At 38.0% G+C, this 144,179-nt stretch overlaps 3 protein-coding genes across 8 annotated transcripts in view; 1 reads left to right on the forward strand and 2 right to left on the reverse strand.

Moving 5' to 3' along the window:
* The window catches only part of LOC145988283 (uncharacterized), a 17,060-nt gene extending 5,333 nt beyond the window's left edge, over window positions 1–11,727 (reverse strand). The window contains exon 1 of one of the 3 annotated variants that reach the window (XM_083123148.1): window positions 11,534–11,727. The gene's annotated coding sequence lies outside the window, so the exon portion shown is untranslated. Of the gene's footprint in view, window positions 1–6,188; window positions 6,673–11,513 lie in introns of those variants that run through there. The other 2 variants (XM_083123156.1, XM_083123164.1) reach the window with 2 other exon arrangements.
* Window positions 11,728–43,242: 31,515 nt separating this feature from the next.
* Su(dx) (WW domain containing E3 ubiquitin protein ligase suppressor of deltex) lies at window positions 43,243–121,464 on the forward strand. Of its 4 annotated transcripts, none has more exons than XM_083138398.1 (15): window positions 43,243–43,309; window positions 51,029–51,167; window positions 54,229–54,370; window positions 58,138–58,442; window positions 62,959–63,114; window positions 73,955–74,150; window positions 78,968–79,232; window positions 81,565–81,719; window positions 87,815–87,964; window positions 91,855–92,097; window positions 103,624–103,783; window positions 110,385–110,659; window positions 115,116–115,341; window positions 116,495–116,591; window positions 119,832–121,464. In XM_083138398.1, the coding sequence occupies exons 2-15, from the start codon at window positions 51,122–51,124 to the stop codon at window positions 120,002–120,004; spliced, it is 2,589 nt and encodes an 862-aa protein (XP_082994524.1). In that variant the 5' UTR covers window positions 43,243–43,309; window positions 51,029–51,121; the 3' UTR covers window positions 120,005–121,464. The 4 variants fall into 4 exon arrangements, with proteins under 4 accessions (XP_082994524.1, XP_082994527.1, XP_082994525.1 ...); XM_083138401.1 differs by having other exon boundaries at window positions 62,962–63,114; XM_083138399.1 differs by having other exon boundaries at window positions 43,244–43,305.
* Window positions 121,465–128,617: 7,153 nt separating this feature from the next.
* l(2)34Fd (nucleolar protein 10 lethal (2) 34Fd) overlaps window positions 128,618–144,179 on the reverse strand; it is a 59,679-nt gene continuing 44,117 nt past the window's right edge. The window contains exons 12-14 of the mRNA XM_083119634.1: window positions 143,230–143,471; window positions 131,591–131,690; window positions 128,618–128,803 (exon numbers count right to left, since the gene is read on the reverse strand). Coding sequence (XP_082975760.1) covers window positions 128,693–128,803; window positions 131,591–131,690; window positions 143,230–143,471 — 453 coding nt within the window. The 3' untranslated portion in view covers window positions 128,618–128,692. The remainder of the gene's footprint in view (window positions 128,804–131,590; window positions 131,691–143,229; window positions 143,472–144,179) is intronic.

Raw genomic sequence — 144,179 nt, forward strand, 5'->3', positions numbered from 1 at the left:
CAACTAACACACTACTCCCATATTTACTAGTTGATGGATCTCCACATGAGGTTCAACGGGGTGTTACACGTAAGACCCTATTAACCTAACTATGAAAGCATTTAGGCACATTATTTAAATGCTAAAAGCCCTTAACCTGAGTCATCTAAACTTAAAAGCATACTATGAAAGCAGTGGCGGCGATTGGGTTCCAAAACTGTTGGGGGGGGGGGGGGAGGGGGCAAGGAGAGTTTACTTTTCCTTGGTAGATATGGTTTAGCATATTGTGGGAGCAAAAATGACAAAAAGTGGGAGGGCAACCACCACCTCCCTAATCGCAGGCACTGTATGAAAGCATTTATGGACATTTTTGGCAACTGGAAATTACACAATAGCTCACTGCACGGTAAACAGACTGATTCAGAAAACCCATTCACACCCCACACATGAGACCTAGATGGCGACAGCAGCCGGTAACTAAGACAACAGTAAACGGATGGATGGTGGCAAGAAAAGCATTATATAAGAGTACATGGAAGTGAAAAAACATTCTCAAGCAAACATGCAGTAAGTAATTACTAAAACTTCGAATTACGTGTTAACAGACATAAGTAGAAATCAACCATGTAAACATTGTGTGTGCAGGAATATGAAATCGCAATGAAACAAAAAGAACTTGGGTCGGAGGATTTATTGAAATAGACAATTTCTCTAATATTTTTAATACTGTATATGTGTAGCATCTGCTAGTGTTTCCCCAACAGAGACATTCAAGGGCATAACTACTGCCACCAGGTAGTGAGAATAGCCGATTGAGCTATTTTCAGTCAGCTTCTTAAAAGTTAAGTACTCATGCTTGACACGTCCTTTCCCCTTGGACCAATATTTATTGTTATTAATTTCATTTCTTATTCTATAATTGTTTATTGTTATTAATCTTAATCATGTTATTTATTTTGTGATTTTTGTGGTATGTGATATCTATTTATTTATTGAAATTTCCAGTACAGCAGAAGCCATTTTAAACCAGAATGAAACAACAGTAAAACAATAGACTAAGATTAAAAACACAAAAGAAAGGATACAATAAAATAAACAAAAATAAAACAAGCCAAAAAAGTGCCAAGGTAAATAGATCAGTTTCACAAAAGCATTACTTATGTACAATTTTTCCTATGTTGCTGATAAAACATGAATATGAAGTGAATATATCTATTTGGTTTGAGATTATATTGAACTGATTTGGTAGCCTATGGAATAGTGAACGTTGTATGAGTGAGATCCTGGGAGTTGTAGTGTGGAAAGTTTCCTTGTTCCGTGTTTTATGTCTATGCACTCTGAGTGAGAGTTCGTGGAGTGGGATGCTGCATCTTAAGTTTCCATTTATGATCTTATATAGCAATTTTATATCTGCAATGTATCTACGAGTTTATGGAGTATTAATACGCAGATTTACAAGCAGATATCTCTTAGGCAGGTGTCTCAGGGTGGGCACTTTATATTGAACGATGGAGAGGAAAAGCTGAGAACACTGTCGATCTTGGAGGTATGAGAATGGGCAGCCATGTTCCAGATTGGTGAACAATATTCTAGAATGGGGGACACGAATGTCTTGAAGTAAATGGAAAGCGCTTTCGGGTTATTGATTTCGGTGAATCTGTAAAGTAGGCCTATTGGTTGTCCAGCGAAAAGAATAGACTGTTGGGTATATGAGAACAGCGTTGCCGCTTGCCGCAGGGGCGAGTAACGGACCTGCTGGCAGTGAAAGTACAAGACCAAACAAACGTGCGTGGCGCTTGAATCGCGGGTACGTACAAATTGAAGAAATAAGTTCACGGTGAGCTATTATTAAAAACAAGAAACAAATTCACAAAATTACATAAACTGAAAGAATAATTCTTAATGAACTTACTTTTCTCTCACATGTCACTCCAGGGGGTTAATTCCTTCCATTGCAGAATCATCACCAGAATCATTTTCTTATGTCAGATCATCACTCTCGCTGAAATCTTCACCCAAGTGGATTATTATCTGATCAACGTCATCCTGCAAGTCATCTGCATTCCACATTTCCTTCTCTATGTCCATGACATGTTTTACGTAATTTTGCCAGTTTTCAACTGTTACTGTCTTAAATGATTCAGTGATTAAATTTTCAATGTCTTTAGTTTTGAATGTAGTGTTGTTACACCGCACATAGCTAATGCTTAACCTGTGACCACACAAGTTCAATCGGGTTCAGTTCGCAATGATGTGGGGGCAAACGAAGCACCGTATGCCCCATCTGTTTTGCCATTTCATTGATCTTATACTTATCGTACTTAATTTTATGAATATTTGTAAGTTCCAGAAGATCTCTCCGTAACATGTCGTCATCATAACGAATGCCATGAGATTTCAATCATTCTCTTAAATCATTCTTCTTCCACGAGGTTGTCGGCATTGGCTCTTGCTTGCGGCTATGATAAGAGGCATTGTCAACAACAATAACAGATCCCGGAGGGAGATTGTCGAGCAAATGTTCCCGAAAATACATCTCATACGTTTCTCCATCCATTTCATCATGGGCATCTGCTGTATTCTTTTTGCACTGAAACACAAGTTGGGCGTTTTGCAGAAAACCGCGTTCGTTACCCGCATGCACTAAAGCGTATCGCGCTCCGCGAGATGTTGGATTTTTTAAACCAGTGGACAGACCTGCCAGAAACGCTTGTTTTGCAGTTGTAATTGTCTTGTCTTTCCATTCATAATTGACTGAGGTTCCGGTGTTTACCCAGGATTCGTCAGTGTAAACAATATTTCTATTTTCACGCTTAAACTTCCTAATCTATCTTAAATATTTATGGCGAAGAGAAATTAAATCTTCTCTTTCCATTAACATGGATTTGTTGCCCCTTTTCTCATACGAAAAGCCAAGTTCTTTGAGAAAGACATGAAACGTTGATCTTTTAAAATTCGGTAATGTGGAGTCAGAATTAACAGCAACAAGAACAGAATTAAGTGTTGGGGGTTTGTTTTTAAAAAAAGAATTCGTGAACTTTACGTCGCACAGAACTTCTGACAAAATCATTATATTTTACATTTCTACTTGTAATTGGCGATCTTTTCCTGGGTCGTTTCTTACCTGGTGTTTCAAGAGGACCTTGAGAAACCTCGCCCCGAATTTTATACACAGTAGCCCGAGAAACTCCAGTTGCTTTCGCCGTCTCGCTGGCTAACCAACTTACACTGCGATCCGGATTTTTCTGTTTTAAATAAACAAAAATATTCATTAGTATTTGCCTTTCTTTACTTTCGAGAACCTCACCATGCCTTTTCTTCTTTACACTACTTTCGATCATATTTCAGTGTTAAAACCAACGGTTTTTTACAGCACAACACGACACAACCCAACGCACAGATCCGCCACAGTCATTCCTCGTCGAAACCAACGGTCAGTCACCTTCTCCTTCCGTGAAATTTTGTCTACCGCAGTACTGACTGAGGGAGTGAGGTGGAAAGCAGTCGACAACGCTGGGCTCGCCGTTCCCCTCGGTTCACGTGCCCCTGCACAAACAAAATTAAAAACACGCGCTGCTCGAAGGAAATTTTACTGGTCTCAAAGCTTAACCAGTTCCAGAATAGCGTTTTGCATTCGAAAGAAAAGCAAGCGTGTGTTCACCTTTGCGCTCAGTAGTGAAAACAATATTCAAAAAGAGGGAGGAGGTAGGGAAAGTAAAAGCCCATTTGAAGCAACAGTCTATTCTTTTCGCTGGACAATCTATAGCATACTCATTGCCTTTTTTTGTGATGGTTGATATGTGATTATCGAAATTTTTGAATCTATGAGGATACCTAGATCTCGGTGTTGTGCTTCTTTTGCTAGAGGGAGGTCCGTGAGTGTATAATTACCTTCAAGAATGTTTTGTTTCAATGAAATTGTCATGTAAGAACATTTAGAAGGGTTTGTGGACAGTTTCCATCGCTTACACCATTCAGAGAATCTGTTAATGCCATTTTGGAGAATATGCATTTCTGATGGCTTTTTTATCTCTCTCATAATCTTCCAATCATCGGCAAACATTAGAATTGTGATTGAGATGGGGGAATTAAAGAGGTCTGTGAGATCATCCAGATATAATACAAATAACAGAGGGCCAAGAACGCTTCCTTGTGGCACACCAGATATAACAGGAAGCCAGTTAGAATGAGTTCCAGGAAGTATAACGCGTTGTTGTCTATTTCTTAGATAGTCTTTCACTAATTTTAACGTGTTTCCAGTGATGTTAAATCTGTTAGATAATTTATGCAGTAAATAATGGTGATCCACTGAATCAAAAGCTTTGGACAGATCAAAGTAAACAACATCTAACTGATTACGATTAGTAATTGCATTTATGGCACAGGATTGCATAGAAGACAGATTGGTAAGGCATGAAGAATTTGGAAGAACGCCGTGTTGTGTTGGGTTAATGTAAGGGGATGTGAATTTCAGAAGTCTTTTTTTTTTTTCAGATTTTTTCACAGACAATAGCAAGTGTGGAAAGGAGAGAAATGGGCCTATAACATGCAGTATCGTTAGCATTTCCAGATTTAAAAATAGGAATGATATTTGCTTTCTTCCATTGAGTGGGAAAGCAGCCTTCAGAGAAGCACCTATTGTATAACATTGCAAGAGGAGTAGCTAGTGAGTGAGCTGTTTTTTGAAGGAAAATAGTAGGAATATTTTCTGGTCCAGATGCTCGGTGAGAAGAAAAGGATGTAAGGAAGTGCAAGACTTCACCTGGTTCTGTAAAGACGGTAGAAATAAAGTGAGAGCAGATAGATTTGATAGGCGGATGATCTAAAACATCATTTAAAACAAAATTATTTTGAAATGTTAGATTAAATAGTTCAGCTCTATCATTACCAACAGCTGAAATGTCATTGTGTGTTACAGTAGAGCGTCGATTATCCGAACGTCGGTCAACGGAACGACCGCTTAACCGAACTGTGTACTCGCTCACTTTCAGATATCTGTAATGAAAAAAGTACGTGACTTAGCTGCTCGTAAGCGTGTAGGCTTGCTTAGACAGACCAAAATAAAGGATTTTTTTAAACGTTAATTTTGTGTACTGTGTGTATTGTTCATGCAAAATGCGTATGTAATATGTACATATTTTTGTTTAATAAACTGTACCACATACTATATATTCCTACTAAAGTTGCCTTTGTACGTTACTTTGTAATACATACTTAAAGAGATGCCTGTTTTTATGAATAAATTTACTGTACAGTACTTCTTTTTGGCAAATAAACATGTACAGTTCGATTATCCGAACAAACCAGTTTTCCGAACACCCATGTCCCCCAATTACTTCGGATAATCGACGCTCTACTGTACTTCTAAAGGGACGCGCTTGGCTTGTCTCCGTTAATTTATTAATGTCCAGAATCTCTTTGAATTAGTAAGGAGTCGTTTGTGACTGTGTTGACATATTCGGTGTATTTCTGTTTCATAAGGTCTTTACTATGCTTTCGAAGTGCTTTGAAAGTGTTGAGTGTGTGGGGATTGGGGAAACGTTTCCACAATTGCCATGCTCTCTTTCTGTTATGTAACAGATGCTGCAACTCTTTATCAAACCAAGGGGGGAACCTTTTACTTTTCATTGTTTTATGTGGCACATAGTCCTGAATTAGGGCATGAATAACATCCGTAAACAGTTCAACAGCCTTGGTCACGGTCCCTTCGGAAAGCAGGTTCCAATTGAAAAGGTCAATGGCTCGATGGATGGCATCCCATGGCATTTTCTTCCACAACGGAGTCTTATGCCTGGGGGGTGGAGAAGGGGAGCTTCGCGCTTTCACTTGGAATGTCGAAAATAGCACAACGCGACTCATGGTCTGACTGAACGAGATTCAACGAGGGTTTGACCTCACAGTTTTCAAAAGAGGAGAGAATGTAATCAAGGTTTTTGTCCTTCCTGGTGTTGTGCATATTGTGCTGAAGAAGACCTAGTCCATGAATAAAATTGCCTATGAACCAGTCTTCGTCTCCATTGGTTGGTATGCCATTTACAGGATTATTCCACTTTATATGCATATTAAAATCCCCACACAAAATAACTTCGTGGCTGGATAGAGCTGCCAGAGTAGATTCATAGCAACACTCTTAAGAGTTCTTTGGGACTCCACCTATGAGGCCGATAGAAACAACCTACAAGCATTTTTCTATGGTGGTTTGTACTTACTTCTACCCAGAGTAATTCGCAGTCTCGTTGTAAATCCAGTCATATCTTGCTGGGCCACTTCTTCTTCACACACACATACCATAACACCACCACCCCCACGCATTTCACGATCTTTGCGATGAAAATTGAACTGCTCATATAGCGGAATTTCAGCACACGAGATACCAGAATTGAGCCATGACTCACTAAAGCACACACAGTCGTATTCGGAGAACTCAGCCGTCATTAGTTCACAGTCCAAAAACTTATTTTTTAGGCACTGAACGTTTTGATAGAAAAGATAAATATGTGATATTTAAACCTATCACTAATACTATCAGGATAGTGACTGAACTGTATGTACATATCTTGTAAGGGCTGTTGCCATGGGAATTACGATTGTGTTTTGTCTTTACTTTGGAGTTTGGGCTTTGAGTATTGAAAGAGTGATCAAGTTGAATGGTAATATAATATACTTCTTTCTATTAGTGAAAATTCGACTGATTATATTAGACATTAGATATTACCCAATACAGTAACCCGAATCAGGGCTCTGGCATACCATGCCATTGCTCTACCTACTGAGCCACCCTTGAATTCAACTGATTTTACGCGAAAATCTACATAGTACATGTCCTGTACATGTCAAATCGTAAGATGTTGCCTGTATAACGAACAAGCACAGAAAATAAAGGAGAAAGAAGAAAACTAAGGGGCATTCGCACCGGTTGAGGAGACATTTAACTTCTGTAGTCACACGAGTTGCCGCTTCGAGGTGAGGATGACAGTGGCCTACTAAGGAAGATTTCACATCGTGTTGCCTGAGTATTTCATAAGTCGAACATACTGTAGGTTTGTGCAGCCTTTTGTGTCGCTATGGTGTGAAACGTTACTGTTGATTGGCTCGTTCCAAATGACATGTATCGCGTGTCCTTTCGGTCTGAAATCTTCCTAAGTCTTGAAGATCCAACAAAAATAATGAATTTCTGCTATGGTATATTCCCACATGACAGAAAACACCTTCCAGATGTTAGACAATGGTACAGGAACTTATTACCGTAAGTAGTTTCGGTAAAATTTTAGTATCCGCAAAAGATATTTCTTCAATTTCATAGGAGAAATTACTTACCGAACTGACTTTCCGTACACGTTTGAAAGGACGTGAAAATGTCTTTTCCCATTGCTTAATTTATATCGCCGGTAAAGCATGTATTTTTGAAGATTAATGTCTCTAGAATGCACGAAAGCTGTTGCCTCTATGTGAACCAAATGCTGCATGTGTTCGATGATGTAACCCCCCAGTCAGTGTTTCCAAACACGACGTATTTTTGCAAGAACATGACAATTCTGAGGATGACAATTTTAACTATGTTTGCCTAACCTAACTGAACCTAACGTAATCTTGCCGTGCATGGTTCGTGGGGCTATTTATGAATGGTTTGTGGGGCTACATTCATGATTCGTGGGGTTTTTGAACCCGGGAAAAAAATACACTATCAGTAACATGAAAGTATATATTTTTTGGTGAAGAAGGTTGGCAACACTACACACCCAGTGATCATGGACAACGCTAGTCAAGATTTGGCTGCCATATTGTGTGTAACGCAACCAGAAAATTAACGAACAATAAGTACTCGATATGTGGAAAATTGAAGTTACTGTCGTGAAAAAAACGGAAGGTAAAAATGTCATAACCGGGAAATGGATTTCTTCAAATGTACAGGAGAAAGTACTTACGGAATTGAGTTTCTGTGTAATTTCGGAAGGTCGTAGCAGTTTTTTCTCCCATTTCTCAATGTATATTGCCGCTAAATGATGTATTTTTCTATAATAATGTCCATCCGATGCACGAAAGCTGTTGCTTCCATTTCCATCCATGTACTTGAACCGGATGTTGTGAGCATCTGATAACGTAATCCCCAGCAAGTGTTTCCAAATGCACAGTTTTTTCACTATATTGCCCAACCTAACCTTACCGTGATGGTGCGTAGGGCTATCGTGAATGGTTTTTGGGGCTATTCGTGGATGGTTATACGATCCAGAATGGTTTTTGGGGCTATTCGTGGATGGACATACTATCCCGTATGGTTTTTGGGCAGTGACGTGCACTGAGGAGTAGCTAGTCTAGCAGAGATAGATCAATCAATCTCATATCTCTAATTATTTTCAAATCACAATATTTATTATCTTGAAGCCTCAGTTCATATGCAACATTTCTTTCCACGCACTTCTTGTCCCTCGATGTGATCAGCTGGCAAGGCTGAATACCCTACCCTTCTTCCGCCTAACCAGATCCAGGTATAGACAACTGCCCGAAGGGAAAGGGAAGATTTTGCCTCTACCTCCCTTGACCCCCGCTCCCATGGTTGAAAGGCCATGATTTCAGGTCCCCCAGTCTATCTCCTATAGGACAGATAGGGGATAGGTTTCCCTTCGATTTCTTTGTAAATCCTCTAAAGAACTCAGGAGAAAATTTTCTGCAGTACTTATGTTCTCTGTATTTACACAACCTTTTAAACGTTGTACAATATGTATGTTTTATTTGTATATGAATGGGAACGTACTTGTATTTATGTGCAGACAAAAATGTTATGGTTTCTTTTCTTTTTTTCAAATATGGAATATATAATGACTAAATAACAAATATTTGCTCATGCTCTCTCTCGCTCTCGTTTTAGTAGTGTTTTATTTAAATATACTAATAATTTGGCCCCCAATAAAAAAAATGGGTAAGCTAAACAGTCATAAATACTGATGTATTAATTTGGGCAAGAAAATGCACGTTCTAATTGTTGTTGTTGTTGGTTTGGTTTATTTTACTTCAACTTTCTGCCACATTTGGTTATCGCGAAAATGAGGATGATATAATGAAATTGATGAAGGGACTTCACAAAGAACAATTCAGGCCGGGATTCGAACCCGTGACGAGCGTGCATTCTTGTTCCTGTGTGTTGTACTCTGTAGTGAATAATGAAATAATTTGGAATGTAAAATGTATCCCAGAACTAAAAAAGCCAAATAAATATTGTTGAAGAAACTACAAAAGAGTGTGTTTTGTTACCTGTTCATCCTCTCTAATATATTTAATTTTTGCCACCTTCCATCACTTTTTCTATCTCTATAGATTTAATCGCAAAAACATAGCTAATGAGGGTAACATTATAGTATAGGTGAGACGGATCTCTTCAAATTTACAGGACAAAGTACTTACGAAAATCATTTTCTGTAGCGTTGTGGAAGTTCGTGAATGTAGTTTTGATCCATTTTAATGCGAATACATGTTGTTTTTTGCGAAAATGTCTGTCCAACACCATGTTTCTGCTGCCGCCATTTGCCCTCTGCACAAGAGCACAATGCTCTGTGTGTTAAGATGACGTAACCCCATAGTCAGTGTTTCAAACTCGCAATGTTTTCACTAGAACATGACGTGTCGAGTTGAATTTTTTTTCTAACTATGCTTGCCTAACCTAACCTAACCTTACAGAAAATGTTTTTTGGGGCTAAAATGAATGGTTTGAGACGTATTAGCATAATTTCAAATCTGGGCACGAAAGTAGGTATTTTCCAGTGAACGAGGTTGCAACACTGCATAAATCGACAAAACACATGCACAACGCGCCCTGAACCAGTACGCTATCGCCTGCCATAATGTGTTACAGAATCGAAATAACAAGTAACAGTATGTACTCGTAAATGTAAGAAATACACATTATCTTAGTTAGAAATGCACTATTTCACCTTAGGAAATATTCCGCATTCCAAAATAGGGCTAGACTCTAGTTTACGTCCTTCTTGCCTGTTTACGTGTTTCTTGCACACTCCTTCTTGCCCGTTTACAACACCGTGCTAGCAGACAGCCAGCGCTCCGGCATCCGTAGGGTAAGTAAGTTTTTCTTTTTACACTTTCTGTCACTAACCATTCACGGGAACGAGGTATGCCTACGAGGTTAGGTTAGACCTGTTAGGTTAGGTTCCATTAGCACTCATTTCACCTCTAAATATGTGGTTCATCATCGAAAAATATCCTCAGTACGTTCAATCACGCATATCCGGACAACATCGGTTTTTCTCGATTTTCTCCTCCAGGAAATTTTTCCTCGCCTAGGGATTTACTTTGTTGAATTCCTTATAAAATAAGCTTTCCAACGATATATGACACACATTCCTTAGGAAAAGGACGTAAACTAGAGGCTTACCCAAAATAGTACGTTAGCAATGTAAAAAAGTGCGAAATATATGATTTATAGGTGTCTCACCAGTAACAGTTGTATAAGTCCGAGACGGATTTCTTCAAATTTACAGAAGAAAAGACGAGAAAGTACTTATGGAATTGCGTTCTTGAGGACTTTCTGAAGCCGGGGAAATTGTTTTTTCAAATCGTGCAACTTATTTGGCCTGTAAGTAATGTATTTTTAGTCATTCATGCATCTCCATTGTACGATAGCTCGTGAATCAAATGTTCGGTGCGTTCGATTAAGTAACCCCCTGTCAGTGTAGCAACCACGCGTTAGTTTTACAAGATGACGTGTGAGCGTTTTTTTTTCAATTTCAGGTAACACTATAGTTTACATCCTTTTACTAAGGAATACGTGTCATATATCGTTGGAAAGCTTATTTTATAAGGAATCCAACAACGTAAATCCCAAAGCGAGCAAAAATTTCCTGAAGGAGTAAATAGAGAAAAACCAATGTTGTCCGGATATGCGCAATTGAACGTACTGAGGAATTTTTTAGATGATGAAGCACATATTTAGGGGTGAAATGAGTGCTAATGGAACCTAACCTAACATGCCTAACCTAACCTCGTGGTGCTATCGTGAACAGAAAGTGTAAAAAGAAAAAGGTACTTACCCGAAGAGATGCCGGGTGTCGCACTACGATCGCGCACCGCGAACGCAAAGAAGCAATCACCATGCAGATAAGGACGTAAAGTAGAGTCTAGCCTCAATTTTCGCTTAAAAACCTTTTGTGAATAGTTTGTGCGGCATTTAAGAGTTCATAAGTTTGGAAACACTGCACATCAGCTGAAGATAGACAACGTGAGTCAAAATTTGCCCCCGAATTAGCAACGACCAATAAATGATTATAATGTTAAAAATTACGCTTTTTTCATGGAAAAAAGTGATCCCCAGCTTGAAAAATGTTCTGCTATGCATATGAGGTAAGTAGCAATGATTTTTATTTGAAAATAAACAAGTTTAATGTGTCTCCGGCTTATACAACTGATACCGTTTCTTTCGTGTCAACATTATTCTTTTGTTCGCTCTATACATGTTTAGGTTAATGTTATTTATACAGGACATGATACTTTCATGTACGAAAAGCTTAAACTCTTACATTACGCACCAGTAATATGCGCTACTTACGATACGAACAATGAAGTTACTATACTAATTACACATTTCACATGTACAACTGAGTTTGCAAATTACACCACATTACACTACACTTTTATGTAATATAAATAACATCTTCTTCTTCTTGTGGTTGTTTATTTGGCTTTTCGCCTATAAACAACAGCAGAACGCAGGGCAGTAGAGGATGGCCCTAGTGGTTATTTTGTTTGTCCAACGCTGAAGAGCAAACGTCGTGAAGGACAATTAGTTAGACCCAAATGTTGAAAATTTGTTATGCCCAATGGAGTCCAATACTGTGACGTCACAAGCAAACGACGAGTTGAAATGAATTCTTCACAACGAGAGAACGTGTTTTCTTCCTATTCAATTCAAATTTATTTTCCTTCGAAAGGGGTAGCTTTAATTATTGCGACAGCAGTAATGAAACAAAATTATGATGCTTCGTGTAAGCAACGATTGTTTACATTCCACATATAGACAATGTAAACTATGTAATCTACATAATCAACGTAGACAACATGGCGCTCGGAGTTCTCCGTGCAAGTCACGCGCATCGTTCTAGAAGCAGCAACCAGCATCAGCAGGTGGACCAGAGGCGGGGCGTGCATGTAGCCTCTGTTACCGCAGGTAACACCAAAATATAAAGAATTGAAGAAAACGTCTTAAAATATTATTACGTACATAAGCTGGTAATATTGTCGTAAAGTAAACATTGCAGACTGACATTTTTTCTGACACCGGCAAAAGCGAAGAGGAGGACTGATCCGGTACCCTCCACAGGCAACATGAGGAAAGGGCCCTGAGCCCACGCAAGGAAGACTTCTCGTTGCGGCACTGACTGACCGCGGGAGGAGGAGGCGGGTTTATGGCATGCCTGTTTAGCCGGCGCAGTTGCCGGTGATCCTTACCGGAAACATACCAGTGTTGCCATATTCAATTGACAGAAAAGAGCTAAGTCGCCTAATCGGGTCTATCTTACTCTGAAGGTGTCCAGTCACACTGGGGAACGATGGCGCAGTGGTAGCGTCGCCGCCTTATAATCAAAGGATTCCGGGTTCGATACAAGGTGGAGGCACAAGTGGTTCGGATCCAACTTTAAACTGTCCCGATTAGCATTACTGTTCATGAAATGGACTTAAATCGCCAAATCAAAATTTAAAAAAATCAAATCACACTGGGGCAAAAGCAAACTACCAAGTGATATTTTGTATTTACACTAAATATCAGCCATTATGAAAGTCCTCTTTGTCCTTCTTCGACATCATGGGCGAGAAGAAGAGGAGAGGGATGGGTATGGTCAAGTGGTCCTCTGTCTTTCTAAAAATGTCAACCTAAAATTCTATATTTCACACATATATTATTATTTCGGTTACAGGAATTTGTGATAATTGTTGAAAGGGCCGATTGAGATTGACATACGTTGTCGCAGGAATGCGATCATTTCGGATTGAAGCAATGTTTTTGAGGTGGTAGAACTGTTTTTGGGTGAAAACAATACTTACAAGCATAATTCCCCGATTGTTATCTTAGCACACTCTGAAGTGTCAGGTGTCGCAGGTTCGAATCCTCAGCAAGAAATGGTTATTTCAAATTTTGTTCTTATTATTTTACTTACATAATTATAAAAATTAATAATTACATACACAAAGAAGTAATAATTTTATTTCAATAATTCACCATGCATCCTCATCGTCACGATTATCCTATAAAGCGAAAGCTTTAAAGGTAGCAAAGGACGTAAAATATACGAAATAGTAGTGGTGTCAGAAATGAGATTTCAGTGGATTTAGCGAAACATGGGAGTGGGAGTAGTTAGGAAACAGATGAAGACTACATCTACTCTACATACGTCTTATTTGAAACGAAAAGTTTCGCGATTTGGGCAAATCTGGTTTCAAAAGAACTAAGATGCCAACATTAGTAGAACTGGACTTCTTGCAGGTTCCGAAGGAAATACTGGGGAAGGGCCGATGCTGAGAGGGGAGGGGGCAAGGAGGGTGCTTCACGTGTTACAAAAGTAAACAACGGTTTGTGGGAGGGACTGTGCAGTGGGAGTTTTGTGACTGGTGTCTTTCGTCTTTATGTTGTTTTCGGGCATTGTCAATTAATTAATGGAGCTTGCTCCGAGTTTCGAGGTGGCGGGTTCATCCTATCTGGACAGTGTGTGTAATCGTGCGATAGAAGATATTTTGAAGCAATCTTTCGGTTCGTTATTTTGCAGAAAAAATCGAAATTGTGGCGAAAGGGAGGCCAAAGCCTATTTTGAACGATTTAAAAACCAAGTCGTCTGCTGGATATGACCGACATTTCAATGTTTCGTGGTATAACGACTATCCGTGGTTATGTGGATGTGTGCAGTTGTCGAAACTCTTTTGTTGGCCATGTACTCTATTTAAGGGTGAAAAAAAAGGTGTCGAATTCAGATGTGGATAACATGGACCATGACCATGACGCACCCAAAAATTCAAATTCAAATGAAAAACTTCTCTTTATGACAGCATCATAGAAGTTTTTTGATTTGATTTGATTGATTTTGCTTCGCTTGTGCCACTTTTGGCTAATTTGCGAAGATGGGGATGAGTGATGAAATTGATGAATAGACATCACAAACGCCCATGCCCAAGCTAGGTTTCGAACCCGGGATCCCAGCACCATATAACTATTTTCAAAGTCGGATTGATCTGCTCTATAAGTAGCCTTCGATGTTTCTGTAAGGCCGTGTCCCAAAGGTGCAAGACCGTACTTGAAGGGAGCAACCTCCGAGTATGGTCTTGGAGTGCGGTCTTGAAGTCGTGGACTGGAAGTGAAAGTCTTTCGAATTGCACTTCGACTGCAGCGCAAAGTACGATCAGTAGATAAAGCTGAGTACTCGTTGTTTTCCCCACGGTATAAACACTTGTTTTTCACCATAGAAATCACGTTGCATTTTCAAATGTTCGTACACATACACTTACACACATTAGAAGCACTTTAACCAACAACTTGCTGACCCATAACGTATATTTAACCTGTGTTGCTGACCTTCTACCTCCGCGATTTTAAACAAACGAACAACGAGTGCGGAAATCACGTGACCGAGTCAGCTTCTATCTGCACTACGAGATTTGCACTTGCGTACTCCTGTACTTGGCGCTTTCGAACTGTACTAGGTGACGTCACTTCCGCCAAAACCATGCTTCAAGTACGTACTTCGTACCTTTCGGACAGAGCCTCAGTATCAAATTACGTATTATTGTGTCAACAACCAATGTTTGCGATTTCACTTTAGTCCTTATGTCAACATTTTTTTTCCTGATTAATAACTTTACCAAAATCTAGTGTTGAATTGCATACGTACCAGATTAATATTATATGAACTACTTGGAAGACATTGGAGAGGGCGGCATGAGGTGGAGAGGCGCCCAAGTCTCCCGTAAATGTCCTACTGATAACCGGTAACACTTTTAAAAATCCACGCCACGCCACTGAGGTGGACATAGAAAGCGTGCAGCATTCCACTGTCCAGAAATAAGTGTTTTAAGTATTTATTTACGTATTAATTGAACTGCCAAATAAACTTGTCGCGACAAAGAAATGCGATGTCCGTAGTAGAATGACAAGATTTGTTTTACTTCTATTTCCACCATTTCACACGTGGAAATTTCGTATGTGGAAAAATCTGCTTTAAAGACACATGCACTTTCCTATGAAGTAATAAGACAAAAAACTATTTTTAGCCTTCCTTTTTGTCAGTAAAAAATAATGTCAGTTTTCACTATGGCTGTCATTTGTTTTTCTTTCGGTAGTCCCTTTTTCGATCACTTTGATTACGTTGGATAGTCTTAAGTTGGATATAGGCCCAAATTACCAATATGTTTGAAGAAAAAAATACTTTCTCTTTCAAAGACCACTGGGATTTCCTTCTTCCTTGTTTGCATTGTCTACAGTAGACCATGTAAACTACAGTCAGTGACGTGCACTGACGAGTAGCTAGTCTAGTAGAGATAGATCAATCAATCTCACGTCTCTAATTATTTTCAAATCACAATATTTATTATCTTGAAGCCTCAGTTCATATGCAACATTTCTCTCCACGCGCTTCTCGTCCCTCGATGTGATCAGCTGGCAAGGCTGAATACTCTAGCTGGCTCTTCTTCCGCCTTACCAGATCCAGGTATAGACAACCACCCGAAGGGAAAGGGAAAATTTCTGCCTCTACCTCCCTTGCCCCCCGCTCCCATGGTTGAAAGCCCGTGGTTTCAGGTCCCCCAGTCTATCTCCTATAGGACAGATAGGGGATAGGTTTCTCTTTGATTCCTTTGTAAAGCCTCTAAAGAACTCAGGAGAAAATTTTCTGCAGTACTTATGTTCTCTGTATTTACACAACCTTTTAAACGTTGTACAATATGTATGTTTTATTTGTATATGAATGGGAACGTACTTGTATTATGTGCAGACAAAAATGTTATGGTTTATTTTCTTTTTTTTTCAAATATAGAATATATAATGATTAAATAAAAAATATTTGCTCACGCTCTTTCTCGCTCTCGGTTTAGTAGTGTTTTATTTAAATATACTAATAATTTGGCCCCCAATAAAAAAAATGGGTAAGCTAAACAGTCATAAATACCGATGTATTAATTTGGGCAAGAAAACGCACGTTCTAATTGTTGTTGTTGGTTTGGTTTATTTTACTTCACCTTTCTGCCACATTTGGTTATCGCGAAAATGAGGATGATATAATGAAATTGATGAAGGGACTTCACAAAGAACAATTCAAGCCGGGATTCGAACCCGTGACGAGCGCGCATTCTTGTTCCTATGTGTTGTACTCTGCAGTGAATAATGAAATAATTTGGAATGTAAATTGTATCCCAGAACTAAAAAAGTCAAATGAATATTGTTGAATAAACTACAAAAAAGTGTGTTTTGTTATCTGTTCATCCTCTCTAATATATTTAATTTTTGCCACCTTCCATTACCTTTTCTAGCTGTATAGATTTAATCGCTATAAGTAGCTAGTGAGCTTATGGAAGTCAAGAGGAACAATCATAAACAGAGAACTCTGGACTCCTGATTTCATAGTGTCCTGCAGATGCACTGGGAGGAAATTATTTGTATTTTCTTTCTCCTTTCTTTAGCGTTGCTTTTCCATCACTTTACCTAACTTCTGCCATGACGATGAACGTTGATTAAATTAAAGGGATGAACAGTGGTTACAAAGGAACACTCATGCATAGGCCAGGGCTCGAGTCCGGATCCTTCAGTAACGAGATCGGGAGATGAAGAAATTAGGGAAATCAAGCAATACAATTTTTTTTTGGAAAAACGTTAATCATATGCAAATATGGTGTTTCAAAAATCCAATTGAAATTTACGTACCACTGAGTAAATACGCAGTTTGCTTTACCCATACCCACGTATCCGAATAGTTAGAGCTTTCTACTCATCTTTGTTGTCGGCCGACCTCCGTGGGGGAGTGCAAGTGGCCCCGGATCGGTACCAGGTGGACGCACATAGTGGTTTGGATCCCTCTTTAAACTGTGGGTCTAGTCCCGATTAGCTTTTATGTACATAAAGTGGACTTAAACACCAAATCAACCAACCGCGTGGTAGTGGTTATCACTGCACGCTATGACACCAGGAGTTCCGGGTTCGAACCCCGACCTCGGCATGGGTATTTGCTTTTGTTTGTCTCTTCATTAATTGTATTGTACCATCTTCGCGATTAACCAAATGTGTCAACGACACTAAGAAGCATAAATCAAATCACTGATTGATTGTTTGATTTGGTTTGTTTTATTTCGCTTTTCCTACACTTTTGACTAATCGTCAACATGTTTTGGATTTTCGAAAGTGGGTGGGATTAACACGTGCATCTTTTCAGTAGTTCTTCCTCATTTTGCAATCCTATCCTTTCTTTGACGTTCTATTTTTAGGAATACTGTGCCCTAAAAGGGGGAAGGGGGATTATGAACCACACCAACCTCCCTTGGGCACGCCACTGATTTCTGCCCCAAGTGTCGACATCACTGCACGTCACTGACTAGAGTATAAACCAATGTAATCTTGATGTAGATGTAAAGATGAGATTTCGGAGAATACGTCTATATATAACATATACCTCTACACATGAGAATGTAAAGAATAAATGGAGTAGGAAATCGAGTAAAGCGAATGCTGCAAAAGAAATCGGGCGCCGTCGGTTCAATCGCCTGAGGTTACTGGTTTTCCATCGGGTGAGTTCGGGTCGGCTTCGGCTGTGCTCGGAACTGGAATTATGAAAATGCATGATTTTCATACTCTATTTATTCTTTACATTCTCGTCTGTAAGGTATATGTTATATATAGACGTATTCTATAAGGTATATGTTATATATAGACGTATTCTCCGAAATCTCATCTTTACATTGATGTACGATACGCATGACAATTTTGTTTCATAACCTTGTTAAAAATGTAAACATAAACATTGGTGAGGTCTTGCCCGGTCCCCCGGAACTTCCGGTTTAGGCCAGTCCCCGTTGTTGCCAGTGCAGATTCACCGGCATACGAAGTAAAAAACTGAGCCCTTGTTTTCATCAGTTTTGCGAATATAGTCAAGAAAGGTATTTTTTGAACTTCTACTATGAAGGAGTGGACGTCTAGAATCCGTCGGATGATCAACTGCAGAGCAGATTATTAAAATATTACGTGTCTTTGTGGCCGCCAGTTGTATAGCATACTACATACCTAGTCTTACCATAAATACTGTCACAACGTTTTAAGTAAATTGACACAAAATGCTGAGAGATATTGTAATACCCTAATAACATTACTGAAATGGATGCATGACAAATCAAAATCACAAATCATTATTCAAAATGGCCGGAGGCTGTGTCCGAAAGCTGCAAGACCATACTTCAAGCGAGCATACTTCGAGAGCATACTCGCAGTGCGGTCTTGAAGCCTGGAAGCGGAAAGCTTTCGAACTGCACTTCGACTGCAGCGCCAACACAAGGGAGGAATGCAACAAAAGTTGCTTCGAAACTAAAATTATCAAACATCGACTGTATGTGCCACTCTTGTTTTCCGTGAACAACACACACATGACTCGGCGTGCAGTTTATATAACACAGCACGTTATTAATTATAGAAATATGAAAGAAATTTGCTCTTTCAAATTAATATTCACACATTCCGCAACATGGTTTACGATCGCGGGAAAAGACATTGTTTTCCCACTTTTAAACACCTTCTCACTATAGAAGAAAGAAACCACGCATATATGAATAAAACCAATAAATAAAATTACATAGTATTTTAAAAACTTGTTTACTTACATTTCCACACAATGGAAGAACTACAACTACCAGCTGATTGACTTCAGACGTCCATTTTTTTTAACAAATGAAAAGCAAGCACAGATCGCAAGTGTGCACCGCTCGTGTGCTGCGTCCTCTGGTCTTGTAGAGTCCAGCGCAGATAATTCTGCCGTGCGATGCGCGAAACAACTAAAGAAGCAGTGTTGCTAATGGAGCAGATAGAAAAATCGCTGCAGTGCGCCGATGCACAGCTGTTACGTACAACAATAAAATTAGAGAATTCAGGTCTATCTAACGTTGAGTTTTAAACGTCATGCATTATACCAGGACTAGGATTAATATGTACTAACAAGTGGCTTTGTATGTAGCTACATACATATGGACTAAAAATTCGCAAAATATGAACTAACACATAAGTAAAATTACCAAAAATGCTGCAAAGAAGACTTCTTCATACGATTCCTTATTTGAGTGATTTCAAACAAAATAAAAAAAATATATATATTATTTTTCATTGCATTAATGCACTGGTGGCGTTCTAACTTTTCACTCCCAAAACCCATATACACTGGTATGGAACTGCAACGGCAGATAATAACATGCCAACGTGTTAAACCGCTACAATTGCACCATAACACTCCTCCTGAAGCAGTATTATTATTTCCTCTCTGAGATCGGCGACAGTCGGTTACCTTTGTTGTACATTTACAAAGGATGCCGGCTTCCACAACAATAACAAGTACATATGCTGCCACTAGACGATAAGCTGCGCGGCTTTTTCTTTTGTTATGAACCAGGGCCGGCGCTAGTCATTTTGCCTCCCTGGGAGGTGGCGGCAGATGCCGCTCTATTTCGACCCCCCCCCCCGGTCATTACGCAGCAACGAAAAATTGAAAATCAATATATTCCTAACTAAAACATCAAAATATAAAATAAATAATGAGATTTCTTATGCTATTTCAATACTATTCAGCGCAAAAGAATATCTCGCTCGATCACAGTTTTCAATAGGCTTATTTTTTTCTTCTCTTCAAATTTTGCCGCTCTGGGCGATGGGACGGTTCGCCCTCCCCTTCCCCCGGCCCTGCTATGAACTTGGTCACCCATCAAAGCATGGCAATTTTAACACAGAAAACAATATGTATCGCATTAAGCAGCAAAAATGACAGCCTCCTCTATGCAATTTCTACAAGAACACGTGCCGGAGCCAGAGTTGAAATGATGTTAGAGCCACATAATTTATTTATTTTGAATATTTCCAAAATTATGAAATATGAACAATTTGTTGCTGCTGTTCGCTGCTCTCTTGCCAAAATGCTTTATTGGGATGCTAACACCATGACTGGCTTCCTCCTTCATGAACTCGTGCACGTTGCTTAGAATTTCCCGAGCTTGGCTATGCAAGGTTTTTGATTTCAACTTCGACAGAACTGGAGGCATTATGGAATTTAACGTTCATTAGCAAACACACACTTTTACATACACACACGCAAAACACGCACACAACGTCAAACCGGTCAAATACTTAGTATAAAATAAAAATATGGTGCTTCCAATCCAACAAAACTCACCGCCACTTTACCTGCCTTTTCCCCTTCCGTGACAGAAATAGTGCTTCATTATTACAGTTGGCAACACTAGTTACTAGCTAGCCAATGAACATGCACTGCATAAAAGAAGCAAGCACTACGCCGTGCTATATTGCCACATTAGCGTCCCTACCGAACGGTGGGAACCGCGAGCTGGAGCGCTATTCAATTGTTTTCAATGATGTTTGCGCGAGTGTGTCCAGGAATGGAATGACAATGTGGCAACAATAGCGAAGGTTTTCGAGCAGGGTAGAACACATGATGCTAAGAGAGAGGGAGACGAAACGAAAATTCGTTTCTACGCAACGGCAAATTTACGTGTGTGGCACTCTACACTCGTTTGCTTGGCGCTTTCGAACTGCACTAGGTGACGTCACTTCCGTCAAGACTGTACTTCAAGTATGTACTTTGTACCTTTTGGACACAGCCTCCGTAAGTCTTTGTGGCCACGCATCAATTGAATTACGCAACACATCGACTGGAAAATGAGCAACTCCATTCAGAAGAGACCGCTTTAAACTTTCAATATTGGGATGTATCTTCTTGCAAGCTATCTCCTGAAGCTTGGACCACAATTTGTAGTCCAAAGGGTATAGGTCTGGACTTGCAGAAGGCCAATCCGAAGTGGAAATTAAGTCTGGTACATTTGCCTCCGCTACTGCTGGGGCTGAATCCTGCTGGAAGCTCCAGTTCTGACCATGGAAGAGAGTGTTGTTGAGATTCTTGACTAGTCTCTCAAGCACTGTCTGCTGGTACACTTTGGCTCATGTTTTTACCCCTTTTTCACAGAAATGGAGCGTGCCCTCATAGCAAATGTTCCAGACTTCATTTCCACTTGCCATTTTCACTTGCACGAATTTACTTCAAACAACAAGAGAGTTTTCAGACTGAAGTGACAAGCGATATCGGAATTTCGCACAGAAGCACTGCATCTAAAGCAAACCATTCACCAGTCACGCTTGCTCAAATAACAGACCGGGGCAACACAATGCACGTTATTGATAAAACGGCCCAGTCCGGGCGACGCCTGCAATTTGTCGTGTCGCTTTAATTCGGAAGGTGTTGTTTATTTTTGAATGTTGGTTTCCAAGAGACACGTATCGCTGCAGTCTGAAAGCTTCCATTCAAACCAATTCACCGCGAGAAAATGCACGTGTCGCTTGGACTGGACTGTTGTTTTCTCAGTACCATGCATCGTGTCGCATCAGCAGGGACGTAGCTAGGTTGATCAGTTTGGGGGGGGGGCAAAACTTAAGATTTTTTCTATCAAACCTTTAAGAACTAACAAACTATTAATAACCCATACAGGCCTACATATAAGTACAGTATGTGTGTGTGCTTTGTATATATATATAATCTATTTGGAAGAGAACATTATTTTCTCCTGTAGCCCCCCCCAAAATTTACGAATAAAGACTCGCGAAATCCACGGCCATTATTCGGGAATCTAAATGCAGAATGAACTCATTAACTTAATGGCATCTAGACAGTCTTTAAAAATCCATGCTTCTCTTATGTCAGATTTGAGACACCAAGAACAATGTCATTAGTCCTTACTCCTTAGATTTGTAAATTTGCTCGAAGAAAATTGAGAAGTAGAGAAAACCGTCTTCCGTGGGTTTAGATATAAAAGGGTGCTGGAATCAGGTGTACAAGTATGAAATGCGAAAATGAAATGTTTGTGTAATGAGTTCAAGCTAGACGTCCCATGGATATTGTTTATACCAGAATCGAATCCGGCGTCTATGGGACATGGCCGATTCTTTTGTGGCGTCGTACTGTACACATTGGAGAATGATGATGATATATAAGAAATTTTATGCACACATCTAATTTCTTATAAGTAATCTTCTTTTTCTTTGAATATATGATGGCAATAGAAATAACAAAATTCCCGCGTGCTAAAGTTATTGCCCTCTCGTCTTTGGTAAGACAGGTTCAAGGTCCGATCCCTGGTAGGAACTCCAAAATTTCTGTGATGGCCAAACATCGTGAGGACAATTGGGAAGCTAGTTGAAATCAATATGTAAGCGAATTCCACTCTCAAAACTTGATGGGACTCGATGTGATGACCACGCGTCACCGAATGGAAAAACACTTCGCAGGCTTTGTCCTTCAAAATTAATTTTACTGAATAATTGTAGTTTTTTTAGAGGACCTAAACATGGCTTTTTTGCACAGTACAATGTTGTTTTCTTTCACCCTACTTTTATAGTTTTTCATTCAAAGGAGTTCACTCCCGAAGCATGAGCATGACGCGCTACGAAACCACAGGTCCCAGGTTCGGACCTTGGACAGGTGTGGTTGCAACATGTCTCTCGCATCACTATTCCTTCGGATCATCATTCAATCTCATCGTCGCATTTAACCCAAGAGGTAGAAAAGCGGCGTAAAATAACGAAATAGAAATGATTGATTGACTTGGTTCATTTTACTTCACTTTTCTGACACTTTTTGGCTAATCGTGATGATGAGAATGAGTTAAGATTAAATTCACAAAGAAGAAACATGACCAGGCCGGGATTCGAACCCGGGACACACTGCTTCGTAGCGTAACCTGCTAACTACTCCACCACGGAGTTGTCGGCCCAAATAGAAATGAAAATTAGAAAATGCCGTCTTGAATTTGCAGGAACCGAGTTCACCACCAAGGGCAAAAGATTTTCGCTCGCACTAGAGGTAAATAACAGGAAATGTTTGATAAGTATTTTGGCTCTCCATATTTCATGATATTATTAAGTAAGTAACAATTATTTGTTATATGACTTCGGATTAATTCTATTTGTATGTCTAGTCAACTTTCCCGCCTAAGCACTAAGCAGCAGCCACAGCGTCTGCATTTGCGGGTGGAGGCCAGGGTTGTTAAAGGTCCAGGAATTAAATAAATAAACCCAATTCCCGTCCAGGAGAGAAAAATCAGCAAGTGTAAATGAGTTCTGGACCGTAAGGAACCTTCTCATCTGTAAAGTTTTCAATTAGGTCCAGGAACATTTTTTTCAGATGAATTTAAATTCGGTCCAGGAACCTTATTTCCTGATGAATTTAAATACGGTCAACGAACATTTTTTTCTGGATCAGTATAAATAGTGTCCAAGTTCCATATTGGAATGAAACAATTCGCAATTTGGTACGGATTTAAATTGTGCGAGAGAAAAGGTTCCGGTCCTGTTACGGAACCTTATAGAACAAATTAGAATGTATGCGTTCCTTGATCTTTAACAATTCTAAGGTTAGTAATGGTCCAGGAATTGTAAATAAATTCATTTCCAATCCGGGAGAGAAAATCGGCAAGTGTAAATGGGTTCTAGGCCTCAATTCGGTCCAGGAACTTGTTTTCCGTATGAATTTAAATACGGTGCAGGAACTCATTTTCCGGTTGAATTTAAATACGGTCTAGGAATCTCGTTTGCGGCTGTATTTAAATATGGTACGGGAACCATTTTTCCGGTTGAATTTTAATACGGTCTAGGAACCTTATTTGCGTCTGAATTTAAACACTGTCCAGGAACCTTTTATCCCGGATCAATTAAAATTCGGTGCAGGAATATTTTTCCGGATCAATTTAAATACGATCCAGTAACCTTTTCTTAATGAAACAATACACTACTTGGACCGAATTTAAATTGTGCGGGAAAAAAGGTTCCGGTCCTGCAACGGAACCCAATAAAATCCATTAGAACTGATGGCTTCCTGGACCTTTGACAACCCTGGTCTAAATTAAGAAAAATCACAAAAAGTCATAAAAATATGCAGAATTTTTAAACGTAATATTTCTAGAGCATGCACACTACCATAAAAAGTTTAGTTCATACCTCGTTTCCTTCCATAAATGAAACGTGACTTATTCTTCATCACATGTGAGATCAACCGCCCTGGGAGTCAAACCCGGGCTCCTGTGTGGTAGTCGGACACCAATTTAGAACGTCAATATGTTGGACATTTGGTCGATCATTTTTTCGGGAGGGCGACGAGCTGGCAGCTTCACACTCGAAATTTCACTTCGCCGGCCCCCGTGGCGGAGTGGTTAGCACATCGTGCTACGATGCCAGGAATCCCGGGTTCGAATCTCGGACTGGGCTTGGGTGTTTGTGATTGTCCATTGATCAATTTCATCATATCATCACTAATCCCCATCTTCGCAATGAGCCAAATGTGGAAGAAAAGAGAAGTAAAATGAACCAAATTAATCGAAATTTCACTCGCAATGCATGAAAACGAGATCACAAGCACTCAGTGATACTACCGGAATCTCGCGTTTACAGAAGCTAAATATGAAACCACTTCTCGGATCAAACTGTACTTCGAACTATCTGACAATCATGAATTGTCTACCAATCAACACAATAGGGCAAAAAGAAGCAGATGTTTCTTGAAAATGAGTAGACCTAGTGTCCGGGTACTGGGCCATCATTTGGAGCTCGAATCATCATTTGGAGCTCAGCCAAACCTCAAAAACTCACTTTTTCTCCACGTTCAGCGCCTTATTTATTGCGCTAACGACGTTTCACAGCGTAGAAAACAGCACCAAAACATCAAAAACTCATTTTACTCATTTGGAGCTCGTCGTAACCTAACCTAACCTAACCTAACCTAACCTACCCAACCTAACCTAACCTACCCAACCTAACCTAACCTAACCTACCCAACCTAACCTAACCTAACCTAACCTAACCTAACCTAACCTACCCAACCTAACCTAACCCAACCTAACCTAACCTAACCTAACCTACCCTAACCTAACCTACCCAACCTAACCTACCCAACCTAACCTAACCTAACCTAACCTAACCTAACCTACCCAACCTAACCTAACCTAACCAACCTAACCTAAACCAACCCAACCTAACCTAACCTAACCTAACCTAACCTAACCTACTCTAATCTAACCCAACCCAACCTAACCTAACCTAACCTAACCCAACCTAACCTAACCTACCCTAACCAAACCCAACCCAACCCAACCCAACCTACCCTAACCTACCCTAACCTAACCTAACCTAACCTATCAAAGGGCCTGAGGGGTCCATGTATTTTTTATGTCTGGCAATACTGTTGGGGGCCTAGTGTTGGCAATACTGTGGGCTCTTACTGTAGCTTTTTATGAGGGGACTTATTGTTTTTTTTTTTATATTTGGCAACTCTATTGGATGTTCCTTTTTTGAGGCTTGGGTTTTGCCAACCCATCCGAAGAAAATTCTACTATATGATTTTTCACAGGCTAAGCTAACCTACAAATAGGAATTGGCAGTACTGACGAGGCTCGAAGTTTTGTTTTACCAATGCTGAAATTGGCTTGCTCGAAATCGAATCGCTAAATATAAAATAAAATAACAATGCCTATGAACTTGTTTGGCTTCAGGAAGCAGGCTATGGAGGCATCTGCCCAAAGTGCACTGTTGCCACCTGCAAGCTGGGACCTGTTACTCTTCCTATTATCTAAACTCAACGGTTTGTTGATTATACACTTGAATAGCATCCTGACCTAGTATGACGAGGATGTGGGCAAGATTTTCTACATATTCAACAATAACTTGAATTATTGCTTCACAAACCTCTTGTTTTTTAAACATATGATATTTCACAAGCGAGGCTAACCTACAAGTTACAAGTTGACGGCGTAATCTTCTATAAGATGATAAGTATGCAATAAAATGAAGAAGATACTAACTGGCAATAGCGGTGTCAATGTTTCCAACTCTCTACCTCTCTCTCACTGAGCCTCCTCCCCTATGGTGCTGTGGTAGCCTTGTATTCAAGGGTTCGATATTTACACAAGTGGTTTTTTGAAACTGTAGGTCTAGCCCTGATTAGTCTTACTTACAGGGGACTCTTGTAATGCCACGGGGGCGAAAAAACATGCATATTTTTGTTTTTCTATATGTATGTATGTATGTAATGCAATTTGTGTGGGGGGCCAAAATTTTGAATTTACGGCTTAATTAATCTGCATGAATACTTAATGTTTGATTTTTTTATTTCTAGTTCGACATGAGATACACACAATTTTTTATTTTTTAAAGTACAGTTAATATTACCTAGTTTGGGTTAAGCTGTAACATACAACTAGCGATCGACATGACCACCTGACACACAGACAGAGAGAGTGTGAGCAAATTCAAAGTGTGATCTATCGTGAATTAAACTAACCTCACTCACCCACCCACATATAGCCTTACAGGTGACTCAAAAGCAGAAATTGGTCATAGCGTGACAGGTCGATCTATCGTGAACTAAACTAACCTCCCCTACTCATACATACACACTATGTCTTACAATAAGTAAGGCTGCTATATCACATGTAAGGGCTGACGGTTGCCAACATACACAAGATTTATTGCAAATTTTATTAACCTACGACATAAGCCATGGACACACACACACCAAGCCTTCCAGATAGGCTATAAGCAACTTACCTCTTGCAATTGTATAACGGGGAAAATTAACCTAGAGCTAGCAACACTGTTTGAGCTGCTTTTGACGAGTAGTGTTACCAAACTTATTTTTTTGCAAATAGGCTCTACAGCTAGAGGCTTGAAACATATACCCTACCAGAGTATGCCAACTTACCTCATGTAAAAATATTACCTAGTACGGGTTAAGCTGTGACATACAACTAGCGAACGACACGACCACCTGACACACAGACAGAGAGAGTGTGATACAGCTTATACGCAGTTTTTCCTACACACGTACTGGGTTTAAAAGATAACTTGCAACAACTATTTCACTCACCTCCTATCATATAATAAAATTACCACAGGTTTTTGATACTTGCTGCCAGAACATGGTGGTTTTAGACTGGAAATTCAGCCCGATTATTCTATTTGTGCAAGAGAAAAATGATGATGCCTGCATTTGGAATATATAATTCTTCTTACGGTATTTTGCGTGCCCCCAGTAACCTTGTTTTCGATTCACGGAAGCTATGACGTGTATTTCCTGTTTCGCGAACATACGAGAACTTTTCACAATGTCGCATCAGATAATATATTGCAAGAGCGAGTTGGTTGTGTATATAAATCTAGTCTTGGGGAATGGACATGAATATAATGTCAAAATTATTGCATAACTTAAAAAGAATATTTATTGCACTGCGCTTTCTAGCAAAGGTAAATGTGGAATGCCCCGGCCCCTCGGAGATTCGAATACTGTTAGTTAAACAGCAAGCATTGTCATATGGACTGACGATTATTATTTTTTAAAAAAAAAACAGACCTCGTAGTAAGTTATAACCTGAGCTGTCTTGCAAGTCTCTCGAGTTTGATATCTGGTGAAGGAATATGATGCTACTATAAACTGTGCACAAGATATACCCAGTCCCCTGGCATGAGATGGACGAGGACCTATACAGTTGTACAATGGTTGTTTTTTATTAAAGCATAGTGCTTATTTACATGTCAGCGCAACATGCATGCAAAGAAGGGAGGGAGACCATAACGGATAATTCTTATTTCGATGCCGGTCTACGACTCTGAGGGCTCAAGTTACAATGTTTACCTATAGCTGTACATATTTAAAAATGACCTGAGCAATTAAATGTTACAATACCGATCCTGATTTTTGTCGGATGACGTAGGTTGCAATCCCACCCCCGATGGCGTATAGACTTAAATGTTTCCATAACATGAAATACTGTTAATGGAAATCTGTTGTTTCTAATATAAAAATCATATAACAAGAAAAAGAAGAAAATAAATGTTGCGAGCAAATACGGAGCCTCAACCCAAACACATAAATAATCAGACAAGATGTCAACGGTGCGTTCATAACTAACAAGCGATTATTCAAAAAATTGAAATGGTGCAGGGGGGAAACAACTAACTAACTAACTAGGCTTCTTAAACCCGAGGACAGCAAATACAAGCCTATCCTGATCTGAGAAAGATCTCTATCCACTCTTTTTCCATCCCAACCGATTTTTTTAGGTTTATTCAACCTCTTATGGTACACGAGCTCCCACTGCCCTGATGGTGGAGGAAGCGAATCTATTTGGACATGAAAGAGTATTATGTGTGGGAGACTATAATTTATACATGTGGTTGCTTGGATGCTTACAGAGGATGCCATAGCTCGTGCGATTGAGGCATTTTATTAAGCACATATTTTGATGAGTGTAAAGAATTAAATAAGTTACAAGAGGGCTGAGGCATGGTTCGAATTTCTCGATCTAGGTATGGATGCAGACAGACACGAAGTTTTGTGTGTGGACACAAATGATAATGGAAAAATGCTGTTCACCCTGATAGCATAGTGGTAATGTTGTTCTTGTCTTGTTTCCATCGACAACATAGTGGTTACACTGTCCAATATTAAGAAGTTCTCAAAATTATTCAATCACTCTCTCTCTTCTTTTTCTATCATCTCGGTAACCAAAAAAGGTTTTCTCAAATGTTTAGACGACTACGAAAATGTTGAAATGTAAAAATATTGTTGCATTGTAATCAAAAAAGAATTTGTTGAATATGCCTAACCTAAAATAAAATTCAAGAATTAATAGAGCTAAACATTTGCCACTCTGAAATGGCGACGGCTATCATAATATTATTTTCAGCAGGATAATAATGACAATATTATATATATTAAGGATTAGGCCCGAGGGATTCTTATTCACTACACTTGTTTCCGCACAACTCATCGACTACAAAGCAACAATGTTAGGAAGTGTGTGCATGGTCCCAAAAATACAAATTTAAAATCACTGATGAGACATGAACTCCCTTCACTGGTGTGTATTTGATTATGCGAAAATGAGGTATTTTGAATAACCACAAAAAAAAAAGCTTGCAACGGTATAGAGAAGGGTCACAACTTCAAACTTTAGACGATTTTTTTGTTAATCTGCAAAGGGGCGGCAGGGCGTACGGTAAATTGATTTTATTGAAAAGTATGCAGAAGCAGTGTTGGAAGCAGTTTGAAGACTGAAACGGCTAAGGTCATAGAGAATAGTTAAAAAAATGAACAATTATATTTTGCATTGCAGAGCATTGGATATTAAATAACATACCCCCAAAAAATCTCTGCATTATGCGTTCTGTAAAAAAATTGCCCTACGTGCCAAACTGCTGTGTCAAGTAAACATTTTCAAAAGCACTGTCGTACTTGTGTGCTGGGAGAGCAAATATGTGCGACCAAACTGTGCTCTAAGTGTGGAAAAAATATTTCTATTGCCAACTTCAAGTTGTTTTTTTTTGATACGTATATATTATTATTTTTTTAACAGAGGAAGAAAGTCCGTGCTTCGGAAAACGCGATGATGTGCGTAATAATATCTTCCGTCTCTTGCTTAGACTTGTACCAATCTACTGTGTACCGTCTTCTTCCCTGCCTCGCCTCCTCCAGTTCGTCCAACTTCTCGTTCAATTTTTCCCCTGCAGCCGCAAGCAGAATGTTGAGATCACCGCACCTCAGGCCGCTGATCTCCCGAAGATGGTCCTTGAGAACCATTTCACAAGGGATGCAAAATTCCGGCGTCGTTCTTGCTATGATTACAAATTTCCCTACATCCTCACAATCTCCGTTTACTGCGTGTTTAACATATATTTTACATAGTAGCTCGGGCGGCAAATCAGTTATACGAGACATGTTGTTATTATTATTATTTTTCACTCTATGTTATTTATTATACCCTAACCCCAATTTTTGTTTCGTGTTCATGGCGATGGTGGTATCCAGATCCGTCTGCGTGGTGTTGTAAGTGATGTCGTGATTTTTGTATGCGGCGTCTAACAGATTCACACCCTTGTCCCCTCTCTCCAATTTTTTCTCGAGTTTGGTACTTGGTCCGCAGTACTGGTAGTTAGGTAAATGCATCTTAAAAGGTAACTTCCTACCTTTTGAGAATAGGCACTTGTACGTGTTCTCGAAAAGTTTGGAGCAATCCAAATACTAGCAACTGATGAAACTGTACGATGGTCTGGATATTGCAACGCTCGCCTCGGAAATAAAACCACTCGACGATTGTTGTGAAAATTTAGTCGTTGTGTTCGACGACGTTATTTTGGAAAATTAAAATGAAATTCGCAACTTTTTCACGTAAGGTCGTTATAAAAAAATGGATTGTTTTTACTTAGCTCAAACGTTTTCCAAAATTCCAAAACAGTTAGTACGCGACAACGCTAATTTCATATGTTTGTTTCGTCAAGATCACACCAACCTCAAGCACGCGTACGATGACTACGTAGGCGGAGACATGAACTACAATCAATTTTCGGAACGCTGCTGCTCTACTTGCTGGAACGGTGACGATTTCGGATTCGCGACGATCGACATGACGAGGAAACCCAACGACGGAAAATACAGAAACAAAATCAACAACTTTCTAAACGTTGTAACGTTGTGAGAAACGACGTATATAAATAAACGTTCGTTGAAACGTTTATTTATATACGTCGTTTCTCACAACGTTACAACGTTTAGAAAGTTGTTGATTTTGTTTCTGTATTTTCCGTCGTTGGGTTTCCTCGTCATGTCGATCGTCGCGAATCCGAAATCGTCACCGTTCCAGCAAGTAGAGCAGCAGCGTTCCGAAAATTGATTGTAGTTCATGTCTCCGCCTACGTAGTCATCGTACGCGTGCTTGAGGTTGGTGTGATCTTGACGAAACAAACATATGAAATTAGCGTTGTCGCGTACTAACTGTTTTGGAATTTTGGAAAACGTTTGAGCTAAGTAAAAACAATCCATTTTTTTATAACGACCTTACGTGAAAAAGTTGCGAATTTCATTTTAATTTTCCAAAATAACGTCGTCGAACACAACGACTAAATTTTCACAACAATCGTCGAGTGGTTTTATTTCCGAGGCGAGCGTTGCAATATCCAGACCATCGTACAGTTTCATCAGTTGCTAGTATTTGGATTGCTCCAAACTTTTCGAGAACACGTACAAGTGCCTATTCTCAAAAGGTAGGAAGTTACCTTTTAAGATGCATTTACCTAACTACCAGTACTGCGGACCAAGTACCAAACTCGAGAAAAAATTGGAGAGAGGGGACAAGGGTGTGAATCTGTTAGACGCCGCATACAAAAATCACGACATCACTTACAACACCACGCAGACGGATCTGGATACCACCATCGCCATGAACACGAAACAAAAATTGGGGGTAGGGGTATATAAATAACATAGAGTGAAAAATAATAATAATAACAACATGTCTCGTATAACTGATTTGCCGCCCGAGCTACTATGTAAAATATTTAAACACGCAGTAAACGGAGATTGTGAGGATGTAGGGAAATTTGTAATCATAGCAAGAACGACGCCGGAATTTTGCATCCCTTGTGAAATGGTTCTCAAGGACCATCTTCGGGAGATCAGCGGCCTGAGGTGCGGTGATCTCAACATTCTGCTTGCGGCTGCAGGGGAAAAATTGAACGAGAAGTTGGACGAACTGGAGGAGGCGAGGCAGGGAAGAAGACGGTACACAGTAGATTGGTACAAGTCTAAGCAAGAGACGGAAGATATTATTACGCACATCATCGCGTTTTCCGAAGCACGGACTTTCTTCCTCTGTTAAAAAAATAATAATATATACGTATCAAAAAAAAACAACTTGAAGTTGGCAATAGAAATATTTTTTCCACACTTAGAGCACAGTTTGGTCGCACATATTTGCTCTCCCAGCACACAAGTACGACAGTGCTTTTGAAAATGTTTACTTGACACAGCAGTTTGGCACGTAGGGCAATTTTTTTACAGAACGCATAATGCAGAGATTTTTTGGGGGTATGTTATTTAATATCCAATGCTCTGCAATGCAAAATATAATTGTTCATTTTTTTAACTATTCTCTATGACCTTAGCCGTTTCAGTCTTCAAACTGCTTCCAACACTGCTTCTGCATACTTTTCAATAAAATCAATTTACCGTACGCCCTGCCGCCCCTTTGCAGATTAACAAAAAAATCGTCTAAAGTTTGAAGTTGTGACCCTTCTCTATACCGTTGCAAGCTTTTTTTTGTGGTTATTCAAAATACCTCATTTTCGCATAATCAAATACACACCAGTGAAGGGAGTTCATGTCTCATCAGTGATTTTAAATTTGTATTTTTGGGACCATGCACACACTTCCTAACATTGTTGCTTTGTAGTCGATGAGTTGTGCGGAAACAAGTGTAGTGAATAAGAATCCCTCGGACCTAATCCTTAATATATATAATATTGTCATTATTATCCTGCTGAAAATAATATTATGATAGCCGTCGCCATTTCAGAGTGGCAAATGTTTAGCTCTATTAATTCTTGAATTTTATTTTAGGTTAGGCATATTCAACAAATTCTTTTTTGATTACAATGCAACAATATTTTTACATTTCAACATTTTCGTAGTCGTCTAAACATTTGAGAAAACCTTTTTTGGTTACCGAGATGATAGAAAAAGAAGAGAGAGAGTGATTGAATAATTTTGAGAACTTCTTAATATTGGACAGTGTAACCACTATGTTGTCGATGGAAACAAGACAAGAACAACATTACCACTATGCTATCAGGGTGAACAGCATTTTTCCATTATCATTTGTGTCCACACACAAAACTTCGTGTCTGTCTGCATCCATACCTAGATCGAGAAATTCGAACCATGCCTCAGCCCTCTTGTAACTTATTTAATTCTTTACACTCATCAAAATATGTGCTTAATAAAATGCCTCAATCGCACGAGCTATGGCATCCTCTGTAAGCATCCAAGCAACCACATGTATAAATTATAGTCTCCCACACATAATGCTCTTTCATGTCCAAATAGATTCGCTTCCTCCACCATCAGGGCAGTGGGAGCTCGTGTACCATAAGAGGTTGAATAAACCTAAAAAAATCGGTTGGGATGGAAAAAAGTGGATAGAGATCTTTCTCAGATCAGGATAGGCTTGTATTTGCTGTCCTCGGGTTTAAGAAGCCAAGTTAGTTAGTTAGTTGTTTCCCCCCTGCACCATTTCAATTTTTGAATAATCGCTTGTTAGTTATGAACGCACCGTTGACATCTTGTCTGATTATTTATGTGTTTGGGTTGAGGCTCCGTATTTGCTCGCAACATTTATTTTCTTCTTTTTCTTGTTATATGATTTTTATATTAGAAACAACAGATTTCCATTAACAGTATTTCATGTTATGGAAACATTTAAGTCTATACGCCATCGGGGGTGGGATTGCAACCTACGTCATCCGACAAAAATCAGGATCGGTATTGTAACATTTAATTGCTCAGGTCATTTTTAAATATGTACAGCTATAGGTAAACATTGTAACTTGAGCCCTCAGAGTCGTAGACCGGCATCGAAATAAGAATTATCCGTTATGGTCTCCCTCCCTTCTTTGCATGCATGTTGCGCTGACATGTAAATAAGCGCTATGCTTTAATAAAAAACAACCATTGTACAACTGTATAGGTCCTCGTCCATCTCATGCCAGGGGACTGGGTATATCTTGTGCACAGTTTATAGTAGCATCATATTCCTTCACCAGATATCAAACTCGAGAGACTTGCAAGACAGCTCAGGTTATAACTTACTACGAGGTCTGTTTTTTTTAAAAAATAATAATCGTCAGTCCATATGACAATGCTTGCTGTTTAACTAACAGTATTCGAATCTCCGAGGGGCCGGGGCATTCCACATTTACCTTTGCTAGAAAGCGCAGTGCAATAAATGTTCTTTTTAAGTTATGCAATAATTTTGACATTATATTCATGTCCATTCCCCAAGACTAGATTTATATACACAACCAACTCGCTCTTGCAATATATTATCTGATGCAACATTGTGAAAGGTTCTCGTATGTTCGCGAAACAGGAAATACACGTCATAGCTTCCGTGAATCGAAAGCAAGGTTACTGGGGGCACGCAAAATACCGTAAGAAGAATTATATATTCCAAATGCAGGCATCATCATTTTTCTCTTGCACAAATAGAATAATCGGGCTGAATTTCCAGTCTAAAACCACCATGTTCTGGCAGCAAGTATCAAAAACCTGTGGTAATTTTATTATATGATAGGAGGCGAGTGAAATGGTTGTTGCAAGTTATCTTTTAAACCCAGTACGTGTGTAGGAAAAACTGCGTATAAGCTGAATCACACTCTCTCTGTCTGTGTGTCAGGTGGTCGTGTCGTTCGCTAGTTGTATGTCACAGCTTAACCCGTACTAGGTAATATTTTTACATGAGGTAAGTTGGCATACTCTGGTAGGCTATATGTTTCAAGCCTCTAGCTGTAGAGCCTATTTGCAAAAAAAATAAGTTTGGTAACACTACTCGTCAAAAGCAGCTCAAACAGTGTTGCTAGCTCTAGGTTAATTTTCCCCGTTATACAATTGCAAGAGGTGAGTTGCTTATAGCCTATCTGGAAGGCTTGGTGTGTGTGTGTCCATGGCTTATGTCGTAGGTTAATAAAATTTGCAATAAATCTTGTGTGTGTTGGCAACCGTCAGCCCTTACATGTGATATAGCAGCCTTACTTATTGTAAGACATAGTGTGTATGTATGAGTGGGGGAGGTTAGTTTAGTTCACGATAGATCGACCTGTCACGCTATGACCAATTTCTGCTTTTGAGTCACCTGTAAGGCTATATGTGGGTGGGTGAGGGAGCTTAGTTTAATTCACGATAGATCACATTTTAAATTTGCTCACTCTCTCTGTGTCTGTGTGTCAGGTGGTCCTGTCGATCGCTAGTTGTATGTCACAGATTAACCTAGGTAATATTAACTGTACTTCAAAAAATAAAATTGTTGAAGCTGTAGAAGACACAATTAGCTAACCTAGCATACGACATACCTTCCTAATTAATATGGATATTGTCACACATTCTTCTTATTTTATACTGTTGTAAATAGAAAAAATTATGTACGGTAAATGTTTTGTACATTATAGGGAAAAAATGCAAAATATCCTCCAATTTTAATTCGAATCGAGTCGAATTTTTACATATTTCCACGCCACCACATATTGTCCTATTTGCTTCTTTTACTTGCCTTGCTTAATTAACTCTCGCTAATTAGCATTTTTTTGGAAGAAGTCAACTAGAACAACATATGGCGGTATGAGAAATATGTAAATTAAAAAACATTTTAGCAATATATAGGCCCTAGCAATTAGCTTCGTCGACTAAGAGTACTCCTTCAAACATCTTCAGCTAGATCGTATTACTACGCGAGGACGTTTAAAATTTTTGGGTGTTGAAAAAGTTTGACCCTACTTTTTATTTCTATTGTTTGCTAATAGATGGCACTAATAGTACCCCCTCCCCTCCCCTCTCCCCTCTTCTCCTCTGCTGTATGACAAATAGCACAAACATAAAAATCAAGATTTTGGAGAGCAAAACATAAAATTTGCATGCATCTGATGTCGAACCGGGAACTTTTATCTTTCGGGGAGTCAACATTATTTTTTTACTCAGTCGTCATATAACATGAACACACGCAAAGATTCACATGTGCTTTTATTATTTTGTGTTCGGTAAGTACAAGTATATTCTTACATAAATTATTGTTTAATTTAATAAATTGTAAACTCGGAGCCTGCTAAACTAACACTCCTATTCTATTGAAAGCAAATGTTGCGTGCATGCGGAAATAACACAGAAAAAAAAAACCGGATGGAAGCAATTTAAAATCAGTAGGGCAAGGTCGGTATTACGAGAGCGTAAAAACACGTGATTTCATTCAACTTCGAAAAATAAGAATAAATATGTGCATACAGAACACATATGCTTTCTTTTCACAGTTGTAAAATCATATTAAATTGTGCATGAAGTAAGTTGCGGGAAGGCTCTCTTTTATGCCTGTGTATATGTTGTACAATTAGGTACAAGTATTGTACAATTAGGTACAAATTGTTGTACAATTATTTTCCCCAGTTGCCCAGTTGGAGTTGGGGGCATAACACTGGTATTATTTGTAATCACAGTGCTTACTCATGTATTTTGTTTAATATTTTATTTCAAATTCACTGTCAGAAACTAGTGTTGCCAGTTCCTGGATGTAGGTTTACCTATTCTGTTGGTTGTCACTGTCAAGTTTTTAGTATTCATACAGCATAAAAAGCTATAACCCCCCTCTCAAAATATATACATTGTATACGCCAAGATGCTCAATAGTCTAGCAACACATCATGAAAAAAACATGCCAAGAGGACCCAGTGGGTTTATAAGTCAGTGCTGCCAATTCCTATTTGAGCAGGTCGCTTGTCACCTAAACACTACAGCTCACAGGTTGGTAAAATCTGACATGAAAGCAGATAATACGCTTAACTTTTCCCTCTCTTTCTCTCCTCTCTCTTTTTTTTGTAAAAAATTATGGCAAAAATACCAGTAGGTTAGCAACCTTGCTTTATGCACTGTAAGGCAAGCCTCAAGCAAGGTTGCCAGCTTCTTGCTTTAGGCTAGGTTAGATCTAGTTAGGTTAGGTTAGGTTAGGTTAGGTTAGGTTAGAGTAGGTTAGGTTAGGTTAGGTTAGAGTAGGTTAGGTTAGGTTAGGTTAGGTTAGGTTAGGTTAGGTTAGGTTAGGTTAAAGTAGGTTAGGTTAGGTTAGGTTAGAGTAGGTTAGGTTAGGTTAGGTTAGGTTAGAGTAGGTTAGGTTAGGTTAGGTTAGGTTAGGTTAGATTAGATTAGGTTAGCCAGTAAAAAATCATATAGTAGAATTTTTGTGGAGTGGGTACGCAACACCGACGAGCCTCAAATTATGATTTCAAGCCTCAAATAATAATTTCGAGCCTCAAAAAAAAAACATCCAATAAAATTGCCAAATATAAAAAAAGGGGTAATAGACCCCCCCTCATAAAAAGCTACAGTAAAAACCCACAGTGTCGCCAACACTAGGCCCCCCAACAGTATTGCCAGACATAAAAAATACATGGACCCCTCAGGTCCTTTGATAGGTTAGGTTAGGTTAGGTTAGGTTAGGGTAGGTTAGGGTAGGTTAGGTTGGGTTAGGTTGGGTTAGGTTGGGTTAGGTTAGGTTAGGTTAGGGTAGGTTAGGTTGGGTTAGGTTGGGTAGGTTAGGTTGGGTAGGTTAGGTTGGGTAGGTTAGGTTAGGGTAGGTTAGGTTAGGTTAGGTTGGGTAGGTTAGGTTAGGTTAGGTTAGGTTAGGTTAGGTTGGGTAGGTTAGGTTGGGTAGGTTAGGTTAGGGTAGGTTAGGTTAGGTTAGGTTAGGTTGGGTAGGTTAGGTTAGGTTAGGTTAGGTTAGGTTGGGTAGGTTAGGTTGGGTAGGTTAGGTTAGGGTAGGTTAGGTTAGGTTAGGTTGGGTAGGTTAGGTTAGGTTAGGTTACGACGAGCTCCAAATGAGTAAAATGAGTTTTTGATGTTTTGGTGCTGTTTTCTACGCTGTGAAACGTCGTTAGCGCAATAAATAAGGCGCTGAACGTGGAGAAAAAGTGAGTTTTTTGAGGTTTGGCTGAGCTCCAAATGATGATTCGAGCTCCAAATGATGGCCCAGTACCCGGACACTAGGTCTACTAAAATGAGTGGAAAGTTACCAAGGGAGGATGTAAAGTCGGCACAATACAAAGGTTTATTATGGCCTTTCCCTTCATTGCAGATTATGAGCACAAGGGTTGAGTGTGGAAACCTGAGTGAACCGCGACATTTTTGTCATTCATCTCCCGCCAGAAAAAGAACAAACAGTAGAATTTTGTCTCTTGCAAATTGAAAAGCCTATGTCCATCCTGAACCATAAAGTAATTAACCAAGAAATTCCTAGCTACCTGCAGCTAAATCTTCTTGTTTGTGCGCGGCCGATAAACAGAGCCAGATGAAGAGACGATTTTGTGGGAGGGGTGACCTGGCTTAGGCCCCTGGTGTGCATGAAGGGAAAGTATGTTTTCAAAAGGTCCCCGACTTCCCAGAAACGGAGGCCCCCATAAAATCACCGCATTTCCTACCAACACATCTTCTTGTCTTCAACCAAAGTGTATGTCACGGTAGGATCCGAGCGCATCGAGTCTGTCGGTTGCGGGACTTCTTGAGTCTGTTGTCAACATGGTGCCAATCGCCAAGGTCGTTCCACCTATGAATCGGTTCTTCAGCCTGAGTGGCAAAAGACATGTTGTACGGAGGAAAGATGCACCGGAAAATTACCTTCTTGAATACGATGAAACCTGTAAAACATCCAAAGATATTTATTCGGCTGTGGTTCCTCTGACAAAACATCAATGTTCTCAAAATTCTTCGAACGGACTGTGTAAAACATTGCAATACTACAAAAACTGAACCTGCTCTGCAACACAAGGGAAATGTCTCATTAAGCAATCAATGTGCCTTTGCTAAGTTGGTAAGTTTAGTATGGCACTTTCTTTTAAATAATGCTTATGGAATAAATCAATAAATTTTGTTAAATAACAACGACTCCTTACGACAAGAATATAATTATTCTTTACGGATATCCCCTATAACGGTTGGGGGTTCGGCCCCCGTTACCCCATTACTGGTTAAAGATCACCACACCTCTAGGTAGGATTGTTGGAAGGAGACTGGCAGTCAGGAGATAGGCCAAGGCCCTTCCAGGGCTGTCGAACTACAGGTAATTATTTATTTTTAGATGCTTAAATATATGTGCAACCACACATTTCTTTCCAGTGACTTATTGCAAAGGTAGGGTATTGTACTTGACTCAATGAAATAAACTTACTGTGTGAGGCAGATTCATACGAAACAAAAATAGACACAATAATAATAATAAAAATAATTTACTCCAAAATGACAAAAATGTATTTATTTGTTCTTGTTTAAATTTTCGAATCTTCTATACGTTTGTTAAGGAGTTGAGTTTAGTTGATGTTTTAAGTTCACTTTATGTACAGTAAGGCTAATCGGGACTGGACCTACAGTTTGAAGTAAGATCCGGACCACTATATGCCTCCACCCATGTATCGAACCCGGGACCCCTCGATTACAAGGCAATGACGCTATCTCTGAGCCATCGGGGAGCACGAAATCGAGAAAAATATACGACTCAAGAAATTGTAGTTTGTGAAGATAATTACTTTTAACACGTTGCGTGTTTTAGACTGTCCCAATAGTAGAAGATATGATAATCTACATAGGCATCCTGCCACCATTATGGTACTTACTTTAGCGTGTATTGCGCTCTGATTCGGGACCACTTGTAACTGTTTGCATATATGTGGTTTACCGCTGCCAAGCGGTTGTTCTTCAATCTGGTCACAAACTACTCAAGCTCGAAACATTGTTTGTAGTGTTGCCCACGGGACGAGACGGGACAGGCTTTTAAAAATTCGAGACGAGAAGAGATTGACCATGTGTCATGAGACAAACGAATATTTTCTAGACGAGACAGCATTTTCACGAGACGAGACAAGCCAAAGTCTTGTCTCGTGGGCAACACTAATTGTTTGGACGCAACGGCAACATCCAACGTCCAACCCTGCCTGTTGTTGAGGGGTGGAAAGACCGCTCCCTCAAAATTCCGAGAAACATCGAAGTGATAGGTTCCTACACTGACATCCACTATAGCTAGAACCAGGAAAACAAGAAAGAAATGTATTTCTTGGGGTTCGTGCCACTCAAATTCAAGAATAGTGTTTCAAACTGAAAGCAAAATGTACTGAAACACTATTTTGCAATATTTGTCATGAAAGTAAAATTTTTAGCAAATGTAGAACAGTTTGCCGGGGCCACGTGAACGTTTCGGGGGGCCGGTGCCCACCCGTGCCCCTCCCTAACGACGTCCCTGCTCATCAGTCTGTTGTACTCGTACGCAAGGTGAATTGTTTCTTTTAGAGTAAAGGGGCTGTTGATTGTCGCTTCGGGGTGGAATCTCCGTGCCACTTAAAAGTGAATCCTCAGTGATAAATGAAATTTTTTAACCGAAGCGACACGACAAGATGCACGTGTCGCTTAGATTTCCAATGGTGTGTATTGTGCAGCCTGAGACTTGATTTCCCATGAGCGGTAAATGCTTATTTATAGACAAAATGATCATGTGTCGCTTGTCACTTCGGTACGAACCACTGCTGTCGCGTATCGCTTCGGTTTGAAACCTCACTAAGAGGCGTGCTTTTCACCTCAATGCTCAAAAGAATGATAGATTCTACAAAGAATAATCGCAGATAAACGATCAACATGCTTGTAACAAAATGCAAGTCGTACAAATCCTTCCGGGTGCCAATCATTTCTTCGTTCTTCTTGTATCAACAGGTTTCGTCTCCCTACGTCCTTCGGAGTCCTACGCGACTCAATAAATTTGTTCCCGATCGAACTGTGCAACCATATGTTACACACTTGACACCATATTTCCTTGTAAAAGAGTCTCCACTTTGCCCTTTCATATTAACGTCCATAGCACCGTAACCGGATGTTCGAGGGGGCCCAGACGAGTGCGCATGCTCCGCAGTAACTCCGCCTTTATCACCGTCTATAATTAAAGCTACCCCTTCCGAAGGAACATATCTTTGAATTGAATAGGAAGAAAACACGTCCTCTCGTTGGGAAGGTTCAGTTCGACTCGTCGTCTGCTTGTGACGTCACCACTAATGGACTCCATTGTGTTCTTCGCTATTTGAGCTCGCCATATTAGGCCATAAATAAGGACATAATTATCATATGAACCTACAACCTATACACTAACTACACTCCCCCACCCCACCCCAGTTCAAAGCTATTTATGACACACAAATTTTCATCTCGTTGTTGAAGGTCTTGGTTTATCTTCTCGCCAAATGGGCATGGATGTTTTCTATTATTTTAATTTTTATTTCCAAATTTGCTTATTACATTTTGACAGGGTGGGCCATACTAATTTGGATGGTCCGTGTCGTGGCTCACTCTGGCCCACCCTTGGAGCCATCCCTATAGAGATAAAATATTGTTGAAATTATTTACAAAATCAAATATCACAAGAAACACATACATAAATAATGTCCATGAAACGTAATTATACAATTTATCGTCTCAGTTTTTTCTGACGTAACTGATCTTTTGAGAATGACGGAAATGTCGCAAATCGCAAACTTTTCTTTTCAGCAGCTGAGAATCTCTACTCTAATCAAAATGACCTTCAGAATGATCACAACCTTTCTCCTCTAAATTGTTAATATTGCTTAGTGGAGACGTAAATTTTGTATTTTTATTTTAAATATTATAAATGTGATCGATAAGTTATAATATAGAAAAAAGATTTAGTTTTTGAAAGGTATGAACTATTACAACTGGCATTTACTTGGTTCAAAGCGTCATGACGTCACACAATCCCAAGTAGGAAGAATCCTTGCCAATGGTGGACTAATATTCAGTGTTGCCAGGTCTACTGATTTCGCAGGAGATTTCCTGATTTTCAGCACGGTCTACTGATCTCCTGACAAGTTTCATGAAAATGTGGAAATCTCCTGATTTTTTGCTTCCTTAAATATTTATAATGAACAATTATTTTAAAAAAATGGAAAGTTGATTTAAAATTTACATACTCAGCTGATGGAATGCAAAGACCCATGAATATTCTGCAGAGAGAGAGAGAGAGAGAGGTAGGTAGGTGGTGGAGGAGGGTTAAAAGGAGGGTTATACCATAGAATATGGTTATACCAGGCTTGATGACATTGGGAAAGACGCGCGGCTTCTTGAGCCCTTTGTGCATTGGGAACTCCAACACGGGTGTCCCATCTGGTGCGGTTTTTGTCAAAGGGGAGGTAACTGAAAACTGGTTACAACTAAATACCAATATTGCCACCCACACATAGGAACAAGTTTTCAGTTTTATGGTAGTGTTTATTGAAACTCGGATAAAAAGGGAGTCCACATAACGAATGCAGATAAATGTTATGGTTACAAAAGCTCTTAGTAAACTGTCGATTGATTGATTTGGTTTATTTTACTTCGCATTTCTGCAACTTTTGGCTAATCGCGAAGACGAGGAAGAAAGATGATATGATGAAATTGATAAAGAGACAACCGTGCCCAGGCCGAGATTCGATCCCGAGACGGCCGGACCCTGGGGTCGAGTGGTTAGCACATCGCGCTGCGACGCCAAGGGTCCCGGGTTCGAATCCCGCTCGGGCTTTTTTGTTTGTGAATGTCCATTCATCAATTTCATCATTTCATCACTCATCCCCATCAAATTTGCCAAGAAGCACAAAACGCGAGGTAAAATAAACTAAATCAATCAATCAATCTGTCTAATACTGGTTGGTTACCTTCCTTGATTGAAAGTAAAATTTTAATTCAAGGATATTTCGGGGTTCAGGCATGATAGCCCTTCTCCATTACCATTAATGCGAGTAGTATGCTTTGAATGTGTTGTTAAAAAAAAGCTGTGGGCGTTCTTACATCCTCTAACTTTGTCTAATTTTAAATAAAAGCAAACTAAGGTGTTATCAGGTATAGTAATTCAAAAATATATCCCCGAATGCGTAGTGGCTGAAGCTCTAGTCTTAGCGTCTTAGTTAACACAAAAATCACGAAATGTTTCCATAAACTTCTAAACGCCAAGTACATAAATCCACGCACAGTCACAACCATTTATTTTAGAATATTTCTGAGAGATGAACAGAAAATGGAGGTCGGATTTTTTCCAATACTGTCACTTGCACCACCTCTGTTTTTGCACTCGATCATCGCCACTGGTTGGGGGAAACTGTACCTTTACCTTAGGTGAATTAAGGGGGTGGGGTTATCGTACCACTTGAAGTACAAATTCATAATAAAATTTGTATTAACATAACAGTATTATCTTTTGACATCTAAAATTAATAATTAACGTTCAATAATGATAGTGGAAATCTTTTCCCACTCAACCCCCCCCCCAGAACGTTGATAATACGCTATTATTAATTCTTCTGATTTTTAAGCAGATCTCCTGATTTTTCAGAGGACGATCTCCCGATTTTTGAAAATATGACCTGGCAACGCTGCTAATATTGGAAAAAGAATGAAATTGCGTTATTTCGGGGACTACACTTCAGGTTGTCAGTATGTAGGTAGGCGATTTGATTTGAAGTTGATTGATTTAAAATATAAGTTAAGCTTTTCCTACGACACAGTTTGGAATCTTAATTTTATTGACAATGTTAATCAGGTTTAAGTGAAGTGTTAAATGCGAATTAGCAAGTCAGTTTACAAACGAAGAAGTGTTTTTCCTTGTAAACGCATATGCATTTGTTACTTGTGATATTCGTCCTATAGGAAGCGATGTATTGTTGCGGAATAAGCTTAGATGTAAATGGTATTAGCAGAAATACACGCATGCTCAACATTAAGGTGGTCTGAAAGAAAACTTAGTTTTCAAGTTTGGTAGTTTGTTATTAATTCAGTTTTATGGCATGACCTTATTTGCATACGTTCAAGTGGTTAATTGAGTTTTAGAAGTAGTCAAGGTTTCTGGAGCCAACTGATTTAACCGACCCTTTTAAAATGGAAAATCTTGAGCTTTGATTTTGTTAACAACAAGTAACTGATAGATAATTTTTTCGCAGTACTATTGTGGAAAAAACTGAAATTTTGATTTTTTGCCATTTGTAGCCAAATGTTCAGTTGCATCTCCAGTATTGAGATTAGAGGTTCCTAATGCCACATGATGGAACCAGCTAAATAATCCTCCAAAGTACTGCAACCGAGAGAGGTGTATTTTTGAACCACTGCTTCTAGTTTCCTAATTCCTTGTACCTTATATATATATAAAAAATGATGATGGACCTGAAGGAAATCGGTAGAGATGGAAAAGAGTATATAGATCTTGCTCAGGATAGGGCCAGATGGAAGGCCTGTGTTGCTGCAGCCATGAACCTTCAGGTTTAAGAAGGCCAGAGAGTTAGTTATGTATGTAGGTGTGTGTGTGTACTTATGTACGTACAGTTTCATGCATAAGTTTGGAAACACACTTTTGAAAGAAAAAATTGTAACAGTTTCATACATCGGAGACACATTTCTTCAATTTTACACAAGAAACTACTTACGGAAATGAGTTTCTCCAAGGTTTACAACGTTCGTCGAGGTATTTTCTTTCATCGTGGAATATATTTGACCGGGAAATCATGTATTTTTCAAGAGAAATATCTCACTGACACACAATTGCCATTGCTTTCATTTGCTTGCCCTACGACAACCGGATGCTGCGTATGTTTGATGACGTAAGCCCCTGTCAGTGTTTCAAAACGTAAGCCCCTGTCAGTGTTTCAAACCCCTTTCTTTTTACTGTGCTTGCCTAACGTAACCTAAACTTATCGGAAATGGTTCGTGGGGCTACTGGTCAGCTACCATGCATAATGGTTCATGGGGCTATCCGTGAATGGTTCGTGGGGCTATCCATCAGCTACCCGTGCATAATGTATAATTTCCACCGGTGACTAACACGATAGTAGGTATTTTTCGGTGAAGAAGGTTGAAACACTGCATACCCACAACGTGAGTCAAGATGTGCCCACCATATTGTGTGTTCCGGAAGCGAAGAAAGGAATAAAAAAAGCACTCAGAATTTGAAAAATTGCGTTTGTTTTTTTGTAAAAAACATAATGGCACCTTGAACTATGTTCTGCAATACACAATTGGTAAGTACGAACCATGCGAAACACAAAATATCAGATTTTAATGTGTCTCCGATCTATGAAACTGGTACCGAAAAAATAATCAGAAGTCCATACATAATATATGAATTGGGAGCGGGGTCAACTTTTTAGGTACATTACCAACAATGTGGCCATCTTGTAGTAGCTTCTTTTTTAATGTGATATTATCAGAATGGACTAGAATTTCACAAACACAATGGTATGCTTAATTTCAGTGTTATAATATCCATTCTGCAGCTAGAAACATTAATGTTTTTCATGCTTCATAACTATGGAAACACCCATCTAAGACAAACATGAAAACCAGAATCACATCATCCAGATACATGATTTAGGAAAGGCCGGAAACTTGTAATAATATGTTACCAACATGGTGCCATCTCAAGAGTCATTCAATTTCGTAAATGAAAATGTGGTCACATGACATCCCAAAATGGGTTAGATTTTCATAAGACACTTGTTGATGTGCTTACTTTCACTTCAACTTTGTGTTATTCTGCTTGAACCCACAATGTTTTTTGGTAGCATGTTGTTTACAAATGATGATAGTAACTGTTCTTGTTCGTGTTGGGAATGGTTGAAGGTTTTTAATAACATGACATGTTCATAATGATCTCCAATAGTTTTTTGTTCGGGAGGAATTATAGTCAGTTAAACCACAAGAAAATAAATTAGAGATCAAGCAGCATACAGGTTAAAGTTATGTTGTAATGATGTACATATTTATTGCGAAATTCTAGTCCACTTTTTTGTCACATGATAACATGTCCATTAAAAAGAAAGTTTAGTTCAAGTTGGCTGCTACATTTGTAATCACAAATTTGATCCAATATTCGTCTGGAGTCTGGACCACTGTTTTGACTCAACCTAGCTAATCAGTAAACTTCCCAACCGGTCCCAGCCACACATTTTCTTTCAGATATTTTTTTCATTGCACCCACCATCCAACTAATAGTTAAACACTTGTGATAGCACCTTTTCAGCTAATATCTCTTGCTATTTCCTCATTATCTGGCTCCACGTTGCAGCCAGGTTGTGAAATCCAGAAACTTTTTATTTTGTGTGGTAACTGTGTGTACTACAGAGCATTCCCAGACATTCGCTATGAGACTTGGTGGCAAGCGGCCCGGTGTCAGCGATTGTCTTTCCCGGTGAACGGGGTCCGCGACAGTCGCACTCTACAGTCTGTTTTTTTTTTTGCTCTCCCTGCCTTCGCTCTCTTTCCCTTTCTGTTGACATCGCAGACTGACGCCAGTATAATCCTCCCTCGGAAGTTGTGTTGTGCTGTTTCCGTGTGTTGAAGATTGTGGCTTAATATGGCACCACAAAAGTTTACATTACAACAAAGGATTTATCTTGTCGAGTGTTACTTCGGAAAGAGGAATTGTGGAGAAGTGCGATGACGTTTTGCAACGAAATTTCCTGGGTGACACTTCCATATAGTGGAAACGGATTTCTTCATTTTTACAGAAGAAACTACTTACGGAAATCACTTTCTGTATCATCGTTGAAGTTCCTCAATGTGTTTACTTACGCCATATAATATTTTTTAGCTTGAAATCTTTTTAAAAATATCTCTCCGACATGCAATTCCTGTTGCTTCTATACATCAAGGATGGTCCGTGCGTTTCATGATGTAATCCCCTGTCAATGTTTCCAAACACGCCTTTTTGTTTGCAAGATTTTTTATTTTTCGAAAATACAAACTATGCTTGCCTAATCTAACCTAACCTTACTGGAAATGGTTTGTGGGGCTAACGTGAATGGTTTGTGGGGCTAAACATGAATTGTTCGTGGGGCTAACGAGGTATTAGCATAATTTCAAATCCGGCCACGAAATTAGGTATTTTTCAGCGAAGAAGGTTTGAAACACTTCATGCACACTCCAAATCGACAAAACACTGCCACAACGCGCGATGAACCAGTACTCTATCTCCACAGTGTGTGTTACAGAATCGGAAAAATGAAAAACTGTGAGTACTCGTAAATTTAAAAAATAGACATTATTTTCGTTAGAAATTCATTATTACACCTAAAAAAATGTTCCACAATGTAAAAATGTGCGAAATAAATGATTTCTAGGTGTTTCCACTATACGGAAGTAGTACCATTTCCTGGTGTTCCTGTTCCACATAGAACCACTATATTAAACTCCGTAAGAAAGTTTAGAGTAACAGGGTCAGTTCTGAATAAAAGTGGAACGAAAAACCCACGTGTACTTACTGGGGAAAAACTCTATGAGATAGGACAAAAGTTAGAACGGTCTCCTCGGAAATCTATCCGCCGCCTCTCACAAGAAACGGGTGTTTCAAAAACCACAGCAATTAGGGCTGCTAAAATTCTTAAATTTAAGCCCTACAGAGTTACAATAGTGCATGAATTACAGTAGACATGCTGACGCTGGGCTGCTTGCTGCCGAGTCTCGTAACGAATGTCAGGGAATGCTCTGTATTTCCTTCCTACATTTATTATACCTATCTGCCCTTCTGGCTTCTTTCCTTTTTTTGTTTTTGTAGATGTGTGTGGGGGAGGGGGGAGGAGGGGCTGTATATATGCACTTCTAGAATTCTGGGCCACTTTAGAATTCTGTATTGGAGATCAATAAAAAGTTTATGAAGAAAGAATCTTCTTGAACAACATTACAAATTGTAATGTAGAAGACAATAGGAGATATGATTTATCAAACAATCGTAACTAAATTTATCACAGTCCTAGATAACCAGTCATTTAAATGACAGAAAAGCAAACTTGATATAATGAAAATATATTTATCAAGACTTTAATGAAACTGAAAATTTATTGTATGAGGTTGTAGCTGAAAAACAAAGCAATTGTGAATTCATGCAATAATACAACTTTCATAAGTTATGTTGTGTATTTGGTCTAGGAATTAATTTGTGCGCCTGGACAAGAATGGCGTAACAAGCGTATCATCCCACAGTTCCATGTATCCACACATGCGTTGAAAACTCCTGTCAGCGTGCATCGTTCGTAGTGTAGGGCAGTTGATTGACGCGTCAACAACAGCATTTTGTAGTCAACTGAACATGGCGCAGTTCGTGCCAGATAAAGTGTTTTTGCGGGGTGTTCTGCTTCATTACTTTAACATGCAGAAAAGTGTTACCGAAAGTCATCGTATTTTGGTGGAAGTGTATGGTGACCATGCACTAGCTGAGTGAACGTGTCAGAAGTGGTGATTTCGGCCTGGAAGACCAAGAGCGACCTGGACAGCCAAAAAAATTTGAAGACTAAGAATTGAGGGCATTGCTCGATCAGGATTCGTGTCAAACGCAGGAAGAACTTGCAGAAGCATTAGGCGTTGATCAAACAACAGTTTCCAAACTCCTCAAAGCCATGGGAATGATTCAAAAGATGTCACATTGGGTTCCACATGAATTGAAAGACAGAGACGTTGAAAGACAAAAAAACATTTGTGAATTGCTGCTTCAAAGACAGAAAAGAAAGGGGTTTTTGCATCGCATTGTTACTGGCGATGAGAAGTGGATCCATTACGAGAACCCGAAACGAAAAAAGGCCTGGGTGAAGCCAGGTGAATCAGGTCCATCACAACCGAAACGAGATATTCACTGTGCAAAGGTTATGCTGTGCATATGGTGGGATATGAAAGGTGTGGTGTACTATGAGCTGCTGCAACCGGGTGAAACTATTAATGGAGAACGTTATCGACGACAATTAATGCGTTTGAAGTAAGCTCTGGCCAGGAAACGACCAGAATGGGAGAACAGACATGATAAACTTATTTTTCAACATGATAACGCTCGCCCACATGTCGCAAAACTGGTCAAAACCTATTTAGAAAATGTCGGATGGGAAGTTTTACCCCGCCTGCCGTATTCACCAGACGTTGCTCCTTCGGACTACTACTTGTTCAATTGCATGAATAACGATTTGATTGGACAGCAGTTCACTTCTTCAGAAGATATCGAAAAATGGGTCTCTGACTGGATCGCTTCAAAGGATGAGGACTTCTTTCGCCACGGAATCCGTAACTTGCCTGACAGATGGGCGAAAGTGGTGGCTCGCGATGGACAATATTTTTCTTAAGGTATTTATGTATTTTGTGTTTGAACTACAGCTTCAATGTGTGCGTAACAACTGCACAAATTAATTCCTAGACCAAATATTATTCTAAAACTATTCTATTTATGCAGTAAGAAGAATGTTATACATTCACTGTATTAATATATTTCATGCTGTTTCTGTTCGGAGATTCTCTTGACTTTGGTGAAGTCTGAATCTTGCAAAGATACTGACAGATTTGGGGTGTGTCCTATATCAGTGACTTGGATCCCACTATATGTATTAAAGTGTACTTACAAACATTTTGGCCACATTTGCAAGTAAACTAGCATTCACACATTTAATGGCAGTGATATGACCATAGAGTCATTCTATGACAAATCATCACAGATATGTGCAATTTTCAACCCGACCATCTTAGATTTTCATGAAATTTGGGGAGTTGAAACTATGCATGGAATGTAGTAACTGAAAATTTTGAGTTTCGTGCATCTTGTAATTACCAAATTATTCAAGGTCAAATTTAGCAGAAATTGCACTTTCTGAGCCCGTTCAGCTATTGTAAATGTGCTGTAACTCAGCCCCTATTTGGCCTAGGAATCTCAAATAAAGTTTATTGTGCAGGGAATTGAACAAGCTTTCCAATGCTTCCACAAAATAAAATATTGTCATGAGACCTTGAAAATCTCAAAACGTGTCAAAAATAGTGGAAAAAATATACTGACACACCAAACCATACTCTAAAACATATAAAGAAATCAAACTGGGACTGCAATGGGATCAGAAGATAGAAAATAATACCCAGGGAAAACCATAGTTGTGTGTGCCAAGTGGAGGTCCAACATATTCTTGGCCGCCAATTTTAATTCAACTAAAAAAAAGTTTCAATGGAAAGGAGGTGATGTGACATCACAATCTTGGTCAACTTTACACATCATACTGAGCCTTATCTGGATTTCATAGTAACGATAAGATACATTGATAACTGCTTCTCAAAGAATCTTGTGTTTTTTTACTTACTGTAGCCAGCTGACAACCATTTTAGTGGGAGTTTGAAGACACTGGAGGAACCTGTAGTGTGGGAAAGGCACAGATGTTTGTGCTCCATCCATATTTCTGACCATCATTGTAGCTAGTTAACAGAGTGTATATTAGATGATGACATGTTTGGAAAACATAAAGTACAAATGATAATTTTATCTGCAGCTTCTGTACAAATACTGATATTCAACATCCAATGGCCACAGCACATTCACAAAATGAAAATAATGGTGTTGCCTTACTAGTAATTTAATCATTCTAATATATCCAGATATAAGATATATACCTTTAGCCCTATTTGGCGAGCCAGACAACTTCAAATTGTCTTTCAGATCTTCCACATTTAGGCTAACACCTGGAGGTTCAGATGACTATCACTCACCTTGCAGCCAGAGCATACACGTGTATTTATATATATTTATTTATAATCAAGGAGTCACAGGTTAAGATCTCATTGCCACTGCCAATTAGCCCACCTGAGTATAGAGTGGATTTAAAATAAACTGGTCAAATTCTAGGTTAGACATAAGTATAGGCCTACATAAATTTTTAATTTGATTTTGTATTTGATATTGATGTGATGGTATTTTAAACTTACAAAATGCATATAAATATTGAGAATAGTGTAAATGTACTAAGCATTGTGCAACTATCATATCTCTGGTTAAATACTGTTTTGACTTATGTCCATCTACACAAACTCTTCAGGAGAGCTGAGTGAAGTTGGATTTGTATGGATTTTGAATACAGTACACAATTTGTGCAAACATTTTATTAATGTTGATAATTCACACCACTTGACAACCAGATATGTTGCTTCAGATAGTGATGCATTAACATGTACCAAACACTATGTCGTCATAAACTCACTTCTGACGAAAAGTGGAGATACGACAGAACAGTATTTAGCCAGCGATATCAAGATCACACATTCTGTTCGAGGTAGCCTGTGCGATAAATGGTTTTAACATTCGAGCTTCATTCATTGCATTTATTGTTCTTTCCTGATTGTCAATTTTGCAATTATTGTTAATGCCTTTTTTCTTGTTTTAGATGAGAGGAGGGAATAACAAAATGAGAAGGTGGTACTATGTTTTGTTTGGTGCATGAAGCTATCAGAAGATAAACATAAACCCACGTTTAAGGATGACAGAACCAGCATCCCCTGGCTTTCATCAACTCAATGTTACTAGTGAGTATGGTATTTTACTTGAAATGTTTTTACAGTTATCAGGGTTGCTACGCGACTGGAAAACCTGGAAAACAGGGAAAAGTCAGGGAATAGTCAGGGAATTTTGCATATTTTCTGGAATTTACGAGCATTTTGGAGTTGCAGGAGAACCAGTTACAAAATGAACGAACGGTTCATTTGCAGTTCCGAATTCGGTTGTTGTGATTCCAGTCCCCCCCAAAAGATTCAGTTCAGAAACTTGTTCCTCTCGTCATTATAACTTCCAGTCTGTTACGTACAAAATTTTGGTTCCTTCGCATTTCGATTCTATTTTTATTCACTCTCGGATCTTGGATCCGTTTATTTTGCGACTCGTTCTTCTGAAACTGTTCAAGACCGGAATTTGGAGAGGCGTGAGATTTTTCCTTAGAGAACAAGCTACTCAAGACGAAACCTACGCACCAACCATCCTCAGAATTTCTTAAGGAAAAATGTTGCTTTAGCTTTGTGTGTGGTGAGGAAATTTTCTTTCTTCAAGAACACACCCGTTCGGAACCCGTTCTCTTTTGATACGTGAAGCGGAGCAGGTTGGTGTTGGTACAGGTCATTGGTTTTGGATCTGCAATAAAGCTTGAAGAGCAGAATTTCACGTAACTGGCTATGGTTGACATCACACTGGACGGGTGCGGACGCTGAGTAAAAACAAAGGGACTCAGTACTTCGTTCCCCCCATGAACCCGTTCTGTGAATTTGAGACCGTCGTTTGCGACCCGTTCAGTGGTTGACGTCACACTGGACGGGTACGGATGCCGAGTAAAAACAAAGGGACTCTCAGTGACTTTCCGATGATCACTGGTGGAATCATACTGCTGTTTACATGGAAACCCTCCTTACAGAAGTCCCCAAATTGGTTCTGTGTCCTTGCGTGTACCAAATGAAGTCAGACAAGACATCAACATTTGCAGAACATGTAAAGGAAGAGTGCTCTCAAAGAACATGTGAACACTGCCACAAGAGGACACGGATAATATGTATGAGGTGCGGTGTAGCATTACACATACAATGTTGGTATGAATTTCATGCACATACATGAACAGGAAAAAGTGTAAAGTGTTATGTCAAGTTCTGACATTGTTAATATCATCTGTGTTACATAAAAATGAAAAGGGAGGTATAAAACAGAGATGTTCACGTTATGTTCATTTTGGTACCTTGAATGCCCAATGTCACCTACAGGTGACACCCCTGTATTTTCGAGCAGGATAATAAAATCTTTATTTTTTCTTCATTTTATTCCATTTTGATGCAAAACCAATCAACCCTATTAATATGATCACAAAATTCACAGAAATAAAGTCATGGGCTTTCTCGGGTTAAGGATGGTTCAAATTTCGTGTCACAATGAATGCCAAAATTCTATGATAATTAGTCTTCCTGCTAGGAAACTTTGAAAAAAAAAAAAAACATAAAACATTCGGAACTGTTACCTTTTAGTAGACAGATTTCGATATTTTCCCGTAATATAAAATTGGTTCCAGCATGTGGAAAACTCAAATAATGGAGATATTTGATTCCAAAGTATGGCCTGCATATATATTTCTTTTAGGTGTATGGTTGGTCACCGGCCCCATTCACATTCTGAATTTCCGAAATATGTACTACTTTCAATAAATTAAAAAATATAATCATTAAACTTATTTCATATTTTCTAAAGGTACATGACCTAATTTTGTGTTGGTTCTCATTTGTATTGATATAATTAAGCTTGTATACAAGTTACATTGTAAAGCTTTGATATATGCCGCATTTTTTATTGATTTTTTACACCACCTTAATTGTAATGACTTAGTAAATGGGGAAGTACAATAGTTATTTATTTTTTCATTGAATAGCATTATATAAATCACTTGGTAAATTTTCAGCTAGTAACTGTGTATATTCATATTCATAATAATTAACGTGCCTGCATATTTAATTGAAAAACATGAGGTTAAAAAGCAAAAATCATGACGACAAATATGTCTGGAAAAATTTCATTTCTGGTCTGGAAAACCTGGAATAGTCAGGGAATTTCATAATCAAAAAATCGTAGCTACCCTGGTTATCCATGTTATCACAATGAAAATCTCAATTAGTTGTAAAATTCAGTGTTTTCAATAAAACGGATGTTTCTGTTTGCTGGAATAAATTTTTCTTATGGAGTTTGCAACAATTATTGACTGCCATTTTTTTAAAAAAAAAATTGTCAAGAAATTTGTCAAATGTTCTGAGATTGGATTGTTGGAATGGTTATTTTGCTGTTACATGTCCTGCTATGCATAATAGTGAAAGTGTTAGGTCACTGTGGTAGTTTCACAAATGGCAACATGCAAGGTTGCAATTCTTGTGTTTATAATGTGTCTTTGAAATGGGTATATATTATGTTACGTTTAAAAATTGCATTTTTATTGAAACACACTTCATTTTCTTTGTGTGAGAGGATTGGTTGCTGTTCAATATGTCATAACTTTGAACAAATTCCTCCCTAATTTAAAAATGTACACTGCTTAAGATGAAAGTTATGATTTAATTTAGGAGGGTCATAAATGTGGAAGCACCATCTAAAACAAATGCAGATAGAGAAAAAAATCAAATGTCCATATTCAAAACACAGGAAATGGAGGAAACTTTGTTAGGGTATGTTACAAACATGGTAGCCATCTGTGAAAATGTGGCCTATCTGATCCATCAAAATGAACCGAAATTTGATGGGAAACATGGTTATATGCTTAATTTCAATGTAACTTTAACCCATGTTTCTTGAAATTCAAATATTTTTTGTTAAATGTGGCCTGTTACAAGATGTGTGTTAACTGGATATTCATTGTAAGCCTTTGCAATAATGTGACTTGATCAGGTGAACTTCATTATCTTTCTTGGGTTATTTTTATTGTAAATGTTAGGTATATTTAGAGGAGGCCAGATATACCTTTAATGTGCATATATAGAGCACAAGGAGTAGGAATATTAAGGTGTAGATTCAAGGAACATGAGAGCATAAAATTTCTGTTCCACTATTTATATTGAGAATTTTGTTTTCCAGTTGAATGTGCTCATCTACGAGGGAATAGCAGTTTCTTAAAACCAAATCCCTATGTAGAATTATCTGTTGATGATAAGAGCCCAAGGAAGACTGAAGTAGTGAAGTGTACTTACCAACCAAAATGGAATGAACCTTTCACAGTGTAAGTGTCTTTATTTATTGCAAGGAACTACTTTACTTTAGTTACTGGTAGGATTACCTTTAGGAGCCATTTTCACAGTGAGCAATTTTGTGAAGAATAGGCCACCAATCTGTAATGCCTTTTCTGTTGATTCTTGAAATTACAGTTTTGAACATGTATTTGACTTGGTATCCCTCAAACACCTGCCTATTTGAGTTATTTTGAGCTTCCCCAATGGTGCTGTGGTAATGTCATTGCCTTGTAATCAAGGGGTCCCAGGTTCGATATCTGTTGGAGGCACTTAGTTGTTCTGATCCCACTTTAAAATGTAAGTCCAGTCCATATTAGCCTATATGTGCATAAGTTAAACAACAAAAACTCAATTTACTTATTTTGAACATACAATAACTAAATCAAGTTCAAGTGCATCACCACTGAGTGTAGTTGTTAGCTGCTAGCTGATACAGGAGTGTTAATTTTTAGAAAAATCTGTTATTAGGGTCAGCTGACTTTATTTGCATAGTGAAGGCTAAGAATGTGCATATAGTTTAGTGAGTTATTTTTCTTGTATGTACGCATTGCTTGCATTGTAGAATTATTTCTCTTGCAGTCTACGGTTATTACAAGAATATTCTTATATAACAAGGGATAATGCATTTTTATTTTTTTTCCTGAGGGCACAAATAATAGGATATGAAAAATGAAGGAGAAAAGCTCTTGAATATAGCAAAGGAAAATGGCTTTCCCACTAACAGAATAAACCAAATCAAAAAACAAGTCAAAAGATAACTAAAGTAAAGAGAAAAGCAGACAAAGATGAGAAATCTGTTGAAAATAAATTTGTTTCTATTCCATTTCACAAGAGATTCTCACATAAGATTGCAAAATTTTTTAGAAGATTTAATTTCAAAAATGTCTTTAGATCACCAAGAAGTTTGGAATGTACATTTAATGAATACAGTATGAGAAAATTGTACCAGATGTGGAAACCACAGGAATATATAATATAAGTTCTTCAAAGGATTATATAGAACATAGAGCAAGGAAAATGGCAATAAGATTGGACATTGGGTCATTCCATGTCAAATCAACCAATAAAAAATATTTTTGAACCTTTAGGATTCAGATTTTTTGTGTTTACATTGTACCTATCAAGAGGACAAAAACTGCCAACTTTCAGATTTTTTCGGCTCTTAGTTTTTGAGTTATTGACTTTCAGAAAAGCAAGAATACCAAAATTTGATGACATTTTAAGATCTTTAAACAGATGTAGATCAAAAACTATTTGAAATAGAGAGCTCAAATTGGTGTCATTCTCTTCTGCCTTTAATGAGCTTTAATTTGAAATGCAACATGACTGTGGTATTTGAATTTTGTAATTTAAAAAAAGAAAAGTTTTTTTGGAAATTGCAAGAACACCATTTTTAATTTTTTGAAAAAAAAATGTTTTGAAGACATCATTTGGCTATTTGTGTGCAAAATTTGATAATGGGACGGCAATGGGTTCCTATGGAATTTTTTTTTTATTGTAATGTGTGCGGAATTTGCTAAATTTGTTGGCTTCCATGTTAATACCATAACTATAAGTGAGTGGTTGATGTTGTAGTCTTCATATTAGTCTATTTTATAATTTTTGGACTACAAATAAGAACATGGGTGCTACACTGTTGACTTGCACCGTAGAAGAGCAACAAAGTGTTATTAGTTTTTTTGAGGTCAGAGCGAGTGAAACCTTCTGAAATTTACAACAGAATGAAGGTTCAGTATGGAGACAATTGTTTAAGTCAGGAAAAAGCATACTAAATTAATAGATTTCCTGATCGATCTGCCCACCCACTCATACCCTCTCCCCTGATGTTTTTGAGTTGCCTGATGATATTTGGGATTCATAATTAAAAGAAAAAATGTAATCAATTTTTTATCTGAAATAAAAATAAAACTGACTTCTTGTTTCGCAGTCAGGTTGTTATGTTACAACAATGTAACATTGACAACATCCATTGTATAACTGATTATTTTTTGTTAAAAGATTTTTAACCATTGTCATAACTGTATCTTTAATCAAACTAAAAATAAATGTCTAATGAAGGGAGCATGTGTTCTCCTGAAACGTCACAACGAAAAACAGTTTTTACACTTGTAATAACCATACAAGAGAAGTAAATAGGAGTTGTATGTGATTCGAACAAGTGTTCTCAGGTTACCAGCCTGGTTAAATTGGAGTTAGCTTCCAACGTTTTGAGGGCATACATTGCTCTCGTCTTCTCGAAATGTTGGAAGCTAACTCCAATTTAACCTGGGCTGGTAACCCAAGAACACTTCATCAGACAAGAGAAATAGTTTTAACGAGTTTCATATTCCAATCATGTGCAGTTAGAGTTGATGTTGTTCTTTGTAATTTTTGGAAAATTGATGACCTTGCAAGATTTCAGTTGTACAGGGAAATGCAGAAAAAAACTGACTGTTTTGAAATGTGTATATAAATAAAACAATTAATGTAATGCAAGGTTTAATAATCAAAATTGCTACAAAAATAATTGCCATTTACAGTGCTTACATTAATTTTTCCTTGTTTTGAAAATTGTGTCCGATAAATGATAACCATTCCTTAGACATTCATGTAGCTAAATTAATGCTAAATGTATTGTTTGTTTCAGGGCATGGTACATTCTTATAGTTGTTCATGGTTTCATCTGTACCTTGAATTAAAAAGTTATTTAGCTGCTCCGAGAAATAAAAGCAAAAAATCCTGTGTTGAAAATGTTTTTCTATGTATATTTGTTTTTCTACTGTGCCTTGTTAACCAAATTTAGATAAAGACACACTTTGTTAATCATCATATGCTAACAACAATTTTTCAAAATGCCTTTCAGCAACTCACTTCATTGAAATTAACCCTGCAGTTATTTCATTATCCATACAGCTTTTCCTGAATGGTATGCAGCATATGAAATATAAAAATTAAACTGAATGTAACTGAAGATGAAGAAAATTGTATTAAGAAAACTCAAAATGTATAATTAAAATGTCTTGAAATGGGCTTTAAAACAATGTGCACTCTGTGTAGTAGCAAACTTTTGATACTTTTATACAATGAAATTCATGAACTAAATTTTTTTCCACACGTGGTACAGTTTACCTTTCTGGTTCCAATAAACAAGTTTTTAAGATAAGATTTTTCTCAGGTTGTATGTTTTACTTGCACAACATCCACCACCTGATTTGACGTACAAGAACGTAAAATCATTCTCAAAAAGTTTTTTTTTTTTTTAATAAACTTCCAGTAAGAAATCTTGGCTTTAATTTAGAAACTTCGTCAATGTCTATGTACTAGTTGTTTACAAGAGAACATCTGATTTACTGATCTGTAATTACAGAATTTATAATTCACCTACATTTTGCGGACCTGCTTGATGTTTCAACAAGTTAACAACATTCTGCCATTTTGCTACTATTTTTGGTAGAAACATATACCCAGTTTTGTTAAGTAAATATTTAAATAAGCAGTATCTGTTTCAAAGCTAAACCTATTATAGTTACTCAGGATGTTAATGAATCATTCTTATTCTTCAAGGAGCATTTGCAATTTTATATCGGATCAGCTGAATGTTGGTATCAGTAAATTTTATCACTATATAAGTATTGGCCAGAATTACTTATTGGTCTCTCCCCTAATTTTTAATTTTGGTTAATTTTTTTATTACAAATCAAGGATTGAATGTGTAACATGGACAATTGCAATGAACCTTAGAACTAAATTAGTGTAATATGTTTTTTTTTTTTTTCAGTCTAGTGACACCACATTCACAACTGCATTATCGTGTGTTTGATCACAGCACATTTCGAAAGGACAGTTTAATAGGTGAAAAAAAGCTAAACTTATTTGACATATTATCACATTACAATGGAAAGTGTGAGAACCTTGAGTTGACAGTGGATTTAATGAATGAATCTAAACATGAAGATCATCATGTGAAAGTTGGAGAGTTGGTTACTCTTCTTGATGGCATGAAGATAGACATGAGTGGTTTAAGTCAAGAGCACATGCCAGATGGACACTCCAGAACAAATAATCATTCATCACCACAGATAAGTGAGTATTAGTTTTTAGTGATGTTTGTTGCAAAATTTTCTTCCAAATTTTCCTTTTCCCTTGACAAATTGATATCACTATCAAACTTTGTTAAATATTATTATTTTTTATAATTATTATCTGTAGTAGTAGTAGTAGTATTTCCATTGACTCAGATTATCAGTTCACAGAAATGTTAGGTTTGATTGAATGGATGAAAATGAGAAAGGGATAACAGATAATAAACTTTATTGATAGCAAATACTTGGAGTAAAATATATGAAAAGTTTGATAAGAGTTAGGTTTATACAACTGTGCTATAGCAACAATTTAAAAGTCAAATTATAATGGGAAGACTGTAATTGTTCCCAGGCTGAATTTAAAATTTTAATTGTAGTTGAATTTTGGGTATAAATTACATGCTGAAAGAAAAGAAAATGGATGTCACACTCGAGTGAACTTGATTGTAAAATGGAATGGGGATATCTACACAAATTTCCCTGCAGTTTTGATATTTTTGATGGAATTTATCTTTTCCCTTCTCACCTAAAATATTCAGCAAACAACTTTTCCCACAATTCATTGCACAAAATCACCTACTGCTGCCATAGTTTGGGCAGGCAGATCAGATGCTGCATTGAAAACATGCCAGGTAATCATTGAGCATGTGATCTTGGTTACAGTAATTCAAGATATCATTATCATGATCATATGAGGAATGTGTATGTATACAATATTGCAAATTTCTCTGTAAGAAGGCTTCTCGTATGCTTTCCTTAACATGTGTGAATATGTTTGCCTGACTTCATGTTGTTTCTTCCCAAAGCATACTGTATAATGATGTCAAATTGAATATCATCCATGCTACGAATTTCCCTAGAGTGATCGAAATTTTCCTTAATTAACCAACACTGGTTCAGGGTAGATATTGTTTGATTTCCCTTATAGTGAAGTTATACTGACAATATCTTTGACTGATTTCAGATTCTGCTCTTGTGATACCTTGGCAGCAAGCACGTTGATCATTCTGCTCACAATCATGCTACTGAAGGTTTTAGTTTTAGCATATAGTCTGGGCATGAATGCCTCTTAATTTTTACCATTTCAAATGTGACAGAAAAGTGACGTAAAATATGAATTCTTCTGGTGTCCAGCACAGGTAGAATTAATCGTGTGATATTCAGGACATTTGATCTGCCATTACTGCGGGAATTATCTTGTCCTCAGACAAATTATCCATGTTAACGTGTTACAAGGTAAGTACAGGGCAAAATGATTTACCCGATTACAGAAATTTATTCTGTGAAATCTAATAAACATATGTTATTGTGAAACATGCGCTTCGAAAGGTTAACTTTCAAAGTTTAGTTTCCACGCAGTGTTTCCACTTTCTACCACTAGGAGTCAGCAGCGAGCAGGAAAATGGCGTTGACTGGAGAACAGATCTTTCTGTGTGCTTGATTATCATGTGAACAAGTCTGTGATTAGTGTGCAATGGCATTTCTGTACCAAATATCTGAGAGAACCACCTACGGAGAAGGCCATTCGTAAGGGGCATGATCATTTCAGACATTTGGGCTGCATCTGTAAATGAAAATCGACTGGCCGTCCATCGACTGGGGAAGAGCCAGTGGAATGAGTGCGCACATGTTTCGTGCGGAGTCCATAGAAGTCCACCTACCGGGCAGCGAGAGAACTTCAACTTCCACAGAAAACTGTCTGGCGGGTTCTGCGGAAATGTTTACAAATGAAACCCTACCGCTTGCAACTAGTTCAAGCCTTAAAAGACACATTATGCTTTGCGCGCGTCTTTCTGTGCTGATTTCCTCGCATTAATGGAAACGGATGGGTTCTCTGATAGGTTAATTTACAGTGATGAAGCAAGTTTTCACCTATCAGGGAAAGTGAATAGACACAACGTAAGGATTTGGGGAACTGCTAACCCCCTTGAATTTGTGGAACACGAACGCGATTCTCCCAAAGTGAATGCCTTTTGTGCCATTTCCCATGAAAAGATTTATGGGCCCTTTTTCTTCCATGAACGTATTGTGACAGGACTTGTTTTCCTTGATATGCTGCAACTATGGCTCCTTCCACAGCTTGCAGAGGATAGCACAGATTTCATTCTCCAATTGGATGGTGCCCCTGCGCATTACCTCTCACAATGACATTTGTTTATTATATTTCACAGAATAAATGTCTGAAATCGGGTCCATCATTATGACTTACCCTGTACTGTACCATGAAGATTCCTTGAAAAATCACCTCTGCACCTTGAAACTTTGCTAGTCTTGCATTAACACAACTCTAAAGACTAAGTTGCTCTTGTTTAAGAGTAGTTCCCTGGTCAAACCATTCTCAAATTTACTCTGCTCCAGTCTTTGATCAGGAACATGTTGATTTTGCAACAGCCATGTGGTTCTTGAACTGCTCCTAGTTTCACTTGGTTGGAACTTATTAATTCCAAGAGCTTGCTGCCTTATTTGCCTGGATGCAAGTTATATTGTGCCGATGCTTTCTTTGCAATTGTCTGGCTGGAGTTTGCATTTCTGTCACTTAGTGGCACTGATGATGATGTGCTGCTGGGTTGCATCGTCTGCTTCACTGCACGTCATCCACCGTTGCTTCCATGAGAAGGTTGCACGAAACTTGCTAAGTGTGTCCTTTTTTGTGGTGGTTGGCTTTCGTGTTTTTAGGTTTTAGAGGAGGCCTTTGCTGGAGTATGGCATGAGTTTCTTCAGTTATGTTGTGAATAATGAAATCTTTTTCATGGAGTACTGTGATAGAGGCAATGGAGTGTCCAGTGGCATTCGTTGTTAGTCTTGGAGTTTCTTTTTAGCCATGTTTCAGATGACCTTCCATTCTGCCCTCCACTGTCCTGATAGTTCTGTCACTGTAACTTTGGTGGCATGAACATGTTATTTTTACACCCCCAGAAATGCTTGATCCTGTATGAATTACCTTTTGTACCGTGCTGAGTAATCTTACCTGGTTGGCTTGTTTTTGTTTGACTTTGATGTTACATTACCAGAGTGCCTTGGCAAGTCTATTGGAAGTGTATGATTGGTATGAGATGGTGGATACAATTGAGTTTAGTGTTGTGCTGCTGGTGAGCCTCCCTCTATGTGGTGCAAGCAGTTTCCTCGATCTGGAAATGAGCAGTGTGCATGATGGCTTTTCCCCCTTTTTTTTCTGTGGTAGACATTGTGTGGATCTGCCAGTATCAGGTTTGCAGTAAACTGGTGTGATGAATTTGTTTTGATTGGTGTCAGATGGTGAGGTCAAGGAAGTTTGAGTTGGTGATTCTGCTCTTTCTTTATACTGAAATTGATGGTAGGTAGTATGTTGTTGAGGAAATTGGTATAAACTTGATTAATTCTGTGACAAAGAAGGTTTGATAATTTTTTGATTGAATTATATGTATGGGGCATTCCATTTCAAAGTGCCCCTGAATCTCAATATTTAAAATTAAATACAATGCTGTAACTTTATCCTATCTTGTGAGTGAACAATCAGAAATTGTCACTTGTATAAAAAATCAAGTATTATACATAATTAGGGCTCGGATAGTTATGCATTAAAAAAATGCAAAAAATGCACTAAAAAGTGTAAAATATGCACTAAAAAAGTGTAAAATATGCACTAAAAAAGTGTAAAATATGCACTTTAAAAACGTGTTTAATTTATGAATGCTGTATTACAAACTATGAAAGATTACATGCCAGGCAATGAATATGCATTATTCTGAATGCTCATTCGCTACACAGTTTTTTTCAATGAATATGGTTCTGCGTAAATGAAACAATACACTACAGATCAAGAACATGATTGCATTTGATAACAACATGTCTCAAATTTTCGAACTTGACACTCCTTCTGTTTTCATCTAGAATAGTATTATATTCAGAAACACACGTTTCACTTCGCAAGATACAAGTGGACTATTTTAGGGCAACAAAGTCGGACACATTTATTTTCATACAAATATGCAACTGCATATGAAATATGTATTTTTAGTTAAAAATCCTTAAATATGCATTTGCTTATGCAATATGCAAAATGCATAATTATCCGAGCCCTATACATTATTAAGTTAGAGAAGGTAGGAGGTATTTTACATATTGTTTGTATATTTTAACTATTTGATTTACTTTTGTTTTCAATTGTCCCACCTGAGGCACCAAGAAACAATTAATTTCTCCTTTAACTGTTAAATTTCCCCCTCAACACCATTTCATTTGAATATTCAAATGTCAATTACCTTCTCTCTCTCTGTCTTAAATAATTTATTTTTCATCATTTGAAAATTCACAGAAATTAGGAGTTCTTTAAGTAAGAGGCATTGTTTCAGCTGAAAGAATTTTAAGGGTAGTTATGTTTAATCAACAGTGTTAAGTTTCGTATGTCATTGCACAGAAACTGGAAGAAAAATGTTGCTATCTATTAGTAGAATATTTACTTTAATATAAAAGAATATAGTCTGTGTGTCCCACCCATGACAATGGAATGTCCCATATATATATTTCGTTCTTTTTAGCAGGTAGAGAGAATGCCACAAGTAGGAGCGTTTTGAATGGAGGAATCAGAGTTCGAATGAGGAACCAAGCAAGTGAGACGTCAGCAAGTTCTCAGAATCGTAACAGCGGACTTGCAGCATCCAGTGTACCACCAGATGTATCATCTTCAGCTTCAGGTACATCTCGCCTGGGAAGTCTCCTCCCACCTCTTGAAGAAAAGTACTGTTCAGGCAGTTTAGTTTCCCAGTCTTCATCATCTCCCAACCTTTCGTACAGTCCTTTAAACTCTGAGGAAACAGCTGACCATCCCTATCACCTGATCCTACCTGTTCTGCATGTGTCAACTCCTGACCCAATGTCCAGCCGTTACAGGCGAGAAGGAAGGAATTTCAGCCTTCCTCAAATAGGTAGAGTAGATTTCATGTGTATTGTGACACTGGCACATTAGTTTGACAATGCACTGTTTGCACTGCATATTCTATTTTATTTCCTTGCATTGGATATGTGTGTTCCAATAATGATATGCAGATACAGAAGTGAGCAAAAAGATGGTAATGGGATTGTAGTAATGCAAAAATTAATGATTTAAAAAATATTTTGTTAAGTTTTCTTGTGTGTGTGCCACAAGATTTTTTCTTCTTTCAGTTACTTGTGAAGTTCCATGAATGTAATAATTCAGGCTTTATGTTGAAAGTTTTTAGGAACTTTTGTGAATGAATGAAAGTGCATGTGTGGGAGCAGATAAATGGCATAATGATATATCTTAGAAAGATGAGGAAGTTAAAAGTGAAATAAAATCACATGTTCTTATTGTGACTTTATCAATCTTTCAACATGTTTACTAGACGACATGAAATGTCACCTTTAATTATATGACAGATTAAGTTGTACTCGTATCAGTATCTGCCAGTATGGGTCCAATATATCTATAAGTAGTGTGCAATTTGGAGCAAATTAGCCATTGCTAGGGACATTGAATTTTCGTGATGCGCGAAAATGCGAAATGTGAAGAAACGTTAACATTTTTTACATTCTGCAAATAACTACATCACCAATGACGAAATATGTGCGAGTTTTATTCCTGAAGTAACACGAAATGAATGCCTTTTTGCGAAATAGCTTTGAAATATGCAAAAACTGGAAATTGAGGCCGTGTGTTTACACAGGGGTAAAAACAAATATAAATCACAATTTTAAGTCTCGCTGTGCAAGAAGTAAAATTAATCAATTAAAAGAAAGAACAATTACAGTTGTAATCTGAATATACACTTCCCCGGTCACATATAGCCCATGGAGTGCTAAGAACAAGATACTTTTCAACTTTTTTGATGTCAGATCGAGTCCCATCGCCTTAGTTTATGGTTTTTGCGATCGAGTCAGCTAAAATTGTCGAGATTTTAGATATCCCACTGGGAATCGAACCCGGGACCACTCAATCTGAAAAAATCGTGCCACTTTGCTCGGAAACGCAAATCATATCTCGCGCAAAAAATGACGATGTTACTACTCCCGTGTGGCTATAGGTGCATACTAGATTTCTGGCAAAATCGCGCTACTTTCAGTTAAACATTTCATACCGACGCTATCGCTCTTATGTGACCACTCCGCATAACTTGATTTTTTAAAAATTATTTTAGCATCTCTTTTGTCATTTTTGGCTTAATCACGACAATGAGTAATCATATGGTGAAATTAATGAAGGAACAATGACGAAGGACACCCATGCCAACACCCGGCTTTGAAACTTGGAACCCCTAGCACTGTAGTTCAATATGCTAACAACTCAGTCACGGATGTCTGCTATCTCCGCATATATCGCGCCATTTGGATCAATATTTTCGTGCAAGCAATACTGACGTTGCAGCTCCCGTGTGATGATAGGTGCGCACTTCATCTTCGCTAGAACTGCTCCACATCGCTCGGTAACACAGGGGGAGAGAGAGTTTCTTGCATGACAAATCTTACGACTCCCATGTGATGTTACATGTGGGTCGTGTCGATCCTTGCTAAAGTCGCATCAGTTCGTTGGGTATTGCAAAACACTTCATGCACCACAAACAGTGGCGTGCCAAAGAGGGTGTTGATGGAGTTCGTAAACCCCGTTTGGCCCAATATATAATAATAATAAGCAGCACATTGAAAGCAGGATAAGGTGGCAAGAGGGTGGACTACTAAAAAATGTATATGTAACAAGATATATAACGATATATCACAATATTGAAAGAATATTGACCAGGCGATATCAAGTAGACAATATATCACAATATTTTGGCGATATATATTATGGAGATGATATATCACCGATATGACGATACAGAAAAATATCATCTGTGACGGTATTTTCATGATATGTCGCGATATTAAATTTCCGATATCGATGTTACAGCTCCTGTCTGGCTTTAAGCCCACATTCGATTTCCCGTTAGTTCTTTGCCATTTTCCTCGATGGTGCAAATGTTCCCAGATAAGGTGAAAAATCTTGGGAAACGTAGTTACATGTAGTTTCATGGAGCTGTTGGAATTATTCCATATGACATGCACAATACTTTCCTTTTGCACAAAATTTGGAAGGTGTGCACATTACACATCTGTAAATGTGGTACATTTATTCTTTAAGCATAAAACACAAATGGTGGATTTTCATGGTATTTTTTGTTTTTAAAGCACAAAATGTGATGATATTCACAAAAGATACAATTTGTATTTTATTCCAAATAGATGTGTTGTTTCGTGATTTCAAATGGATGAAAATGCATTCAGAACATACCATCGCACATACATCAACACTTTTTTTTCAGCATTTAACAATTTTCGGTGTTGTTGGATTTGCAAAAATCCGTTATTCACCATGCTTGCGCGAACAACAGACTGAGGTGGCAAGTGACACGAGGCACATGTCGCCTGAGATTGAGCCAATCAACAACAGTGTTTCATACCATAGCAGTATGATAGGCTGCACAGGTCTGAGTTTGATTGGTAAAATCCTCACGCGACACGGGTCCCTTCAGTCTAAATCAAAACCTTCATTTTCATGCAGGAACAAACCAAGGAGACACCATGCACCGTATTGAGAAAATGGTTTAGTCCGAGAAACACATGTAACTTGTCATGTCACTTTGGTTTGGAAAGTTGCATTTATTTATGAAGGTTGGTCTCTAAGAGAGATATGTCACCTGTCACTTGAGTTTGAAATGGAACTAAATGCATGTTCACCATTCTCTGAATAGATTCACTGTTAGACTTGAGTGTATAGCATATTTGCAATAATATTGTCTTCGAAAATTAAATAAGGCATAAGCAGATGCTGATCACAAAACTGAATTTACAGTAGTTTTTTTTTTTATTTTAATATTGTTTCCTCTCACCATTCAAAACAGTGTGCCGAAATATTTTTTCCACCACTGGTGTATACCACCGATCTAACATTCTTTTACTGCTCCCCTCAGTTTTTATTTACCGTAAATTTGTGTCCCTAGCCATTGATTACTATTTTTATTAATATGAGCAAATAATTCATGTCCTTAAGAAATGCCAAAAACATGTAGTTCTTTTTGAAAGTCAAAACCTATTGCAATTGCCCTGTTAAATACATTAAGGTTAATGAATCATTCAGATTTTTCAGGAACATCTGCAATTTTATGTCATCAGTTATGAGTTTTTGAAAATTTTATCAGTACTTTATTCACGATGGATGCGGTAAATGGGGTTTAAAATTACTTACGTGAAATTTTGAAATTTCGTATTTCCACGTTGCACAATTTAATGGTTATATCCTATTAATTTTGAAGACTCTTTTGTCTTCATTCACTAAGGGTATGGCATCTGGAGCGGATGGTTCTGCCAATGTAGATGTTGTGCCATTGGCATGTGGCCTTATAGACACCAGGGGATGCAAGTTTGGGTAGGTAGTATCTCTTGAAATTGGGTATTGCTCTTCCGATTTGGGATATAGGTTTGTGTGCCAGTTGAAGGGTTTAAGGGCCTTGGCTAATTTGTCTGATGTGGTGGGGTGATATGGAAAAGCGATCGATTTGGGTTTGGGATTTTGGTTCGGGTTATCTCTGTCTCGTGGGTGTCTGAGCTGGGCTTCTGCTTTTGCACACCAGAATGAAAAGAAACCTCACTGCGGGAGTCACAGAGGAGGGGTTGTTTGCAACGTCCGTACCCCCTTTACTACACTTTACTACAATTACTACACTTGAAACACTTCAATTAGGAGGATGGCAAAAGTCTACCCATACGTGCTAACTTCTTACCAGTCGTTGAACACAGACTCAAATATCTCAGGGCTTACTGGGTCAATGAAAGATAACACCAGCTTATACACTGCCCTCCAGAAATTAAGCAAATGTGAGGTAAAAGAGAAAACAGTTGGAGACAGTCCAGTGGCGGTCCGTTCTCTTCACTGATGAGTCCAGGTTCTCACTGGACAGTGATTCGCGACACCGATTGGTCTTGAGAGAGGCAGGAACTCGTTACCATCCCTCCAATATTGTTGAAAGGGACAGATATGGTGGTGGAGGTGTGCTTGTATGGGGTGGCATTTCTATTGGTGGACGTAATGACTTCTATATCCTCCCACGTGGCACCATGACAGGTCAGCGCTATAGGGATGAGGTCCTTGCACGTTATGTGGAACCCTTCGCACGAGAACGAGGTCCGGGCTTCATTCTGCAGGACGGTAATGCCCATCCCCATAGGGCAGAACTAGTCGATCAGTTCTTGGACGAACATCATATTCAACGCATGGTGTGGCCATCCCTTTCCCCGGACCTTAACCCCATTGAACACATGTGGAATGCTCTGGGGAGACGTCTCGCTGGCCTTGTGCCCCCTCCACAAACACTCCCAAGACCTTCAGCTGTCTCTCTCCCAACAATGGACCCTCATACCCAATGAGTTGGTGGACAACCTTATTGGCAGCATGCGGCGGCGTTGTGAGGCGTGCATTGCTGCGTGCGGTGATCATATCCCTTATTAGTGTCAGACAACGGTCACTTTCTGTCTCCAACGTTTACCCCCTGTGATGCTCCATGAGTACATTTCATTTCTTTTGCCCACGAGTGTACCTTGTTTTGTGTTTCTTCTGTTCTGTAAGGCGTGGGATACTTGTTTCTTTCGTTACAAATAAAATATGTACACCCTCTGGTCTTGTGTTTGATTCTATTGGATGATCACCATTTGTTGCTTAATTTATGGAGAGCAGTGTATATATATATACACTCACGCATTTCAGCCTTTCTAGACTCTCACCTCCAACCCCTCTCCAAGCCCTGCCCTCCTACCTCCGTAACACCAACCACTTCCTTAACATCATCCAAAACTTACCATCCCTACCACCTAACACCATCCTCACAACAGTTGATGTCACCCCTCTACACCAATATTCCCCATGCCCATGGCCTCCATGCCACGGAATCATTCCTTAACAGCCGACCCAAACCCCACAATCCCAGCACCCACTTCTTGATACAACTAGCCAACCTTGTACTTACCTGCAACAACGTTTGCTTTGGTGACCAACATTACCTGCAGATACGTGGCACAGCTATGGGTACCCGCATGGCCGCCTCTTATGCCAACCTGTTCATGGGCAGGCTGGAACAGGAATTCCTTGACTCCCAGCAACTGAAACCACTCCTCTGGCTAAGATTCATAGATGGCATTTTTCTCCTGTGGACACATGGCGTACCCTCCCTCACTACATTCCTAAACCAACTGAACGACTTCACTACCCTCAAATTCACCTGGTTCCACTCCAAAGACCAAGTGACCTTCCTAGATGTGGACATCCACATTGCGGGAGACCACTTGGAAACTTCCATACACATCAAACCGACCAACCACCTCCAGTATCTCCATTACTACAGCTCACACCCCTACCACACCAAAAAAGCCATCCCATTTTCCTTTGCCCTCAGAGGCCAGCGCCTCAACTCATCTCCCTCATCCCACCAAAACTACAACCTACGCCTGCACCAAGCCCTAACCAACCATGGCTACCCCTCCCCCTCATCAACAAACAAATCACTAGAGCCACCTCCCACAACTGCACCAAACAACCAAAAACCAACCCTCCCAACTCTGATCACCCAATACCACCCCCACATTATGAAAATCCCACTCCCTCCTCCCCATCCTGCACAGTGATCCTGATACCAGGGACATCTTTCGGGATAAACCTAGGGTCGTCTTCCGTCGCCCCCCCCCCCCCCAACCTCCAAAACATCTTGGTCCAAAACACTCCCACCCCTTCCACACCACTCCCCCAGCTCACAGGTGCAACAAACCCAGATGCAAGACCTGCCCCATTCTCATCACCTCCCCCACCCTCCTGATCTCCACAGCGGCAGGTGAGTTCAGCCTTCACCCTAAGGGCACCTGCCACTCATCCAACCTAATTTACAAGCTCATCTGCCAAATCTGCGGCAACTTCTACTTAGGCGAAACCTGCACCCCCTTGAATCTAAGGATCAATAATCACTGTTCCTCCACCCAAAACTCCGATTTCACTGTTGCCATCCACACCAACAGCCATAACACCACCTTCAATAACTGCTTCCGTGTTGCCATCATCCATCTTTTACCCCCCCCCCCCCCCCGCTCTGACTCATCTTTCCGCAGGCGATGGGAAATGGCCTATATAGCAATATAGAAGGCATGCATGCCACTATATCCCCCGGACTCAATCTAGCCAACCAGTAACCCTTTCCTCTCCTCCCCGAAACTACCCACCCACCTTACAGTAAACACTGGTTAAAGTAATTTTCGTTATCTATCAACTGTTTCTAGCAACACTGCTCGTAGAGACACTACGGTCAGTATTCTGTGCCTCTTCTCCAAGTGACGCCAATCTTTTTTCCTTCTATCTTGAAAATTCGACTCAGATCACGAAATATAGAATTATTTTTCGTCGTGTGATAAGTGTTTACTGTCTCCTTCATCATTTGTATTTATCCACCCTTCTGGCACCTTTTCTGATCCTATTCGTGTATATATATATATATATATATATATATATATATATATATATATATATATATGGATTAGAATCTCAATAAAAGAATGTCTGTCAGCACACGTGTCTTTGCCTGTAACTCCGTGTCTTTACCTGTACCACACCTTTGGTCTCGAAGAGATAACGGGGAGCAGGGAACATCCAATTTATTTCTCGCAGTGAGGGGAGTATGGGGACCAAATTTTATTTAGGGCTTGGATCGCTGCCGACGTCACGGGCTCCCCTGTAAGAGAATGTAGGAGGCACACGGTACCCCCAACCACAGCCCGGAACTGGCCGTAGCCAATTGGTACCCCCTACGAGTGAGATGCTTGAATGGTAGGATCAAAGGATGCCGCAACACCCTGGCGTTAGCGGGGAATTGGCAAGCCAACCGGTGTCTCCTATGCAGGGACGGCAGGTTAGGAAGGAAAGGTCCTGGTACTCCCAGTCAAGCAGGACAGGTAGAACCTGAGTACCTATCAGCCGAAGCGATTGGACCAGGTAGATAGGTTGCTGCTAGGCTCTTCTTCTTTCTTCTTCCTCCTTCCTTCTGGGATGGCTTCTAGTCTTCAGGCTGGGAGGTCAGTTTACCCTGGATGTTTGCCCGTTGACATCAGCGAGCCAACTGAGCTCCGGGCCTCGCTGCGCTGGCTTTATACTCACGGTGGTGCATGGGTGGTGAAAATCCTAAGAGTACGTGTTGCCAACACACTTTTTGATTACATATTGCAAACTCCGTACTGACAATTATCATGGTTTCACATCGAGAAATCACTAGTGGAAAAATCACTAGATGCAAGTGTTAACATAAACTAAAACTGGGCGCATTTAGACAATGCAATTAATAACGAGTTGTGCAGAACTCTACATTACTAACAAAGGGTTTAACAACAAATACAGAGAAACTAGTACTCACTTTTATCCACGAAGCTGCTGTTTTTTTTTTTCAGTGGCCACTGCCACCATCCTTGTTGGAACTTGCTGTACTGTTGCTTTTGTTTGTAGTTCTCTGGCTGCCGCTAGGTGCGCTGTTGTTAACTGTGCATCTCGGTCTGTGTCGTCTGCTATTTCCAGGCGATAACTGTTGTAGTAGGGGAATCCAAGTGTGGTGCACTTGCCCCCTATTGATGTTTAGCTCGTGCGGGAAGTGCATTATGGCATGCATTTCTTTGATTTTGGTGTCTACGAGCATGTGGGCAGTGTGTTTGACTTGAACCCTTTGAATTTTATGGCTATTGTATTTGATATGTTTAGCAAGACCAGTAGTGGGTTGTGCTTTTTTCGCATCTGCTAGGTGCTGTTGGATTCTTTCATTGACAGATCTGACGGACCTGCTGATGTAATGTGCCTTGCATTCACACTCTGCATCATCAAGGGGGGAGAGGAAGTACCGTTAGTGTTTGTTCAGTTTATCAGCTATTTTGGAATTGGGTTTGTGCGCTACTTTGATGCCATATGGGAGAAGGCCTTTGGATATGCGGTTGGAAGTGGTGGGATGGTAGGGGAAGGCAAACCCTTTATATTGGCGGCTGGAGGTTGATTGTGGTTGATTAGGGTGCCTCACCTGTATTTCCACTTTACTGCACCAAGTGGAAAGTTGTGCTTCCGTGTAGCCATGTTGTTTCAGGGCTATTTCAGTGATGGTGGCTATCTCCTCTCATAGATCCTCTTCTCTGCAACAGTAGGAGAAGCCTCTTCGATAAAAGTTCAGCCACATATTGGCTTTTTGCTTGGGTGGATTGCTAGCGAGAGCATGTATGTACTGGTTGCCTGCATCCAGTTTTCTGTAGACAGTGGTTGTGAATTTGTTAAGTGCACGACTGATGGTGATGTCCAGGAAGTTGATTTTACCATGTTTTTCTTGTTCTACGGTGAAGTTGAGCCTGGGGTGGATGCTATTTAGCTTGTTCACTAGAAAGTTGAGTTCTGTCTTTTTGTAAACGACTATTGTGTCGTCCGCGTACCTTCCATATCGGATGTATTGTAGTTCTGGAGTGTGGAGTATCTCTTTTTCAGCCAGGTGCATGACGATGTAGGCTAAAGGAGCTGATAGCGGATTGCCCATCGCAAAGCCCTCGGATTGTTTGTAGAATTTATCCTCAAACTGAAAGTAGTTGTGTTTTAAACAAACTTCCAGTAGCCTGGTTATCTCTTGTACCTCTAGAGCAGGGATAATTAATCGAAAAAGAAAAAAAAGAACTTCGTGGATAAAAGTGAGTACTAGTTTCTCTGTATTTATGTACTACCGCGTCTCTCTCTTCCCAATTATGAAAGGGTTTAACAATGTAAAATACAATTATTAACGTTCATAGAACAATTAGAAACAAAGCGTATGCCTCGCAGGGACATTCCACTCAACGCTTTCAACTGAATTGTTAATTCAAAAAGAAAGTAGCAACCATGCAGGGTCTATTATAATAAAGTGGCAACCACGTAGGGTCGTTACATGATGAAAGGAGGGAGGTCCTCTGGCCTCTGGTTTAGGACACAGCCGAGAAGAATTCCTAGTTCTCTGATATTTTGCTAGGTGTGTGTATCGCATCGGGCCAGGAAAACTATTTTCATGCCAAACTCCAGGCCACTCTTAATGCTCATGCCCCTTACCAATATTTATTTAGGATTCACATAACAAGGTAGAAGGCCACTCCTGAGTGTGGCCACTAATTTCTAAATATCCCGGTGACCTCTCATCACCAGGGACTTGGCTGGGCATTTGCTGATGTAGCACTTAGGTTACGGCTTGTGACAAAATGTTATATTTATAAAAAAAAACAATAGTATGTTACAAAATTTTATTTTGAAACACCTAGGATGGAAGGATATATAATATTTGTTAAAAACACTAAAACACACAGAAACAGCACGATTAAAAGCACTTTAGCAGTTCTGCCGAGCTTTCGATCCCATCTCGGAATCACCTCAGGGCTGGTCGAGGGGTGACGAAAGGGACCCGGTTCAAGTTCCGCTACTCACTGTGTCTACTGGAAGTTGTCATTGAGGTCTTGCAGTGTTGGTAAGTACTTGTATGTTAGTAAATATAGAACGGGATGTTAAGGAAGGTGTACACATAATCAAAAACAAATAATCTCAATGACAATTTATGTGGAAATCTTTATTTATCATGCTACAACACAGTAAATCTTAAAAATCCATCTCCCCCAGCCAACAATCCAAACATACAAGTACTTACCAACACTGCAAAACCTCAACGACAACTTCCGGCAGTCACAGTGAGTAGCGGAACTTGAACCGTGTCTCTTCCGTCGCCCCTTGACCAGCCCCGAGGATGATCCCGAGATGGGATCAAAAGCTCGGCAGAACTGCTAAAGTGTTTTTAATCGTGCTCTTTGTGTGTGTTTTAATGTTTTTAACAAATACGTTGCCAGCACGTGATGTAAGAAGTTTTCTACTGTCAGATATATAATATCTAAAAATTATCCAGTTTGCTTTGAATTTTATTCCCCTCCATATTTTTTGTATTTAGAAGCATGTGCTGAATTATAATTTAATTAAAATTAGGGCCGATCTGAAACCACTTTAAACCAAAACCAATGCTGATACAATTACAGATTCTGATTGATACAGATATCGATGTTTAAAAGTTGTATCAAAAGGTATTAAAAATATCAATTAATATTAATGTGAAAGAATTACATACATCTGTTTACAATAGTTTTGCTTCGAATATTACAGGATTAGTTTGGAATATTAAAATAGTTGCCATTTAATCACAGAATTCACTTTTTTCACACAACACTGCTGTAATATAAATGAAATTGCATAATTTCGAGGATAATTAAACCACACAGAAGCGTCTTGCAACATTCTTGCAGCCCCTGCAAAATATCCAATCATTGATACATACTAATAGAACCTTGAAGTTCATGAAAATTTATTTTTTTAAAAAAACTGTTGAATTTTTTTCCTGAATCCAATATTAAGAGCATGTGAAAAATGAATTGTATTGCACTACACAAAATAATTGTCTGATCTTGTTTTTGTGTCTTGTCTTTCAGAGCTGGGCAGCTCTACTGCTTCATCCACTCCTGTTCCTGTGTCGAATGCAACCAGCAATGGACCCAGTACAAGTAGTACCCCATTAGTTAATGGTTCTGTGAGCTCAGCTGCACAATCTGCAACAAATGGTTCAACTGCAGAGGCAACAACACCAAGGAACCAAGCGAGTACTGTTGAAGAGCCACTACCTCCAGGGTAAAATAATATACAACTATTTTTACATTCTGAAAAAAAAAAACCCAACTGATATATTGGGTGTGTTATAAGTATTAGGGATAGGTCAGATTAATCGGTACTCTATTCTCTATTAGTAGCTGATATAGGGAGAAAAGTGTGTCAGTTTATCCTTAAAATTGCCAATAAATTTACTGATGTGGAATTTTTATATATACAGTTTTATGATCACAGATTTTGCATTTTCCTTCTTTGTACACTTTACTTTCTTTGCTTCAATAGTTCAACATGCAATAGATTTTCCCCAGATTATACATTTTCTTTCATTTGAGTTTTTTAGAGACAGGGCCCTGAAAAGGTATAATAAAGTTCCATTGTAGCTTGTAATTTAGCAGAGAGTATTAAGTAACAAAAATCTGCAATTAACGATTAATAAGGTAAAATTCGTGTACCATGGTTTTGTAAAATATGTATTAATATGTAGTTTCTTTTTCTAAGGCAAAATCCATTGCTGTTACCTGGTTACAAATATTAAGGAGGTCAATTGAAATGTAGGAAATGTATTACAACTTAGCATTATTTCTAACTTTTTTTTTCTGTTTCATACAATATATGAATTTAACTCTATTGTTTTTGGCTGAAGTAAGTGTCATTAACATTGGTTAAAATTCCAATCTTGTTATATGTTAGGTTGGAACCTTCTAGATAAGAGATAATCTTTAGCATTTTACTTGTCTAGGGCAGTTCCATTTGTCACTGAATCTGTTTTGGACTATCAGCTTGCCCCTAATGATTGATGTTTTTAAGTATGTAAAAGTATAAGGAACAGGTCATGCATATGGTGGTTACAGTTACCTATGTACATCAAGGTAACATGGCATATTGAAGTGTCAAGGCAGCATACAATAAATAAACACATTAATAATGATTAATGATAACGTCACGGTATCATCTTTGGGTCAACCATTGTATGATCACATGTTGTGACAGCAATATATATCTGTGAGATACATAAAACCGAAACAAATATCTATTATTCAGAAACAAGTACATGATGCAAGGAACATAATGCAAGAAATACAAGATCTTTTAACTTCAGACATATAGAGTTCTAAAACAATCTCTTTGAAAGATGTAATGTCACGGAATCAGCGTCAGAATCAGAATTTGTCCAACATCACTAATGCACATACAAAACACGTAAATTGTTTGAAATTAAACATAATTCAAATAAAAAATAGTGATACATATTTGCCATCACTAATGCTATCCATTATCTACAGTCAACCTCTGTGGTGGAGAAGTTAACAGCATGCTACAAAGCCAGTTTCCCAGGTTCAAATCCTGGCCTGGCCATTGATGTTTTTCGTGTGTCCCTTCATCAGCTTCATCATACCATTGCTTATCCTATCTTTGTGATTAGCCAAAAGTGGCAGAAAAACTAAGAAAGATAATCACAATTGATTAATCAATGAACTGTTATATACTGTCACGGAATACAACTGATGAAAACAATGAACACGCTCAGTCACTTGAATCTCGGGCTGCTCAAAAAGAAAGCTCATGTCATCTGCATCAACCCAACAATTATCTTCTGGACCCAGGAAGACAAACACTTTTTCATGGTTATCTTTGTGATGCAGGTTCAGCACTTCATACTCTCTCTCTCTCTGTTGCATTCGTTATTTGAGTTATATAGGTCTTTTTGCTCCTCTTAACAGCGTATGTTGCCAGAACAAGGCTTCGTACACAGGCTGTAGATGTTACAGGCTGGGTTCCTGTATGCTCCAGGTCACGAAGAAGCTTACCTTGGTGTATCCCAAATTGAAAAGTGTTATACAATGTTATCATGATATACCTTGAGAAAGATGGTAGAATGATTATGTACAAGAATAGAATGTGTTCTTCTTGTGCCAGGAATATTAACTCACTTTAGATTACCCCATCTGCATCAAGGTCAAGCTGTGTTTGTTGAATGTCAACAGCTGATAGGTATCTAATACAAATCCTTGCATTCCTGTCTTCACAATATTGATGTGAACCTGATAGAATTGCCAAGTTGCCTACCTTTTCAGTTCACCACCAGTGCCATTGGTTACCCTTGCCATTCTTACCATGACTGTTGGCAAAGATCTTTGAAGGTGCTTTAAATGAAACAGATCACGTAAAAATGTCATATTTTCAAACAGGTATTTTTGTCTCAATTGGCTTGCAGCACATCTGAAATTACTTTGATGGATTGTATCTTTGGCTGTCTGTTTCTCTTCTCTCGGGAGCAATTTCAGAAAACCATCGGCAGCAAACTTATTATGGGACATTTCATCTGAAATGGTCGCAAGGGGATAAGGTCTGTGTAGCAGTCCAGATACATGCTGTGAAGATGGCAGAACTGGTGGGCGACCATCGTAGTCAGCAGATTGTATCATGCTGCACTTAGTTTTCTCTTGATGAATGTGTTTTTTTTTTAAATGCATAAAGTTGACTGTCCAGCACATCAAGACACCTAGTCTCCTTTTTCACCCACCCATAATGGAGAGGCTATGATGCTACAATGTCCAGTACAGTATTCCCATGGCAAGCAATGTCAGCAATCGTTGGCTTGCCCAGTTTATTTTTTAACCCTTAGTCCGCCGCCGTCTCATATATGTGACAAAAAAAGTATGTCCCTAGTAGCCGCCGTAACACACATGATACAAACAGCTTTAGGTACAATTATCGAGGGTTTGCCACACTTATATGTGTATATTGAGGTTGAAACACTGACAGTTCGTTCGGGAACATGTTTTGCAATCGTGTTTTCCAAATCGCCCCCCTCCTTTCTCGGAATATGTCACGTGTTTGGGCTCACCCAAACACTTGTTCGTAACTTGACAGACACAATGAATGCTTCGTATTTACAACGCTGTTTTCCTCCAAGCTTCCAACGCTGTGATTTAGTACTGATAAGGCACACATTCTTCTTTGTGTTTAGACCTGGTGATCCAGCTGAAGTAGTGGTGGGGGGGGTAGGGCAAGGGGAGAGGGGATTGGATGAGGTTTGGCGGTGTCAGCTTTCTGTCACCTCTATGTTAGAAATGCAATGAAGCTTGACGATAGCCAGAGGCCAGAAGCATGTGTCAGCATGCGTCCATCAGAAGTATAGACAAAACAAACGATTGCAAAGGCCTCTGTTAGGAAAGGCGTCACCATAAACAGTTTGTATCATATAACAGTTCATTGATTTCCCTAACGCACAATCGTTTCCTTCCGGACATATTTCCACAAAGAGCCGACTCAACAGGGAAGAAATAGATTCACAGTAGCTACACAAGATGCAAGTGCGAACAAAAAAAAAAGCAAAAGTTCGGGTTTTCTCCCCAAACTAGCTGGAGAAGAGGGGGCAAACTCCACATTTTTATGTTTTTTAATTAAAATTCGGGGGATGTAACCCCCCCCGCTGTTGGGGCATCCAAATTTTACATGGTTGCATGCACCGATGTATTGCCTGCAAAACAAAAGTTATCCGAAGTAGATTGGTCCCATAGTGCCAGAGTTATTACGATTTTTCTAAATTATGTATACAAATTCAAATTTCCCGCTCAAAGCCTCGGCGACACTGGGCTTACTTTCGTCAGGCCGCGCGGCGTACTAAGGGTTAAAGAAAAGGAGGGGGTTTGTATGCATTTATTAGTAGTCGTCCCTCATTTTGCTATCTTTTCCTGCCTAGTAAAAAGGTAAAAGGTAAAGTGCTCCCCTGTGCTTAGCACCACGCCATAAAGGCGTATAGGGGGTGTGGGGGTAACGCCCCACACTTTCTTGATCCGGTCGTTAGTGGGGGTGATGTGATCAGCATCACGCCCCTGACCACCTTTACCCCCCCAGGGTTTCCCCCAGGTACCCATGTCATTCGATGCTTTTCCTTCCTAGATACTTGTCCAAAGGGGGCTATGACCCCCACCAACCTCTGCTTGGGTATGCCACTATCTGTGGTCCATTCTGCACCAACGTTTCGGTCACATGATGCAAAATTACACAAAATTATTATTTTTTGCTGTGGGGTCGTCGTCATTATCAGGCCCTGCACCATCTTATGTAATTTTGTGACATACATATGATTCTGTGATGCCACTGTAGCAACACTGATAATGAGAAATTCCTTTTGCTAATCTGAAGCTATGTTTGTCATGAAACTTAACTTTAAATACACAATACTATTGTTCTATACCTAAAACCAGCTTCAGTGTTGCAACTTTTTCAAAATTTCGTCTCAATCAGCCTACAAATACTACGTATTTTACAGGCCTGTGCTTACTTCTATAGCTGATGTTCCCTATTTTTCCACTAGCAATTTCTTCCTCCATATATATGTATTTTTAATATCAATCACTTTATGATGATGAATTTACACATATGCACTACGATTTGGCTGTGCAAAAATCAGTTCACTGTATGTAGGGATAGGGCACTGGAAGCCATATATTGTTTTGCAATGTTGATATTGGCAGAAAAACTGAAACAGACTGGATATTGCTGATATCATGAAATATGGATATCAGAGCTTCAATTTGTACATTCCCCTTACCCGTACACATCCTTTTGTATTTTGCCTTTCAGGTTTACTTTTTCATGGAATTGCCCTCTAGTGAAGAAATATACATTTATAACCAGAAATGTGGGATATATGACCTGAAGAGACTGGAATTATATGAGGACAAGTCAATACATATATCAAAAATGATGTGTGGGAACCCTGAGTGTGTAAGAATAGTGTTTAGGGCAGCATAATTTCTTGGATGAATGTATCATCAATTGTAGTCACCATTGTGGAATGTTAGCAGAATATTATACTAATATTGCAGATGGGAAATGCGTTACGATGTATATGGACGCCGTTACTACGTAGACCATAACACTCGCAGTACATCGTGGGAGCGACCACAGCCACTTCCGGCAGGTTGGGAAATTCGCAGAGATCCCAGAGGACGTATCTATTATGTGGATCACAATACACGTACAACAACGTGGCAGAGGCCGAACAGTGAACGTTTGCAGCATTACCAGCAGTGGCAGGGGGAAAGAGCTCATGTAGTTCAACAAGGAAATCAACGATTCCTTTATCCACAGGTAGGGGAATTTGAATTAAAAACTGCTAATACATATTTTATCATCACTAATTCTGTTGTTTGTGATTAATACTGCTGTATGACTCTCATTAAAGTTGATGTCTTGAAAGTTCATGAGGGGATGTAAGCTAATATCATTTTGAATCAATATATTTTGAAGGTGGTTTCAGAACAGTTTTAAATATTAATACATACCATTCTAAGGGGGTCTATATCCACCAGTTTTTAAGGATTATTAAGTCCACAAGGAGTGAATACAGTACACCAAAACTGGAACTCTGTACTAATTGATTCTTATAATTTGGTTTTCCTTTGCCTTTTTTAGAAGTCTAATTGATCATGTATACCATGGAGTTTCATCATATATTTATTATAGAGGAGTACTGTAATTCAGTGAAGAATTGAGAACTTGTGGGGAGAACATTTTGGAGGTAGTCCAGTATTAGATTTGAACCAGCTCTCCCATGGTAATGAATATAGTTTTTTTTTCTTCAAAAAAAAAAAAAATGCAATAGATGATCAATTTGGACAATCAGACCCAAAAGTAACCGACATTCTATATCAAGCACTGAAACAAGTGTTTGGCAAATATTTGATCAAACCCTGTTCAGACATATAATTTAAATTCATGGCAACATACTTAACCTACTAACACATTTTTTCTTCATTACTCAAGTCATACATCATTATTCCTCGTAGATATATTTTGGGACACCCTTAACCATTGACAACTACTCTTTAATTGTGAAATCCATTTTTGCAACACATCAATGGAGCATAACTTTTAAGGTATTTGAACTGCACAAAATGCAGGAAAGTGTAAAATTTGAAAGCCACTGTAGTTCATTACATATGTTAAAATTTTTCCTCTGGAAAAGCCATATTGTACTACACTTATGTTGCCATTCATCACCAAACACCCCCTCAAAAAGTGCTTGGGATCGTCTGTACACGTCATACAACCTCAAAAGGCATTGCCGGTTTAGAATACACTCATACCAGCTACAGCAGTCAATATGGACAGACGATGTGAACTGAATGAGGTGGAACGAGGGATGATCATTGGAGCCCACAGGTTTGGGCATTCGACCCATGAGATTTCCAACAAATTTCAGATACCGCTGTCGACAGTGAGTGATGTTATCATGAAGTGTAAGTGAGAGAGGGTCATGACATGCCGACCCAGACCCAGTAAACCAAAAATATTAACAGATCGTGACCGTTGATGCTTGAAACGTGTGGAGTTTCGATCGGCTTCCAGTAGTGCTGCAAGTGATCCTACTGTCTGCAGGGAGATCGTCGCCCTTGGTTTTCATGGTCGCGCAGCAGTTCACAAGCTGCATATCACAGCCTGCAATTTGACCCATCGGTTACAGTGGTGAAAGAAACTCCGCCATTGGACTCTCGAACAATGGAAATCTGTCCTATGGAGTGATGAATCGTGCTACCAGATGTGGCGGTCTGATGGACGTGTGGGTGTGGCGTATGCCCGGTGAACGCTCTTTACAGGACTGTATCGTACCCACAGTGAAAGTCGGTGGAAGTGGCATCATGGTGTGGTCCTGCTTTTCGTGGTATGGTCTTGGTCCTCTTGTTTTAGTTTGGGGAAACATGTATGCCGATGCGTACTGTGTATTGTGTATTGGCGGCCCATACCTGTTTCAGCACGACAATGCTCCATGTCATACGGCAGGCATTATCAACACGTGATTCGAGGACATGGGTGTGCAAAAACTTGATTGGCCGGCCCAACGTCCAGATAACCCAATTGAACACCTTTGGGACGAGTTGGAGCGCCGCTTGAGAGCCAGGCTGAGAGAGCTGCCCAAAAAACACCACTAAGCTGTTTGCCACTTTGCAGCAGGAATGGGGCAAGATTCCCGTCGACACATATCACAAATTGGAGGAAAGTCTTCCTCGAAGGCTTGCAGACGTCATTGCGGCGAAAGGTGGCCCTACACAATACTGATGTGGTTCTACGACCGGATTAACGTACTGGTAAGGGGTGACGAATGGCAACATAGTGTATTTTTAGGATAGGGAAGGAAGGAAGGAAATAAACTTTGTTTTATGCCTTGATACAGGCACTCAAATGCAATATTTTATAATATTGTGCTCCATACTTACAGCGATAAGGTTATTCTTAACCTAGCCAAGTGGGCATTCAGATGAACGTGTCCATTTATATGTTATGAGTTAATTTTTGTGTACACCTTTCATTTAGTTCCTTTTTTACTTTTGTATTTTCACCCTTGGTGGTAAATCTGCATAGGGTAGTCATAAAAAGGAACTGGTTAGATGTGGTACTGATTTTCGTACATGCCATTTTGCAGCACACTGGATCTTCACCAGCACCAGCAACTGATGATGATGACACTTTGGGTGCACTCCCAGCAGGTTGGGAAAAGAGAGTGCAACCTGATGGCCGGGTTTATTTTGTAAATCACAAGAACCGAACAACGCAATGGGAGGATCCTCGAACACAAGGGTAAGGAGAATGATGTGACAAATAATACTTTCTTGTATGTTCACATAAGGACAATTCCATAAGAAGAAAATTTTTAATAAAGGGGTATAGTCTAGGAGCTAGGAGAGTTCTGTTGAAATTTTCAGAGCCATAAATTCTGTTTATTTATATGATCTCTACTATATGTAGGCATTAAAAAAATATTGGTCATGTTCTGACTTGTCATTTTCGGGATATTTCCGCCATCTTGAATTTTTGATGGATTTTTTTACACTTTTTGGAGTAATATGGGGAGTAGTATATCATTTTATATGTTTTCAAGCATGCTGAGTTAAAAATAAAGCCTTGAAAATGCTCTAGAAAAAAGAGTAAATGCTATGTGGCCTTTTACATTTGGAAGAGGAAATATTGACTCAATATTTTTTAATGTTTCATGTGTTTTCTTTTCCACTAAACATTTTAACATAAATTATTTCTTTTGCACTTGCAAAATGTACAAAAACTGATGTTTCCAACTTAACCATATCAAATCAATACAAAAAAGAAGATTGTCACCCACCATCTCAGATTTTTGTGAAACTTGGTGTGCACCCTTCCCCTATGGTTGAAAGAAACCCCCGAATTTGTTTTCGCTCTATCTCAAATGGTTTTAATTTTACAGCACTTTGAAATGTCATTAAATATGTGTTGTGTGTCACTCTTTCTCTTTAGACTCTCGACACAAGATACCTTTGCTTACATTTCAGATTCTTTCTACTTAACCAATGATCAAATCTTTTTGAAATTTTACATAAAGCTCAATGAAATAGTGAGGATTTCATAAAAAAATACATCAGCACCAAAATGTTATATAAAAGCCTCAAAAAGACTAATAATGGGTTTGCAGCCTAATTTTTGTGGTGGAAAAGCTAGGTTACGAAAACCTGAATTTTCAGCATGTGGTCTTGATGGAACCAAAAGTTATTAATGTTTTAAATCATTGGAAGGACATGCTCTTTCTCTACAAAGAATATTTTTATTTTTTTTTACTCCTGCGAAAAACTTTTAAGCTACATTTTGTGTTCTGTACCTTTTTGACCATCTCTAATGCAAATTGTTAACATTTAGGACCAAATCGGACTGATATTCAATTTTATATGGAAATCAATGTTTAGGATATTTTTTTGTACCAGGTAAGCAATGAAATATCATAGCAATAATTGTTTTTAGAGGAAACATATACATCCAAAGTTTTAGAAGAAAATATTGGACACACTGCCTTAAACATGTGTTCATTGATAATCGCTACTAACGGGCTTACTATGCCATTCGTATGATGCAATTTATTAATACATAAAATAATTGTAATTTCATGACAGTTCATTAAAAGTAAATATTTATTTGGAACTAATCACGTAAATTTGCCTGTGTTTGCCCAACTTCCCCCCATTGTAACTTTGTTATCCATAGAATATCAATCTCATTTTTTTCTACCAGGATGCTGTAAACATAAAATGTTATTAGTTTCCCAACGAGATATTTGTTTGATTTCAGTTTTAAGTCCAGTTTATGCATTGAAGGCTAATCGAGACTGGACCTACAGTTTAAAGTGGGATCCACCAGGTATAAAACCTGGAACCCCTTCATTACAAAGCTACGACGTTACCACTATGCCATCAGGGAATCCCCTCCCAACCAGATATATATTGATGCTCAAATTTTGAAAAAAATGAAAAAACTGGAAATAAGTTAGAGAGCTCAAATATTTTCTGCTTAAAAAACTTTGGATGTATATGTTTCCTCTAAAAACAATTATTGCCATGATATTTCATTGCTTACCCAGTAAAAAAATATCCTAGAAATTGATTTACCTACAAAATTGAATATCAGTCAGTTTTGGTCCTAAATTTCAACAATTTGCATTAGAGATGGTGAAAACGGTACAGAACACAAAATATAGCTTAAAATGTACTGAAAACGATGTTTTTTACCCCAGCATTCTATCATTTTTCTTATCTGAGTTATCATAATTATCGCAACTGTCTGCAAAGGTCAAAAATTCCGCAAGTCATGAAACAAAGATGGCCACCATTTTCAAACGAAGTTGTTTTAGGAAAATAATGCTTGTTTTGAACTACCCTTGCATAGGGGTTACAACAACAAAAAAATGATTTTTTTTAAAAAATGGTCGAGCCATTAGTGTTGGAACAATTGGTATGGATTGACCCTGAAATTTTCCACAATGTTCAAAAAATTTTAAAATTTTCGGAAAGAGGAGTAAAAAAAAACAATAATATTTTTTGTAGAGAAAGAGCATGTCTTTGCAATGATTTACAACATCAATAACTTTTGGTTCCATCAAGCCCACATGCTGAAAATTCAGGTTTTTGTAATTAGTTTTTCCACCACAAAAATGAGACTACAAGCACATTATTAGTCTTTTTGAGGCTTTTATATAACATTTTGAGTGCTGATGTTTTTTTTTTATAAAATCCTCATTATTTCATTGAGCTTTATGCAAAATTTCAAAAAGATTTGATCATTGGTTAAGAAGAAAATATAAAATGTAAGCAAAGGTATATTGTGTCGAGAGTCTCAAGAGTGACACACACATATTTAATGACATTACAAAGTTATGTAAAATTAAAACCATTTGAGATAGAGCGAAAAAAATTCGGGGTGTTTCTTTCAACCATAGGGGAAGGGTACACACCAAGTATCATAAAAATCTGAGAGATGGTGGGTGGCATGACCTCGTTGAAATGACGTGGAATGACCCCGCAGAGTAGCATGTAGACACTTCTGGCAGGTACAAGGTGGAACAAAAAGGAAATCAAATGTTCTGCTATTGCAGGTTTGTTAAGTACTGTTGTTTTCTTCATAACTATAGTTTAAAGTACCCAGCTGTGGGTTGTTTTCAGCACATCCATCCATATGAATGTATCCTCCACACTTTATGTGGAAGAGCATGGTAGAAGACAGAGGACAGTTTTGAAAAGTTGACATATTTTGCTTCATGGTACTGTTCGAACCACACTTCATCTCAAGTTAATTAAAATGAACCAAGTACGTTTGCAATGAATTGCTCTGCACGTTGCGCCATCGCCTCGTAATTCCAAATATGCATTCTGGTCCCTTTTCTGGTTTCTCTAATGCTTGATCTAAGGCAATACTGTGGAATATTTTGTTGGAATGAACAGTAAAGTTTTGAAATATTCATATATCGTAGGGTGCTCCTCTTTGTGTTTCAAACATTCATTGTAGTATGAACTACACCAACATGCATAATTCTATCAAATGCAAAGAAAAGTAATTGGGAAGCACACACTAAGAACGCATACATGGAAGTCCCGATAATGAAATGTCTCACTGAGATTGGTGCCATTTGAGGACTACATGCGTGAAAATTTTTTAAAACCCCAGAATTTCTTGTTTCTTCATTATTTTCTAAACTGCTTTGCCTGAAGTGTTTCCATGACTCCACAAATCATCCCAATTGCTTTAAGTGCTAGAGCAGAATGATGTCCATTTAAAGTCTTTTTAGCTGAAAGTGGGCCCATCATGCAATTTTCTATAAGAATTTCAAAAGCTTTTCTCTTTTTGAGATATAGTCCGTCCGATACATGACATCACTAAATCTTTGAGATGAAATCCTCCTAGGCCAAGAGAGACAATTGAAAACTTTGTCAGGAAGAAGCTGAATTTCCTTAACTATGCGATATACTCCCTTCATCATGCCAGAATGAACTCGCTTAATTCTGACAGAACATCTTGAAAGTTAACCATGGTTGCATATATGGAATCATATGGTGTTGCTGGATATCCTACGGAAGGATTGGAGTAAATTGAGTAATTGTCCATCAAGATGAATTGGAATACGGGAATTCCTTGATGGTATGTTTAGTTTCTTCTTGAGAGAAACCATACATGGTCCAAGTCCTTCCTGGCTTTCAAATGCCAGATGCTGCGACTAAACCACTATTTGGCATCAAGTTACTAGGAATCATGCTTCTTTGCTTTGGTTTAGATTAGTGAAGGAATTGGTGAGCTTCAGTTCTTTGTTCTGACTAGGTGATGTAACATCAGTTTTAAATGTATCAACATGGTTTTCTGTACCATCATTCTTTTCCAATATGGGTGGTAATTGTGAACCTCATGATTAAAGAACGAGTACTGTGTCGGGTGTTCCATGCATAGCCGACAGTGTAGCTTCTTCTCTTTCATAATTGTCCGTAGCACCATGGACGAAAATCTCGGGCTTAATTGAAGGTGGTATTGGGACATCGTGTCATTCAGCTAAATTGTGAGTTATCTTTGCTAAAATCTGATCTTGGCATAGGATTTACATATAACAAAAATGTAAGCTTCATCAGAGTCTTTTCTCCTTTCTTTCGAAAGAGACAACACTAATTCAACTGCTTCCATTTTTAATTCTTTGCAAGGCACAAATGATTCTGCAAAAAAGAAAACTAAAAATGAATGTGTGTACAAAGGTTAAAACTATCACAGAATTTTAAACTTTGCCATACATTTCCACGAAACTCATACTTGTGATGCGTTTACGTGCCATTATTGCGTTCATGGTGCCAAAAACAGTATGAAATGACATATTACATTGTTATATTATGGGATAATATTTAAAAATAATAACTGAAAAAATCCAATATGACCACCATTACTGCAAAATGACCATCGGTCAGACCATGTGACCAATTTTTCCCACAAGTCTAAACAATCAATACTTCTGGCTCTCATTCTTCCAACAGAACCTTCCCAGCTGTTGCATTAGTATGTGCAAGTGGTTCCTCTTCTGACATTTTTTGTATTTTAATTAAACATTTTTGATGTTTTATCTTTTATTTTAATTTTATAACATTGTTGTCAATTAGATTTTATTGTATACTTAATTCTTGAGAAAGATGTATGTATACAGTGGAACCCTGATTTAACGTTCTCGGATTTTACATTTTCCTGCATTATACATTAAATCTTCATGGTCCCAACGTAGCAAAATGTTATAAAATTTTCCTGCATTTTAAGTTCTTTCAGCTTGGTCCCCTGAAAAACGTAAAATCGAGGTTCCACTGTACATTTAAGCATGATCAATTAAAGAAGTTTAGTTAAGAAACTGAACTTTTTAATATTATTTGTGGATGTGATTATGAGTTTAGTGTATTACTATACACAGGGTGTCCAAAATAGAAGTATGTCCAGATCAAAGGTAATTATAACACCGTGTTTATATGTTTTTCTGTGAAGTATATACAATTGCAACATGTAAGGAAATGTACCACAATGTACGAGAATGTATTACAGTGTACATCTATATATGCCACTTCAGGAGATGTTAGAAGTGGCCTCCACCCATCTGCAGGCACAGGTCCGTTCTTTTAAGCACATTTTGGAATGTGTTCTGGAGCTGATGCTGTGTTGTTTGCAATTGCTGATGCGATGTTAACCCTAAGTTCGTCAATGGCAAACCTTGAAGGATGTATGCCTTACATACGACTCGATGACAAAAATTCTTTGCTGCAATGTTAACATCATCTTCATTACTTACGTGAAATTTAGAAGATTTCGCACTTCTGCATTGCACAATTTAATGGTTAAATCCTATTAATTTCAAAGATCCACTGTCTTCATTCACAAAAGGGCACGAAAATGCCGTATCCTTTTGTGAATGAAGACAGTGGATCTTCGAAATTAATAGGATTTAACCATTAAATTGTGCAATGCGGAAGTGCGAAATCTTCTAAATTTCACGTAAGTAATTTTAAACCGCGTTTACCACAACCATCATGAAATCATCTTCATTGACGGTACATCTTCCTCGTTGACCTGTTCTCACCTGTAAATAACCAAAACCACATTAATAATATTTCCTACCATGCTACTATAAATTATTATCACAAATCAATACTTTTATTTGGGACACCCTGTATAATACATGCCTGTAAAACTTTTCTTCCCTTTTTTTTTCTCCTGTTTGAAACTTTCTGTACTAATCTGGTACCTTCAGTGAAACACAAGGATGCTTCCTCCCATTTCCTTGTCATTTCTGTCAATTTCCTCAAATCTTCTTACCACAATTGATCTAATGGAACAAATTTGCCATTTAACTTTTCTCTTTGCTACAGTCAAGAACAGCCAGTGGCTTTGGGTGCTGATGAGCCACCACTTCCTCCAGGTTGGGAGATTAGACTAACAGAAGATGGAGTTCGGTATTTTGTTGACCACAACACCCGCACAACAACTTTCCAAGATCCTCGGCCGGGTGCCCCGAAGGGGTAAGATAAGAAAATTCAGAATATTTTTCCAACTATGTTCCACACCATGGTGCTTGAATTAGTTGTAGTATTTTATGTTTTATACGATCAGAAATGAACCACAAATACTTGTTAATTTGGAGGAGTGACATATTAATTGGTAGTTTTTCTAGAATCTTCTAGTATTTCAAATTAATGTTCAAATTAACTAATTTCAAATTGTGAAATGTATAATCACTTACTGTGTGTGGAAGAAAAAGAAAGAAATGTAATGGTATGCTATTTTGTTGCTTAGTAACCAGTTGTTAAAAATAAATGAATGAGATAACAAGGATGTTTTGTGTGTAGTTCGAATCACATAAAATCGAACATACGTTAATGTTTTTATTTAGTGCAAATAATTCTATACAAATTCATTTGCAACTTATAACTCAAGACAATTTAAGTCAGTCTTCTTGCATATAAAAAAAGGAATCAAAATCAACAACTTAAAACAAATATCAACATTGATACAGCATTTTTAATTTCGATGGTTCCCTGTTAATTTCATAAACTTGTGTACAACAGAAATAAAGTAAATATTAGTTATTTGTGAATGTAGATGACAGTCACAACGTATATTGGAAGCAAAATCACAAACAATCTAGTTTACATAATGCTAGAAAGACACAAATAAACTCTAATTGTTCTTGTACGAATAGATCTAGTTGTATTTTAAACAAACGCAGAGTACAAACTCAAATACCGCATTTCCTGAAACTACAGCAATAATGTTAGGTAGGCCAAATGATTTCCACAGTAATGGAGGATATTGTAGTTTGAATTACACAAACTATCCTTGCACTTGGTGTTCCAGTTCTACTAATTATACTCAAATTTATCCAGACAGATCTGATAACACAGTTTCAAGAATGAATAATACACACAGACTTAATTCTCACAATGATAATGATGAGTCTAGAAGGAAAATGTTTGAACATTCTTATCCTTGCACACATTTTGCTGGCAATTAAGTCACCAAACATTCTTGATAGTGTGTTTGTGAATGGAATAGGAAATTGTAATGGTGGAAATAATTTTCAAGAAGATCGTAATGTAAGACCAGATTCAGATTAAATAAAATAAAATTTCACTGTTATAGCATATATAAAATGACATTTTGGTTTTAAGAAATGTGAATATAATCCTAAATTTGATTTAACAACTGCACTTACTACACAAAATAAACATTTCCTTTCTAATAGCACATTTATGTCTTTACCAGAGTATTAAGTTTATTCCTGTATAAAGGGGTTCATTTTTGCTTCTCAAATCTTTACAGCAGAATTAACTAATTTTCCATGAATTGCATAATTCACAGGATAATTCTGTCCTCAGAAAGTGTCGCATCAGTAAATAATCTCTAAATTTTGTGTTTAAGAGTCTACTTTGCATTTTGCAGTTCATTTTGCATTATTTCATGACAAAATTAGGTAGGAAAACTCACCTCACACCTTTCAAAAACATGAAAAATTAACATTACAACATGTTATTTCACATTTCGTGTTTTCGTCAAAAACTAAATATGCATGCCTCTACCTATCTATTAATAGCTTGTAATTTAGTGCATAATTCTGTCATTGTGTTGTTTTGATGAATGCAACTAACTAGCTGTCTGCACATCCCCAAACCTGAAGGGCCATTGTTGGCAGCAACTTAGTTTTCCATCTCTGTCTATTGCGAGCAAGGTCAGTCCACTCTTTGATTATCCATACCAATTTTCTTCAGGTCCATCTTAATATTGTCATTCAATCTTCTGCTTGACCTTCCTACAGAAATATAAATGTTTCTTTAAACTGCAAAACTCATTGCAGTCACATTTTAAATAAGAAGATAATGCCATTCATTGTCAGTGTAGACAGTGCCATTCATTGTCAGTGTAGACAGTGCCATTCATTTTCTTAAGGAAGCATTTTGAATTTCAGAGAAAATTTCATATCAGTAGATTTGTATTATTTATAACAATGTTCAAAGTAGCATTACGTATCTTACAATGCTTGTACTTATATCACACGTTGAGTACAAGGACCCTTGTAATCAAATTATACTGAGGGCAATCAACCTATCTAATAATTCCAATGATCAGCATACATAAATTTTGATAGCATTCTTTTCATTTATGAAAGTCATATTGTTAAGGGAAAAGATTGTATCTGATGTGCTTATTTTGCATATTAATAATCAATTTGATAGATTAATTTTGCAGAGTTCAGTAATAGAAGTTCTCTATAATTTTGTTGTTTTTAACAAAATTGAAGCATGGTATTATCTGCCATGGAAAGCCAGGTTAACTAGGAATAGATATTTTCTCCTGTCATTGGTTTTTGGTGAATGTTGTTTGACTGTTTGCCACTAGGGTCACTGTTGTAACATGTTCATGCACTTGAGTGGTGTGCTGTTAGTTTGTTATCATGTAACAGTGTGATCCAGATTGAGTGGACATGTGCATTTTTGATATTCAGATTTGCTGTTAGAAAATACCAAACAAACATCAGAGGAAATGAACAGACTAATGTTGCCCCTAGTAGCAAATGATTGAACCTCTCACAGTATTTTCAAATTCCTGCGTTAATAGTGGCAGAGACTGCAATAAAGGTACATACTGTAATATTTTCAGCACCGAATATGTCATGAACATTTAAGCTGCTTGCACACCTACTGACATTTTATCAGAGTTGTCATCACTGACTACACCGTCAAGGAATTTTGTGCACTGCCGAAAAAATTGTAGTATGTGCTGATACCTTAGATGTTCACAGGAAGTGATTACCAAAGAGAAGCTTGATCTGAGAAATCAATGTGAGGTGGCTCCCTGCATTGAATATAAAAGTTTTATTGTTTGTGTCTATTGCAAAGACAAGCAGTTTTTATACAGGGTTTCTATAAATTAGTTATACAAAAGCAACCGTTAATTGTGAAGAAAGTGTATGTGTAACAGAAATGGTTTATACATCAACTTATCAACTTGGGTGGAACGATTCTGTGGCCACCTCATCGACATTTCTGGGAAGAGGGGGAACAAACACACGTTCCTTAATGTAACCCCAGATGAAGAAATCCATTGGGCCAATCAGGAGAACGAGGTGGCCACGGAATCATTCCACCATTACCAATCCAATTCGGTACTTGTGTAAGATAAACAAATGCTCACGCCTCCAGTGGCTGCATCTGAAACTAACAACGTGCGACAATAAACTTGAAGATATGCTGTATTCATTGATGTATAAACCATTTCTGTTACACATACATTTTCTTCACAATTAACGGTTACTTTTGTATAACTAATTTATAGAAACCCTGTATTCTTTTTGGAAAATTCCACCAATTTCATCATTGCTATGATGTGTCTAAATTTAAACACAATGAAAACAGTTTTCAGACAGAACTATGAATGACTAGAGGTTGTATCTGTTTTCATAACTTCAGGTGCAGGGATGTTGGTTTGACAGCTAGTTTGTCTTGACTGTATACTGATCTGTCAGTATGGAAATTTTATCCATCAGGAAGACCTGTCCAGCTGTGCCATCAAGCCCTGAGATGACAACAGTTGTATTAGTGTGTGTGTGCAAACACAAGTTTAATAACTGGCCTAAAGAATTAAAATTAAAAATACAACACATTTAATGTTGTAAAGCAGTAAGAAATTTCAAAGCCATATCACAATCTGCGCACACTTATCTTATTCTCTCGTCATCTTTTCCCCTTTGACTTCTATGTTCTCTTTGTACATTTTGTTGTATGTAATTTTAATGCCATTTTTTTTATTTGGAATGAAAATGAATGATGATTTTAAGATAGCAATAGCACCAATCTGTGACAATTAGAATGATTGTGTGTAGTCACTAACACTTAAAATTCTTATTTGTCTTCAGGCCAAAGGGAGTGTATGGCGTTCCCCGTGCTTACGAGCGGTCCTTTAGGTGGAAGTTAAGCCAGTTTAGATACCTGTGTCAAAGTAATGCACTACCCAGTCACATTAAGATAACTGTTTCGAGGCAAACACTCTTTGAAGACTCCTATCACCAAATAATGAGACTTCCAGCATATGAACTTAGAAGAAGGCTGTATATAATATTTCGAGGCGAAGAAGGCTTGGACTATGGTGGAGTTTCTAGGTAAGACTTAATTATTTTTGAGAACTTGCTTGTTTTTTATAACACATTGCACAGAGATGTAGAAATATTACAATTTTTTCTAGTCACATGAAGTTATATCAGCATTTTCCTTAAAAGTAGAATGCAAGTAGTAAAATATACTGCTTTTTATCCCAGAAACTATCAGGTGAAGAGAGAAGCATAATGGGAAGTGATTCAACAAACTATGTAACCCACAAGTTTTCCTTCCAACTCAATTGTGTCTGATGATGAAAATGAGAAGTTTGTAAAATGTTATCTATTATAAAATTGTAATGTGGCCAGTTTTAAAAAGAAGAAAAAATCCAACTTGGTTGTAGTGAAGAAATACTGTATTAGTTTTTAAAATTCACTTAGTAATGAAGTCAGAATTTGAGTAGTGGATTACAGATTTGAAAACTTGGCCTGATGTAAACTTGTAAGATACAAACAACGAACTAAGAATAAAAAGGATATATGAAGAAGTACCTTGCCGATAGTAATATCTCCTCTTCTGATAATGATATTGCTAAAAATATTTAGGTAAACTATTTATTGTGGATTTATGTCTTCTGTTTTGGCAACTCATGTTGGGACAGATTTTAACATTGAGTAGCATCATGTGATAAAATGAAGAAAATGATCAGAAGAATATGATTTTCTTCAGAAAATTGTGATATACAGGGGTTGTCTCTCTACCTCTATAAAGGTGTCCTCCACAAAAAAAAGTTACTTCCTCCTTGAAATAATTTCTCACAAATTAGTGAACATGCAAGAGGTATACTTTGAAGCACAGATAGCTATTGCAAATAGTAATAAATATTTAATCAAAATTACATTGTTGAAAAATTAAATGTCTGCTTTTACAACTTTTGCCATTATCAGAATATACAGATTTGTTTCTGTCTTGTGGTTATTTTTCTCTTTCATTATTTCCATCCTTTGGTACCTTGGGTGTCATTGTTAAAGTGGAAAGATCTGCATAATTAATATATCTCAAATTTTGTGTTCTAATTAGGCTTGAATTGATACCACTTGCAGGGTGGTTACTTGGAATTCCTTGATTTCTGGGAATTATGCATGATTTTTTCTCAGTAGATGTGAAAAATTGCAACTTTATTAATCCAAACCCCATGAAATGTATACATACAAGGTCTGCCCATAAAGAAACCGAACCGTCAAATAAAGAACCAAACCAAATAAAAAGGTATGGTATTCAGGCAACACTGCAAAAAGCTATATCTAAACTTCCCGTCAGTGCATGTTTCAACCTGTTACAGTCTGTATCGGGGCTAGTGTGCGTCAGATGCAGGTCGTGTGCAGCCAGCATACATAATACGTGCACCAAGATGAAACAACGTTACGGCATAAAGTTTTGTTACAAATTGGGTAAATCGTTTATGGAAACATTACAGATCATACGGGCAGTATATGTAAAAAGTAAAGTGCTTAACACCATGCCATGAAAACGTATAGGGGGTGTGGGGGTAACGCCTCACACATTTCTTGATCCGATCGTGAGTGGGGGTGATGTGATCAGCAACATGCCCCTGACTGCCTTAACCCCCCAGGGTTTCCCCCAGGTACCCATGTCATTCGATGCTGGGTGGACGCCAGGGCTGCTTCCAACGTTAGAAAAGTTCACACATTTGAACTGGCTGGGGATCGAACCTGGGACCTTTAGCATGGTAGTCAGACGAGTTACCGACTGAGCCACTGTGGCCACTACGGGCAGTATATGGTGAGATGAAACCTGGTGTTTACAATATGACCCCGAAACAAAAAGACAAGAGTGCACAGTGGAAAGGACAGTTCTTGCCCATAAAGAAAAAGGCACGGATGTCCAAATTGAAGACAAAGGTGCTGCTGATCGCATTTTGTGATTCCCAAGGACTGATCCACCATGAACTTGTCCCTGAAAACCAAACAATCAATCAGTGGTATTACAAGGAAGTGCTTGGTCGACTCTGAAGCAGGTTGGGAAGGACCTCTGTGATTCTGGCCAATGGTTTCTGTTGCACGATAATGCTCGGCCTCATACCACATTGTCTGTACAACAATACCATGCTAAGCATTCAGTGACATTGATCAATCATCCTCCATATTCTCAGGACTTATAACCTGCTGATTTTTTCCTTTTTCCCAAGCTTAAGAGCCTGTATCACCGCTGGTGATGATACCTAAAAAATAGGTTCTTGCGTCGACGTTCTGTGCTCGAACAGTCAAGTGTGTGGCATTTAAATTTTACTGAGTTAAAGATCAAATATGAAGTTAGTTATGTCGCGCAGCCTTTTTTTAAATACGTTATTTATTACGTAGTTTTCCTTATCTCAATTTCGTAAAATTCACTTGCTCGCCAATTGTATGTAATAACTTAAATCAACATTTTAAAGCGCAAGAAAGCTTCAACTGTTCTTCTACAGCAAAGAAATGAATCTGATCTTACATAATTTTCTTTAGAATGTCTGTAGTTTTTCGACGTACAGAGCAATGTATGTAAATTTTAACTTCGACTTTTCTAAGCTGGTCGCGCTAGCCGTTTCCCCCTCTGTACAGCTCGCGCTCAACCCTGCCCCCCTCCCCCCCTCCATACTTTTCCGCCGTCTCTTTTTTCTTTCACAATCGGCCAGTCTTCCAAGAAAACTGCATGCTGAGAGCTAGGAAAAGAAAAAAGAAGGCAGGGAAAGGTTTTGGGGGAGAATCAATGGTTTGGGCGGCGATGCTTGTAACCAGTTCTTCACTATGCGATCCATGACAACAGTGAAGGATGCAGGATTTCCCCAGTATATTGTTCACAAAAGGGAAGGGCTGGTTGCACAGACTGAAGTACACCTTTACAAAAGATTTGCCTACAAAAGAGAAATTGTGCTAAATTATAACTTTTTTTTTGTGAGAACACGATAGTCCATTACCAAGGGATTTTTTTTAGGGGCAAGGTGACTGTACCCAAAGTTTTTAGGTAAATATTGTGTAAATTCTATCTGGTGGTGGATTATAAACCAGTCACGCAAATGAATGACTTCTTAGCTGTCGATCATAAATAAGTTCAATGAACTTTCATTGTCAGTTTGAGATATTTCTGAGGGTCAATGGTAAAAAAAATACTTGATGATCTGTTATGGAAATAGTGCTATTTTTAAACATTTTGAATGTCCGTTCAATTTAATTTCGATTTGACTCCTTTCATGATTTGTAAGTAGGGGGATAAAATATATTTACTTAATACTTTACTGCGTTATTTTTTTCACCAATTACATATATATATTACAGTCAGACCCAAGGATAAATCGCAACATAAGATAGTTCTGTGTCATCATATACAAAAGTACTTTTAGGCATAGGTCTTATGTAAAATAAAATACATTAATTATGTTGTTTTTTTCTTTTCCAAAGACATTATTTAGTGGAATAATATGACAGACTTACTATTGATAATGACCATACAAAACACACCATAAAAATTGCATTCACTTTCAACTTTCTGGGTCCGGCCACCGTGGGGGAGTGGTTAGAACATCGCACTACGACGCCAGGGCTCCTGGGTTTGAATTCCGGCTTGGGCGCGGACAACTGTGAGTGTCCATTCATCAATTCATCACTCGTCCCCATCTTCGCAAATTGGCCAAAAGTGGCACAAAAAGCGAAGTAAAATGAAGCAAATCAATCAACTTTCTGGATATACGACAAATAACACTATGTAATGTAACACTATTTCTGTATAGGCCTAAGGAATTTTAGGCATGCTCAGATCCTCCGATTATGGGGAGCAAGTGCCTTGATAAAAGTTAGCTTACGAAATAAAACCCTCATTCCATCTAACTGTTTTTATTACATTGATGGGCACAAAACACTGTCGTGTGTGTCCCGACGCACCTAAAATCACTTTATTAGATGAATTTCAACTTCAGTGGCACCATTGTTCTCTGCTGGCGCTTCATTTTCCATCTCTGTCAAAGACTAATTTACGTATAAACTTGGATTAGTACCACAAATTCAAAAGAACTACACATAATTTATTCATGTGCAATATATGGACAATTTATTCTGCAGAGACATACAGATAATACAACTAAAGAATAAAATATGTGGAGGTGTTAATAAGAAATTTGCTAGTGGGAGAGTCCAATTACATAGGAAGTAATACACTACCCTTCCCCTACGTAGTTACTTGGAACTTTCATCGGTTTGAAAATAGTATTTACTTTTATTTCTATAAAAGCATAATGTTGTTTAAGAAGGGTTATAAGATTCCTCTGCACTAAATTTCTAAGTGAGACTATTAAGCAACTTCTCCCTCACCCCCTCATTTACGCAGCGTATGCAAAGAGTGTGAATACTTTTTTGCTAAAAATGGAAAATGAAGGACAGCAAGAAACTAATGAAATACGTCTGTTTTTATGAACAGCTGCAGAATTATCTACAAACTTGTTGAAAATCACAATTTTGCTAGCTTGTACTCATTGGACAAAATACATAGAGCCAGGGACGGCGCTACAAAGAGGTTAGGGGGGTATGAAACCCTCACAACAGATCTAAGCTCCCTATAGCCGCCAGATTTTTATAGTACGTTAGACTCCTTTCGATCGAAAATAAAAGAACTAGAAGCTATCTTACGTAATATTTTCCATTATAAAACTTCCCTTAAGGCAAGGCCATTGCAATGTTCAAGTACATTTCCTGCTTTTATAAGATCGCAAGATTATTACAATGTGTTGTACGTAAAATCGTGGTTGGAGGTGGCAGCAGCAGATCTGCATGGATCAACAACGGACATTGATTATTTAATACGTACTAAGTGATTGTTAAATCACAAGTCTCCAAACTTGCCAAAAAAATTTGCAGATACTCTGCTGCTTATCTGGTAGGTGGATGTGTTCAGTGGCTGTGGGATTGCTGTTTGATTGTTGGAGGGTCAAACGATGATGATAATACGATGCCTACGAAGCTAAATGTTAACAATTATTATCCTATGTAAATCATATCACTATTTTTGGAACGAGTGTTAAAAAATATGTTTTATAAGTTGGAGGATGTTACCAATTCTATTGCGAAGGTAACACTGAGAGAACAAACATATTTTCAGTGCAAATTCACCTACACTATGAGACAAAAGCATTGACTATCAATATCATTGACATAAATCAATGGATACAGTTGCACCTCTCGCACTGGGCAGAAGTGATTAGTAGTGAATATAACAACCAATAGTTTTATGTGTGTTTCACATCTGATTCTTCTCCATGCAATAGTAATTGGCCACTTGGCATAAATTATTTTCCAACGTCATAAATAATAATTTATTAACATGTAAACCTAGGCTTTCAAGGAATAAAACTGCCCAAGCTTGCTGATTTTTGCACTGAATTGCATTGTTTAGTTGCACAAAGGCTAATCGGGACAAAACCTACAGCCTATAGTGGAATTCGAGCCACTTAATTAAATGTGCCTAACCGTGGATCGAACTCGTGACCCCTCGATTACAAAGCATCATTATTACCGCTGACCGAGGCGGGGAGGTTCACTTACAATCTTTCTAATTCTTAACATTTAAGAGTTAGGTAGTTTCTGTAGCCTTTTAATTCCTTAATGTCGTATTTTTGCCTCTCGGATGTTTTCAATAACGATGTAATGATGAAAGGATTGAGAAAACATCGCTGACAATTATGTTCATTGCAAATACTCAAATGAGAAATTACAATCAGAAAAGCTGCCCCGTGGCGGAGTGGTTAGCACATCACGCTACGACGCCAGATGTCCTGGGTTCAAATCCCAGCTTGGGTTGGGTGTCCCTTCATCAATTTCATCATATCATCACTCATCCCCCATCTTCGCAATTAGCCAAAAGTGACAGAAAAGCAGAAAAGCAATGTAAAGTAAACTAAATCAATCAGTCACTACAAACCGGAAAATAAACTTGACGGTTCTTGAGATGTTGAACGTCCTCCAACTTTCAAAAATTCATTTTTTACACCTATTCCGGAAATTGGAAACACCATTTGTAGAGGATAATGATTGTACACATTTTACTCTATATCTAACCTATAGAACCAAATAACAATCTCACAGGCACTGAATAAATCCACCTACCAGGTAGGCAGTGTCCCTCCGTAGTCGAGCAGGTTAAGGCGTTCACTCGTCTTGAGATCGTTCGCTGCGGGACGGCGTAGGTTCGAATCCGGCTCTGGTCGAAATTTATTCGGCCTACGTATAGGGCCGGTGGCAACCCACCATCGTGAGGAAATTGGGAAGCTCCGAGTGAGTGAGCGTAACCTGGTCAAGAAGACCTACAACAACGGCTGGGTGTTCGTCGGGCTGATCACCCGTCACCCCAATACTGGTCTAAGACCTCCACGCTATAACAGGTGACGGAGGAACAGATTGGGAGGGAGACCAGCAGTCGGTAGGTAACGCTGTGGGTTTAGTTTAGGTAGGCAGCAAAATATCATGTCAATATCGTGACAAGTTTGGCGACTCATGATTTAACAATTTCTTAGTATAAAATGATCAGTGGTCATTGTTGATCCAGGCAGATAAGCAGTTGCCCTGCCCTTTCAAGATTTTAGAACACATCGTAAGAAGATAACATCTTCCTGAAGTAGAAAATGTACTTGAGCATTGTAATGAACTTTTATGAAAGTTTTGTCGAAATGCGTCTACTGTACAATAAAACAATATTATACTCTAAAAGGAAATGGCGCAACTACAAGGAGACGGGGGGGGGGGGGGGGCATTGCCCTTTTTGCCTTTTTCCAACCTTGGACTGAAATCAATTATAGGGGGGGGCATACATTGAAGTAAAAAGAAAGCAAGACTAGCAGAATCTACTAGTAGCAGGACAAAAGGATACTCAAGACGGAATTAGTTTTCACGTCCATCTTGCATTATTTCTTACAGACGGCCAGGATCACCTGCAGGGGCCACAGAGGGGCCATTGTCCCCTCGACTTTAAATTTTATACAAATAAAAATACATTTCGTAAAATTTTCTTTCTCGCTTCGCTCGCGGTACCTGCTTTTCTTGCAGTCTTGTCAACTTCCGAACCGTAGCTAGGAAGTAGCGGGAGTTGGTCCTTGGAGCCGAACAATCTGATTGAGAAAAATTGTAAAAGAGAATACCATGTGCCCTATTAAATCAATACTGTTTTCAACTTTCAAAAATTTGGATCGAAAAATTTTCGCTCGCAGTTTGCCTGTTGCTGCTATAACAGTTTGCTTTGGAGGAAAACGAGCGCTCACATTTCAGAGACAATTTATATAATTTTTGCTGTTAGTTTGTTAAGGGGCGGATGAATAGATTACGTAATGTATTTAAATAATATGTTAATAACTAGGTATATATATATATATATATATACTGTATATATAATATACACGCGCGCGCACTAATACACACACATATATATATCGCATCAGTGCAAAAAACTAAAACAGTGAGATAAAATGAGTTTTTTCTTTCCCGATCTGACTTAATTTTCAAGGTTTTTGCCCTCCCCCCCTTATCAGAGGGTCTGCGCACGCCTATGATGTTGGTACCTTCTTCTAATAATAAAAACAAGTTAAAATAACAGTAATATTAAATTAATAATATTAAAATATTAATTAATATTGTTATCACATGATTGGGAAAAGACGGCATAAGAATAGGAATATAATAGCACGCATTCATTATCTAGCTCATGAATAGTTAAGATCGCTTCAATTTGTATAAAAACAACTGCCCTGGCAAGGTGATTGTGAAACAGATAAGGAATTGAATATTTATTGAATAACGAAAAAGGATGTTAGATCAATTTGACGAAAAGTAAAGCTCTTAATTTAATATTTAAACATATTGCTTAGGTAGTGGTTTGCATAAATCTTCTTTGATACAGTCATCCAAAGTTGTATGATCCTTCCCTTACAATAAGTTTGACGGAAATACACCTCTCTCGATTATACGACAGATGCTAAACAAAACAAGCATATTTACATTATTTAATTTTAGTACTTCGTAAGTCTCTTGTGGAAGATTCTGACTCCCTGGACACCCCGCTTCCCCTAAATAGTCATTGGCTCTATTACATGTAAGTTGTATTGCGACATTCGTCAATGTGTGTTTTTCTTCTTTCAGACACTCGGAAGAGTGTTGTCTTGTCACAGAAACCCTCTCGGAGTTATAAACGTGCGGGCTCAAAAGAAAGGTCTGTTATGGTCAGAGTCTGACCTGCCAGGCAGGGTGGGGGTGGGGGGTTAGTAGCGGACAGGGAACCTTGTCTTCTTTTTCTTTCGACAGAGCAACCCTCCCACCAGTAAAGTCTCCATTGGTCTCCCATGCAATGGATTTGCGTTCGAAGGGGGAAATGGAATCAATATTGGTAAGACTAGGAAGAAAATTTGACATCTGTCCGGTGCTTTTTTCGAGTGACGCTGATACGGGCTCTTAAGGTGGCTATGAAAGGATGAAGGTTTGAGACATCGCAGACATGAAATTAAATGTTACGCGTATTTTGCGAACACTTACTGTCAATGACTATCAACAGAGTTTCCAAGACCTGTACAAACGCTGGTCAAAGTGTATTGCCTCCTCTGGTGATTATTTAGAAGGTGATAAAGTCATTTGAAAGTAATTACTTGTTTTCTTTCCTATAGAAAAAAAAGTTTTTTTTTATGGGCGAACCTTGTATTTCTATATGCCCTGATGCAAGTTTTTCCCAGTTTAGCTTTTATTTTTATCGAGGAAGGAAAAGAAGCTGTGTGGAAAATACAACAGAATTCACTCAATCCACTTGCTTTTTTAGTATCCTTTGCAGAACAATCTATCTAACAGTCTAAAAAATATTGCAAAATTGATATCTTGAAGTTGATTAGTTAAATTTGAGTTTGAAATTCTTACACAATTAACAATTTTTCATACAGTAATATATCCCATAACATTTGTGACTTGTGTTTGCAGGTGTATTTCGAGTCTGAGTATGCGAAATGACAAATTTAAACTCCACACCTTAAATTAAATATTTTAATCATATATACCGTTTAATTGAGGGGGGTGAAGAGAGGTTGTAATACGTAAGGTTGAAATAGAGAAAACATCTGCATGTGTTCTTGAATTTTTGGAAAAATCGCCTTGAAAACTGGAAATTATACTTGAATTTTATCATGGTCCTAGAGTGACCACCCTGCACTTGTCCATACTGGTATCAGTACTTGAACATTATAGCAAATTTAGGTTATTTATAAATGTGAGAAAATAAGGGAGATATTACACCAAAGCAACTTGAGAATTAACCAATTGAATGCAGGCTTATGCTGCTACAGTGTGAAATAAATGGTTCATTCCCAAGTGGCATGTTGCCTCTTCCCCCCAAGTACAGGAAAACCTCGTTAATACGAAGTTCAAGGGACCAAAAAATGTCAACTTCGTATTAAACAACTTCGAGTTATCCAAACTTTTCAAGATGGCGCCTGTTTTCATGTGTAAATAAAGTAGAATATAAATTACCCCCACAAAGGATGTTTTATACTTGGTCGTAGCTCAGAAAATAAGCTTTATATGTACTATATAATAATATTGTACGTTTTAAAGAAAGTGTAAAAAATGTTACACAAAATGAGAACACGGAGCTTAACACAGACACAAAGATTCCAAGGAGACGGTTAACACCATTTATCCTGCCTAGTTATACAACCGGTTATGCACAGGATGCATGTTGTGGCAAAAAGTTTTTAAAAAAACGGTATTTTCTTTTAATTGTGCAAAGTCGTTGCTCTTCCACGAAATTCTTACAATTTTAGTTCATAAGAAACCCGTTTGCATTGAGTACTATGGAAAGGAAAACAATCTCGTTTATTGCAAGAAGTGAAACTCGGAAGAATCTTGACAGTAGTCACACTGGCGCGAGCAAGAGACGGGGAGATAATCGGACAGAATGTATATTGGATTTTTTGTGCGTTCACTAGAACATTGTCCGTTACAGGATTAACTGGTAAGAGAAGATTCTCTTGGGAGAGAACACAACCTTTCCCTGGCACAAAACAAAACAAAAAAATCGGGGCTGTAAATTTTGTTCTGGTTCGGCTGTCCAAAACACATCGTAAAAAAAGTCACATATTCTTTGCTTCAGTTAACTTCATATTCGACCCCCCTCCCTCCCCCTTTGCAGGGATCAGTTCAAACTCTTCCTCAACTTGCATTGTAATCCACTCTGAAAAAGTAAACACACAACTTGCGATCTGTTTGCACCGAATGTGTATCCTAGGACACATTAAACAGTGCCGCACTCGTTAATCACTCTGGTTTGGATCCCACTTAAAACTGTATATTTAGTCCCGCTTAGCTCATCAGCATAAAATGAACTAAAAACAAGCTTTACGAAACTTGCGTATTTTCAGATTAATCGACAATTTATTGTAGGTTTCAGGAGTATTCTGGAGGTCAAACACTCGCTCCGCCAAAACTTTTTACTTATCATGTGGTTTTTGTTCGTTTTGAAGAAAGTATTCAGAACTGTTTGCTTTTTTTTAGACGCCAAAGGAAAGGAGCCCGTGTGCGCACACGAGCAAGAAAATCATGGCCGAAACAATTAGCAACAGACCCCCCCCCCTTTCCCGTTTGCTGATAGACAAAGGGGAGAAGTCACTCAGACAACAAAACACTGTTTTGGCAAATTTTATGACCGGCACAGTTGAGAAACGTATGAAGCGGGAAACTGGAGTTGCAACATACCTAAGATCGACGTCAACTTTTGCGGGAAACCTAGATGACAACGCTTTAAGCAGGTTGACGATCTTTAGTTGGTCTGTGTGGCTTTGATTATCTGTAACAGTTTCCCTTTTTTTCTGAAGTTCTACAGGGCACAAAGAACATGCTTTTAATGAAAGTGGTTACGGGAAGTTGTCGGCTACCAGGCCAAAAGTTGCTCGCTCACGGGAAATTGCTGTATCTCGAGCTCAGAGCTAGACAGATTGGTGAGACTTCCAGGCGCCACGCATCTTGTATTTTGGAACATTCGTGCGATCTTATCTCGCATTTCTCATCTAGCACTGGTGAATATTTCCAAGGTGGCGCATTCAGCGGGGAAAGAGCTTGACCTCCCATGCACATTGACAAAGAATGACAATGTCCAGCGGGCATTTCGGGCTTCTTCCCTCGAGTTGTCAGCGGCTCTTAGGACAAGGAAACATGTTAAGGTCAAGTTAAAATAACGTCCAAGCTCTCTCGACATTCGATCTTCTCTTGTCGACTTATGCAGGTGTCTACTTCGTATTAAGGGAAACCAGTTTTGTGGAAGGGTCTTGTAAACAACTTCGTATTAAAAATTATCCGTATTTCAATTTATCCGTACTGAAATACATTATAAATCCTATCTTATCGGCTGGGCAATGGGAAGAACTTCGGATTAAAAGGTACTTCGTATTAACGAGGTTTTCCTGTATTCATTTTCAAGAATACCTAGGGATGGGGCAGAATACTTGATCTCTCACTGTTGATGTCCTGATTTATTGATAAAATTGAACATTAATGTGTCATTTCTGATTTTATTATTTCTTTTAGGGAATGGTTTTTCCTGCTTTCCCATGAAGTGCTCAACCCCATGTACTGCCTCTTCGAATATGCAAACAAGAACAACTACAGTTTGCAAATTAACCCTGCCTCATATGTAAATCCAGACCATTTACTGTACTTCAAGTTCATAGGCAGATTTATTGCTATGGTAAGTAAAACCTCTTACTTTTTTTGCATTTTTTTTATTTGGAACTATAACCTATACAGGTTGATTCAAAAGTCAGCCACACACAGTGAAAGCTGATATGTCCAACATCCAAGGCAATGCACATGTCAGTTTGGTCTGCCACTTCTCTTCACGTAAGACATTTTTACATATAAGCTTAAAGAAACAAAAATAATTATGTTGTTTCCTTTGAATAGAGACTTTTAAATCACCCTGTAGTCTCATAAATACAATTAAGCAGGGGCATATTTAGGCCTAGGCAGACCAGGGTGGCAGATGTGAAGTGGGGTTGGTAGCTTCTAAACTAGGTTTCATTTCATATAATTTTTAAAATCTTTCTTTATGTATCCCTTGTTGCAAGTAATATTTATCATCAGATAAAGAAAATATATGTAAAATAACCAGGGTTGGCCAAGGTGGGCCCAGCCCAGTTTGTTCCACATGGGTTTTTTCAGAAAAACCCACCAAAAAACCCACTCAGAATGTGTTTTTTTTTTTTTTTCAGAAAATGTTTTAAATTATTGCTTTAATTAATTGTGAGATTCTAGAATTGTCAACAGTTTGAGAAAACTTGTAAAGTAAAGGCTTAGCCAAGCTTATAATACTCAAATAATTAAATATGGCACAAATCACAGTGGGTTTTTTCAGGATATTTTTTCTCAAATCATGCTAGAAATAGATTTTAACAAGAAATAATATGAACATATATCAAGAAACAAAAAATCAAGGGCATCTGAAATATTTAGATAAGATATTGAACGAACAAAGCTTCAGGCATCAGGCGTGATGAAGCCACCAGACGATTGGCAAAATCAATTGCTGAAAAAAACTTTCGCGGAAAAATGAATAGTAATTGTATCAGTTAATTACCTATCTCCGCTTAACCGCCAAACTGATATCTTTAGATGCAATGTGAATCATCCCCGCTAACCTGGGGGAATGGCGAAAATACGAGAGTTCATGCCTGACAAAGCCACCAGACGAGTGGCGAAATCGATCGCCGAAAAAGACTTTCGTGGAAAAATGAATAGTAAGAGTTAATGAACAAAGCTTATAATTTTGAAATGTGGTAGCACTTTAGATATCAGTCACTTCCGTATGTGCAAGCCACATAGTTTCACCTATGACGATCAACTTTTACAATAATTTTTTCATTTATAAAACATTACACAGGAGAATTGAGTACATTTTATTGAAATGTCATGAAAGTAGTATAAAATTAACTGTGGTATAATTAAATCAAACACTTTTCAAATGGTTCATTTCATTTCTCAAAATTTAGTTTGTGCAAATGTTCTGTTTTCTTTCCAGTCCTTGCACTGAGACAGTAATCCCTCCCTCCCTCCAGTTCATTGCATTGATTGAACGTAATGGGTTGCTTGCCCATGTAGGAGAAATGTTATTTGTGGTTAGGAGCTCTATACCCAAGAAGTCGAGCACTCTCATAATCTACCACAATTTCTGTTTTTGTCTTAAAAATAGGGTGTGTGGGTACTCAAGTAAATACAATGCATACATATATTAAAATTTTTACCATTTTTTTGACATTTTCAAACCTTTTTAGAGACTACAATTTCGAGCTTTGTGCATAAAACTTTCAGGAGCATTGTGACAATACTTGCACTGTAAATTCACAATAAAATTATTGAAACATAATGCACGATTTAGGAGGAGCATGGGTGGGATGGATGGGCAAAGAAAGACAAGTCATCTATTTAGTGACCATGATAATATGTTTCTGCAGATAGATAACTTGACGGACTGAAATGGTATTGCATGTGAGTGAAATTGAACAATGTGTTTCAAGATGGTGAATGAAAAACTGATTTTCCTCACGATCTATACCATGATCTCTTTTTCCCCAAAACTGTCTGTCTACAATGCATTTTCGGAGTACAAGGAACTAAATTCAGTCATTGTAAATAATCAGTCGGTTCACAATATTGCAGTAAAACTTTTGAAATTATAATTCTTAGTTTAGGAGACGAGTGGTGGTAAAATTGCAAACATACATTTTGCCATAAATGTAAAGCTTTTGAGTTGCAATTTTTAGAGTTACAAGATAACTTAAAGGATTGTTGTCATGTTGTATTTGAGAAAAATTTGTCTCCATGTTTAAAGATGGTGAACGATTTAACATGCGTAGAGAGAGCTCTAAGTTATGCTAATTTTTGAGGTTAGATTTTCATAGATTAAGAAAACCAAGTCTCAGCTACGTTAGGACATTACTTGAGCTTGACGTTTTTAGTAAAAACTCTGTAATATAGTGTGTGGTTTAGGAAGGATGGGGGAAAGTCGCCAATTCGATATCTGTAGTAAATTTAGAGTTTGTAAGCTGAAATTCATGTTGCAAATAGGTACTACACTCAGGGAATGATTTTATTATGCACTTGCATTTGTTGAAAGCATTTCAAGATATTGGATGAAAAATTGATTTTTCAAATTCTGAGGTAGCTCAGAATATCTGCCTAAACTACATTTTTGGACATTAAGAAAAGAGACAAATATTTTAGGATATTTCTTAAGCTATGGTGTGACAAATAATATTTTTAACAATATAGTGCATGGTAGTGCTAAGCACAGGGGTACACTTTACCTTTTTTTTTATAGTGCATATGTATGTTGGGATTCAAGTGGAGACCACTAATGTTTTGTCCATGGGAACTGTTAGTTTCATAGCAATGAGATATTTTGGAGGATGGATACGGTATTCCATTTGGATGAAATCAGTCGAGACAAATATGTCAGCCTTATAATTTTAGCATGGTTAATACACGGAGGAGATATTTAAACTTGAAACATCCACAAAAATAATGGGAAAACAAAATTGTGAACAAATTGCGTTGAAACAGATTTAAAAGCGTGTGTGTGCAGCTACCATACGTTGTATAGTAGGTAAAGGTAAAGTTCCTCATGCATATAGCACCGCACCATGAAGGCGGGGTAGGGCCCGACATATTGTTGATAAATACGGAGAAACTAGTACTCACTTTTATCCGCGAAGCTGTTTTTTCTTCTTTTTCGATTAATTTCAGTGGCCAGTGAGTACTAGTTTCTCCGTATTTATATACTACCGCGTCTCTCTTTTCCCAATCATGAATATTGTTGATATCGGCCATTTTGGAGGTGATGTGATCCCAACCAATCTCCGGCTGCGTTTACTCCCCAGGACCCATTGATTTGAGACTGGGTGAGTTCCAAGGCTGCTTTATGCAGGGAGAAGACCGGAAAAATTTCGACCTTAGATCACCCACCACAAGATTCGAACCTGGGTCTTCTGATGACAGTCAGCCAGCCTGTGTACTTTTTTTTTTACATTTGTATTAAAAAGTAATACCCCTAAGCAGCAATATTCCCCTTGTTCTCTCTATTTTCTCAATTTTCTCTGTATTCTCATTGGGACAAACACAAACATCCACGTCCGAACCAGGATTCAAACCTGGGGTGCCTGTCATTGCAGCATGCTGTGCTAACCACTGCATCACGGAGGTCGACTAAACCACCACAGCTATCAAGTATTAGTAATTGGTATAGTATTGCAATGCGCAACCCTGGGAATTGGTCACAGATCTACTAACTGTTATGCCATCCAGGAAGAGAAGAATCAAGCTCTTGTTCAAATATTTCAGAACATGGTATTTTAGATAATTTAAGCATTGTGGCTGTGCAGTCATGCTTTTGGCTCTGGCTATGGGACATGTGCAGGTTGAGTCAACTGAGATATCGGCCTGTGTATCAGACTGTGAACACTCACATCATGATTAAATTGAGGAGCTATGAATGAGTAGCGTAACCCCATCATGAAAACCTACGACGACGACTTGGGGTTCATCGTGCTGACCAGACGTCACCCCGTAACTAGTTGGATGATCTCCCACCTCAGGGTATGATCAGGTGGGAGTGCAGCCGGCAGTTGGTAGGTAGGCTGGGCCCTCAATGGTCTGCTGCGGCACACGTTATGTATGTTTTCAGTTTAATCATTTCAAGGTGTGAGACCTTCATTGTCAATTCTGAACTATATTAACAGAAAATATTGAATAGTTTTTGACTCTGTGAACTAAAACAATACAAATTGAATGTTCCAATATATTACTATCAGGGAAAAATGTATTTCATTTTTAATATATATATATTTATAAACATAACCTGAAAAAAACCACCCAGGTTGGTTTTTTTTGAAAAAACAACAGGCAAAATTCCAACCCTGAAAATAACACTCCTTTAATTACATGTGTATTGCTTGCTATTGCAAACTGCAACAGACAACAATATTGCATGTGTACAGGACTTGCATTACATCAATTATTAGGGAACATTAGAACATGAAACTGATCTTACTGCCGACAACAATGAAGACTTGATAAGCGACAACGCAATCTTTAGCTTTGGGGCAATGCCAAATCAATTTATTTTGTAAGGTAAAGAGCTGAGTTGTGCACTGCAAGAGCATTGCAAAGAAGAAATTTTTGAGCAGTGAGATTATGCATTTCAAATTATATATTAATAGAAACTAAATAAGATTTTCCTCCCTGAGTGCATTGTACAGTCACTGACACTTCTGGGTTGTGACAATCCCATAGATTTTAAATGGAATCATTACAACCCAGAAGTGTCCATGACCATTACATAGTGTTGCTCGAAAACAATATTAAGGAATCATTTCTTAGAAATTGCATTACGAATATGCTTGTGAACCACTACAATGAACTGTTCAGTTGAGCACTCTTTCTCATTCTTCAAGAAACTTAAAAATTATTGATGATCATCTGTGTCACAACATAACAGTTGGGCTGAAAAGTTCGTAGGCTGACTCATAGATGGCGTTACTAGAATTAAATCCATGTGATTTTTACTTAGTACTAACATTCAAAAGATACGTGTATAAATTTCACAGCTGCCGGATAATTAGTTCGTGAGATATAGCATTGTGAGTGAAGCAGCTTTTGTTATTGTGAAAAAATGGATAAAAAAGAATTTTGTGTGTTAAAAAGCATTGCTTTTTGGCGAAAAAAAATACTGTTGAAGCCAAGGCTTGGCTTGATAAACATTATTCGGACTCTGCACCAGGAAAATCAACCGTTGAGAAGTGGTTTGCTAAATTTAAACGAGGCGAAGTGAGCATCGAAGACGATGCACGCAGTGGACGCCCCAAATAGGCTGTTACCGACTAAAACATCAAAAAAGTCCACAAAATAATTTTAAATGATCGTAAAGTGAAGTTGATCGAGATAGCTGAGACTTTAAAAATATCAAAGGAACGTGTTGGACATATTGTGCATGAATATTTGAACATGCGAAAGCTGTGTGCAAAATGGGTACCGCGCGTGCTCACAATCGATCAAAAGCAACAACATTTTGATGATTCGGAGCAATGTTTAGCGATATTCAACCGTAATAAAATTGCTTCCCCATCCACCATATTCTCCAGATCTGGCCCCCAGTGACTTTTTCCTGTTTGCAGACCTTAAAAGAATGCTCGCTGGAAAGAAATTTAGCACTGATGAAGAGGTAATCGCCGAAACTGAGGCCTATTTTGAGGCTAAAGAGAAATCGTACTATAAAAATGGCATCGAAAAATTGTATGACCACTATAATCGTTGTATCGCCCTCGATGCAACTATATTGAATAATAAAATAGAATTTTGTCAAAAAAATCTTTTTTACTATGTTAGCCTACGAACTTTTCAGCCCAACTGTTAGACAGACAATTCTTGTTGTCCTTTCTATGAATTCTGATATTACCTAGCTACTAGACTATGCAGATGGTATTGGTGAATTTGCACCAAAGAAAGCATGCTGTAAAACACTCATTGCCTGACTACTACTTGGAGAGTTCAATATGCATGTATTATTATTATTATTTGTGTAGTTAGTTCTTAGTGCATTATATTGTTTTCAAAATAAGTAGTGGCAAAGTTCCTTCTGCCAAGTGCCAAGTAGCTAAATTCTTTCATGTAATAATGGTTTTTATGATCTCGTAACCATAATGCCCTTGTATGGTATATAAAACCATTCAAAACATGTTTTCTTTAGGTATCATATGAAATGCTTGGGTGACATTTTAAGTGACATTTTGGTCATTTTTGAGTTGCAAAGTAAAATGTGCCATCCTTCAATTTTCGAGTGGAATTGCCATGTCATACAATTTGCATTGGATTCAGTGAAGCCTTCTGAAATTGGTAAACACAACACAAAAACAATGTATATATAGTTTCTAATAACCTTTTTCCTTTATGAACTCAGAAATTACCAAAATATCACTTACCATGTTTTACATCCGAGCCCTTCATACATGTGTTGGTGCTTTTATAATGTTTTTAGTCTTTGCATTTAAATACTATAAAAGGCCTAAGTGTTTGTCCTTTGATTCATTAAATTACTATTATCAGACCACTTTTCTACTTACCCACAGTCTACAACTGTGGGTAAGTAGAAAGTTATAAAGTATAGTGTGGGTAAGTGTCATTGCTGTTAATGTTTTTTTTTACATACACTTAGTGTATCTCTCATTACTCCCCGATCACTACATTGAACGTCAGTACCAAAATTGCAGCATTTTAAATGTTTTCTTTCTTTCTTTCAGGCATTGTACCATGGAAGGTTCATTTATTCAGGGTTCACCATGCCTTTTTATAAACGAATGTTGAACAAGAAACTGACCATGAAAGACATTGAATCTATAGATCCAGAATTTTACAATTCTATAATATGGATCAAGGATAATAATGTGGATGAGTGTAGTTTAGAACTGTTTTTCAGTGTAGATTTTGAAATTCTAGGACAAGTGATACATCACGAACTTAAAGAAGGTGGAGACAAGGTCAGAGTTGTAGAGGAGAACAAAGACGAATATATGAGGTATTGTGATAGTGCTAACTATTATAATATAGATAGTGTAAAATGGCTACTAATTGGTGGATATTTGTCCAGTTAATCTATGCTTTGGATGTTTAAGGATAGGTCTGAAGTAAGATATGAAATAGTGGTTTTGCTGTTGTATCCATACAATATTTGTCTTTCTAGTTTGTAAGTTCAAGTATAGAAGAAAAACATCGTGCAATATTACAGAATGTAAGTAAACGAGTGGACTAAGTTAGAGAGGCAGACCATATATTCCACTCACTCTAGAGGAGGTATTAGAAGGTGTGAAGATGTCTTATCATTGTTGTCATTTCGTGTAAGGATTCCCACATGGAAAAGACACTGATTGTGAGTGAGAAATTAATTTTCATACCGGATGTTCAAAAGGTGGCCTTGCCATATCTGTAGCAATGCTGAAATCCTATCCCCGATCTGTGTTCCCTTGTCCATCTGTTGGGAGATGTAGTGGACGTACTATTGACAGTTTCTGGTCTTTTGCCAAGGGAGGGGATGAACTTTCTTTAACTACACAGTGCGGCAATTTGAAATCGAGACTATTTTTATATTTTTTTTTGCTCTGTAGGTTGCGCCACTGTGCAAGTGTTCTGTGGTATCTCACGAACAATCGAGGCAGAGCTTGTTGACCTTAAGCGACATTGCCACTTGCGGCATAGTTGAATGGAATGGGGGCACGTGTTGTGAAAGTGCATCGTGATTTCAACATGGAACAAAGAGCAAACATCAAGTTTTGTGCGCTCTTGGGTAAAACTGCTGCGGAAACGTTTCACATGTTGTAGCAAGTCTATATAGGGACAATTGTTTATCCTATACGCGTGAATTTGAGGTGAATTTGAATGTCTCAGGCATTTCAGTGAAGGACAGGAGCCAATTGAACACGACAAGCATCCAGGTGTAGCAGGGACAGTGAGAACACCAAGATTGGTTGAGAAAGTGAGGACAATCATTACTGAAGACTGAAATTTGAGGCAGACTGTTACTGCTGCATTTTATCTTGAGGTACTGAAACGTTTGATGCAAGGAATAACACGTGTGAGGCCCGACTATCGGGATGATGGCAGCTGGGGGTCTGCTTCATGACAGTGCCCCAAGACACAAGACTGTGATTGCGAAGAACTTTTTGGCCCTAAGTCGACTCTTTATGTTGTCACACCCTGCCTACTCACCAGATCTGGCTCTGTGTGATTATTTTTTATTTCCTATACCAAAATCTGCACTGAAAGGTTTTATACTTTTATGATTTACCAACAATCAAGAAGGCTACGACGTGGATTTTAAACAGTGTTACACAAAACTAATTCCAGCAATCCTTTCATGCACTGGTAGGCATTGCGCTATGATGTGTGGATGCAGGAGGGTCCTACTTTGAATGATCCCTGGTAACTAACTTTCTATGAAGACTTGTTTATTTTTTGCAGCACCAGTCTCGATTTCAAATTGCCGCACTGTGTATGTCTGCTTCTGTATTTGTACTAGGGATGGGCCGATATGAAATTTTGGCCGATACTGATGAAGTACCGATCTGATATAAAATTAGAAATGGTCCTTGAAGAACCTGAAAGGCTCATTGACCTCCTTAATAAATGTGTATTTCGAGGTGACTGCAGTGAAAGAGAAGTTGCATATTTAGACATTTACTTTTTTAGAGAGTAGGGCATGGAGATTATCCATAAAAATTATAACAAAATGGCAAAATTTTGCACTAAATTATCAGATATTTATCGATATATCGGATTGGTAAAATAATCGGTAATTTTACCAATAAACTGATACACCGATATGCCTATAGAGTACCGATAGAGTACCGATTAATCGGTCCCATCTAATTTGTACCTTATCTGTATTATTGTAGGAAGTGGTGTGGAAGATGCAAGATTGCAGTATACAAATATTAATTGGAGTTCTATGATGTGAACATTTTTATAGTTCTCTAGTATAAGTGTTATGCATTATACTGGATTGTAGAGGCAAGAATAGTTTTAAAAAGTGAAAATGAAAATGCTTTATATATTTATACAAGTGCTGGTGGTACTAACATACACACACACAAAATGTACTTGCATGTCCACATATATATATATATTTTTTTTTTCATTTGGTTAATATTGTCACTATCCACATCAGAACTCGTAGTTATCAGCTTCACAGACTTCCATTCTGCGTTGTTATGCTGATGGCTGCTAGGTCCACTGCAGTTTGTGGATTGTCTGCTGTATCGTCTGTCACCATTTGGTTTTGCCTACTCCGGCTTGCTTTCCATTGCTGCCTGGTCATGTAAACCAACTTAAGTGTGTGTGTGTGTGTGTAGGGTGAAACTGTAGCCTCAGTTTGCATTGCAATAGTGTAAAGAAATACAAAATTGCTGAGATTATCTTCTGAGTGCTTATGATCATGGTTGAGCAGTTGGATGGTTCAAGGTGAGTCAAAGTGTAACTTGATGTTTTGAGACCATGGGCATATCAAAAGGCATATTTTCCCAACTGCGAAAGGCTGCTACTTTCAGAGAAACAGCCTTGTGTGTTGTTGGGAAAGGAATACAACAGACCCAAGAGGATAAATATTTAGCCCAGTTAGTGAAATGTAGCAGAAGTGCTGCTCGTGCACAGTTGCAAGAAGAGCTTGCACATATCCCTCAGAAACATTTTATATTGACCGAATAATGTTGACTTGCATCCTTGGCAGCCTGTTAAATGTGGTGTTATATCTCCATCATCCTGCTGTAGTGAGCATTGTGAAGAGACCAACAGGCTTAGTCAAAGGTCGTGTTCTTGGACAAATTGTGGTTCAATGTTACGAGCAATTCTGGACATCAACTCATGTGGAGAGAAAAGGAATACATTAGTGAGAACAAGACATGTCTGAAGTTGATTATGATGATGGTGAGTGAAGGCACAGAATACACAGAATGGCATTTGTACTTCCTGCACATGAATGGCATCCAATATGCCTGGGACTCTTTTTGGAGGATGTGTTGCATAGAGAAAACGACCACCATGGACCTCGCTGAGATATTGAAACTGTTTAAAGGAATAGTTTAACAACATGCCAACAGAACTCCTGAGCATTTGCTGTTTGAGGTGCTCTTATGCCACCATATCTGCTGACATTCGCAAGGAGAATAAGGTGCATTCCAGCACTGGAAACTGCGTTGAAGGGATAAATACGATTAAGCTGTATAACAAGTAATTAAAGTAATTTTGTAAATAGTTCGGTTCCTTTACGCATAACCTCATGTTGGACTTCCTGGGGTAGTATCCACAGAAGTTTTTACACATGTATGTGTTCCCTAGCAATTGCCAAACAGTGTAGAAATACTAAAGTGGTAAAAGTATTGGCATTTTTACTGATAACGTGCATATTGTGTAATGCCTATATTGGCCAGTGCAGCAGTCAACCTGCGAGAACTTCGCCAAATGAGGGCAGGCAGGGGAACGGAGAAAGACTTGTCCATTTACAGATTTTAGGAGTAGCAAGAAGTCTTCCGCTGCAGTCAGTGTCCTTGTGGAAGTTGGAAGTGTGACTTGAATTGCTGCACCTGTTACAGCAAGACCAGGGTACACTCCCCCACCCTAATAGTGGAGTCTCCATCCACACTTCCGTCTGAGGTCTTCTCGTGAGCTGATAAATGTCTAAACTCTAATAAATAATTAAGGTTGGGTTAGGCTAGATTAGTGTGTGTACTTTATCCCATTGGCCAATATAGCCATATCAAGCCATAAGTTTATAAATAAAACCACTGATAATTTTACTGATCTGATATTTCAATAAATAGTATGTAAATGTATGCACAATTTTACCATGTTATTGCTTTTATGTATATTGAAGATGTTGCCTGGTTACTTGTATTAAAGAGGTGAATGAACCATTCAATGTCTTCATAGAATGTTTGCCATCAGTACAATTTTGAAATTGGAAAATGGCTTCATCAGTATCTTATTTCATATTGGTTTATTCCTAATTCAGAGAAATCACTAATTTTCAACTTGCTGACAGCTAGTGTTGGGTGATATATTGAGAAAATATCATGCAGGCAATATCAACTAGACGATACATATTGTCATGATATTTTGGTGATATATATCGTGTCGGTGATATATCATCATGATATTTTAGCAATATATATCATGGAGGTGATATATTGCTGATATCAAGATACAGAAAAAATATCGTATTGTATCGTCTGTGACGATATTTTCTTGATGACATATCGCAATTTTAAATTACCGATATCGTCCATCCCTACTGACAGCTACAAGTATCGAGAGTAACCAATAAGGGTGTGATACCAGGAAAGTGATAATCAGTTGAACCTTAACCTGATACTTGCCAATTGGTAATCAGTTTAATCATTTGGAATCAAGAAATTGAAATTTACATATTAAAGAATTAGTTTGTTTGTTCATCTATGTGGCACTGTGTTGCTCTCTTTCTCCAGACTGATGACTGAATGGCGCATGACCAGGGGTATTGAGGACCAGACCAAAGCTTTCCTAGATGGCTTCAATGAAGTTGTACCTCTTGAATGGCTCAAGTACTTTGATGAGAGAGAATTGGAGCTTATGCTGTGTGGCATGCAGGACATAGATGTCGAGGATTGGCAGCGAAACACAATATATAGGCACTACACAAGGAATAGCAAACAAGTCATTTGGTTTTGGCAGGTGGGTTGATATAGAGTATTATTCATGTTGAGGGGAATAAACAATGCGGTTGATAATATAAGACGTAAGCGAGTTACTAAAGATATATCCGTGAAACTTACTTGTAAATGTTCTCTTGCACGCGCAGCAGACAAAATGTCTACACCAGCACCCCTAGCGGTAGTCGAGAGAACAACAACAGGAACCGGAAGTCAACCTAATAGTGAAGCATCAAGTTCCCAAGTGGACTGTGGCAGAGGCCACCGAAATTAATAGAACATTTACAAGTAAGTTTCGTGGATATATCTTTAGAAACTCGCTTACTTAATTGCACTTTTATTAAAGTTGTATACTGAAATGTTCACATGCATTATCAACAGAAAGAGGGAAATTTCATTTAGAATATTAATAGCCCCAGTTATGAGAATGGACATGTTACAAAAAGTCGCAGGAGTTTAAGGGCATAAAATGAATTATGCTAACTGGTTGTTCCTAAAGTCTCTTTCCATTGGAATCGTGAATTCTTTCTTGCACAAAATACATGGAGTGGAAGGCAGATTTGTTAAGATCGTTGTGAAGATGGTCTGCTAGTCGCTTCAAATGGAACTGTTTAGGAAAATACAATATATTTTAAGAAAAAGTGATATGTAACATGCACAAGGTGAGTGAACCTGTAATCATTCTTAAAATGCAATTTAAGTTAGCAATAACATCTGCAGTAGAGTTTATTTCTTTCAAAGGAGCATTATCCCACTAAATGCTATGTGGAAACTTTCCACAAGCAAAACATGCAAGTGACGCTTTCATCCATTTTCACTTAGTACATTCCTAAAGATGACCAAATTACTGAGGTTCCATAATGTTTTTGTCAGAACAGATAATCTAGCAATTTGTTATGACTTACGAGGACATGCCCAATGTTAATGTGCTTTTATTTCAACAAAAAGTTTCCTCTCCTTATGTTCTCATTGTGATTTAAATCTATTCTTCAGTACACAGGTAGAAAACCACAACTCAAGTGTATAGTAACTCTTGTGACTCCCAAAATTGTATAGTAAATAACATTGAAACTCTTTGGAATGTTGAGGCTATATATCTTATTATTGACCTGTACACTTAATATTGTTTAATTTTCTGTACATTTGAGTAAATCATATTCATTGCTGTATTTCAGTTTGTAAAGCAGACAGACACAGAGAAGCGAGCACGGCTACTGCAGTTTGTTACTGGCACATGCCGTGTTCCTGTTGGAGGTTTTGCAGAACTCATGGGTGAGTAGTTAAAGCAGTATTAACTATGTAAAAATATTTTTAACCCTTCTTTACATGCAGTTCATACGGTTAATTTAAAACTCACCTTTGATCCAAGTTCAATTCTGTAGATAAGGTCTGAAAATTTCTGTTTTGATTCAGGATTGTGATAATTGGATAACTACATGGCCAGAAGTAACATACTCTGGTCTAGGTACCTCTTACCCTAACAATAGGACTTCACATTAACCACTTGTCAGGTTTTAGTTCTCAAAGGCCTTCTTCTTCATAGAGTAACAAGAATGGCAGAAGAAAGGCACCAGTTATAGAAATTTGCAATTGTAAATAAAAATAATTATAAGCCCTTCATGTATATACAGGGTGGGCACAAAGTCGCTTTCCCCAATAAATGAAGAAATTAGTATTTTGGCACAAAGTCGTTTCCCCAAAATACAAATTTCTTCATTTATTGGGGAAAGCGACTTTGTGCCCATCCTGTATTAGATGTAAAGAAGGAGATTCAGTTTTTTCAGATTATAACAAATAAATAAAGGGTTGTGCGTAGGAAATAAAGCCAACCTGGTGTAGGGTACATAAAACCAATCATTCTTTTTTATTTACTTATCACACTTCAATATTCAGGAATTAAAAAAAAAGTTTGAAATAGACAATGGAGAAATGAATTTTCAAACTTTTTAAATTTTTATATTGAGAATGCAATTTCCTTCCTTTCGGCACATAAAACTAAATATGAATCCTGTGGTTTGAATTTTATTCTAGCGTATATAAACTCTTTATCATAAATATTGATGAAGAATATGATGCTTATTTCTGATCTTATATTGAAACTGGTATGAGAATTGTTCGAATTCATAGGTGGGGTTTCAATTTTTATGGCAAAAAATTTATTTAAGGCATAACTTACACCACATGCCATCATTTCATTAAGTAATAAAGACCAGTTTTGGCATGTACTTACTTTGTTCACTAGCTTTCACCACTTCATGTGGCTTCCTCAGGAAATAGGACAAGAATATTAAAAATTTAAGACATGGGAAGGTGAGTTAGGTTAAAAAGATAAAACACAGTGCAGTGCCCTGTCACTCCTTCCTACTCCATGTCTGGCTGGCAACTGACTGTCCTATCCAATATGGCTGCCTGGCTGACAGGAAGTAAACATGGCTGCACTTCCTGTTGGTCATTTGTTTATTGTGATGTGATTGTCTGGATTCCACACAGAAACACCGCACTTTTTTTAGTAGAAAAAACTACTACTACATCATGCCAAAACTGGTCTTTATTACTTACAAAAATTTTATTGTTTTTAAATTTATTTGTGGCATGAAAACTTACTTTTAATTTGATTAAAAAAAGTGATAATGGGCAAATTATTTCTCCAGTTTTCTTTCCTGTTTCCAAAATCTCTAATGCAAATTCTATCTGGTACTCACTTTCTTACCTTCAAAAGTTTCATCATAGTCATGTATGATAACATTAATACTAGGATGATAATGATAAACATGAGAAATCATCATAATTTTGAAAATCGTTTGTAATTTTTTTAAATCTCAAAGTTCGACTTTCATAAATAGTACCAACTTTATTTTCCTATGTGTGTTTCATGCTATGTATACCTAGTCATATCATAAATTCTGTTACAAAGTTAATAATGAACTACAGGCACAGTGAGCAAGCTAATGTATTAATATTTGGATGTTACAAAGGTACAGGTCTTGCCAACACACAGCACCAATCACTGTTCAAAATGGCCACCTCTGGCCTTCACACAGGCCCAAAGTGTCTGAGGCCAGTCATCGATTGCAGAATGCACGGTCTGTAGGGGAAAGTCCACCACTGCTTTCACAAGAGAACGCTCGAGACTTGCAAGGTTTGGATGCCTCTTCCTACAGACCATGCCCTCCAAAATGGACCACAACCTCCACGGCTCATTGTTGAACATGGTGTGGGTCAACGATTTCACAAGTGGCTCCAACACTGTCGCTTGGTACACTTTTGCAGATGTTTTCACAAGATGTTCACGAAGTGGAGGCTGTTATGCCATCGCCCCACCAAACATAACTGAGGCGGGATGATGACCTCTGAGGATCCATGGCGTATTTTCAGGAGCTTGCCGGGATGTCAACGCATAAACACGGGTAATTTTGACGATTGTAAGACTCTTCAATCGTGAAGATTTTTTTGTCCATGAAAAGGATCCTCCTGTGGCCACCATTTGTGTAACGCTGAAGGAGTCGTTTTGTTTTCTCCTCTCTCTGGACCTTAAGCTGTGGAGTGAGAAAGTGACCAGTACTTCGCCAATATAGTGCGGAGTCCTAGGTCACTTCGGAGCACACACGACATAGACATTTTCAAAATGTTTAGCTCTAAAGCCATCACTGCTTGTTTCCTAACAGGATTTCGTCGAATCCACGGCACCACTGCTTTCACGAGCTTCTGGCTCCTCACGCTGCGAGGTCTACCTTTCCTGGGGTGGTCCTCAATTGTTCCTGTGTCACAGTATCTGTTGATGGTCTGATGCACGAACATCCTGCCGATGGTGATTTGCCAACTTTGTGCAGTGCGATTACTGCCACACGGTTCTCATATACGCCCCACTCCATTCAATGCAGTGAAATTCCCCTTTCCGCTACCACAGCCACACACACAATGATACTGGTTGTTGTTTGATCCAACATTGTGGGGTTACCTTGCCAACCAGTGTTGCCATCCCTGTTTAAACTTTGTAACAGAATTTATGATATGACTAGGTATATTGTAACATTAGCTTTCTGCACATGTGACAGTCAGTCAGTTGTGAAATCAAGAAATTCACAGTGTATAATTTATAAACCTGCTGGCAAAACCTTGGATTTGATAAGTGTTAGTTTTCTGCATGTTACACTAAATGAAAGCATGTAATTAATATTTTTTTTAAAGTGTTGCAAGAATTTCATGAACCAAGCAATCCTGGTAATTTAATTATTGTAAAAATTCAGGGTGTGGTAGGAAACTGCTGCAGAGATCTGTTCTAGTTGAGTATCACTTCCATTTATCACTTTATTGTAAATTTGCTGTTAATTTTACTGATTTGCTATTCCTATAGTCTTTAATTGAATTGAAATCCAGACATTTTTTATTTTCTTAATTAATATAAAGGAATTTTCACAATCTTTGTAAAGTAAATATTAGTACATCCTTAATTGCTTGCAAATATCTACAACATGTAGTATAATAAATTCTTGTTTTTACTTTGCTTAACAGGGAGTAACGGTCCACAGCGATTTTGCATTGAAAAGGTTGGAAAAGACACATGGCTTCCTCGATCACACACATGTTTCAATAGGCTAGATTTACCACCTTACAAAAGCTACGATCAGCTGGTTGAGAAACTTAACTATGCAATTGAAGAAACTGAAGGCTTTGGACAAGAGTAAATAAGCATTCGTGTGACCTTTGGGAAAGAATTGTGGCTTTTGGGGTTTGATAAAGCTGGGCTTGTGAAATGGTTATCTGATATGTGGGGAAGCTGCATCCACCCCATCCCTCAGTCAAACTGGTACCTGCGCTGTGAAGCTTGCTTCAAAGAAAAGTGACTAACACTACATACTGTACAGTGTATTTTATTATTGAATGGGTTATAAATACTTTATTTGACTGTATGATTTTGATTTTCTTCTGTCGCATTGTATTGTAACACACATTTCAGGGTAATTTAATTATTGTAAAAATTCAGGGTGTGGTAGGAAACTGCTGCAGAGATCTGTTCTAGTTGAGTATTTTCAGGAATAAGAAAAAAAATCGTAAATTCTTAAGTATGTTCTAATGAGTTCCTGTCCTATGGTTAAACCTGTTGATGTTTAACCAGTGATATTATGGAGGAAAATTATTATTATTATTTGTACAAATATGCAGGTGGGATCCTGCTAATGAAGACATACATATTATTATATTATTGAATGGAAATTGTTTCCAAAGACTGTCATTGCATCTGAGTGCAGTTTGTAATGATTTTTTTATCCTCCTAGAGGATTGTCTCTTCCATTGTGATGACTATTGTGAGGATTAAGTAAGTGTGTGCATATTATATTGTAAATACCTGCTATCCAAAGAGCTGTAAATATGAGTTTACGAAAGATGATGTAACAATGAGAAATCTTGGTTATATTTTTCATGACTTTTATTCATATCATGAAAACTGGTGTTGATTCCTGTTGATCTGGTCACATTGAATATTTATAATCAGATGCCCCATTGATGGAAGTTTGTTCATATTAGCTTATAGACCTAGCGCTTGGATGGATTGTACATGGAGATAGATATGAAAAATGGCTCTAATGTATTCTATAGCTTATATTGTTGAACATTGTACAAATGGGTTAAAGATTATTTTTTAAAAAATAAACATAAAATTGCATAATTTATGTAAATTTATTTTTTTATTGTAAAGAAATTCGCAATGATACAAAATAGACAAATAATACATGTAATGCCTTTTCCATTCATCAAATTGTAGTTAGTTGAATTCACTTAATTTTATTTACCAGTGGAAAACAGAAGTGACTAGTTGTTTTAATCTTATCAATATTCGATATAATTTACAAACTTAGATTGTGCACTATATTTAGCAGCTTTTGAATGGAATTTATTATCATTGTAATAAAATCAACATATCTTTGTAGGATGCAACAATAATTTTGCTGCAGTTTATTAGACGAACTAAAAAATGATTTTGTTTTGTTTTAACTTCCACAAAATGGGCGCACAGCAATCATTGAAGTTCAGATATGTATATAGGAGGAACCCTCAAAATGAATTGAAAAGGAAGAAATTTTGTGAACATGTAAATAATTGATATGTAAGTATACAGTATGTAATAAATTTGTAGTCACATAAACAGCACGAAGCATCATTCTTCCTCACCCACTTTAATATTCAGTATCCCATTGTGGAGTCAATTGTATGATGATTTATGAAACAGAGTTTCAGATATTATGAAGATTAACCCTGGAAGGATGGACAGGTCTTTTAGACCCAGTTTTAATTTTTTTTTCTACCCCAAATAAATAACTGGTTTCCATACCTTTTTAACAGTTGCCAAGATCTTCAAAACCATATAGTACATTAATTTCAATACTGGATAAGTTTCATCAAATATACAGTGCTGTCCAAAATTAATTGGGACAAGCATAAAAAAAAACTCATTTTCAGAATTTAAGGGATTTAATGTAACAACTGGATTGACACTATATCTATCGTATTTTTAGTATGAGATATAACCACCTTTGGCCTGCAGGACTTGCTGAACTTGCTTGGGCTTGGATTCAACACATTTTGCTTAACTTCGTCATCTTGAAACCACATTTTAACAACAGTGGATAGGAGACGTCCTATTGTTGAGGAGTCTCTTTCCCACCCAGTTCTTCATTTATATCTGGGGAATTTCCTGGCCAATCTAGGACACGTATTCCATTATCCCACATGAATTTCTTGACCAATTTCAATGTATGGCTCGGAGCGAGATCCTATTGGAAGATTCCTTCCCCATCTGCAAAGGTCTGAAGAACTGGTACTACTTTTCTTGACAGTATTTCAGTGTACTTTGTGAGGCCATCATTCCCTGAATAGGTACAAGATTTTCTGGCCCACTAGATGTAAAATATTCCCAAAATGGAGGGTGTTTTACACTTGATTTTGTTGAGGCCTCAGTGGTTTATCATTGCTTCGTTGCACTACAGCACTTTTGATTCATTGCACTACAAAATGAGTTTCATCGGAAAACTTTCATCTTTAGTGGTGAAATTCCATTAATACACTCCAGTATTGGTATTTTTTCACCCATTATACACGTTTTATCTTCATTGCATGGGTTAACAGTGGCCTTCTGATGGTTATCCGTTCTCTCTGTCAAGCTTCCAGTAACCTTCTACACATTTCTTGAATCAATATGGACTCCAGAAGCTATCAACCCTCTCTGTAGATCCTGGCTTGTCTTTTGGGGATTGATTTCATTGTTTCTCAGCAGCCATGTGTCTGTTCTGGATGTCGTTTTCCATTTTCTACCACATTTTCCTTTCCATTTAAGAATGAATGACCCAAATTGTTAGTAGTCATTGACAATACGACCCACAATGAACTTTTCAACACCAACTTTTGCAACAATATATCTAACTGCCATTGAATTTCCCCCCTTAGTGCAACAATCATTGTCCTCTTCCTTGCAGAGATATCAATCACTTAACACGAAGCAGAATACAGCCAGACACTCCAGTGCTTTACAACACATCCTATGGCTGGCTACATTTTCTAGTTCACAAGTGAGGCTTACATCTATCACCACCAGGCTATCATTGGTCTGTCAATTGTTACAGCAAGTGAACATGTAGAAGATCAACAACTATACTAGTCAACTGATGGGAAAGTGTTCTTAGCTTTGCTCTCTGAGCAAGTACTCTTCGCAACATCTTATTTGTCCACCCTGAAAAAATTCAGTGTCCTGAATTAGATCTTGCCCTTTCTCATTCAAGAGTGAGATTACGGAGTCTGCTACATTTGGGCTGAATCATACCATTCGACACTACCTTCCAGAAGTTTTTCCTAAGTTTCAATTTTGAGAAAGATTGTTATTTTTTTGTGGTTGTTACTTGAAGAATAGGAATCAAACAAGGCTGTACATGATACAGAGAACACTGGAAGCTAATGTAGAGCTATCAAGGAGAAGAAACTTTGCCAAAGCACTTGATTTCAGATTGAAGCACAATCCTGAAACTTAGAACTTGATCAGGAAATTCGGAAGATAAATCGTCTTCGTGCCCGTTACAGAGGGCAATAGCTGCATCTGAAGTTGTAGGAAGAAAGGAAGAACTGCTAATATTATCCATACCCTTCTTCAGTTTAAAACACTGGAAGCATTTAAATACCACATACTTTGCTCCGTGGCAGTTTGAGGTGCTTTATCATTAACATATTAAAATCGGGTAGACTATGCAAGGTCACGAGACAGAAGAAAAGCCAAGACAAAGTGCTATTTATTCAAAAAAATAATAAATGGATAAAAATGTCCAAGCAATTTTTGCGTTAATGTTAAACTAGAATATAAAGCCAGATAAAAAAAAGTTAATTTTATTGCCCACAAAAAAAAATAGCCTTTTCTATCTTTCTCACTTCCATTTATTACGTTTTTCCTATCAACCTCATGGGACGCGAGGCCCCTATATGCGCGAGGTCCAGGGTGGTCGCCCACTTCACCCACCCCTTGCTATGCCAATGGTTATACAACTTCAAGGCACCTGCGCCTAGCAGAAATTCAAATATTTCCATGGGGAGTGAAATATAATGGCCATTGGCAACGCTTACAGTAGTGCTCGCGTCTACCTGCAAGAACTACATCGAGTCTCACGGGTCTTCTTAAGATCCTGGTAATAGAAAAACCTAGCAGGCATCCATGCCTGAGCACAACTGTGACGTGAAGCTCGCTTGAGCGATGACGAACATCTGGGCTTGACGTGCATGTTGCATATTATTGTAGGCGTGCCTCCTCAGAGATAGGTTTTTTCCGGGTCTTGTTTAGGTCTCTAGTCATGTCCCATCAACTAATACCTTGATCAACCAACGCATGTGTATTTATTTAACTAGACTATATTTACACCTAGATGTGGCAACATGGACTCGCAAAAAGTAACCACAAAATTGCCTCTAGTACAGTTGCAAGACTAAGTATTGCATGCATATTTAATTCAATTTTTTTTTCCAGTTGGGTCAGCTGACTACTATTCACGATTTCCTTAAATTTTAAAAATGGAAGAAAATGCCAGAAGCCTTGTGTTTAATGTATTTTATGTGTGATTATTTTAATATCAACTATTAATAATTGTAATACAGCATGTTATTTCACTAGTTGTTAGTCTTGTCAGTAGTAATAAAGAAAAGAAAGGAAAGTACTTCATTTTGTGACTTGTGTACACTAACTGGTTCCATTATTTTGTGAAAGAGAACCTTTTGCAGATGAAGGCATTTTCCTCTAAATCTGCTTCATACTATAAAATCAGAAAATCAACTTTTTTTTTTCCAAAAAGGTGGGTGGTTACAACAATATTTTTTGCAATCTGTACAAAGCCAGTAAACAGTTTCCTTTCATCCATAATGATAATTAATAATAATGAGGTATCAAAGACTTTACAAATATCAATCTTGAAAAGAACAAAAAAAAAAAAAAAACCTTTGCCTTTATTAAAATAAGATGGGGTTTTGGCACCAATTCACAAAAGTATGCATCAAAAGAGGTTTATTTAAACGGATTTTAGAAAAAATTATAACAGCTCATTAGATCTGACAGATTCTTTATTAGATATCACTCCTGTCAGAAATGCTGTACGCTCATTAATCAATAAAAACCAACAACAAAATTTGGACACAATCATTGATGACTTGTGCACAAGTATATAATTTCTGAATGTAGATCTCCATGGCAGTCACTGTGTTTTTCCAACTAGTACCTGCAAAAACTGACAATTACTACTTGCACCTATGCCTTCTCAACAGGCATCTGTACAACCAGGATCCCAAATTTAGGTGGGATGCTTTCTCAAACCACTCTGCCACTTCCAGTATGCTGGCTAAAACATTTGAATGCTTCCAACATTTAAATTTAGAACCACTTATTGGGTAGAAAAATTTATTTTGATCAAACAACAAGTCTTGAACTTTCTGACTACACCGAAACAAGCCCAAAGGTTCGGATATAGGTTGAATATAAATTCCATCAGGGTTTTTGATCCATCCTAGCACAGAAAATCCCCAAACCTCAGAAGTATTGTCCGTCACTGTTTAGGCATTTATCCCATTGTGACACCAGTCTCAAATGGCATGCTCGTAGAACTCCTTTGGCTGCTGTTGGAACCACTTGCGCACATACTCCTTGACGTCATCGTCCGATTGAAATCGTTGTCCCCTCAGTGCTTTTTTGAGCTCACCGAAGAAGTTGAAGTCACATGGGGACAGATCTGGACTATAGGGGAGGTGGCTCAGGACTTCCCACTTGAAATTTTCCGACATTCCTTTGTTGCGTTGGTTGTGTGTGGTTTAGCGTTGTCATGCAATAGGACGACACCACGAGAAAGGTGACTGGGACGTTTCGCTTTGATTGCCTTCCTGAGCTTTGTTAAAGTTTCACAATACCACTGGGCATTGACAGTAGCTCCATGCTCCAGGAAGTCGACGAGGAGTGGCCCCTTGCGATCAAAGAAGAACGAAAGCATGACCTTGCCAGCACTAGCATGAAGGGTCTTGAACTTTTTTGGTGGAGGGGAAACTGCATTCTTCTACTGACGACTTTGCCGTTTCGACTTGGGCTCAAAGTGGTGAGAGGAAATCGTCCCCAGCGATTGAAGAGACATGTCCATGCGACAGGCCTCTTGTTCCGGTGCCAACTGATGCAGGACCCATTGAGCACACACTTTACGGAACTTCAACGTGTCCTTGATGATTGTGTGGACCGTACCAAGACAGCCCAACTGATGCTGAAATGTCATCCACTGTTACACAACGGTCTGTCTTGATGAACTCATCCACTTGCACAACTTGCTGGTCTGTGACACACTTCGGTGTTCCACTCCACATGTCGTCCCCCAAGCGACATGCATCCTTCGCGAAAGCGTTTGTTCCACTCCTGCACTCTTGCCTGGGATATACAGTGCCCCCCATATATCCTTTCCATTCGTCAATGGATTTCATGACTCCCTACACCTTCCGCTGACAAGAAGCGCACAACACCCCGCTGCTCCTCTTTGGATGCCTCCATTACTCGTCGCAGTCAAATACGGAATGACTGGACGCGGCCGCTGCTCGCTTAGCAGCCTTTGCACATACCTTGCCAGACACGTAACGCGATCTAGCAGGAAAACACGTGCGAATCAGTTTCGTCACACCTGCACTTCCATTTCGGGCCCATCGCCCCATTTCTAACTACCATAGTTTTGGTGTAATATCCTCTGCCTCATTATTTATTGAATGAGCCTCGTATGTGAACATAAAAAAGGTAGAACTTCATGCCATTTGTTGTTAGCATCATCATAAATGACAATCCTATTGTCTAAATACAAATGAAAAGTTATGCATCTATACAATGGTCTTCTATCATTTTTAAACTTTTATATGAGGCATGATCAGAAGGAAAAAAAACACCTACTGCAAATGGACTCACGTGAAACTATACTTCATGGACTAATTCTTAACATAGTCTCCTCCCTGGTTCAGGCATTTATCCCATTGCTTCACGAGGTTCATGATGCCTGTCTCATAGAACCCACAGTCCTTGTCGGAGTCCAACACTTGCTTCATGCTTGACATCATCATTAGAATGAAACCAGCACATTGATGTGCCTACAAACATATCATTGCTTCTTTGAAGAAGCATTTCAGAGGATGTCGGTTTTACTCGGAGCAAGCAAGTGTTGGGCTCCGACAACACCAACAGCACCCTGAGTTCTGTGAGAGAGGAATCATGAACCTCAAGAAGCACTGTGATAAATGATGATAAATGACTGAACCGGGGAAGAGACAATGTTAAGAAGTAGTATGAAATATCCCTTCACGTGAGTCCATTTATATTAGTCTAATTAATACTTACTGGAATTTGCAGGCTTTGTGTTATTTTTTTCTGATCATCCCTTGTATTAATATTTTCTAATTTAAACAATGTGAAATTGTTAGTGCTCAAGCATTGGTATCGAATTGGAATTCACTCGGTCCTATACATGTATTAATATTTAAACAAAATTATATTTCATGTTAGGGGGAATAAAAAACATTGATAAAAAGTAGGGGCATGCATATTTCGTTTTTGACGAAAAAACAAAATTTGAAAAAACACATTGTAGTGTTAATTTTTCATGTTTTTGAAAGGTGTGAGATGCATTTTGTGACCATGTTTTGTCACGAAATAATGCGAAATGAACTGCAAAAAGCGAAATTAACTCTTAAACACGAAATTTAGGGTTTATTCACAGACACGACACCTTCCGAGGTCTGAATTATCCTGAGAGTTATGCAATTCCCGGAAAATTGATTAATTCTGCTGTTAATATTGGAGAAGCAAAACTGGACTCTTTTACACAGAAATAAACTTCATACTCTGATAACTACATAAATGGGCTATTAGAAGTGAAATGTTAATTCTGTGGAATAAGTGTAGTTTTTAAATCAAATTTAGGATTATATTCACAATTTTAAAACCAAAATGTCTTTTTATATACCACTTTTCATCCAATTTTTCACCGCTATAACACCGATATTTTATTTTATTTACCGCTTTTGAACCCGAAATTGACTCAGTTTTTGTACCGAAATTTTGCTTTTTTTATTTACCAAAAATATGTGCCTCTAATAATAAGACGTAAGTGAGTTACTAAATTATTTCCGCGAAACTTACTTGTAAATGTTCGAATAACCATCCAAGTGTTAGGTCTATAAGCTAATATGAACAAACTTCCATCAATGGAGCATCTGATTATAAATATTCAATGTGACCAGATCAACAGGAATCAACACCAGCCATACATGATGTGCCTGACCACTGTCAAAGAGACGCATGCAATTATGCATTTTCAACACGATCTGAATATCGAAAGTGGTCGGGCACATCATGTTTGGCTCCCACTATTGCAACCACATAAACCTATCACACACAGCAGACGAACTAGCTACACCAGCACTCCTAGCGGTAAGCTAGGAAACAACAGGAACCAGAAGTCAACCCAACAGTGAAATTACAAGTTCCCAAGTGGATGGTGGCAGAGGCCACCGAAATTAATCAAACATTTACAATTAAGTTTCGTGGAAATAATTTAGTAACTCAGTTACGTCTTCTTAAAATTATATTGTTAGCACATGGTGTGAAAAATGATTGTTCTCCTTTGGGGAAGTGATATAGGTAAGTAATATTTATGTAGGTGATGACTCTCCTTCCAATCTGCAGTAGATTAATCTCAAGATCAATGGAATAACAAGCAAATCTTAGGTTCAAGGTACTTCATTTCTTTATTTAAAAATAATAAATAACAAAATAAAAGCTTTATTTACAACTCTACATTAAAATCTCACAAGGACACGTTACATCTGCTTTTTTGTTAAAAAAAATTAGATTTTTTCGAGTGCAGACCAAATGCTGGTCTCATAACCTTCTTTCGTTCTTCCCTGTGTCGCTTTGATGCTTCCAAAGCTCTGGACTCTTCTTTAGCCTGCAAGTGTAACAGAAGACGTTTAAGAAATCGGAAAGCCAAATAACTGATAATTTACCATGCAATCATCTGTGCAGTCAAAGATAACCTGGAACTTCGTATAACCAAGAGAATACCACATACCCTGGAAATGTGGGACACTTGGATGCACTGTGGAGCAGTGACAAAATTAACATCAAAACTACATCAGACTGTTCCAACTACTAGTGTACTATGGCCGATGTATTTTTACCATGTGTAGTCCTATCCTGCAATTTCGATTTTCTGAAGTCCAGACACGAAAAGTCTGGAATAGCAGAACCCAGTATCACTGAGGGACACAAAATTTGTATTTGCAGACATAGTCATAGTCAAATGAGCCATTTACTGGGACAGAAGAGAAAAAGAAGCCATAGCTATTGTGTGAGAAAAAGCACAAACCTCAACAGGAAAATGGGACTCCAGCTCAATCACACCACCCACCAAAAGCATGACATCCACCAATAAAACACTGGGAACCAGAGCGAACAAATCACAGGACAGAGTGTAAACTTGGCCTGCTCACCCACACATATTTAACCTTACGACTGATATCCAATCAACATTACCTGGAGGTGAGAGCAATGTATGCACTTGAAACAGTGGATGCTAATGCAGACTTAACCTGGCTGATAATATGAGAACACTTGTTTGAATTCCAACGGAATCTTCATATCTTTCTTAACAGCACACAAGCAAATTTGTCCACATTATGCAATAGGACAACTTTCAACTTTCAAACTAGCTTCAGAAGCATCAATGAACTTTTGACTCAAAGTTCATTCATCTGTGAAAATGTTGCAAAAAAAGTAAATCCTCATCTTCAGAATAGAAATCTTGAAACTCTTTCTGATGGTTATGAACGAGAGACACTCTTAGGCTGTGTCCGAAAGGTACAAAGATCAGACTTCAAATATGGTCTTCACGGAAGTGACGTCACCTAGTTCTGTTTGAAAGTGCCAATTAAAAGAGGAATCGGGTACAATAACCACAAAATCAAAAAAGTAGATGTCAAAAACACAGTGCACATCCTCATGGAAACTAAAATCAAAGAAACACATGCCATCATGCACTTCCTAGACAAATTAAACATTAACAGCACACAAGCACACCATACATGGATGCTCCTGCTACAGAAGCTACCACCAAGGAACAGCAGACAACAACAGTGTACCCAATAGCATTTGACAAACCAATAACAACAGAAGCCATTGAAATTAACAGGACAAAAACAATCAGTTTTGCGGGGAAGTTAGTACATCAGCTCTCTATATCTATTTACTACAATCTCTCATTTCCCATAATATGTATGGAGAATGTTTAAATCAGCTTCACGTAAGATAGTGGAGAGATCAGAAATCACAATTTTGTTTTGATAAGCCATTAGTACGGACATGCATATTTAGTTTTAGACAAAAAAAAGAAATGTCCAACACATTGTAGTGTTAATTTTTCATGTTTTTGAAAGGTGTGAGATGCATTTTCTTACCCTGTTTTATCACGAAATAATGCGAAATTAACTGCAAAATGCAAAATAAACTCTTAAACCTTCCGAGGTCTGAATTATCCTGTGAGTTATGCAATTCACATTGAATTATCCTGTGAGTTATGCAATTCACGGAAAATTGATTAATTCTGCTGTTAATATTGGAGAAGCAAAAATGGATGGTTTATATACTGCTTTTTCACCGCTATAACACCGAAATTTTATTTTATTTACCGCTTTTGAACCCAAAATTGACTGTTTTTGTAGTGAAAATTTGCTTTCTTATTTACCAAAAATATGTGCCTCTAGCCATTAGATAAAAAAGGATCAGGTCAAACTGGAATACCTGATTGTCATTTGGCATGTCTAAACTAGGGATGGCCAAACGGATCCGGATTCGAAAGTTCTAGATCCGAAAATCCGGATCCGGATCCGATAGTTTCGTATCTCAATCCCATTATAATATTACCACACCTTAAAAGGTATTATGATCTTCTATTGCAAAGAAATTTTTCATTTCTTAGTCCTATAAGATTTTTTTTCAAGTATTGTTCCTAAAATAATTTGCTACTCATCGGCTAACACACTCGTGCACAAAAATAGTCTTACTTGTTTAACATAAAATGTCAGAGGTGATTTTGTAAATACCATTGAAACGAATATGTATTCATTCGAATGTATTGGAAATGGAAACACACACAAATGTGAGACATTCCATTCCAGGATGAAACCTTTAACACATTTAACAAGACAGAAATGTTATACAAAAATTATACAATTGTTCTACAGTTACAGTTTTAAAAATTAAAATAAAACATTATAATATATGCAGTGTTATATAATTACAAAGTGTAAGACTAACAAGGGAGGTTATCTAATTGTCCCCCTCCGATAAACTGTTCTAGGGGGGGCAACCCCCCATGTATGTATGTATCTCTCTCTCTTTCTCTCTCTGTGTGTGTGTGTGGGGGGGTGTATTTATCCACAGATCCAGATCCGAAAAATTTTATGATCTGGATCTGAAAAATTTTTGGATCCAGATTTCGGCTCCGCCAGGATCCGGATCTGGCCAATCGTAGTCTAAACATACAAAAGAAAGAAAGAAAGCCTTATAATTGGAAAACCGTAGGTGATAAAAATATTCAGACTTCATATTTAAATTCAACATGAAAAGTTAGTTCTATTACAAACACCCTCTCTCTTCCATGTACAAAAAACATGTTCTGAATACAAGTTAACAACTACAGGAACTCCTTAATATTTACATTTCAACTCAAACTCACCTTTTTCAGGCTAAACGTCATTTCTCTGCTCCCCGAAGACACAAGCCTTTTCACTGTGTTTGCAGCAGCTTCCTGCTGCACTCTCTCACCTAGACTTAGCCTGAAATTATACAAGCAAGGTGTTAAATGAATGGTTATGTTTATATGTAGTACAGATGGCATAGATTAATGACTCTTCATCAATATCATTCAATAAAAACAAATTAATATTTGAGTTTGCCTTGTTGGAAACTTTACCAATTTACTATTTTCTGAATAGCATGATGACACTGAATGCACAAGTTTGCCACAATTTACACGAGTTTTAGAGTACATTTATGAATGTAAAGTTCCTCTTCTAAGGCACTCAGTATAGATATGGTTAAATATGGGATGTTGGAAAACAAAAACAATAAGACATTAAAAACACCACATCTCTGATACTACTGTATATGTTGCTTTCAAGATTGCATAATCAAAAAAAGAAACTCAAAATTTATGTTGGATTGAGTGTAAGTAAAAGCATGCACATGCATGGGAGGGGGGAGTGAATTAAAATGCAACTGGCAGTTGAATTCCAATTGGTGGAGAGAGACATGATATGGAAACTACAGGAGAGAACACTGTGTTTTGTGGTTGGCTGAAATGCTGTCAGCCAAGCATGTGCAATGTTGTTCCAGATGGGGAGAAGTTTCACAGGGACCACCAAGGTGCAACAGGCAGCATTGAATCACAAAGAGTAAAATCAAATTATCTACAACTTTCCTATCTTCCTTTACATTAACTGGTTTTCTATATTTTTTAAAAGTTCCTCTTTACATGGTAGTTTCAGAGATGCAATGTTTTCTTTCTCACTTGTTCCTTCCCAGCAGGCTGTACATGTAAAAGGAGGAGAATGAACCAATTAGGCTCTTTATGAAATACTTGTTATTCCATATCAGATCAATATGAGAAAGGATTAGCATTCCCAGTGGAAGCTACAAAAATTCCACAAAAAAAATTACTATGTTGACCCAGCATCGCAAGAACAAGTGTGGAGAATTAGTAGGCTCTGATCTCCAAGTTCCAGAAACAGTGGTGATGGGACTTGTGCTCCCCAATGCCAACCAACATACCTCAAAGGGCTGTTGCACCACTGAGTTTTAGAATGAGAAACATTTCACGTCAGTCAACACACACTCACATTTACCTACTCAAAGAGAGTATGTTTAAATTGTGTGCTTTAATACTGTAAAACAAATAATCAACTACAAAGTACAATATTAGAACCTTGTACATAGAATAGAAATAAAAAATATCACAAAGTGCTAAAAAAAAATACAATGTACCTGTAGTGGTTAAGGACATGTATGTTTTTTTTGTTGTTTTTTTTAACTAATACAGGCATGTTATATTTTCTCGGCATTTTGTGATATAAAGGAAGTGGTAACATGGGAAATTATATGTACATGGTTGGTAAATGTATACTAGTGTAATTTCTGAGGCAGAAGGAAATATAGTTATTTGTTAATTTCCTATGTAAAAATATTGGGCAAACGTAGCACATCAAAATCAGGGTGTCCAGTGGCATGGACATACTCAGCAAATACCACAAATACCCATCGGCAGCCTTGTGTCATGGCGAATAAACACCGCCATAAAAGTGTTTGCCCCCACTGGCTTGGGGGCCTGGAGGGATCCAGAAAAGCTAAGGGAGTTGGAACCCTAACAGAAAACAAGGGTGTACCTGGGAACCCACAGGTGGCAGCCCCCAACCAGGCATAGGCTGTGACAGGCCCGATTAGCAGACAGCCGAAAACATAAAAAATTTGAGATAAGAAAGAAGGAAGCCGGACTGAAAATTGGAGACGACATGGGATATGAATAGGGACATTGAATATTGGAACACTGGCAGAAAGGACTGAAGAAATTGTAGATATAATGGAGAGAAGAGGAATCTTTGGAATGAGTGAAACGAAACAGAAAGGAAGAGGAGAATTGAAATTGAGGAAAGACTATATATAAACTGTAATGGGCAGGTACTGAAGAGGGCAGGAGAAGTGGGGTTGGATTTGTGGTCAGAAGTGGAATAAGTGAGGAAGTAGAGAGGTAAATGACATAATAATAAAACTAAAAATTAATGTAAGAGGGAAAGTAATAGAAATAATTCAAGTGTACCCCACAAACAGGATGTACAGTCATGTTCAAAAAATCTGTCGCATGGATTTTTTCTAAGTCCAACGTCTTACGAAATTATGTTGGTAGCTCTGAAACAAGGAAGTGTTGTGAAATATACGATCCTCCAATCAGAGTGAAGTTCGATTCGGAAGAGCAGGAGGCGTGACTCACGGTCTTGTCCGCAGGAAGTTCAACCAATGCAGCATTTCCAAATATGAGATAACGTCCCCATTGGTTAAATATTGTTTCAATAATGCGAATCGGCAGAAAGAATGCGCAAAAGTTTACTTTGTCGTTTTAATTGCCTTTAATCGTTTCAAATTAGTATTAAATTGTCCCAATTATAGCTTAATATAATGTATTCATGTATGTGTTTGACAATCATATATCACTCATTAGAACAATTTTCACATTGCTTTCACTACGTGAGATGACATTTCATTTACATTTACGATAAAATAGTGGTTTGGGTGTAATAACAGTTTTCATTATTTAATTTAGAGATGCATTTTTATTTGTTGAGTTAATGATTAGGTTAATTCGTTATTTCTCGCGAAAAGAGGGAACCACAGCTGAAAGAAAATACACAACTTGTATTATTGAGGTCAAGAGTTCCGTTTTAACATCACTTTTTGCACGCATAGGCTAATCACGACTCTGAAACATTATGCGACCTGACTGGAACTCGGAAAAGGACACACTGATTACAAGACGTCGATACATTACCACTTGGTCTGGCGAACGCCAATAATAATGAGGGGTTGTGGGAGTGGGAGAGGGGTGACGGAAAGTAGAAAATAAATAGTATTTTTGGGGGTATTTAATGTTATATTTATACACACACAAACCTAAGAAAATATTTATTTTGATACATGTGTGTGGGGGTGGGGAAGGGGGAAAAGAGAGGGACAGAAAGATATTGGGAGAGATGGGACGAAGAGGTGATTGTGGAAAATGTTTTATTTGACGTTCAGTAATAAAAACAATCAAATCAATGATGATTATCTTATAAATACTATATTTAATGTAAATTTGTTTTAAAAATGGGGGCGGGGAGCCGTTTGTTTTACGTTCAGTGCAGGATAACAAGTGGAGACACATAGTGGTTCGTATCTCACTTTAAACTGTAGGTCCAGGCCCCATTAGCCTATCTGTGTATAACGTGGATTTAGAATTCAGTAGAAAATAACGTCGATCTAGTATTTTGGATTTTAGATACGTTAAGACCACTAAAATTTCCAATTCTTGTAATAAGAAACCTGTCCTCATATTACCATTTTGAAAGAGAGAGAGTTTATTGTATAATCTTTCGTTGTTAGTTTCAAAGAAGACTAATTCAAATAGTAACAATGGGAACGAATAAAGTTTACGAAAAGTTTTTGCCACCGTGGAGATTTGAACCTACGACCATTAGAGTGACAACCCAGTGCGATAACCACTACCCCACGAGTTCGTTCCTTCTTACGGCATGATTATGATTAAGACCAATTCGTTCAATATGCATTAGAAATATAATTCCCACCCGCCTCTTTATAAACAACACACCCAAACGTTCCTTTGTAGCAAATGAAATAAAGGTGGTATGAATGTCACAAAACATTTAAGCAAAATCTACTATATTTACGACGCAATCGTTTTACATGGAGAGGCTACAGCTTCGAAAATTGAGGTTGTGATGTGGTTTCTTGTAGTGGTAGGGTTGATATTCCAGCGTGCACTAGCCAGTAATTTCCGAGGAAAAAACTTCAATTGTTTTATGATGGTAAAGTGGTTCGGTGATAGGTTATCAGTATTACACGCCGAAGATTATAGGTTTGACTTCTGTTCGATTACCCCTATTATTATTATATATAGCAACTAAGTATTGTATTTAATTAATAATTTAAAGAAATAACAATGTTATATATTTTTTTACAAAAGAACACTCCTTTCTAATGATTTTTCATGTTATTTTTGAAAATAATTTTTCAGAATATGTTTTTGAATTTCTCATCATTTTACTAGGATTTGCATCAAAATGATCCATGTGTCATATTCGACGAAATGTCATGTACAGGGGAGAATTATGAAGAAACAAAATAAATAAATACTATTGACATCTTTTTGTGAATAGTATTTATTTTACATTATTTTTTGTTCACCATGCATAGTTGTATTCTTGTAAAAAGCATGAAAAACAATATATTCTCTACATTTCGCAAAGCAAATAATATACGAATTTTCGTAATAAGTAAAATGCAATAAATAATTTTTCGGTTTAATTAGAAATAAAAATTGCAGAGTTAACCGAACGGTGAATCGAACACAGAATTTTACAACCCATAAAATGCCTTGTAGCCTTTGCAATGAAGTGATGTAGATTCAAGTAATAAAATTTCATGCAAAATCGCACGTTATAAGATCGTTCAAATATATTAAATCAATGTGTCCATAAGCTATTATACTGTCAGCCATTTGGCACATCTCGTTACAAAATCTCAGCATATCACCATTCACTAGTTAATCAAATTGAATATTGATTCACTTCACAGTTCAATGTGCAACAATAGTTTCGACTCATATCACGTGAGATGTAAACTCAATTCAATTCTCTCATTGTATGTAACTTGTATGTTGAGCTCATGTAGAAATATCAATTATGAGCTCTAAGATAAATTTGACGCTACAATTGCTTGATCAACTCTTGCGTCTCGCTGCCAGACATTCTACGTTCCTGTTTGCTCCAGGTCATTATCATTGTTTTTACCTCTGTTTCATTCTCATCGTCGTTATAAACCTACGTAATTTCTACTGTTTACAGTAGACAGAACCTACTGTTATCAATTGTAGTACTCTACTGTGTCTCTCGGAAATCTACTCAAAATCAATGATTTCCTACTGAACACTTTCAGTAAGCCTAATGTGTAATTACAGTTGAGGAACTACAAGTGAAATATTCTCTTCAATACTACATGTAATATTGCGTGTAGTGTGTTTGAATTTGAATTCAAAATTTTGGGTGCGTCAGCACTTAGGCTATTTTGCACCTGTCACTTTATATGGCGTCCAGCCCCTTACCAGAACTAAAATAACATAAGTGTAACGTCGTGTTGTAACTAACATATTAAAATATTCTGAATTCGGTTAAAAGCTGAAGCTGTAAAGAGGCAGTCAGCACCCACAAGGACCAAACACAGGACAACACAGAAAATTACACTGGCCATGGGACCAGTCGCCAGAACCTCGTTCGTTTGCAAACTGAAGTCCAGGGTGTACTACGTGGAAGCAACAATTGGGTGTACATACTTCGTGGAAGGTCATCCCTTACACCCTTGTAGTGTGTTTAGCTCAGCATGTTAGCTGTAAATATAACTTTTTATTCCTCCTCACTAACAATTTGTTTTTATATCTATTTAATTTAAACCAACCTCACTTCCATGTAGTACACCCTGAACTGCATTTTGCACACTAACGAGGCTCTGGTGACTGGACCTACTGTTAGTATAATCTTTGTAGGCCTGCGTGTGTTGTCTTTGTTTGTGCTGACTGTCTGTCGCTTTACAGGCTCAACTTTTAACCCAGGTAAGGATATTTTAGTTTTCAGACACGCTTTTATTTTTGTCATGATAAGGGGCTGGGCCCCGTATAGCGTGATGGGTGTAAAATACCCTAAGTTTTGATGCACACAAATTGTAATTCAAATTTAAAAAATCTTAACATAGATGTTTCAAAACACCTATTGCTCTACTGAAACCAGTACAGTAGAGAAACTGCAAGTGAAATTAATTTATTCAGTATAGTGTATAATATGTTAAGTTTAATATTTTGGCAGTAAATATTAATTTCATACCCCCTTATTATTTTTTTAAAATTTATATCTTTTTGAAAATCTGAACACAGTAGATGTTTCAAAACACCTATTGATCTACTGAAAACAGTAGACAAAAGTTTCATTGGAGTAAGTAGAAAAGAGTCATGAAATAATACCCAAAGAAATCAACCATTATGAATTAATGTTACATACTTTTTTTTATTTCACTTTCCAAAACCTAGGAGCTCGAAACAATACATGGCATGCGATTTAGTCGACAGTCTGCTTTTCTGTGATTGATTCGTCGTGCCCAGTCGGGGATTACTACTGTTGAAGGTAAAAGGGGAAGGGGAAGAACTCCACCACAGTACCATGACGTATGAAGTAACATGTTCACAGGCATTCAGTACAACTGATAAGGGTTCACCTGACCTTGGAAGTGTGGGAAACACGTTTCACGCTGGTTTCCAGAATGCTGTGGCTAAATCTGGAACTAACGGTGGAATAAGAAATAGTTTGTAACATTTAACAATGACATTTCGCATTTACAAAATATGAGATATGTAGACTTTGATTTATTTATTATAGTAGATGGTAGAGAATTACTTACCACGAAAGTCAAGGTCTAAATTGCAGACATCAAAATCTACTCCAGATTGTAAAATACATTTGTGATAGACAGCAGATAGGTTAATAAGGTTTACAAGATTGCTAACGACTCTTAAGACAAACGTTCAACGAAGGTTATTGAGTGAGAAAATGGGAAATTGTTAAAAATAGCGGCCTAGTTGAGTGAAGATCGTAGGTTCGAATCTCTTATAGAACCGGCTATTTTTTGACACTAATTTTTGGTGCGTAATATATTTAATGTATTGTCGACATTTATAAGAAACAAAATATGAAAATTCTCCTCCTCCGTAACGGTGTGGTCTAAGACTGTGCTTTGGACTCCGACTGCAGCGGGACGGCATAGATTCGAGTCGTCCTGGGTTCTCGGCCTGTTATCTGTATAGGACCGGTGGCAACCCTCCATCCTGAGGAAATTGGGGAGCTACGAGTGACTGGTGTAACCTGGTTTCAGATATCTTATATAACGGCTGAGGATTCGACGTGCTGACCAACGTCAAATCGTTGCCAGTTGAAGATAACTCTAGGTAGGATTGTGGAAGGGAGACTGACAGTCGGGAGATAGCCCATGGCCCTTCGAGGTTTTAAAATATGAAAACTATTCCTTCCGTAAATCTAATTTCTCGTCATTGTCACGTAAGATTTCTTTTCAGTATGACTCCTGCAATACTAATTAGTTCCTAAGTGAGATAATGAGATGGACAAAGAGATATTAAATTATGAGTTCACTGTTTAAAAAATAAGCATTAACACATTTTTATATTCACATACCTCTTTACAAATTCTTGAGCACGTCAAAACAAATGAACCAATCTAGTACACACTAGAGCTTTGGCTTATCGATACCTAAGGGGTATCCTACAATTACAGTCAAACCACAACCTCAATTCTCGAAGCTGTAGCCTCTCCATGTAAAACGATTGCGTCGTAAATATAGTAGATTTTGCTTAAATGTTTTGTGACATTCATACCACCTTTATTTCATTTGCTACAAAGGAGCGTTTGGGTGTGTTGTTGGGTGTGGGGATTATATTTCTAATGCATATTGAACGAATTGGTCTTAATCATAATCATGCCGTAAGAAGGAACGAACTCGTGGGGTAGTGGTTATCGCACTGGGTTGTCACTCTAATGGTCGTAGGTTCAAATCTCCACGGTGGCAAAAACTTTTCGTAAACTTTATTCGTTCCCATTGTTACTATTTGAATTAGTCTTCTTTGAAACTAACAACGAAAGATTATACAATAAACTCTCTCTCTTTCAAAATGGTAATATGAGGACAGGTTTCTTATTACAAGAATTGGAAATTTTAGTGGTCTTAACGTATCTAAAATCCAAAATACTAGATCGACGTTATTTTCTACTGAATTCTAAATCCACGTTATACACAGATAGGCTAATGGGGCCTGGACCTACAGTTTAAAGTGAGATACGAACCACTATGTGTCTCCACTTGTTATCCTGCACTGAACGTAAAACAAACGGCTCCCCGCCCCCATTTTTAAAACAAATTTACATTAAATATAGTATTTATAAGATAATCATCATTGATTTGATTGTTTTTATTACTGAACGTCAAATAAAACATTTTCCACAATCACCTCTTCGTCCCATCTCTCCCAATATCTTTCTGTCCCTCTCTTTTCCCCCTTCCCCACCCCCACACACATGTATCAAAATAAATATTTTCTTAGGTTTGTGTGTGTATAAATATAACATTAAATACCCCCAAAAATACTATTTATTTTCTACTTTCCGTCACCCCTCTCCCACTCCCACAACCCCTCATTATTATTGGCGTTCGCCAGACCAAGTGGTAATGTATCGACGTCTTGTAATCAGTGTGTCCTTTTCCGAGTTCCAGTCAGGTCGCATAATGTTTCAGAGTCGTGATTAGCCTATGCGTGCAAAAAGTGATGTTAAAACGAACTCTTGACCTCAATAATACAAGTTGTGTATTTTCTTTCAGCTGTGGTTCCCTCTTTTCGCGAGAAATAACGAATTAACCTAATCATTAACTCAACAAATAAAAATGCATCTCTAAATTAAATAATGAAAACTGTTATTACACCCAAACCACTATTTTATCGTAAATGTAAATGAAATGTCATCTCATGTAGTGAAAGCAATGTGAAAATTGTTCTAATGAGTGATATATGATTGTCAAACACATACATGAATACATTATATTAAGCTATAATTGGGACAATTTAATACTAATTTGAAACGATTAAAGGCAATTAAAACGACAAAGTAAACTTTTGCGCATTCTTTCTGCCGATTCGCATTATTGAAACAATATTTAACCAATGGGGACGTTATCTCATGGGTGATTTTAATGCACAAGTGGGAAGAGACAAGAAAGGATATATGAAAATACTTGGGGCAGATGGATGGGGGACAGAGGAATGAGGAGGGAAGGAGGCTACTGGACTTTTGTAAGAGAAACTGACTGTTAGTAGGTAATAGCTGGTTTAAGAAGAAATATGACAGCCATAAAATCACAAGGTACAGTTGGAATAATGAACAGAAGTCTGTAATAGATTATATATTGTTAAACAAGGAAGTAAAGAAGAAAATGAACAACATTAAAGTAATACCATGTGAGAACTCAGACAGTGACCACAGGCTACTAGTAGGAGATGTGAGGAGATGGAAAATAAAAGATAGAAGGGAGAAACAAGAGAGAAGGATAAGGAAATTGAAGGATAAGATGATAAAAGAGAAATATCAAGAAATATTGTGAACAAAAGTGCCAAGAGATGAACCCAAAAGAGTAGAAACAGAATGGATAAGATTTAAAACAGAATTGGTAGAGGCAGCCGAAAAGGTATGTGGAATGAAAGAACTAAAGAGGCAGTGCAAAACAAAAATGATGCACTTAGAAAATGGTTAAATGTAAATCACAAAATGCACGAAAAGAATACATGGAAAAGAAGAAAGAGGCAAGAACAGTAGTAAAGGAGAAAAGAAGAAAGTGGATGGAAGAATGGGCCAAAGTGCTAGAAGAAGATGTAGATGGGAACAAGAAAGTATTGTATGGATTAGTGAGAGAGAGGAGAAGAGAAAGAGGAGACAGCTGTAAGCTAAGGGATGAAAAGGGAAACATTGTAGAAGAGGATGAAGAAATAAGGAGAATGTGGCGAAATCATTTCGAGAAATTGCTGAACATGAAAAAAGGAAATCAACATGAAGAAGCGAAGGAAAAATAAAACAGGAAGGAAAAATGAATCTCACATGGAAAGAATTATTTTCCTGTAGTTTACGGTTATTACAAGCATAAGAAAAGGAGCGTGTGTTCTCCTGAAACGTCACAAAGAAAAAGAAAAAACTGTTTTCTTATGCTTGTAATAACCGTAAACTACAGGAAAATAATTCTATCATGCAAGCAATGCGTACATACAAGAAAAACTATCACATGGAAAGAAGTTGAGGAAGCACTGAAGAGAATGAAGAGAGGTAGAGCACCTGGAGTAGATGAAGTGCCAGTGGAAATGATACTAGGAGCTGGAGTGATTGGTGTGCAGTGGCTATACAGTGTGTTGAAAACAGTATGGTAAGAGAGAGAAGTGCCAAGAGATTGGACAAAGGGACTAATAGTTCCCATATTAAAGAAGGGTAACAGAAATGTAAAAACTACAGAGGAATAACACTAATGTGCCACTCAGCAAAGACGCATGAGAAAATATTAGAGAAAAGAATAAGGGAAGTGACAGAGCTAAACAAGAGAGAGGAACAGTATGGATTTAGAAGAGGCAGATCAACAGTAGATCTGATATTCACCATAAGGCAAATGCAGGAAAGGCAATACGAGTATGGATATGATTTGATTATGGCATTCCTAGATATAGAAAAGGCATATGATAGCATGGACAGAAAGATTTGGAAGCCTCTAAGAGAGAAAGGGGTCGAGGAAGAGATGGTATGTAGAGTGCAGAGCACATACAAGGCCAACCAGAGCTGTGTGAAGACACCAGTGGGGAGAACAGAGTGGTTCAGTATAAGTAATGGACTAAAACAGGGAAGTGGTCTTTCCCCACTGCTCTTCATAATTACAATGGATGCAATTAACGAAGAGGTGGGGAAGAAGATATAAGAAGAAAAGGTGAAGGCCCTGTTGTCCGCTGATGACTTAGTAATATGGCGAAACAGGGAAGAAGTACAGAGACAACTTGATAGTTGGAATGAGGAAATCAGAAGAGCAGGAATGAAATTCAGTGCAGAAAAGAGCAAGGTGCTAATAACAACAAGAAACAGAGCCAGAAATGAACCAAGAATAAAGATGAACATGGAAGAGTTGAGGATAGTGGAGAGCTTCAAATATCTAGGAAGCATAATTGAGAGAAGTGGAAGAATAGATGAGGAGGTAAACAGAAGAGGACAAATGGGTGGTGGACTATATCAAATGTTCGAAGATTAATATGGAACAGGGACTTGGACAATGACAGAGAGAGACAAAAGAAAGATGCAGGCAGTGGAGATGAAATTTTTAAGGAGTATATTGGGGAAAACTAGAAGGGACAGAATAAGGAATGAGGAGATCCGACAGACAGTGGGTGTGGTGAAGCTTCAGAACAGTACAGTTCAGGCACAGATGAGATGGTTCGGACACATGAAGAGGATGGATGCAGAAAGACTACCAGTAAGAGCTTACAATGCACAAGGAGTTTGAGACCAAGATGTCGGTGGAAAGAGCAGATAGCGAAGAGTGTCAGGAGAAGAAGACAAGATTGGAATACCATGGAAAGAGAGGAGTAGTGGAAGACCAGGAAAAGGCTTGACTTCTATGCCGATCCAGCCAGAGGCAGGAAACGGCAAAGGATGATGATGATTGTGATGTCTGTCAAGCATATAGGCTACAGATGCTAATAATTTTTGTTGGTGAAATATGCAAATTATATGCATTCACCAACATTTAAACCTTAATGCAATTAAAAAAAATAATAATGTCCAGATTGATTCATTTTGTTATTTATATGTGGAGTAGGACCACTTTCTTTATGTGGAATGCTCCACTGTAGTTTATCACCGCTTTACTTTTCTTGTAATGGGGAGCTTAGTTTTCTACCAAAAATAAAATACTCACTTGTTTTTCTTCTTGGATCCATGCAAACCCTGGAACTCTTCTCCTGCTCGCAACTCGAAGAAACGTGGCTGGCTCGGAGTGGTGGTGGCTTCTGCAAATTCCATTTGTCGAGAGCGGGCCTTATTTTCTTGTTGAAGGAGTTTATGCTGACGTTTCAGTTCAGAAACCAATTCTCTATCATCATCTGAACTTGAATCGAAATCAGAAGATTCAGCTGCGCTTGGTTCACCCTCAACTTCGTCCTGGTTATGGGAAAGAAAAGGGTACTTTCAACATTTTATGAATGCAATGCAATAAGTTTTAAACCACTCAAGCTAATTTAAAATCATGGGTAGAGTTCAAGCATATTTTGATTAGGGCTGAATAGGTACAAATTGAACTGAAGTCCGTACATTTCACGAAACTATTCTAAAACCTGTACGTACCATGAATATGAACTTTTTTTTTAAATCAGGGCTGAATCAACATCACAATGAGTCTATGCTGATACCCTAATTGCCACATATACTTCAAACTGTAACACTTACAATTCTTCAGAATATTTATTAACTTTAATACAGTGAAACCTCGATCTTACATTTCTCAGGGGCCCAGGCTAAAAAAACATAAAATACGAGAAAATGTAAAATCGAGGAAAATCTTACAACATTTTGCTATGTTGGGACCATCATGATTGAATGTATAATGCGGGAAAACTTAAAATCCGGGAACATAAAATAGGGGTTCCACTGTATATAAGTATGCAACTTAAACTACATCATATCAGTTGCTTTAAAATATTTGTAATTTTGTTCGAGATCATCATTTAACCACAAAATTCATTTCTCCCTACAATGCTGATGCAAAAATAACGAAAAATTATGCATAGGACAACAAAAGTGTTTTGCAGCATCATTGCACACCCTGCGAGATCACCATACTCAGTGCTGGTTCATACTGAAATATTGATA

The sequence above is a fragment of the Lepisma saccharinum genome, chromosome 1 (assembly GCF_977018435.1).
Source record: "Lepisma saccharinum chromosome 1, izLepSacc3.1, whole genome shotgun sequence".
Taxonomy (NCBI): Eukaryota; Metazoa; Arthropoda; class Insecta; order Zygentoma; family Lepismatidae; genus Lepisma; species Lepisma saccharinum.